This window comes from Furipterus horrens, unplaced genomic scaffold, assembly GCF_987537825.1.
Source record: "Furipterus horrens unplaced genomic scaffold, mFurHor1.1.pri manual_scaffold_15, whole genome shotgun sequence".
Classification (NCBI taxonomy): Eukaryota; Metazoa; Chordata; class Mammalia; order Chiroptera; family Furipteridae; genus Furipterus; species Furipterus horrens.
The window spans coordinates 8,554,459-8,698,637 of record NW_028327185.1 but is presented as its reverse complement, the minus strand read 5'-3'; the positions used below and the strand labels follow the sequence as shown (position 1 = coordinate 8,698,637).

The following is a 144,179-nucleotide window of genomic DNA, read 5'->3' as shown; positions in this document are numbered from 1 at the left end:
GCCTCTGGGACTTTACAAAGTATAGCCTCATAAAACAGGTAAGCAGCGATAGCAGGGTATGATTAAGTACTAAAATTAGTCATCTATCTGTGTATTATCTGTGTTTCTCAGCCCAAGCTGTATATTAGACTCGCCTGGGAAGCTCTGCAAAACCACAGATGGCCTGTAGCTCACCCGCAGAGCCTCTGATTAGGTCTGTCTGGTCAAGGTCTATGTTTTTTAAATAGTCCCCAGGTGATTCACATGTGCATGCAGGATATGAGTCACCCTAGCCAGTGCTGTGGGATGCTGGTGAGAACCAGAGCGGGGAGGAAAACCTCATGGCCCAACCGGACCTTGTTCGGAACCCTGAATCATAGAGAGGATGTGGATGGACCGGGATGCAGAGAGGAGAGCATTCTGCCCCGGGAGGGGGAGTGGAGACATGGTGACCAAAGGGAGCTGGAAATCAATCCAGTTGACACATATTGTACTTGATGAGTGGCAACCACGTGTTAGAGGAAGGGCGTAAAGTTCATATCCGGCCCTGTCATGGCTGCCTGATGGCAGAAGGAATAGCCTTAGGGACCAAAGGAAGGATGCAGAGGGGAAGTGTCTGGGTCCACAGGCCTGGCAAATAGTGTCCCTTAGCGGGTGCCCACAAAACAGACTTGGGTGGCATCAACATGGCCTTGAAGGAAGGCCGAGACAAAGAAATGCACGTGTTTTAACTGGAAGTTGCCTTTATTACGGGCTCTAATATAAACGAGTCCCTGGGTTTGGGGCCCCAGGTTCTTGGCCCTGTTGCTCTTGGACCTGCTATACCTTAAGGGTTGAGAGAATGTTTCCCTGACCTTCCTTACTTCCCGGGTTGTCAGGTTTCTTTTCCTCAATGCCTTTCTGTGTCCGTTCTAGGGAGGAATGAAACATCTGGGTGGGGTTGGCCATCAGGGTCATTGGAAATAGGCTGGAGGTTCCGGAAGACTAGCCAAAAAAGCTGTCAATGAAAAATGACCTCTGTGGAGGGCCAGGGGGTGAAGATACCTCATTCCTACCCATTAACATGCAAAATGAGATCATGGAGAAGAGGTTACCCTCAATAGGTCTCTGAGATTGCGAAGGGTGCGCTCCAAATTTAGTAAGATCGCTTGTGATGTCTGGTGAGGATGCTTTCCTTGCGTGAAGGACTTTTCACAGCATGTATGGGGACAGATCCAAACATCGTGGAAAAAGCAACTCAAGATGTAGTAATATTTTGCTGATTTCCTCCATCAAGAGCTTGTCTATTTCTCTGTCCCATCGAGGGCACCAAAGAGAACCCATAACTTAAAAAAAAGAAGTACAGAAAATTAGAAGGTGAGACCCCTTCCCACACAATCCCCTGGATCATGAGCTGTCCCTTTGTGTCCTGTCTGCCTAACAATGGGGCTATTATTAGAGGAGCCGAAAATAGCAGCGAGTCAGGCTTGAAGGTTTTGCCCAGAGGCATAGCAGACAAAGGGAACAGCAGTTTCCCAGGAAAAAGCAAGATAGTTCCTGGTTAACTCATCCAGCAAAACTCTTCCAAGAATGAAGCCAGACGCCCTGGGTGCATCTTGGAGGGAGCTGGAGGCCATCCTGTCGCAGTGATGCCAGCTGCTGCCCGGCTGCTGTGCCAGAGTGACTGCCTGCAGGCTCTGGCAAGGTGCACACTCATGTCTGCTTGGGGCGGGCAGTGATCTAAAGATGATCATCCGGGTCCCTGGGTCAGGTTTGCCACTCCCGGGCCCTTGTGGTGTGTGTTACAAAAGCATCGGCTTCTCTCCTGTCCTCCCAGTGTCCTCAGCCAGAGCCACTGCCCCCATAACTGCAGGTCTCAGTCCCCAGACCAGTTTGGGCCTGAGACAGGAACTACTCAAACAGTACTTGCCCTCCTGCCCCCCTGAGTATTCTCCCAATGAAGACTGCACCCGCTGACCACTGGGCTCTCCACCCGTCTAGAGTCCCCCTTCCTCTCCATTACTCCCAGTGCTCCCAGTGGGCTTTGTTCCTCTCCCTGGGGTGCAGCTGCCATCCAATAGTGAACCCACTGTAATTACAGAATGCCTATGCCCATCCTTCTCCTGGGGGGGTGGGGCACTGTACTGAACTTCCTGACCAATGAATCTTGTCTTGCTCTTGATGGTACCTTTCTCCTTATTGGAAGTAGGGTCAGGGGTTGCTCTGAATCTTAGCTCAATTCTGGGGTCTTCCAGAACCTGGCAGCCCACCCCAACTCCCAGGAATTGCCTTTCCCCAATTCCCAGGGGGCCCTGCTCACCTTTTGGCATAATGTACCCCTCCACGTGGAGCACTAGGAGCGTGGAAGGCTGAACTCTTGGCCTGTGTGCCTTCTGCAAACCTCTCTCGTGAACTGCGTCCAGCCCACCCTGGTGGCCATTTCCAGCGTCAAGTCTAAGTCCTGCTCCTGTCTCCTCTGCTCTGCCAACAGCCCTCTGCAGCTCCTGAGAAACCCTGACAGAGGAGGAGCCCGTCTGGGAAAGTGTCAGGCTCAGAGCTAGTTGGAAATGTGGGGCTATGGGGAGATTTCCCACAAGTTTTGGGCCAGAGACCAAACCATGGTCCAGTCTTGCTTCGTATTTAATCAATACATGGTAAATATTCAAGTCATTTTGGGAAGCCACCCTGCTCCTTGGAACCCACAAGTCCTCACAGTTAGATTTTACCATCGCCATGGACTCTGGATGCCATAAAACAATTCGGTATCCTTGGCCTGGTTCCCTTTGTCAAATGCTCTCCACTGCTATTTCCAGAACAAGATCCATTCAGAGAGGCATCCGATGCTTTGTTAAAGATCTGTTCTGTTTGTGCTAATGAAACCCCCATTGTCCACCAGGACTGGAATGGTTTCAAAGAGTGTCAGGGAGTTCTTCTGAAAGGTCTCTTTGTTTCCTTCACTCATGGCTCACCTATTTATACTGAGTGAGCTCAGCTCTGTCAGCTTCGGGCACACGGCCTCACAAGTGAAGTTATTTGCATGAGTGACTTGTTCCCGTTGGAGTCCAGTGGGTGACTTCCTATGTCACGGCCCTCCAGTGACTTTCATGTGACTCCAGGCAGGAGATGACGGTGAAAACCAGGCAGGGAGCGGAAAGCCATGCCCGGTCCCAGAATTTTGTCCGTAATCGTCATCATCCCTTCTGGTTCCTGACTTGGCCTGGCTTAAAGTTCCACCCCTTCTCCAAATGGGAACTAGCCCTTTGGGGTGAACTTCCGTTAGCAGCCCCCTTTCCAGTGCTGCCCATCACCGTCTTCACATCTCAGCCAAGGCGGAGCGCATTTCTGAGTCCTCCTGGTACTGCCCACCCTCATCTCACGATTCTATTTCAGCAAAATCCCGTTGCTCCAGCTCAGTAGCTCTCAAACATCAAACATGTGTCCTGATGCCCCAGGGGAGGGTGGGGGACTTGTTACAATATGGATGGTGGAGATGCACCTCTGGAGCTTCTGATGCAGTCGTTCTGGGGGTGGAATGCAGATTCTCAGGCGAGGCTGGTACGGCTGGTCCAGGGACCACACTTTAGAACCACGGGCCAGGGGCAACATCTGGATTCTTTCTGATTCTCACAGCCTTGATGCCCTGCTCTTCTCGGTGCAGTTTCATTTGTTCCTGTTTTACTCTTGCCTTTACAGCATCTTTCCTCCTGCAAGTTGCCAGGCAACTGCAATCTGTTATTTGAACCAAGTTAATATAAAGCGCACCATCTTTCCATAACTTTTATTTGGGACAGTGAACTGACGTGTCTCCAGGAAGACAACTCACTTCCTTGTCCGAAGAAAAGTGCCTGGAGGGTCTTAAAACCACACACTATCCTGTAGAAACTGAATGCATCCATCCCATGGTGTTTCCTGATAGAGACGCAGACGCAGGTAATAGGATTATACATCAGCCTCATTTAAAATAGAGTTTGCTGGGGGAGATTAGGATTGCTCCCAGTGGGACTTACATTAAGTACAAAGCAATTAACTTTAAGCAACCAAAAAATTGGCTCTATAAAAATTCCGTTTCAAATCAGCTCTGAACTACGAGCTCATTACCAGTTATCTTCACTAGGTAAGGGACAGACGAATCCCTGGAGATAGAAAACATGCACTCAGTCTTCGGGACACCCTCCCCAAATACAGAAGCTGATGGAGCCTTACATCTGGCGTCTCACAAGCTTCAGATATTTCTACAGACTTTCTGACTTTTCAACTTATTTCTACACCTAGAAGTATACATCTTCCCATTACCAAAAACAAATATATTTGGGTTTGTGCGTTATTAAATACATTTGATTTCCTTCCGTTTCTTTCTGAGTGTGCAAATTTTAAGTGACTTTTATTGAGAACGAGTACATCAGCTCAACAGACTTATATTTTCACAAAGGGTGCTTTTTTGCTTGGTGTATGGTAAGAATGATATCAATGTCTGTCAGTCAGAACATTAATAGGTTGTTGATTCATGAAGTGTTGAATTCATAAGCTAATGAACATTGTTAATCTTGATATATGATTATAAAATTAATGTTATTGTTTTAAAACTTGCAAATCATAAAAATATAAATAAATAAGTAATCATCCAAAATCTCCCAACCTGAAGCTAACTAATATTAACTTTGGAAAACTTGTTCTCATCATATGAGCCTATATATATGTGTGTGTGTATATTTACTGTAATTTATATTATATATAAAATGCTGAAGTCTGTTAATTTTACTTTTGTCATGGAAATTTCAAGTCATTAGCAATTCAATGCAAACAACATATTCGTGGCCACTGAATAATATTCTCCCTTTAATTGCAACTATTGTCAGCTATGACAATATTATTTCTTTGTACCTAGATATATGTGTTTCTGGAAAGATAGTTTATCTAGAATCTGTTTGGAATTTAGAATCTATTTCTTGGAGTGAAATCATTAGATCAAAAGGTAGGGACATTTTTAAAGCTCTTGACAACTATTGCCAAATTACTTTCCAGAAAGGCTGTACCTGTCTGTATGCTGATGTGCAGTGTGAGAAAGCATCCACCTCCCCAAACGTGAGTATCCCTTTATATAAATTCCACAGTGTGTTTTCATTTTAATGTATTTATTATTTGCCAGTGAACTTCAACATGGGAAGCTTCACTACTGTTAGCACTTCTTTATGTGACGTGTGTGTTCATGTCCTTTGTCCATTTTCACTCAGCATCTTGGACTATTTGTTATTTATTTGCATGTGCTCTTTATATATGAAGGATATAAACACATTATATATCCTGTCCCATTCTGTCAATTGCCCTTTAATTTTGTTAATTATTTTCTTCTTCAATATATGAACACTGTTTTTCTATATCATTTTTTTTTCTCATTGCTTTGAAGCCTAAAATGCGTGTTGGCCCTATATTAGGCAAATGAAGCCCCCCTTTTTTCCATAAAGACTTCCAAAGGTTAGCATATTAAAATTAGTATTTTAATTTTAAAAATATTTGGCATAGTAAAGAAAGAGTTAATTTTCCCAAGGAGGACCTCACACAGAACAGAGCATTAACTTTAGAAGGAAGCCTACAAGGTTGAGGTTCATATGGAAGAATATTTAGTAAAACTAAATAAGTCCTGCAGAGTAGCTACACAATGGTAAGCTATTATCTGTATCAGTATTGACTATAATCATAAGGCTGTCAATGTCTCCTTGGGAAATGTATAGCTGTAAATATTTTTAAAACTCTCTCCAACCTCTCAGTGGGTACAACTGGGAGAAAAGTTAGGATCAGGTTGCTTATCCTTTTAAATGAGGTAAGTCCTCCAAAGCTACGTGAGTCTGAGACCCGTGTATTTATTTTTATGTTTTTCTAACAATGACATAAAGAAAGACCTACAGCAGTAAGGGCTTGATAAGCATTCAGAAATAGAAATGATGGAAGTGGGAGATGTTCTAAAGGTACCTGGGCTCCGAAATGATTCACTTGGACAATGAGATACACCGGGGACCAGGCTGCTCCCCCACAGAGAGGAGAGACTATCAGCGAAGCGATGCGACATAGTGTTTCCAGAGCTGGGGATCGCCTGGCATGGAAGGTGTGAAGAAGGGAGGCTAGAGCTCAGGGCTAATTCCCCAAAATGTGCTTTGAGGCAGAGACACCACTGCTTCCCATGGGGGAAAGCATATGGGATAGGCTTTCCTAAACTTTTGAAAGGTAACTTCAGTCTGGCATGATTCATTCTTGTGACTCTACCGTTGAATAAGGAGTAATACGAACAGTGAATTGTAAGTGCTCTACCTAAAGGATACCATCAGCCTAGAAATATGGCCACACTCCATCACAGGATTACCTGTGAGGGATCAGTTCTGGAGAGACAAGACGCCCATTCAGTTCAGTCCCCATGCCCAGCCTCCCCACATCCCCTCAACCCCGCCATCTTGTCAGCACCTTTCCTGGAAAACAGAGAACTCCTTGGAATTGGACCATTTCCTAAAGCCTTTTTCTCTGGGTACTTTTCCCTCCATGTGTCCCCAAAACACTCTTTGAGTAGGTTTTCTCTTTCCTTTGTCTCTGCTTCTACCCTGAAGCTTTATTGGTGAGAGGGATCGCCTTTTAAGATGCACCTTGGCTGGACAGCTCCCACTCAGTGGGAGCCTCATCATGGCGGGCGGGTTTGATAGGTGATTTTATTACAACCATCACTCACCTGCAGGAGAGGTATGGCAGGGGGGCACATGGAACCCCAGGAGCCACTGTCAAATAAGCAGTTGTGTCATGAGTTAACTTGCAAAAGCCTGAAGGCACAAGTACGCTGCCCTCCCGGGAGCACAGGCCACCAGCATGGTAGCGGGTCTTGAACACTTCAGATTTGTTTTCCTAAGTTGATTTCTAAAGACTTGGGGTCATTAACACTGCCAGCAGTGGGCAGAGAGGACTGGTGTGTTTGTTCTTGCGACTTTCTCAGAGTGTGGTGTTTGGGGAAGGAATGACGGCTGGGTATCTGGGAACCGGTGTGTACAGGACAGGCAGGGGGAGACTATCCAGTCTCTTTTAGGGAGGTTGTCACCCCAAAATTAAAAATGAGGAGCTGAGGTCACACTAGATGCACACATATAAGGTGTGTAGACATGTCAACTTTCCTCTTATGGGACAATCAGGAAATTAATTTCAAGTAGGAAATGAATCAGAAAAGAGAGCAAAGATGAACCAATCTCTCAAAATATGCTGTCTGGGAGCTCAGCGGCGAGGACAGAGGGGAGCCTACCCCGTGTCTGGGTATATGACTGGGGCCAAGCCAACCTTTACCTGGTGAAGGTGGCGTACTGCTCCTCCACTCCTCTAGAGTTGGTTGTCTCCCTCACTTTCTTTACTCATTCTTTAACATTAATTGAGCACATGGAACTAAGAGCTGTAAAAGAACACGGGGTACAGAAGTGAGGGGTTCCCAGCCTAGAGTGTCTTTGAGTAGTCATGGGAACAGGAACAGATCCCAGAGATGTAAACAGTTTATTTGACCCTGTATCACGGAAGAGTGGGGCACTTCTCTGGGCATGAGTCTCAGAAGCTCTTCCCAGATGAGGACACTTGTCCACTGTGGAGGCCAAGTCACCTTCATCTGGACAGAGAAAAAGGGAAAGGACATTGCAGGAAAAGCACAGAGAAGCAAAGGAACCTCCCATGTTGGGGGTGGCGGCAGTGAAAACCATGGTGGAGCAGGGGACCTGGGGACAGAGAAGGGCAGGCCTACGATGACAAAGACGGGACTGAGGCTGTGAAATGAGTCAAAGTTCCTGCTGTGGGATCTTTGTGTTCCATTCAGAGGGCGTTCACCTACCCCGCAGGATACAACAGGGAAAGGATGTCTTTCTAGAATCCCAGACATTTCCTGGTAGTAGAAGACCACCCGCCCCCAAGTCACTGATGATATGACTGACAGTTCTTTTACTGTCTTATGGTACAATATGCATAACACAATTTACCATTTTCACTATTTTTAAGTGTACTGTTCTGTGGCATTAATGAAAGAGCCATCCTCTTCCATCTCCATAACTCTTTCATCTTCACCAACTGAATCTCTGTCCCCCTTGTAAGAAACAAGGACATAGTGACTCCCAAACCGGTAGAAAATCATTAGTAACAAAGGACAAATGTAATTAGAGGGTCTCAAGAGCAAATGTAATTAAAGGGTCTCTGAGAAGGAAGTTGACAGCATTAGCATATTTACAAATCACAAAAGGGGCATTTAGATAATGGCCTTAGATTGTAACTCCCTCCGAGTAACCAGTAATGGAGAAATGGGGAAGAAGTAGAGGGGAGGGGGAGCTGATCGCACTACTATAAAACCAGTTTTCTTTGTCTGCTTCGCGCCCACGTTCTCCTGGCTGAGGGTGCGCCCGGCTCTGCAGACTTGTGAGTAAACACCTTGCCTGGCTGTTCAAGTCCGGTGTCCTGGTTTTTATTGTGAGCGTTTCTCACACCCTTAAATACCAATTCCTATCCCCTCCTCCCAGTTTCTGGCAAACACCGTTTTACTTCCTATGAATTTGACTATTCAAGGTACCTCATGTAAGTAGCATTACACAGTGTTTGTCCTTCTATAACTGACTTAACTGCTTAACTGATAATTCTTTTTTTTTTTTTTTAAATCCTTACCCAAGGACATACTTATTGATTTTAGAGAGAGGGGAAAGGAAGGAGAAAGAGAGGGAGAGAAACATCGATGTGAGAGACTGTAAGAAACTCTGGATCCCTCGGAGGATGAAGAAACTACTCAGACACTCACCATCTGAGGAAGGAAGGGAGAGGGGTTTTTTCTAGTGGAAAATTGCCCTCCTTTCTTTATTAGCCAGGGTTTTTATCTGCTTTCCACATGCATAAATGCATAAAGAAAACATGGGGCCCTTCCCCAAATGGTAGGGAGTAAAAGGGAAATGAAGATCAACATAGGGTTGAAACGCCCAGGTATTTTACACAAGGTCAAAAACATTTCCTCTTACTTCATCTTCCGTTCTTCACATTTTACTGACAAGGATTTGAGGCTATTCAGAGAAAAACAGAGCAGGTTCTCTCTTCCTTAAGAGCCACTTTGTATTTCTATTCTATCTTTAAAATCCTCCAGAGGGTAGGATTCAGAATAGGTCTGAAAGATAGGAAACCTGCTGGTTAAGTCGCAAGTTCCCATTTTTTGGGTGGGCTCCATACAATGGTCATCAAAGTCTTTCAAACCACGCCTGCCTGTCTCCCACAAGAGAGAAACAGCAATTGGTTGCCTTTCATACGAGCCCTGACCAGGGACCGAACCCACAACCCAGGCATGTGCCCCAACGGGAAATTGGACCAGCAACTTGTTGCTTTGCGGGGCAACACCCAAACACCTGAGCCACGCCAGCCAGGGCTTAACTGACAATTCTTAACCAATATTGCCCTCAGTCCATTTATTTATGTCAGTCACAAAGGTCAGATGGATTCTCAGTGTTGTTTAAGATCCAAACAGCCCTTTCAACAACATAGTCCATTAGTAAATCAGCAAGTATTTATTGAATCCATACCAAATGTTTAGTAGAGGGCTGGGAGCCCAGAGGAACAGAAGCATTTTGAAAATACTTTAGTATTTCTGCCCCTGAGAAATTTCTAATTTTGTAGGTCTGAAGGCTTAGTGAACACACATAAAGTAGTAGAAAACATACGCGTGCACATATATGTAGACAGATACATACCTGCACACAGGTAATCATCTGTCCTCGGTAGCTCATCTATGTTGTAATGAAGACTTTGAAACAGGTGGTACAAACAGGATCCCTGGAAAAGTCAATCCACCCCAGGCAAGTCGGAGTGGGTTTAGGGACACCGTATTTAGTGAACTGACTTTTGGAAAGTGTCTCCTTGAGTCAGTCGTTTGGGGGACTTTTTCATTAAAAAAAAAAAAAAAAAAAAAATCTAATAAATGCTAACTATTCCAGGACGTTTAAAAAATGGGAAGTAGGAACTTTGCTCAGATGTCTGTTTCTTGATGTGTCTGTTCGCTTTAGCTATTTCATTGATCCTGTTAGAAAGCAGGCAGCTATTTGCCATCTGTATGGAGCAGCTGGAGCTTCCTTCCTGTCCAAGCACAGCCTTTTATTATAGAGAAATTGGCGTATTGTGTTGGTCGCTTGCTTTTTGCATCTCCCTAGCTGTGGCTAGACTAATCAGAGAAGGAAAAGAGTTCTCAGGTCCCAGCTCCCGGCTAGGTCAGGTAAGTCCAAGTGACATCCCGTGTCTCTTCTTCACCAAGTTAGTGGGACCTTGCCTTGCCTCACCTCGCCCCAGCAGCTTCTTTGTGAGACATCTGTGCACAATGTTATTTATGAGTAGGCACAAATGTATAAATATTCATGGGGCTTCCTGTTAAATGTATTGGATTGAATGCAAATATTTATCTCTGCTCTTCTGGAAATTTTTATTAAAAATGAGAGTAGAAAGAAAGAAAAAGCTGAATGTTAACAAGAAGAAAGAACGGGAAGGATGATCTCACCAAATGAGGAATGGCAACAAAATTTTGAAATCTGAAAACAGATGGATGAATAGTAACTAATGTACTGGAGCCCAGAAAGAATGTTAAGGAGGGAAGCCCAAGAAATAAGTCAATTTGATGTGCAGAACTCTGAAAAGGGTTAGGACCTGGAGGCAGTGGGTACTGTAAGGGCTTGAGGAAGGATGGGGCTTAAAACAGGGGGATTAGTTAAATCCGTGTAAAGAACATTAAGACTCTTCATCCTCTTCTGATCGCTCAGTACTAGCCAAGTAACCCTGCTTCCCCCAGGCAGGAGGCTGGAGCTTTTCTCTGGATGAATGGGGCCTGGAAGTCTTGCCGGGAGTGCTCAGGTGCAGCAGCGGGCAGGAGGGGAGTACCAGGCTGCAAATGGGACCAATCACATCTATCATATGGAAAACAGAACAAAACAAAACAAAACCCCCAGATTGAAAAGCTGTGCCAAGAACCCAGATGTAAGATCCACACATGCCTTTGCATTAACTACTCATAATCATTTTTGGCACCAGAGTCTGTAGGTCAGTGGTTAATTTGCAGTGGGAAAAAAACCACTTGATCTCTTTCTTACCCTTTCTCAATCTGCTATTCCACAGACTTAAAAAAAAAAAAAAATCACTTTATTGGCAAATGACTATAAAAGGTGGCTCATGGCAGTTCTAATCCCTTTAGCACACCAGGATTCCATTTACTTTGAAAATGGTACACAAACCTCCTCATCTTTATTTATCACTCCCTTGCATCTTCTATTACTCTTACCTGTCCCATGAAGGTAAAAAATATGAGCATTATTTGCCTGTAACATTACAGTATGGAATTTCCTCAAAAAACTAAAAACGGAACTGCCTTTTGAACCAGCGATTCCACTGCTAGGATTATACCCGAAGAATCCTGAAAGACCAATTCAAAAGAATCTATGTACCCCTGTGTTCATAGCAGCGCTGTTTACAATAGCCAAGAGCTGGAAACAGCCTAAGTGCCCGTCTGTAGATGAGTGGATCCAAAACCTGTGGTACGTTTATACAATGGAATACTATGCAGCAGAGAGAAAGAAGGAACTCCTACCATTTGCGACAACATGAATGGAACTAGAGAGAATTATGCTTAATGAAATAAGCCAGGCAATGAAAGAAAAGTACCTTATGATATCACCTGATACAGGAGACTAATGAACAACACAAACAAATGAACAAAATTGAACAAGGAACAGAACAACACTTACAGGGGGGAGGGGGGAGAGAGAGAAGAGGGTAAGTAGGGGGAGGGTTGAGTAAAGGAACTAGTGTAAATGACCCATGGACACAGACAACGGGGTGGGGACTGACTGTGGGAGAACGGGTGGGCTGGGGGGGTAGCAATGACGGAAAACGTGGGACAACTGTAATAGAAAAACAACAAAAATAAAATAAAACAAACAAACAAAACCTAGTCTCTTTCTACATCAGTAGGGATCTCTGAAACCAGGACGAAGAGAAGGAAAGGGAGAGTCATAATCCTGCCAAGCCCGCGCATTGTCTTTGCTTTAAATATGTGTGCGGGTCTGCTGCATGGGCAACAGCAGACCCTCCATATCACCCTGCCCAGGCTCTGTAGCTTCAGCTTCACTGGAGAGGACACTCCAGCGTCATCGCAAGATGTCGATTCAACACGGGAGGAGACAGATACCGTGTCACTCCCGAGTCGGACTGCACAGCCATTCTCGGCGGTGCAGATAGACTCTTAAGAAGCTACACCATCGTCTCTCGAGACGGACGGCTGCCGACGAAATATGTGTGCCATCCTGTTTCGTGGCAACAGGTAAGAAAGAAGCCAAATTCTTCCAATACAATTGGACTGGTGAGGGGGAGGATGGAGCTCCAAGTGTAAGCCGGTGAGAGAGAGAGAGGGTAGGAGATACTGATCCCGACGAGGTCAATGATGAAGAGCCTGCTCTTTAGTCCTCAGCTCCAGCACTTAGCCACGTGGATTCTCATGTTAGCTACATAACTCATTAGGTTAAGAAAACGTTATTGGACTACGAAAATAGCAAACAACAATCAGAACTGCCTCGCTCAATAACGCTGTTTTTTAAAGGTTTGTGGAATAGCAGATTTGACATTGGGTTTATTTATGGAGGTTATTTTCCTTAGAAAAACCCAAACCCATGATCATTGAAGCTTATACACTCATTTAATGATTGTGTATCACCCAGTGATAGAAAAACGCTTATTCGAAAAAAAAGTTGATTCAATTATGACAACTTTTCTAGAGCAGGTAGAAAATTGTGCTGTTAATGACACTTTACATATCTAATAATCAATAAAACTTAGCTAGTATTTCAGATGTTTCCTTGAATCTAAAGTACTAAATGGGATCATTATTTTATCTTCTGAGTATATCAATAGATCATTAAAAACCACTGGTGTGCACACCTGGCCTTTATCACTGAAGGCCGATAAAGTCAGCTAAAATGGCCTTTTTTAGCCAGACCGTAACTGGACTTGTCACCTCTAACTCTCCAGTTGGAAATAATCATAAATCAGCATCCTCGAATGATATTAAAGAATAGCTTACCACAACAGAAGTAGTTCCCAATACGATGAGAAACTGCCCATCCTGGCACTCAGTGTACCTTTAAGGGCTGGTTATTTGCGAGATAACATGTCAATTGCTCTTTGCTTTTTTTCTTCTTCATGGAATCAGACCCTATAATAGGACGGAGAAGACAAGAAAGAAAACTGTCAGCAGAACAGGGGTAGGGGGTGGAGGGGACAAAGAAATCTGAGCAGTTTGTGGTTTTTGATACAAATTACCTAAGGGAGTCACCTCTCCTGGATTGCTCCTTCCTCCTGGAAGGAGACTCGTGAGTGCCCAAGCCTCGCATTCACAGACTGTTCACAGCCATGCAGCTACTAAACCAGGCTATGTTGGGACCAGTGTCACCCAAAGTTTTATTTGGAGCTCACCAGTCAGGGAGACCTGAGGAGTCTCTGTTCCTTAAGCTGCTGAGTCAGTGTTGATACCCAGCAGCCTCTCTGCCTGAACACCCTGTGCTCTGAGTTCACATGAGCCCCATCCAGTTTCCCGCGTTCCAGCAGCATCTCTCCACGCTCCCCTCTGTCACCTCCTGGTGCCTTCTGGCTTCTGCTCCTGCTCCCCATCTGGCCTGGTAAAATGAGCACAGGTCCCTGAGGTGCCGTTAGCATTCTTTTACAGAAGCAAATTCCTACCACAACTAGGGGAAATATGTCTCTTGTTTTCCAGCTCTCGGGTTGGGAAAGAGGGTAAGCAGAGCTCTACATTATTGCATGCTTAAAATATGTGAGCTGTGTGCTCATCTTCGCTTTTATAACACTATTTAATCAAACAACTCTATGGCGCAGCACGCAGTGCTAACTCAGGAAACTGAGGCTAAGGTCGGCCGGGCGGTGGCCCAAGTCACAGTGTTCCTCAGTGACCAAGGTCTAACCCGGGTCTTCCTGACCGCCACACCGTCCCAGACTGTGAGCGTGAATACGTCTGTGACTGATGGGAGCCAGGGGGACACGCAGCATGGTGGTTATCAAGCACCGTGCACAGTAGGCGACACGCTACGCTGGAAAGGGCGGTGCCGCTCCGAAGTGCTACACCATGTGATGGCCACTGTTATGGTTACATTATTACCTCTTTGCTGGGGATGGGACTGCACATATCATTTAGATGCCGAACATTTAGAAATCCCCTGTCCCCGATGAAGCAGGCTTAAGATGGTGACAAGACTCAGAGATACACCGGAGCACAGGACGATTTGTTGAAGGTTAAGTCTGAGTTTCCCTGAAACCGGACTAGTACCTGTCTTTTTTTTCCCCTGCCAATTGTGAAATTAGAAGTGCGGCATGATTCCATTCATATATTTTAAATAACACCCTGAAAAATATGCAGACTGTGCACGTTTGCACATACAAGTGTATGTCTATGTACATGTTAAAAACAGTGTCTGAAAAGATGAGCAGTGTAATCTTACGTATGGTTACCCCAGGGAGGGAGTAGGGATCTAGGCAGGAAGGAGGAAGACTTTTATAGCCTCATGTTGTATTCCTGTAGTGTTCAAATTGTGTGTTAGGTGAACAAATGCATGCATTATGTGCATAATAAAAAAGTGGCAGTGAATTTTAAAATTGCAAACTTAGTTATCAAAAAACTAATTAAAATAGATGCTATGTTTTCTTGTTCAAATTGCCAAAGATTACCTTTAAAACAGAAGGGAATAAACTATCAAAGAAATAATATATATTTTTTAAAGTTCTGGAACTAAAGAAGTTGAATTTCTATAATAAAAAGGCCCACCAAATGCCTAGCTGAATGGATAGATGGGTGGATGGATGGATGTGATATAAATAGATAGATCACTCCAAGGCAGATTGACATGAAATTTTAAAATACTATCAATAAAGAGAAGATTCCAAAAGCTTCCAGAGAAGGGTCCCAATGGTGGCAGTAGAAGTGGAAGTAGAATGTCATTGGGCTGCCAGAGCAGGAGAACAGTGGGACAATGTCTTCAAAGTTGTGAAGGATGCTGTACCCAGACAAACCATCCATCAACTGCAAAGGAAAAATAAAGACATTTTCACATGTGTCAAGGCTCAAAATACCACCTCACATGCCCCTTTCCTCAGAAGGCTGCTGGAGGACACGTTTCATCAGAACGCAGGAGTAAACCAAGAAAGAGCAAAGCATGAAAACAGAACAAAACAAACTAGGAGACTCAAAATACCAGAGAGGCAAAAAGGATCGCCAAGATTACCGCGTTGATGATTATCTGGACAAAAGCTGTGCATCCGGCCTGTAAAGCAACCCATGGAATTAGAAGATGATACAGAGGACTCCCAGCAAGATATCTTCAGAAAAAAAACAAAAAGAACTCAGATTATTTTCTGTATTTATGCCATGGGGGACGCTACAGGAAGGTTTGAGAAGAAAGCATGGTATGTTCGTAGAAAACTGAGCCAACAACCAAAACAATATTCAATTATTAATCGTATAAAAATAAAATGTTGCACATGCAAAAAATTAAATTTGATCAGGGCATACCACTAGTCTCAGCAGAGAAGAATTTTTTAATGATCATCATAATTTCCATGATGACGCGTGATTTAAGCAAGTTACAATTTTATTCTAATTGGGAGACATGGTGAAATGTGTTGGCATAAGAGGACCAAATTCTCATCTGCCATCAATACAGTCACTGGCTTTGGTTTTTAAAAAAAAAAAAAACATACAAAAAAGGATAAATTGAGAGTGAGGAGAGAGCACCTAATTTTGAAACATTGAGGTAATAAAGGGGCTGCACAAGATTGAAAACGTCTGTCAATGCGAATAGGGCTCCAGTGTAAGGAAGGACGGGCAGGGGTCTGATGTACTCCCTGAGTGTTTCTGTATTTGCCTTTTAAATTTTTATATAGTCAAAAACCTTTTTATATAGTTTGTGTTAGGTTGACAATAACAGTTAGTTTTACGTACCTGGAATCACAAAGAACAACAACAAAAGGCCAATCATGGACTTTAAAAAAGAATATTTTCATGGAATAGAATATTATACCACCTTTAACGTGATTTATTAATTTAAATAATTTTAAATAACTTCAAAAGTCAGGGCACATTAGTATCCTTGGCATATGGTCCCATACTAAGAAAGAAAAGGTTGCAAAGACATACAGATAAGCAGTAATTACCTGGCTGCGTGGCTCAGTGGATAGAGCGTCGGTTCGATTCCCAGTCAGGGCACATGACTAGGTTGCACGTCAGGTCCCCAGTTGGGGGCGCGAGTGAGAGGCAACCACACAGTAAAAAAAAAAAAGCAGTAATTAGTTCTCAGAGTAGGATGGTAGCAGTTATTATTTTACTTTCTACATCGTCCTGTATTTCCAAGTGGTCACACTATAAGCATGTGTTGCTTTATTGAAAAAAGAGTTAACTTTTTTTTTTTAAAGCACACAGTGGTTCACCATCATGTAAATGCCTACTCTTGCAACTCTGCCGAGGACCGAACTAAAGAAATTAGTCTGCAGGGCAGGAGGGGAGATTCCAGTTACACATAAAGGAACAAGGGTCATTAAATTCTGAAGCTGGCTAGCTGGAAAGGTGACAAAAAATATTCTATAACAAAATAGACCGTGTCTTAGAATGTGAGTGCCAGAGAGAAACACCAAAGTGACTGAGTCCAAGCCAGCCCTCTGCAGATGAGGAAGGGGAGCGGTGTAGGGTTTTCACAGCTGGCCTAAGGCCGCAAAATTAGTAAGAGGCCGAGGCATGGGGGGAACACCGGCCTGTGGACATCTGTGGCTTGTCCTTCATGCTCCTACTGTGTGACTTTGCTCTACGAAGTGACTTCCATGTGACTTAAAAGTCTAGGGCTGGACTGCATAAAACTCAGCGCTTTGTGTCTCTTTCTTCTTTCGTTTCTACTTCAGCTCCTTCTGTCCTTTTCTTCCTGGCCTCTCCGTAGGAGGTTACACCATAAATATGGTCGAAGGGTGTGTCTTTGTGTGCCTTCCTGTGCAGCTGCATCTTGCAAAAGTTGTCTTCTCTTTGGGCGACACCTCCCCCAAACAATCACTGCCGCCCCTGAGAGCAGCGGGAACTCAGCGCGAGCTGTGGACCAGCGTCCTGTCTCCCCACGTACGCCCCACCTTTGTTCCAAAGATCAAAATCAAGTTTTGATTTCACTTTGCCTCATCTTGTTTGAATAATTGAATTTAAGCCCATGTGACTCCCTGGGGACTTTCCACGTGCCTGGGTATCTAGCGGCACCCAGTCAGGGCTCAGGTCTGGGGAAGAACGCTAAAACAGCTGACTGGTTAAAAGACATTTGGTCCAGCCCATGGTCAGGGGAATTCATGAGCAAAGTGCTGAATTAGTGAATTGTCTTGCTTTTACTCCATTAGTTTGGTCTCTGCGAGCCTTAACCACAGATTTGGACCAGCGTGGATGTCGCGGAAATAAGAGGCTCCTAAATGTTGTCTTCTGGGCAAGGTCAACATTGAAAGTCAACTGCATCCCGTAGAAGTAGGCAGCACATCTATTTGTTTAAAACAATGTGCGTGGTTTCTTGGCTGTATTAATTTGATCTAACTGGGTCAGATGGGCACTTTGAACAGAAGAAGACTGATTCTCAAATTGCACGTTGACTCTTTGCTTCCTTCCCACCAGTGGTGAGATTCACAAGCATATGTATCATCCCTATGGGCAGCGGCAAGTCCAAAGGCCTTCTCCTCTGGGGGATCAGCCCCTCTCCCCATGGGACACGCACAGCCTCCTCTGCACAGAGCTCTGCCCACTGACGAGCGGGTCTCCTATCAGGACGACCTTTTCCTGGCCTCCACCTCCACCCCTCCCCTCCTGACTTTCTCCTCTGCTCTGCTTTCTCCCAGGGCACAGTGAGTGCCCCATGATCCGAGACTTCTTCCACCGTCCCCCCCCCACCCCCGAGCCCTCTCATTGGTCTCTGCTCTGAATGATATTGTACCACACCCTGTACGGGGCTGGCCACTGTCTCCCAGCCGTCTCCCTTAAGCTGTCCTATGTGGAAATCTGTGTAACCCCTCAACTCCACACACAGGACTCCCTGGCAACCCTCTGCCCCCTCCACACGTCCATATGTCCTCTGATTGCATGACTCTCCCGTTGGCCATCCTGACTTCCCCGCAGCTCCCCCTGCCAGCTGCAGTGACAGTGTCCCTGGCCCACTCATGCTCCTGCCAGGGGCAGCTGAATGCTGTGGAAATGGCATGGGCTTGGGAGCCTGGGAGGCCAGGATCTGAGTCCCAGCTCTGTCCTTTTAAACTAAGTGACCTTAGGCAAGGGGTGTGTGTGTGTGTTTAATACTGCCAACCAAAGTCTCTGTTTGGCACAGAATAGGTTAGTTTCCTTCCTGTTTGGTGTAGTTAAAAATCTCACTTTGGTCTCATAGTCTTCACCAAAACCATCTCCTTATGCCTTTGATTCCATCCATAAACGTCTAACAACTTCCCGGTGCTAGTTTATTTTCTAAATGGACTGGTAGGTTTGGGTAGTATACATATGTGATTTATGTGTTTTCCCTGTCATCGTGTTTTATATCCTTGTCATCCAGTTTAAGTTATGAATTCCGGAGCCAATGTGTTTACTGTTCAGTATGTAAAATGGTTTATTAGCTCAGTTTTTACTCTATGCAAAATACTGTGGGTGATTAAATATGAATAAAATATAGACTAACCCTGTCTTCGGTGAGCTGTTAGTTCAGCATTGTAGGTCCACGGTTTCATATTCAGTGGCCTTGCAAGGATGAGTTTTGTCTGTGTGCTCTAGAGATTCAGAGGTGGGTGGCATCCTTTTCAAAGCATTAATTAGAAAGAAGCTTTAGTGGCAAGGTAATAGACCGAGTGGGTCTGGAAGATTAGGTAAACAGGAGTATCAGGCACTGCAGTTGGATTTTTTAAAAAGTCACAATCATAATTCAATAGGAGACACGTTCCGTGAAAAACTAATGATCATCTATGACCAGAATATAGGATCCGTGTAAGAGAACAGTGAGCAGTGTGTCTGGAAAGATGGGATAAGGGCAGACTGTCAAGAGTCAGGAATGCCAGCAGGAAGTGACAAAGGGATCACATGATGACCTGATGACGTTTTTATGACAATCGAGCTGCCCTTGGCCAGCAGTTAGAACTGGAAAGGAAAGCTCCAGGCCTGGAGTGGTGGGAACTATTTGCAAGACGATGGCCATGGTCTAAGATGGAGGCAACCAACCCAGTCACTGGTAATGACATGGGAAAGAAGCAAAGGGATGGGTAGTGTCAGCCAACACGGGGGATGAATCAACAGACTCTGGCAGTGATTCATTTTGTAGAGTGTGCGTTTGCATCATGCATGTGAGGGCAGCCATTAACTTCTCCAGCAAAAGTCCCTTCCCTAGTCTGTTATTACTGTTGCGGCCTCAAGTCAAGTCATCCCCCTCTCTCCCCACAAATACAATTATGTGCAGTGAAAACTCCATGTCACATGGTCAGCCCAGGGTGTATGGTTTATTCCTCTGCCACTAGAGTGATGTCAGACTGGTCTGAATTTGATTGTTAGTTTGGAACTCCCCAGAGGGGGATCACACTAAACACGCTGACACCCGGCATTGTGTCCTGTGTGCTGTCAAAAGGGAGGGTGTGAACTGATGGGCACGCTTCACGCCCCTTCTGCGGCCGCGGGTGTGTGTGCATTTGTGCAAATGGTCTTCCCCAAAGAAAGCTCGGTGACTTTCCCCGGGTGCTGAAACCCCAGTCTGGTGCTTCCAGGCTCTAGTTCCATGACGATACGCAGTAGAAATCAGACTCCCCTTATTGCTCCTGAGCTCCTCCGTCCCTGAGGCACAAGGCCCTTTGTGGGTTAGCACTGGAGAGGAGGCATAGAAATGGGGCAACAAGAACAGCCAGAAAGAGAAGAGAAGGAGGAGAGAGGCTAGGGGGGGGCGGTGGGCGGGGGGCTAGGATGAGGGATGGAGAAAGAGAGTGGAGGGGAGGAAAACAGAGGAGCAAAAAGGCAGAGAATGCCTGCTTCACCGGCGGAGGGCGGCAGGCGGCGGGGAAACTGACCAGGGTCTGGTGAAGTGTCTGGTGAGTGAGAAGCTGGCCAGGGAGGGGAGGCCTGAGACCTACAGATGGCCCCGGGCCGTTCCCTGCCTGCCCTGCTCCTGAACCTCATGCCTTTGCTTTGCTTTGCTTTGCTTTGTATTTCTCCTCCACGACTGCCTTTTCCTGTGTCCTTTTCTGCTCGCCTTCTTCGCCCAGGATGCAGTCTTATGAATTGCAGGCTTTTTCCATGTGATCTATGACTTGAGATTCTTGTACTGTGATTTTTTTGAAAGAACAAATGTATGTCCTACCCATTCCAACTCCCACACAGAAGCTTTCCCCAGCTGTGGGATCCCTAAAAAGCCCATGGTTAGCTGAGATATGGTAGCTGTAGCCTCAGTGAGTTTAAAGGTAGGGTGAAGGGGACCCTACGTGCCAGGGCAGCAGGAGAGTGACGTCTGGAGCCCAAGTGCCTCTGCCTCTCCATGTCCCCTGCTGGGGGACCATGTCGAACTACTCACCATCGTTTGTTCTCCCACCGCTCTGCTTATTGGGAGAAAGACTTTCTGCAATTGCCGCCAAGCTTTGTGCTCTGATTCCCTGGCCTGACGTGAAGTGGGTGAATGGCTGTCACTGAGGAAAAATGGGATTTGTAGCCACAAGTGTCTGATGCTCTGTTCTCATGAGGCACCCCCCCCCGCCGCCACCCCGTTGGGTTTCCTGATTAGGTCATCGGATAAAACTTGGATATTTGGATGAGCTCTGAACTTGTCTGCATGTTTATCCAGACCTCTGAACTATGAGATCTCCTCTCTTGTAACTTACCCCGAGGTAAGTTACTATATGACTGCATAAGGAAGGTATTTTAGCTTAAAAAATAAATGTGAATTAAATGGCCATGATTTCCCTGAGCTCAGCTTCTATTTTAAAATAAACTGTCTTTGGTTGAATAACAAGGAAATCATGCTTAGATTTGACTCACCCCTCCTTCCCCCACCCCTCCCTCTCGTCACATCAGTTCAACTACCACGCAGGTGGCCTGGTCAGAGCTTGGAGGCCCAAAGATGGATATTCCCCAAATGGATCCCGTAGCAGATGCCCCTGTCCAGCAAAGGAGGTATACAGGGTATTTCCAGAACTTTGGAAGGCTATGCCTTGAACCCCTAGTTTACAACCAGAGCTTCCCTTAGGGCCTAAGGTGCTCTCGGGTTGCCCCTGTCCACAAGTGAGTCTACGTAGGTGGGGCAGCCACAAAGCTGCATACGGGTGCTGAAGCTTTGAGCTCCTAGTAGGGCCACCTGGCAAGCAGCTGAAGAGTTGACAGTCACTTACAGAGCCTAAAGATACACCTCTGCACAAGCATAGACCAGTGGGGAAAGCATTCACAAAGTTGGCATTTTAACATGGATTCGCCAGGGTTGTTTTTTTTTTTTTTAAGTGGTGCTGAGGGCTGGGTTGGGTTGGGGGGCAGCAGCTGAACGTGGCGATGCATGGGGTTGAGGGCTCAGGTAGGCTGCACACCTAGGCCTGGGTCTCACGCCACCTGTCAGCGAGGCATAGAAAGCCCAGCTCACTACACCTTCTATTTTGTTGCTGTTTTTTGGTTTGTTGGCTTGTCAACATGTGGAAGTTCTTGGGCGGAACCTCATATACAGGGAAGTTAATGGCCCCCGCTCCTCTCTTCAAGTGTGCATGGCTCTTTATAAATAAGTCTCAATTAACCACCGTTTCGTGTGACCTACAGGAAGCCCCCGCTGACCCTGGCTCTGTTAATAAAGGGTGCGCCTGTGCTGGAAGTAATTAAATGGGCTGAGTACAGTTGTCAGAGCTCCAAGGCCCGAAGTGCTATCTTTTGCCGGGGCAAGAGTAATCGTGTAGCTCCTTTGTTGGGCACATAATGAAAGAGACAGACGGGAAGAAAGCCCATTCTCAGCAGCACAGATAACTTCAGTGTACCTGGGATTTGTTATAAATGTATTTTGATGGCTTATTGTGTCAGGAAGAATGTTTTCTTATCTTCGGTACCATTCAGCTGAATAAGGGAAATAATCCCAGTGTGACATTTACTTATCTAGATGTGGGTCCCTAATAGGAACGATGGGAGGAGAGGGTTGCTTTTACACAATCTTCTTTATTAGTGTTCTGGTCTTGCCTGAAAAACCTATGCAGGTGGACAGATGGGGCTGGCCACCGTTGGACGTCTTGCAGAAAGACAGACAGACCAGATGATGGGCATCTGAGACTGATCCCTTTCAAGACAGAGACTTTTAATGTGACATTTTACTTCAAAATAGGAGGGAAATTTTGCTCCTTTTCATGTGATATGTAATGGCAGGCAATGGAAAAATATTTGCCATAATGAAAGAAACCCTAACGATGGTTAGAAGGCTTCTTTGCTCTAGACCACTCCAGAGCTTGGATAGGCTGATGTGTGCACTATAACTCGGCTGAGGAGCAAAAGTGTCCATTGAAGAGCCTTTCCCAAACTTTCTGACTATAGTTCATTTTAAAGGATGGGACTGCTTACAGAACTAGTGTTCCATGGGAGATGTGTTGAGAAATGATGTTTTTATAGCAATCTATTCTTTTTTTCCTTGGTCTTTGCATCTTTCTCAAAAGCCTGAATTTTTACTTCGGCCATGTTTCTCTAAAGATAGATTTTAGAATTATTCGGACTTGGCCAGGTTGGTCACATCCCTAGGTCTCCAAAGGGAGAAGAAATAGGTCCCCAGCCCCCAATGAGAGGAGCCTCATGGCCGGAGGGATTGTTGATGGGCATCTTTAAAGCCTCTACCACAATGTCTGTCATGGAGAGCCAAGATACCACGTGACTCGTTATGAGTCACGATTGTATTCTTTTGTGAGGGCTCTTGTCCTTGGGTGTCTTTACACGACATTGACAATGATCTTAGTTCCATTTCTCCAAGAATTAAAAGAGAGCCCTCTGAGTTAGTGCTAGGTCCACACTATACTATCCCCACAGTTTGTTTTTTTTTGCCAAAGAAATACGTGACAAGCAGACTTGGTGCCCAATGTCACAATGCTTCGGAACAGCAATGTTGGACAGGTTTTCTCAATTACTTTCCAGATGTTTGGGGTGCAGTGAGGCCAGCCCACAGTTCCTCTCGCTCCTGGACAGACTCAGGGAACTCGCTAGCATTTCCCTGGGGCCGTAGGTTGAATCGAAGATTCCAGGTCATGGCTAAAAGGTATAAAAACAGACTTCTCTCTGCCAGACCATTCTAACTCAGGTGTCACTCTCGCGAAAAGAGCACTGTAGATTTAAAAGCAAAATTTGGGTGAAAGAATAAATTCTAATAGCAGCACTGCCTCTATTCCCTTTGACACATCAGATGTTCAGAAACCAAGACTAACTGGGATCTACTACACTGTTACATGAACTGAATAAGAAGCAAAACAACAATAACAATAACAACAAAGCCCCGATTATTGATAAGGAGATGGCCAGTAGGTACCAGGAAGACTATCCAGGCTGTTAAACTTTGGCACAGATGACGAAGAGCTATTCTTAAGGCCCTTAGCAGAGCCTTACGAACATTGCTACCTCTGTTGACGTGGTTGATGGTCTAGCAGAGGTTGAGGGAAGTATTTTCTGACCTTCCTAAATCCTGTTTTGCTCTCTGAGACCATTCCTGCTCCTAGTTGTCATGTTTTCGTACTTCCGTTCATCTGTGAGGTACAGAGATATTTATATTTATTTGCATTTAAATTGCTTTCTCCTTTGAATCTATACAACACCTGGGGCTTTATCAGTGAGCTCATTAGGTGCGAGGCTAGTGTGAGAGGCAGGTCACTTCTCTGCACACTCAAAGCCTGCCCACCTGAACTTGGAAGACAGAATGGGCTGGAGAGTCTGGGTAGCTTTCTTTTCAGGGGGGTTTCTCTGAGACAAAGCCATATTGCATCTCAAGAAATACTTCTGTGCAGGAGCATAAAGACAGAACCAATGCTGAGTGAGAATGCTCGGTTCCTTGCATTCTCAAAGCTTGCTTGCAAAAATGAAAGCTTGGTTTCTACTTTTTCTGGCCAACTTGATCAAAATAGCTCCGCTCATTTCTGCTCACTGATTTGGCTTGCAGGATGCCAGGTGTACGGCCTGAATGGGGTTTTTGGCTCACCCCTTTTTGTGTGGTTTGATGGGGACGGTCCCTGTGTGTCAGAGTGTTAAGACTTCTCTAGCATTCCTACTTAGAACACTGTAGATGGTCAGGGTCCAATGGCTCTGTGCTGAGTCTGAGCTCCTGCATGCTTGATGATGTCCCTGTGATCCTGAGCCTTGTCCCATCACATCGAAAAAGGTCTCTACTCAACTTAGGTCACTGCGGTCCAAGGGACAGCCGTCCTGGCCTTGCCCTTGCCTCTCTGTGTAATGAAGACCAAGTCTATTGCTTTCCAGGCCTTTCTAAGTGACTCAGATGGGACTGCACAGGTAGTTCTGAGTTTTTGATGTTGAATAAAACCTCTTCCTTACTGATTCCTCCCTCTGCCTCTCCCCCTCAAACTGTGTAACCAATGCCTGGGTTCTATTGTCCTGATTGGAGCCAGGTGGACCCAGGTGCCCGGGAAGCCAGTCTACTTAGACTACCCGCCTTGTGCTGTTCACTTTTCTCCCCTGAGAATAGCTTTGTGCAGAATGTGCAGGTGGAGTCCAGATGGTGGCTCTAGTCCCGCCCAGGAACAGCATGACCCTGTAAACCACGTGGAACTTAGAAAGACTCACGCCTCTCTATCTATCCCAAATCCACTTTTCATCCTAGATTGGATAAGTCAATCATTCATTCATTCATTCAGCCTATTTTAGAGAATCTTCTGTCTGCGGAAAACATTTCTAGAGACCCAATTAGTGAGAAGCAGGATGTGTGCTATGAAAAGCACAGATGCCTCTTTGGAGTCTGTCAAAATGCCTTCCCCAGCTGTGTGGAGAGAAGTGAGGTTGAGAGGAACTGAGGGTGGGGAGGTACAAGCTGGCCTCTTCCCCGGGGCTCCCAGGCGGTTGACTACAAGGGGTCAATTGCTCTGCTCAGAGCTGGATGCTGGTGGATTGTTAAAACGTGCACTCCAGCGCAGGGTTGCAGAATAACAGCATTCCACGTTCTGTCTGCTGTAAGATGATTGCACTCTGTTATCGACTGAGACGTGGCCTCTCGAGTCTGTCAGCCGCGACCTCTGCGGTCCTCTGCATAAAATAGGCAGGTGACAGGTCAGTTGTGGCTACAACCAAAAGATTTTAGAACTCTCTATTTCTGAAAATGAAATGGATGGAAGACGGGGGGAATGCACCCTTCCCACCGAACAAGAATCCTCTTCATTTATGAGCTAACAGTTGCTGCTACTTACCAAGCTCCCATGATGAAGCCAGTACCGTGAGCTTTACACACGTGGTTCCATTGTGTCCCCACAACTCTATAAGGTAAGCTTTTGTTAGTCCTCATGTTACAGACAAGGAGGCTAACCCCAGGTAATTTTCTATAATTTGACCCAGAACATACGGCTTCTAAGGGGTAGAGGTCGAGCCACACCAAGTCCATCAGAATGGCTAGTGGGGGCCTGTCTATGGCTCCTCACCAGGCTGTCTTTCAGTAAAACCTGTATTTTCATGTTATCCTCCTGGGTTTCTGGGTCACGTACCCACAGTCGGTTGGGAAAGCAGGCTAGTTCACTGTCACGGTGCCAGAGCCAAAATGAATGAGGAAAGGGAAAATCGGTATCAGAAAAAAATCAGCCAGTGACAGGACAATGCCATGGGGTCCTTGATGGCGCTGGGGCCACCTGACTCTGCTCCTTCATTTTTCAGGGACAATTATGAGTTCATGCTGTGCACAGGAGCAGCAGTGGGACGTGGGTAGCATCTCTGATTTTTCCTGGAGCGGGCCTCCATGTTACTGGTGCGCTTGGGCTGCTGGGAAACCAAGGAAATAGTGAAAGACATGGACTTGAGCTGAACACTCACCGTACAGCTTCCTAACCATGAGAAGTTAGGCAAGCTCCTTAACCTGGCCGAGCCTCAGTTTCCATGGCTGTCAGCGAGGAAATCAGTAGTTCTGTCACCATAGATTTCTTGTGAGGATCCGATGATATAATCACTGTAAATTGCTCTGAACAGGAACTGCACAGTTGGCCAGTTAACACTTTTTAAGTGTTAGCTGCTCTTCTTACCTTTCTCATGCCCGCTTTCCAGTGGCCAGAGAGCCCAGATGCCTTCTGTTGTGGACAGGATGCGGATCTGTCCAAAATGTCAATGGATCAACGGTGACCGGCGTAGCCAAGGCATGCTTGACCCTTGGACAATGCTGCTGGGTCTCAAGTAATGTTGGGTGCTCTGCAGAAGGTGTCCCCAAGCTCCTTGTTGGCAAGTGGTACAGTCTTCAGGCCCAGCTCCATGATGGAGGCCTAGCTGCACTCACGGCACCATCTAGCTTTGAACTCAAAAGTAATGCCCGTGTGTTCTTCTCGGGATTTTATGCGTGCACTTGACACTCTGAGTGTCTCGGTCAAACCCAAAGGAGAGAAGAAAGCTGATTCTAGAGAGGATGCTAGTGGCAGGGATGGGGACAGGTGGAGTGGCCACTTCCTGTGCTCCCTACCATTTTCCTGTCTCTTTCCCTCAGGGGCAGGCCCTGCTGCACACGCGGACCCCTCCTGGGCTCACTCCTGTCCACCATGACGGTCATCTTCATTCTTTTCCGTGACTTGCCATCTTTTTCAATGTCAGGCTGTATCCAGATCTTTCTCTGCTGCCATCTGCCCCTTGCCTGGCTAGTATTTAGCTAGAGATTAGCGTCAGCTCAAGAGGGCATTTGCTCAGGGGTGGGGTGTGGGGAGAAGGGACCTGCATGACAAAATGTCTTGATACGAAATGCATTTTTCTGTAATGCTTGGGGCTTTAGAGCGTTCACTTGAGGTTGACATGTTACACTGTGGCCGGTGAGGACACCAGCAAGGGAACGATGGTGACACTGTGTCTCTGAAGCCCTTTTGCAAGAGGGCCGAGGAGAGAATTTATCATATTTATGGATTCCAACGTGGCAGCTGATGGCGGGGCCTGTGTGAAGGCATGCACTGCGGTGCTTGGCTCTGGTGTGGAAGCCGCTGCCTTGCTTGCCTTTCCCCCTGGCCTCTCCTCCTGTCCCCGGGGGTCTCCAGCCGGCATCAGGTGACAGTCCCTCTGAGACTGTGGGCTGTGATGGATGGGGCAGTCTGCAGCTGGGCGGGGGCCAGATGATGTCATGCACTTTCACTTCTCTGTCTCCTCAGTGAACTGGGTCAAGTGTATTGGGGCATAAAGGCCACGTGTGGATCAACACCAGGCTGTGGCCCTTGAAGCAGAAAGTTTGAGTCGTGGGCAGAATGGAGGCCCACAAGCAGGCCAGTCTGCCCCCGGGCTGAGCCCTCCCATAAACCAAGCCCAGTAGGGCCTCCCACGTGAGTCTCCTCTGCTCCCTCATCTGTAAAACAGGCACATCTGGGAAAGGCCTTATTCTTTCTACCTACAGAATGATCTGCAAAGGGACTGAAAATTACGGTAAATCCAGGCTCTCGAGTTGAGATACATGTCTTGGAAGCTCCACTCACCCTCATGTGGATCCTCTTACTGCCAGTTTGGCCTTGGACTTTCCAGTGGGGGAACTGCCTAGTTGTCGTCTTATTTCAGGGCTCATAGGAAAAGGCTGGCATTTTGCTCACAGCAAGACAGAGTAACAGAGATGAGGTAGAAATAGCAACAAGGTGATCACCAATACCTGACTGGGGTGGAGAGCAAGGACGGGGTTGCGGATGGTCCATGAAATAACAGGGGTTACCCAGGTGGGTGGAGTACTGCCTCAGGGAAGCTAAGACACCTGCTGTATTAGTTATCTACTACTGCGTAACGAGTAGCCCCCAAGTTCATGGCTTAAAATAAAATCAGTACTAATTATCCTTCATGGTTCCTGTGAATCTGGAATTCAGGAGCAGCTTGGCTGGTAGCTCTAGTTTGAGGTTTCTTTTGACGTCAAGGCCACAGCCTGATGCCAGCCAGACCACAGTCTTATAAAGGCTTGACTGGGCCTGCGGGATCTGCTTCCAAGAAGGTTCGCTCTCATGCTGGTGAGCTGGTGCTGGTATCAGTGGGAAGCTCCAGGTCTCTCCACGTGGGCTCTGGGGAGAGCTCCGGTTAGAGTAGCGCAGACAGACAGGTTGGTAGGAGTACACACGTCTCTAGGACCCCTGGAGAGTGTCCCCTGCCTTCTTTGTGGGATATGAGGTTTGGTGGACTGGCTCCTCCACCCCTGCAGCATGGACCAGAGGGTGACAACTCTCTGACGTCTGTTCTCCACGCAAGGGTCTTGGGCTTCACGGTTTCCTTATGGCTCGGTTGCAGGGGAAATGATCTCATGGGCAGACCTAGCCTCCTTGGAATGCCTACTGTGTGCCAGACATGAAAGCAGGTGCCCCCTCCAGAAGACTTCTGTGGGGTGGACTCTCCTAGCACCATGTACAGATGAGGAGACTTGTCTCGGGGGGCAAAGTCATTTGCCCAGGACCCCACTGCTCACCAGCTGCTGAGCTGGGGTTCGAATGGAAGCCTCCAGGACTCCTCTGCACGGTGTCCTGCCTTGTTATCACTCTGGGACACAGGTCTGAAGCTCCCAATGAGAGGGTAGGTTACCCTTGGTAGAAATCAGTGTGACAAGGTAGCCCCTGAATGTTCTGGAAAGGAAGTTCTGTCCAGCCAAGTTGCCCTGACGACCAGGGTTGGAGAGGGGTGGGTTTCCTGGAGGTGGCTGCCATGCAGGGGAGAGGGGCAATGCTTGGTTCAGGCACCTCAGGGTGGTCTGGTATTTCTCGGAGACTGGTCTGAGCATGGGCCACTTGTGGTGTGGCTGAACTTTTTAAGTTATGAAAATGTGTGCTTGTCTGGTTTCAGCCTGACTGGGCACTTTGTTTCTATAGCCTCTGTGCCTCCTCTCGGTGTCCCTAAGGGCCCGGATTCAGATGAGCATCCTGCTGTGTTTAGTCTGTTCTACCCGATAGTGTCTATTCCCCTCACCCGGATGGTGCCATGAGCACACACTTATTCTGCGAGACAAAGAATCGTATTGACAAACATAAGCAGTAAAACCACAGCATTTTGCTGTAGCACAAGGGCCTGGTGCAGAAGCGGGTAAATCCCCTCCTGCTCACACACCTACTGTTCTGTTCTCCCGTCTATGATGTCTCAGTCTTAGACTCTGCCCCTGGGGGCCAAATGGGGCCCTGGGGGAACCCACAGGTGCCACATTTGTCTCCACACACCCCTGAGCCACATGTGGGACCCAGCACTTCCTCGGGGTGGAAGAAGCCATACTTTCTCTCCTCTCTCCCCATTTTTTCTCTGTTGTTTTTCCTTCTTTTTCTGAGAGTTATAGTCTTTCCTGGACAACTCTTTCCAAGTAGGCTCCTGACGGCCAGCTGTGGGGTACCTTCCCCACTAGAGCTAGGTAACGTTTCCAGTTGTCTGTAGAAGGCTGCAGTGAGTGCCCTGGTTTCCGTTGGGGGCAGCGTAATATTTCAAGTACTTCTACGCTCCTGCCCCCACCCTATCCACCTCCCCTTCCATAAAAGTGCTGGAAAACAATTTATTAATGCAACAGTTCTTTTGATTCTATTTTTTCTTCTACAGCAAGCTATTGTGGGGGAAATGTTTCTTCCTCTCGTCCACCCAGAGTCCTCTGTTGACTGAAAAACGTAAACAAGTACACCTTCAGAGAGTCACAATGAACTGGGATCTCTACTCTGTGGGGTATCTCTTTAGGCACCACAGAGGGCGGCCAACCATGTGGTTCTCCTGCCCAGGCTCTGGGAGCAGAGGCCATAAGCCCACTGGCTGCTGGCGATGTCACAGGTTGACCGAATGAGTGGTGGTAACGACGTAACAAGGACAACCAGACTGTTGAGATGGCTTTACGCTGGTAATAGTAGTTTGCATTTATCAATGGGTTCATGTTCATGATCTCCTTTGGCACTCGCTAAAAGCCCCATGAGGGGGACGTGAGAAGTGTTTAAGCCCATTCCGGAGATGTGGTTCTGAGATGCTGCAGGTTCACAGGTGGTAGAAGGTTAGAGAAGGGCCTGGAAACATAGTTTCTTCCTCAGTAGGTTGATGTTATTCCCAAGAGCCCTACCCACCTGCCTTTGCCTGGAAACTGCATCAGCCACTCTGTGGAAGGGTCAAAAGTGGCTCTAGGTTCATAAATACATGTAAATGACTGTTCGCAGCATCTTTATTCATAATAGCCCCAAATAGGAAAGGACCCAAATGCCCATCATCAGATGAATGGATAAACAATCGAGGGGAAAGAAGGAGAGACAGACAGAGAGAGAGATTGGTTTTGTTCCATTTATTGTGCATTCATTGGTGGATTCTTGTGCGTGCCCTGATTGGGATTGAATCCGCAGCCTTGGCGTATTGGAATGACACTGATCACCTGAGCAACCAGACCAGCCAGGGCTCAATAAGTTGTTAGTAAAAACAAAACGCTGGCTTTGGGCGATGGCTGTCATAACCTCCTCTGGCCATGGCTGCCCCAAAGCTGGGTGGGTGGTACCAAGTACCCACTGCTCTGACCTAGTCCCAGGGTGAGAAACCCTCTAAGTCTGCCTGTTCCACTTTGCGGGGGTAAATCAGTCACCTCCATATTCCCAAATACAAACAGCTACAAATTATTGATAAGTCCTGTGCTCCCCAAATATTAATACGCACCCGGATCACTTGGCAATCTTGCTACAAATTTGAACCTAACAGGTTTGGGTCACAGCCTGAGACTCTGCATTTCTATTAAGCTCCCAAATGAAGTCATGGTCCTGCTGCTGACTGCCCTTTGGGAAGCCAGGAAGGAGACCACAAAACCAGCCAGCGGTAATGCCCCCTTTCCAGCCGATGGCGTCGGCATGTGTAGATGCGGCCTTTGCTCCAGAACGCCAGCCTGCACAATTGAATCAAATATCTAATTTTTTAAAACCTTTTCCCTCCAATGTCTTTTCCCTACTCTCCGTCCAATTGTTAGGTGTTAATCGTGGGAGGTTTTTAACCGTTGCTGCCATCCAACTTGGTGAAATCTTGTGCTGCTCACTAATCCTTGTGGAAAGCACCTAACAACTGGTTTGGATATTTTTTTCTTTGAACTAACTGAATTGGCCATCTGTTTTCTCAACCCAAGGAAAAGCCAAAGTTACCTTCGCCTCGCTCCTCTTTCATTGTGACTATATATTTTTAAAGTACAAGATTAATTTTGATCCTCAAAACACCAAAGAATGTTCAGAAGGTCTCGGAAGGAGGTAAAAAGCGAAAAGGTTGAGATCTTTCCGGTGGGTTGTGACAGACTTATCTTGCAAATTAATTTTTATTTACTAAGCTTCTGTTAGCACGGCTGCCACATACAAGAAATACACTGTGCCTGCAGGAAGGGCAGTATATGAAGATTAAGACAGGGGTCCTCAGAGTGGCTGTATCTATCCTAGTGGGGTAGAGAGACAGGCGCCCTAAGAAAAACAAGAAATGAAAGGAAGCCGGATTTGGGGGAGAGAGAACAGTTTCCATCTGCTCTGGCTGTTTGATGGGTTTACATTCAGTCCTCTCTCCAGATTTTGCTGATGTTGCTGGAAGGCTTGAGAATCCCAGACACTCTCCTTAACCTAAATAAAACTGCCACTTCTCCTGGCCCTGCTGAAGGAATACACGGGAAATGACTGGATGGCATTAAGCTCACACAGCGCTTCTTGAAAGCAGCCCTTCGTTGCCCTTCCCAGCTCAGGTCTTTAGCTGAGGGTCGGCAGGCTTTTGATGAACAAAAGATGACTGGGTTCTGATTTTCAAAAGAGCATCATCGGATGTAGTGCCAAAAAAAAAAAAAAAAAGAAAAAAAAATCATCAGGTTCAAATTCCATTTCTGCCAAGGTTTAGATGTCTGGCAGCCTCGCTTTGTACATCTGCTGGGCCTTCGTTTCCTTCCTCTCTAATACGGGGTTGACCGCACTGACTTCTTCATGGGGAGAGGAAGCCAGGAGGGAAGCGACCACAATGTAGAAGAGGCTTTGGGAACTGTAAGGCACTGTAGGATGTCAGCGTAGGGACTGTTAGTCTTACCCTACACCCTCCGGACCTAGCCTGTCCCTGCTCTCCCCTCAGCTCTGTTAAACAACACCTGTCACCTAGCCGTGGCTTCCGCGCTGACTCAGGATACCTCTTGACCCGCTAAGTGAACGTGGGGTCTTCCTCATGACAGTGCGTTGGGGCAGCCCAAGTCCTGTGGGAATTCTCTGCAATTCTGTCTGCAGCTCGAAAATAAAATCGTTGACTACATTTTGACATTCTCTCCCTGTTCTAGAAATTTCCACCCCATCGTAGGCATGCTTTATATCTAGGGCACTGTATCTATCTTCCATAGGGTGGAAAGTCTGCAGTTTTTTCTCCCCTGAATGTTGGAGTCTCACCAGCTGGGAAAAGCCATTGTCACTCCTCTTGGTTCATTGTCACCCACACTGAGCCTGGGGTCTGCATTCCAGCAGGACGTCCTCAACCCCCTTTCTGTGTAGACCAGGGGGCAAGGTAGCCTCAGCTTTTGAGCTTTTCAAACTAACCCAAGCAGACTTCTTAATTTCTATTATCCCCCCTACATGATAAGCCAGACATGGAACAAACTCTTGATAAGAAAATATTACTTTTAAATATGTTTGATAAAACATTAGCTAAGCCAGCAGAAAACCTTGACTGATAAAGGCTAGTGAGCTTTTCCAGCAGGGATGCTGTCGAGAACATTTCTTTTTCAATTCAACAATGATTAATTCTATCCAGAGCTCACTATATAGATTCTCACCTCTAGAAGGTGAGGGAGTATCCATTATACAGTATGCATGCATATTTACGTGCTAGGTAAATTTTCTCCCCGTCGCGCTTGATGGATGCAAGTTATAAAACCACAATCAGGGTGATGCAATATTATAATTACCTCTGTAGTGTTTGCTATTTGCCAAGTAACTTGTGATTATTTATTCCATGGGCGTTTTACAGAGATGAGTATTCTTCCTGGATAAGGGAGAGGAGGGAGTGATGAATGGGCTGTTATGAAGTTTTGGAATGTATCTTTGCTGTCTCCTAGGGCATACGCACTGGGGAGGCCCCTCTGAAGGACACCACTGTGGAAAGCTACAATCTCTTGGGTGTCCCTGGCCAAGCACCCACAGATTAGTTAGGATAAGCTAGTGCTAAGTTTCCCCTGCATGGCTGTGACCAAGGTCTTCTTTCTTGACGTAAGGCTGCAGCCACTTCCCAGACTCCTCTTCTGTGAAGATGCCCTAAGTTTGTTGTGTTTGGGGAGGCGGGGAGGGAACAGATAATAAAGGTTTGGATTTGAGGAGACCTAGGCCCTGGCCCTACCACCTTACTTACCAGCTGTGTGATTTTAGAAGCCACTTTGCTATTCTTGGTCTCTGAGTCCTTCACTTGCCCTACTGGCATGACAACTTCTAATGCATCACGGTAGAACAAGGTGTATTGTGAGAATAAAATATGTAGCACACGTGCACTTTGAAGACAGTGGAAGTCCATAAGGCAGTGTTATCGTTACTGTTATCTAAACAACAGCTTCTTGCCATTCCCACCTATCCAAAAATTGGAATTCTGTGTTTAGCATCCCCAGTCTAATAACTTCAGTCATTCCCTTTGTCTTGTCCCACGATTTATGCCTAACTTTTAACTTCTTTCTCCTTATACTGAGATGCAAGATAGCATAGGAGTTGAGATGACTAGTTCTGGATTCAGATGGACACCTACCTCTGTCTGTGATGAAGTAACTGTTACTGGACTGGCCCTCCTTCCATAAACAAATGTAAAACAGGGAAACATATGTGAGGCATCTTTCAGCCATTGGGCAATACATTGCATCAGACTATGATCCTTGAGAAAACAGACACTCACAGGTGAATATCACATTTACCCCAGCCTTCTTCTTGTGGCCAGTTTCTTCAATCAGCACAGAGAACTGGAGCAAGAGCAAAGGAATCTCTTAGCTAAGAATCAGCCTTTGGACCTGCCCAAGGTTACACAAGAGTAGGAGTTTCCAGGCTTGACCTCAGGTTGGTTGAGGTCAAGGCAAAGCTCTTAACTCATGCCATTCTGTCCTGGAATCTGTGGACTAGGACACAGGAGAGAGGGCAACTCTGAAGACGGGTTTATAACCCATTAGTTTTTGAGTGAGAGACAGGCTGAGCTTGCACAGAAACTGAGCAGACTTGTTATTGTAGATACCAGCTGCTATCGGGCTGTAAGCAGGACAGAGGTACGTGAGTTCTAGCCGAGCTGCGTTGGGGTAGGACCAGAAGCTGGGTCTCTCAGCCTGACCTTTGTCTGCCCAGGGCGTCCCCTGAGGGGACACACACCATTTATGACACAGAAGAGTGACCAAATCTTGCAGAACTGGACAGGATCTGCCTGGGCCTTAACACCCAGCTGGACACACTATTGAGTGAATAAATGACCAGGCAAACATCCCAAATGAACTGAAGTTAAGGAGAGGAAACATTTAACTTGTATTCATTTTTTATTGTTGTTGTGTTCATAGCAAGGAAAGGAATTAATGACTTAAACCTCTTCGGTCATCATTTTGAATCAGTCATTGGAAGCTCAAATTTTGAGACAAGACTGTGAGAGACCCCGGGCTGCTTGACATGCAGTCAGATTACCCAGCCTGGGGGCATCGTGCCGGACATTGGGGTACACGAATAAGCAAAGCCGGAGAGTTGCTACTGTCACAGAGTTTATAGCCCTGTGGTAGAAGCTTATAACAGTATAAAAAAAGAGAAAGGCTGTATGTTTCATAGTCTGGGGGATAAGGAAAGCTGGTCAGGAAAATTGCTCAAGACATGCATATTCTTCCCCAAAGTTCTGTTTCTTAAGAAGCTTATAATATACCTTCCTCTTCTTACTCTTCCATGATCTCTTCTTTCTTTAGTTCTTCATTTTCCCTCCTTCCAAACCCCACCCTAATCTTTCCTCAGAGCCTGTTTGCGTCTCGTGTGGTGTGTCTGATCCCCTCAACGTCTCTAATTTCTATTGCCATTCTCTGACAATAATTAATCATTTATTTTTTTCCCTCTCACGCATGTAGAAACATTATTGAACATTTATACTATGTACCAGGTGTTGAGAAACTTTCACATTTAATTTGCATTCTACCCTGTGAGATAGAGTCTGGTATTTTCCCAATTTTACAAATAAGAAACCAGGTGTAGGGAAATTAAGTCACTTGCCCAAGGTTACATAAGAAGTAGGAGTTGCCAGGCTTGACCTCAGGTCAGTTGAGTCTCAAGGCAAAGCTCTTAACTTTTATGCCATCCTGCCCTCAAGTGATTGTACCCTCCCTGGAGGGGGCATGTCCAACCTAACATGGGTCATGGGAGACGGCCAGAGGGTTGGCTGTCATGGAAGTGGTGCCCGGATTTTTTAGTGTTGGACAGGGATGTTCCACGCAAGTGGAGGAATGGAGAAAACGCCCTTGTTCTCTAGGGCAAGTGGCTTGCAGCAAGAAGAGGAAAACACCCTAAGAAGGCCTAGAAAATTGTCCCGGGAGCCGCTGTAGAATTTTAGAGGCAGAGATCTGCCCCACTGGGCTAAGAGGCTGATTGTTCAGCACCCAGGAGAAGGAGAGGGCAAAGCCAGGCTGTCTTAGGTGCCAGAGCAACAGGAAAGGGCAGTTTATTATATGTATTATATATTGCATTCTTCCCATGAAGCAAGCTAGGGCAAAGAAAATGTTATTAAGAAAATCCCAAGAAGAGAAAATACATTTACAGTATTTATTTAAAAAAATCTGCACATAAGTGGTCCCGTGCAGTTCAGATCCACTTGTCCAAGGGTCAAGTGGAAGTGGATTCAGTCACCAGGTGGTGGCTGTGCATCTCCTGTGCTCCAGGCCCCAGTGTAAGTTCTGGGCATCCGGGACCAAAGGAAATGGGTGAATGGGCCTGCCCTGTGGAGGTCTAATCTGCACGCCTCTTGCAGCGGAGTGGGTTCACCAGGGACCAAAAGGCAGCAGATGACGATGGTGGGTGTGCCAGCCTTGAAGACAAGCCCAGCAAGAGCTGTCAAAACAGGGAACCAACCGTCAAATGTTCACAGTAACAAGCTTCTTTGCTTCACAGAGAAAACTTTTTCTGAAGTCCTTTCAAAGATGCACCCAAGGGAGATCACCTAGCAACATGGAATCTAAATCATCAGAAAGTCACCTCATATAGATAACAGGACGTTCCAGGGAGCAGGTACTAATAAGGTGGCCTCATTTCCGTGACTGGCACTGTGGAATGCCTGGTGGAGTTACTACGTGCACATGGCATTGGATAGTAAGTCTACTCCAGACATTGAAATGAACACACGCCTAGTAACAACAACCAGAAATTAGAGTCTCTAATGTTATTTTGTAACTACTCTTTCATGGGACCTTGAACGAGCCATTTCCCTTCTGTAGATTTCATGTTCCGTTCCTGGGAAAATGAAGGGTACATTGAACAATTTCTAAATTCCCTTCCCATCCTGACCCAGTATTTCTGTAAGGTTCCATGAAGGAAGTCATCCCAGGGGATTAGTGCGATGGAATGTGGCTCATTGCATGTCAGATGCAGAAGAAAAGGCACCAGATCAGCCATAAGTTCCGGGTTCCGAGATCCTGGATCTGTATTGGGCACATTGAATACAGGATTCCATAGATTAGAGACATCACTCACCTGGGAGATATTTTGTCTCCCCCTCACCGCTCCCCCGGTCACATGTTGTCCATGACCAGGTATGTAAAAGCTTCAGTGCTTTCAGAGTAGCCACAGGTGCGTGTGGCCCCTTGGAGAAGGGGGTCCTCTGCCTGAGCGAATTCCCAGCACATCCCATTTTATTTCTGCAGACAGCAACGCTCCTTTGACCAGCATCTGACCTATGTTCTCAGGGCCAGTAAGAGGAGCCCCAGCTAACTGGGCACGTTCTTTTTACCATTAAACTTTTGCTTTCTCTTTCTTCCTTTATTTCTTTTCCTTCCTTCTCTCCTGTCTTTCCCCTCCCCTCCCCCCTCCCTCCCTCCTTTCCTTCCTTCCTTCCATTGCAACCCACTGTCTCATGGCCCTTGCTTTCTGCCTTGCTTCACATCTGTTTGTCTAACACAGCACTGCCTAGTTGAGAGCCTGAAGGCCACTCCATGCTTCCCCCAAATGTGTCACGTGAGCTTTGTAACAGCTTGTTTCTCAGAATGAGGCTTTTGAAACCTATCACAGTGACAGGGCTACACGGATAACCTTCATGTGGCTACTTGGGTGTGAATGTCTGTATTTAGAAGTCAAGAATTAATTCATGAAGTAAACAGTTGTTCGCTTGGCTGGATGTTCTGTTTCAAATGGGGGGGGGGGCGCGGGTGGGCACCAGGAATGACCAGCGAAGGGAAAGCCAGATATTGTCCATCAGGACACGTTCTTGCTCTACGAGAGCAAGTTGTGAAGTTCAAATGCAATGAAGCTGTGAAAGCATTTTGTAAAGGACAATGTGAAATGCCATTGTAACCATTAGTAGGACCCGGCACTGCACTGTAGTTCCGTGTGGCTTATCTCCACCTCTAAACTGGGAGCTATTTTAGGACAGCAGGTTTGCCTTTTATCCAAGGGTGACACTCAAAATGTTTAACACCTGGTAGGGCATCAGCCAATCCGATTGGTTACTAATCAGAGCAGTTGCTGGCTTATAAATGGCCAGGATACCTCAGCCAGTGCTCAGATCAGCCCTGCTCACACCAGAGGACCTTCCAAAGGAGCTCATACGGTGCCTTGAGCTTAAGGGATGCTCAGTAAAGGAATTTAAAACATTACCTGCTTTGGGAAACTTAAGCTTACTCACAAAATTTTTAGAGGAATTTTTGATGTAAAAATGAGCTACATCTCTCTTCTATTTCCCTAAGATTTCTCAGAGGCATGTGATCTATCTCTGCCCTATTTGACTCCCCAGTAGAATATATTTTTTTTCCAAGCTCAGTTCCAGGTATTAATCCCTGAACATCAGAAGCCTCTTTTCTTTTACCTGAGTTACAGATTCATTAACCCAGACTTTGCAGAAATGTTATTATTAGAGCTTTAATCACCCATGTCCTCCTTTTAAGTTCTTTCTAAAATTAATTTCTGGCAATAATAATTATGTCAATTGGGGGGCCAGCCAAATATAGCTGTGGCCCTCGAGCCAAATCAAGACGGGAGTTTCCAGCCATAATCTATTATTTGTCTCCAAACGATTGTGCTAGTTTCTCCCTGCCCCCTCTCTTCTCTGTCCTACCTGTCATTCTTTTGGCATAAAGTGACAACATAGTAAGTGAAGTCCTAACAACCAGGGTAGATGGTCTATCGCTATGCTGGAGTCTGGGGTCAGATTTTGCAAGTTGTATCTTAAAAGAATGCAAAGGTGAAAGAAAACGAGATGGTAAGTAAATAGGGTCTAAGGGCAGAAGCCACAATGGTAGTGTTATTGGAGGGAGTTGGAAGGATACTTGGGTCGGAAGAGGAAGCAACAGCAACATGTGGCTAATGGCTACTAGTTGCATGGTGTGGGTCTAGATGTGCAAAGTGTGGTCTGTGTACCAGGTGCATCAAAGCCACCGGAAAGCATGTTAGGGACTGTAGACTCCCCAGTCCCAGCCCCGACCGGCTGGGTCAGAACCAGCACTCTTAACAAGAGGCCCTGGTGTTCTGCGTGTCCTCAGAGTCGGAGAAGCTCTGCTCTAGCTACCAGGCAGGAAGCTTGCAGTCTACCAGGAACCAGGGAGGAAAAGGCCGAGTGCTATCTCCACCATCAAGCTCTGCACACATTTCTCATAAAGAGCCAGAAAAACTGAAAATGTTAGGCAGCTACCAGAGTACATTTTAGTCTCTGGTGTGGTTTTGTGGACTGCGGCCACTTCATTTCGAGAACTCTGTTCCTCGAGCCCCTGGGTTGAGATCGTATAATAATTCAACCATATGTCGATTAACTTGGAAAAGCAAAAGTAGCAGGAAATAAATAACGGCAACAAGATGTTCACATTAATTCTGGGACTTAAAGTGGCTTTCTAAATACATAATAGAAGACTGGGAAAGCAATCTGTACTTGCTATGAAAACTCCTGACAGCCTCAAAATTCAGGATGTTTAGATAAAGATTAAATATGTGTTTAGGGGAAAGCAAAAATATTCATCTCTTTCCTCCTTCAGGCTGAATGGACACAAATCAGAGGCTCAGAAATGTATTGAAGGCTTATTTTTATCTTTCTAATCTCTAGATTACTTTAGAATTCCAAAGGCAGGAGCCCCGTTGGCAATTTTCTATTTTTTCCTGATAAATTGTGGGGGGCGGGGGTTATTTTTCTTCTGTATCAATAATCCTATCTTAGATTTTTAAAGCCAAATGTTTTTCTATCTTAGATTTATTAAGTGTATGCTCCTTACCTTTACAGAGTAGTGTCTTTGGTAACCTAGGAGGGGAATGGAGACATGTTGACCTTCGATACAATGCTCATCCCCCAGGCTTTGTTCTGCTCTGTCCACGAAGGAAACAGGACCAATATGATGTATGCATATATAGAAAGAAATTTATTTGTGGGAATTGGCTTCTGTGATTATGGAGGCTGGCAAGTCCAAAAACTGCAGAACAGGCCAGCAGGCTGGAGAACTAGGAAGAGCCAATGTTGCAATTGAAGGCTGAAGGTCATGTGCCAGTAGAACTCTTTCATGCTTGGGGGAGATCAGTCTTCAGTGAGGCCTTCAACTGATTGGATGAGGCCCACCCACATTATGAAGGGTAATCTGCTTTATTCAAAGTCCATGAATTTAAACAGCATGCTCATTCAAGAAAACAACCCTCACAGAAATGTCCAGAATAGCATTCAATCAACTATCTAGACACCAAGATGACACATGAAATTAATCATCACAGATGGAGATCACAGTAGCTTAAACATACAAAAGGAAAATCTCTGTATCTTCCCAGGAAGGAGGCACGATCTGTTCCTCTTACCATGGGATCCGAGAAACTTGTCTCTGAGGCTCTCTTACGTTTGAATACAGTGACTCTGGATGCGCATGTGAACATCCATAAACGTCCTTTCAGCTTTCCCAGAGGGACAGGGAAGGGCTTCTTTCATCTTCGAGGCCCCCGGGCCTCGCACAGGAGCGGTCGGGTGCTGTCAGTCTCGGTGCATCTCTGTAAGGGGCAACCGTGATTCAGACATCTCAGGAGTGGCCCAGAGACTGCTGGGAACAACCACACCGAGCTTCAGAGCTATCGCATTTTTTTGGCTGCAAAGCATTCAACAACGTTTTTCTGTGGCCAGGTTCTGTCCCAGTCTACTTAGCTTGTGAATACAAAAAATGACTAGAATTGTCAGCCTTTCCTTTCTTTGTCCATTCCTTGCTCTCTCTCTGCCCAAATATACCCTTCCCAACCAGGTAGTTGAAAATACAAGCAAGAGGGAAAAGCGGGTGGGGGAGGCAAAAGAGGGTAAAGCGGGGGGTAAGTGGTGATGGAACGAGACTGGACCTGGGGTGGTGAACACACAGTATAATATACAGATGGTGTAGTATAGAATTGTACACTTAAAGCCTATACAATTTTATTAACCAATCTCACCCCGATAAACTCAATAAACATTAAAAATATATAAAAAACATTTGCAACGAATTCAATAAAGAGTTAATACCTTTAAAACATAAAAAATATATAAACAAAAAATTACAAAGAAAACAAAAAATTCCTAGCCATCTCTGTTTCCCTTTTGCCTTCCTTCCTTCCTTCTTCCAATTCTTCCTTCTTCTGATCCTTCCTTCTTCCATCCCCTAATAGTTTTGGTGACTGGAGGACAGGAAGTAGGAAAGAAGTCTGACTTATAGAAAAAGTAGTCACAAATATCAGGGAGGCTAGAAGCCACCACTGGGAGAACGTGCTGGATGATCTTAATGAGTAAAACATGAGGTCTCTAACTTTTCTAGTCTGTATTCTGGAAAACTCACACATGACATGAGGCTTGAAAAGGAAAGCAGCATCTGTTGGCATTTCTGTTCTCTAAGGAGTACAGCGAAAATACTTCATCGGGCTGGTTGCTGTCCTTAATCCAATGTGAAGTTCAGAACAGCAGTTTACCAGGTAGCATCGGTTTTCCTAGCACGAAGGTGGCTAGGAGTTTCCTGTGAATTATACATCTTCATGTATTCCTGTGGAAAGGTCACACATTTTCTCAGTCACCCACACGTGCCAACATCCCAGGCTATGGGCATCAGCAGATGAATAAAACACAGTCCGGCACTTCTTTATATTCTAAATTTTTGTGAGCTGGACTTTTATGGCATGAGTAAAATTTCCTCATTCTCCAAGATCCCTAATTGAACAAAAAATGTAGACATTGGCAGTAGGGGTTTTTCTCTTACCCTTTGAATGACTTGACTTGACCTGGCCTAACTGGAATCCATTTGAGCACCTACGATGTGCCAGGGTGGTCTTGTGGGCTCAGTACTCAGCACACACTGGACACTTAAATTCCCCTGGAAATGGACTCAGCCACCCCGTTCGCACATTCTCAGCCCTTGCAGGCTAAGAGTATATTTCTGAAGTGATGGCTGTCGTCGGCAGCCGTCCGTCTCGAGAGATGATGGTGTAGCTTCTTAAGAGTCTATCTGCACCGCCGAGAATGGCTGTGCAGTCCGACTCGGGAGTGACACGGTATCTGTCTCCTCCCGTGTTAAATCGACATCTTGCGATGACGCTGGAGTGTCCTCTCCAGTAAAGCTGAAGCTACAGAGCCTGGGCAGGGTGATATGGAGGGTCTGCTGTTGCCTATGCAGCAGACGCCCCCCCCTCTCTTCGCAGCTGAAGGGTCCAAGGGAAAGACGGAGTCGATACAGCTTGGGTTCAGGTGCGCCGCAGGAGTTGCCGGTGTTGACTACAACGTCAAACCGCCTTAGGGACTCCGGCTCCGGATTTTCTGTCGGGGTTTACTCCCTTAGCCTTTCCCCTGAAGAGGTATGCCGCAAGGCAGCGGAGGTTTTTTGGAGTCAGAGTTTTCCTTCTCTGATGTGCCCTGACTGGAAGATCGAACCAGCGACACTTAGCTCGCAGGCCGACGCTCAACCCACTGAGCCAAACCAGCCAGGGTAGTGATGGCTGTATACACCACATAAATCAGGGCCAACACTGAACAGTGCCCCTGGGCGGGCTGTCAAGGGGGACGTGGGTCACCTTCACAGAGCTCTAGAAACAGGACTTCTCAGGTCGCTGCTTCCCATCCAGCGCAGAATCAGAGGCAGCATTCCCTCCCAGTGTACATCACCAACTCCCAGGAACATGAACTTGGTGGCTTCCAGGCCCAGCCCGTTTATGAAATGCCTCTTTTGGGGAAAAAAGCAATTTATGGGCATCTGTCACGTGCTAGACGATAAATAGTGGCCCAGCCATCTGTAAGAGGAAATGGTTGCCCTGGGTGCTGTCAATGGGAAGATGCTGGGAGAGAGGAGCAGGATACCTTCATCCTACTGAAACTCAGTGAAAAAAAAGGAGGCACATTTCCTCGGCACAGAAGGTGATCCTAATGCAAAGGGGGCTGACACATGCCAGGTGGTGTGGCCCATATGAGGCGGGTGAGAGAGAAAGACACTAATGTTCCCCCGGAAGCCAGGGGAAAAGGAACTGGACTTAAACTATAAACAAGAGAACACAGTAAAAACAACCAACCAAAGTTACGCGTGAACAATGGGGTTCCCCAGAGGTGGACACGATTAATATCTGCACTTAGAATTCAGAAAAGGATTGAATTTAGGGGCTTCAGAGGTCCCTAAACCATTTGCTATTGCAGATGGACCAAATCAATAGCTAGGAAGGTATCAGATGAGCCAGGGTATGCGCCTAGAAGGAAACAATTCAAGGGTATGTACAGTATATAAAAATGCTATCAGTTGACTGATTGATTGCTTCATTGGTCATATTCATTCATTCATTCACTCATCCATCCAAGAGAATCTTACTGAGCTCCCACCACATGCTAGCTCCTGTGCCCGGTGCTGGGGATGGGATGGCAAACAAGACAAGATCTGGGCAATAGATGTGTGATAGGCTCTTCCTTGAATCTGTCAGTCCAGCCCGCAGCAGCCATCGGAACACTGACCAAGTGGAGAGCACTAACTGGGAGGATTCTGGAAACAAAGTGGAGGTCTTAGCAAATCCCAAACAGGGAGGATGCAGCAGTGAGAGTGGGACCACATGAGGATATAACGGGCTCCGAGACATTCAGGAGAAAGCAGAGAAAAAAATTTGAATTCTTCTGAAGAGATAATTAAAAATATCTGGGCAGTTTGGAGGCTGGGGGCATGGGGAGAGGTGCGATAGAAGTTTATAAAATCCACAAAGAGAACAAATTAACATACTGGGTAAACACGTTGGACTGTCTGGGTTCAGATGTCACCTATGCTGCTGTCTAGCTGTGTGACCTGCCTCTGTGTGTGTCCTCATCTTCAAAGGCTGATGAGAGTTCCTCCTTAGAGCTTCGCTGTGGATGTGGAGATTTATATGAGTTAATGCACGTAGATCACTTACAATAGCGCCTGGCACACAGCAAAACACCAGTAGTGATGCCTGTTCATATCTGTCCAAATGCTAGATCTTTAGAATCCATTCAAAATTTAATTGTAACGATAAACAAGGAACATCACGGCACACTTGGTGAGCTGAAGGATCTTATTATTACATCCAAATATGGCACAGTGTTAATCTTGTCAGAAAGGCTGAGACGGTTCCACGAATTCTTATAGGACCTGAAGGGGGTTGACATCCCACAACATCCCTCCGTAATAGACACGGGGACTGTGGGTCTGATAGCATTTCGTAAGGAGAAAGGGATTGCTCAGCGTGGCAAAGGGGAAAATGTTGTCTTTGATGTTGCAACACATAGTCCTAACAAACCACCCATCTCAGAGCAAGGCAGGCCGGAGACCTGTGGCCAGCGGTCCGCTTTCGTTTGTTATTTTCATAGAGGAAATGCGTTTGTGTCAACGATGCACGCACTTGGGCCCAGCCGGGATTCTTCTTTGACAAGGAGCGGCGGGGCCTTTGTGAGGTTCCCAATGCGGTGAGCAGACGGGGAGGAAAAGCCAACTGCTTGGAAAGGGCTTGTGCTAGCTTCAGTTGAGACAAGGACCTTAGCAATCGCCCCCCTCCCAAGCTGGTCAGTCACCTCCTCTCCCTTGTCCAGTAGTGGTCAGCCTGGACACGGACATGAGGTCTGAGGTCAAGCCTGGTTTGCCCCTGCTGCCTCCATGATCTGGGCCTCCCATTGCCTTGCAGGAAAAAGAAGAAAAAAAAAAAAAAAAAAAAAGATGGGCCAGGATTAAAAAGCAAAATAAACTAGAACAAGAAAGCAACCAGAACCCTGTCTTCAAGTGATATCTTAGTTTGGAGTCTCAGATATATATATTCATATCAAGTGTGCAAGGGTGAGGTGGGAGCGAGGTCTCTGCTCCCCCACCAATCACGTGCCCGAGCATCCCTGCTCCCTCTGGCTCAGCCTAACACAATTTGAAAGCCACTGGCCTAGATAAGCTCTAAAGTCCCTTCCAGGCCTAACATTCTGTGGTTCTGTTGCCTTTGGCACCAGAGTGACCTCAAATCAAAGGAGCAATTACAGGTTCTAAAACAGCTCTGCCAATAAAAATATGTAATCTGCACAAGTCATTTCAAAGGTCCTAACAGCCATATTCTAAAAAGGAAAAATAAACTGGTAAAATTAATTTTATCAACATTTTATTTACCCCAGCATATCCGAACAATGTAACATGTGCCTGACATAAAAATGACAAACATAGTTTACAATTTTGAGGTGTTTTCAAAATCCAGCATGCATTTTAAACTTAGAGCATGTCTCAGCTCATATTTGCCACATTTCAAGGGTTCAATAGTTACATGTGGCAAGGGACTGCTACCCTGGAAAACACAGATCTGAGTTATAGGGGGATCCCACCCATGAATTTATAGGGCAAGACTGCAGCTTCCTGTGCACACACTCACAGATAGTGAGAAAGCAGATGTGCCGCTTCTATTTCTGTCACCCCACCAGAAACTGCAGTGGTCACCTCTTGTGGGGGGCAGGGCAGGGTGGGGGAGTGCTTCTAGACCTGGCAAGTGTCATAGAATGTTTCACCAGGTTGGCCTCACTGACCTCAAATGCTTGCCACCTGGCTTTTCCAATCTCCACTTGTTGATGATTTAATATCACCTTTATTCTGGGATTTATTATTTCTAAGTTTTCTCTAAGCTTCACTCTGCCTTTATTCTAGTACCTCCAGGAATCCATCTTGACCTTGAGGATTATTTTGAAAACCTGATTCTCAACCAGTCCCCACCTTCTGCCATCATCCCACACACGGAACCAGTTGAGTGCACATAAAAAAGTCATTTAATTAAAGCCTTTGTTCAACATTACCCATGTTATATCTTATAATTTCATTCCATGAAGTTACCTTCATGTTTTGGATTTAACACATAGTACTTTGCACTGAAAGAAACAACATTTTTCTTATGATGTTTATTTGTAGGAACAAAGAACATTAAAATACAACAAAGATGCTTTGCTGTTTCTTTGGGACTAGAATGGAACATTAAGGCTCTGCTGGTTATTTGTATACAGTCCAGGTTCATAACCATTGGCTGGCTGGTATTATAAATTTAAATCTAAGGGCATATTTTAGACAGCATTTTCACATTAATGACTCAAAAAATAGGAACAGCATCTCTTTTTGTAGAAAAGAATCTTAGAAGAGGAGCAACTGAAAAAATATCCATCTATAATCTGATTTTTTACCACTCTATAATTTGAATATAAACTATACACTTAGAGATGCCTAATTAAAAAAATAATTACATCTTTGTATAGGTTAATGACATGTTTATTCCATGTTTCAGGTTTGACAAATCATGAGAAATTTTGCCATCATTTCCCAATTTTTCAGCCTAGGTGGCTTTCATTTTTAGTCAACTAATTATAATCACTTGTTTGAAACTATAATAAAATAATCATATTAAATGCATTACATTTCTCTTTGAAGTTACTTTCCCCTCCTGGGCCTCATAGGAAAAGCTGGTAAGAACTCTCCTGCAATTGTGTAAGTCCCTACTTCGTCGGGGCTTAGATATTGGGGTATTGGCAATGAATTTATAATTTATAGTTCATAAGTACCCTTAAATTGAGGCACCCCATTTCCTGAAGCAAGGATAATGCCTTTTTACTGAAAGCCTTTGCTCAGCAATCTTTTTTTCCCCCTGAGCACTGGCACCAGAATTTTCCCCCCTTTTCCCCCCTCTTAATTGGGGTATTCCCGTTTCACAGATAAATGAATGAACACAGTGACTGGATAAAGAGACGCAACGGATGTGCATCAGAATCAGGACTTAACCAAGTTAGCGAACATTTTCTTCCCAATAATCATCTGTGGTGAGGGATGCCTTAGCTATTTCAGCTTCTAAGAGATCCAGGGCAGACCCTCGGGGAAGTTCTTGTCTGACTTCTGTGGAAAGTACCCAGAACCCAACGTCCCTGGCCAGGACCTGTTGATCCCCAAGGGTGTGAGAACCAATGGGTGTACCCCAACCACTGTGTATGTGTGTTCGTGTGTGAGTGGACACAGGCTACAAAAATCCTTTCCCGTTTAAGATGATTGTATGCATTTACCTCCATTTGAAACACTGGTGTGAAAGCTAGACTGTGTGTATATGCATATATCTTACCCCACCCCGGGGCCCCCCCACCCCGCCCCCCGCAGATACCCAAGGGGATTTCTCTGAATAGTGCATTGAGCAGAGGCTGGCCAGCAGGCCATGGTTTGGCATCTTCTGATTTCAGATCTGCACTTAAAGCAATTACATGCATATGTCGCTACCACTTAGCAGACTTATCAGGCCTGGAGCCTGAAGTCTTGTCTCCAAACACCTTCAGTCTGGTGAGAGAAATCCTAGCCAAACACTCTGTCATGCTCATGGCGTCTCACTGCACCGCGATCCTTTCATTCCTGGGCCCTGCCTCTCTGAGCCAGGAGCGGGATAAAGGAAACAGCTCTACTTCTCCCGGGTTCTTGGATGCAGACTCTCTGCAGTCCATCTCCGCATCTCCACTCCTGTTCCTACCGCAAGACAACTTTCCCTCCGTTTCCCTGAGATTTCCCAGACACGGTGCAGGCAGGCCAGCTTCGGCCCCACTCCTCCAGAGGACGCGCACCTCGGCCAGCGACCCCTCGGCGGCGCGACTCGGCTGATGTACACCGAGTTCAGGCTCCCTTTCCGCCAGTCGCGACTGCTCCAGAAGCTCCGGGCTGGAGGCCCTCGGCTTGCCTGGGGCCCTGCGGGGTGGCTGGCGACTGCCCAGGCGCGCGGGGAAGGCGGATGCAGCGCGGGCACCCTGCGCGCCAGGAGGGAGAAGGGGGGTGCAGGCGGGCGGTGGCCGCACCGTGGGGCGTGGTGGGCGCACCCCGAGCCCCAGGACGCCGGGCCCAGGCGGGGGGCGCCCGTGCCACCGCTCGGGGTGCGCCCCCTGTAGCTTCCGGCCAGAGCCCAGGCAGCCGCCTCCGAGCAGCCCTCCGCGCCGCCGCCTTGGTGCTGAGGCTCGAGTCCTGGCAAGTAAGCAGGGGAGGCGGGGGCACGGCCGGTGCGCAGATAACGGCGAGCCAGAGGGCGCCGCGCCATCGCCGCGCGGGGTAGCAGTAGGGAAGCCGGAGGGGCAGCGACATCTGCGGGCGGGCGGCCGACGCCCCTCGGCGGCGCGAGGCCGAGCGGGGCGGCCCCCCTGGCTGCTGGCGGGGCCTCACTGTCCGGGGCCCCGCGGCCCGCTCGCCAGCTGCGTCCGAGCCCAAACCCCCAACGGCTGGCCCGGGGACGCGGGCCGGAACAGAAGCGATGCGCCTGGCTGCGCGCTCGCCACCGTCCCGGCGCTAGCTGGTCTGCAATGTCCGTGAATCCTAGGTTAGGGTTTGTCAAGTCGCCTCGAGCCACTCGAAGAACCCGGTTTTCCCTTTAGGGACAGCGATTGTTCTTGCTGTTTCTTGCCTTCAGAAAGTTACTCCGATACTTTTGATCATCCGTCCTAAGTAAGAAGGAATAAAAAAGAGACCGCGTGATCTCTCCCGCGTGAGGGGTTTCCGTGGGATCCCGTCAAGTGGGCAGAGCCAGTTAGAGCCGGAGCGGCTTAGTCCGGCCAATTGACAATTCAGTCTTGGAAAGGGTTAACTGCATCCTGCTGGTTCGGTTTACATGTAAATAAAGAGCAGCTGCTCCTCGCGGGCCCCGGCTGGCCCTTTTTAAGTTTTTGATTGGTTGCCAATGACATCACCGCCCGTGTTATAACACCCGGGATCCAGAGCGGCGTAGGAGCTACCCTCCTTAAAGAGCCGAGGCCACGCCCTCAATCTCCTCCCCCTCCAGCCGCCCATTGGCCGCGGGCTGCTGTGAGGTAACGGTCAGCACTTCCCGGATCCCTATTGGTCCAACGCGGCGTCGGTCGGCAGCCGCCCCGCCCCCCCCGAACCTTACATTTACAGTCCTGCAAAAGAGAAAGTAACTATGTTGTTGCTGGAGATCAATGAAGCTAAGTGAATGGGGGCTGAATGTGCGAATCCACACTGAAGCGGAGCGCCAGATGGTGGAGGGCTGCACTTATTTATGAAGTAAGTGGAAGTCACCGCGGCGACTCCTCGAGCCCGGGAGTGTGAGGCGGCGTGAGTGTGAGTGCGTGCGTGTGTTTGCGTGTTGCGATGCTCGCGGGGCGCCACAGCAGGTGAGGTTAATAAGGTTCCGGCTGTTGGCTCACGCCGCCCCGTGCGTTTACTCTCTCTGCAGTCTCTTTGGGTTTGGGGCGAAGAAAAAATGGGGTGTGTTGGGATGCTTTGCGGCAGTTTTAAATGCCCGGGGCTTGTTCGTGCGCTGTGTTGCGAAGGGGGATGTTAGGATTGGGGAAGGAGTGTTCTCTCGCCACTTAATTTTCTCTCCAGCCTCTGCCTAGAGGTGCAGGGACGACCCGCAAGGGAGAGGGGATAGCTCGGGATTTCTCGGGGCGGTTTCCCGGGCCGCTCTGGCTGGTTTCACCGGCTCTAGAGCCGCCCGACCCTCTGCTGCAGGGATGCAGATCTCTTTATACACTCCGTGCATGTGCGAGCCGCACACGCCGTGCGGAGGTGGGGGTCCCAGCTCGTGTCCCCGTGGGCACGCTTGTGTGTCCCTCTCCGAGGAGAAATGGGCTGTTGATTCTGGGACGTGCCCTACTCGGTAACACAATAGCAAAGACTTTCACCGCTTGCTCCAGCTGGGAAACAGTTATAGCTTCTGGAATAGTACTTGCTCTTCAAAAAAATACTACGCAAGGGGGGGAAGAGAGCAGGAAGGGCCGGCGGGAGGGAAGGGGTTGGATCTTTCGCTCCCATCCGAAGGTGGGTGACAGAAACCCGAGTCGTGGGGATCTGCAGATGTGCAGGGTGCGTGCCCGTGTGTGCGTGCGCGCGTGTGTGTGGATTCTGCCTGTGACACTTGGGCTCTGTGTCAGCAAATGGGGACGGCCGTGTGTAGACGAATGATAGATGACATTTTTCCAGACACCTCTTAAACTTCGTTTAGGTGAGTAATTCTCTCATAGGGTTTGGTCTCTCCTCTGTGTGCATGGCTAAGAGGAGAGGAGCCCACGGGCCGGGCTGTAGGGTGCCCCTGTGCCTACAGGGAGCAAGGAACTACCCCTTTCTTTCCAGGCGCCCTCTCTAGACAGGAGGGAGACCCCCGGTGGGCAATACTTCACTGCCTCCTTTAACAGGGATGGGCTACCTGGGAAGTCATCTTTATGGAATTCCTCCTCTTGAAGAGGGGTGTATCTGTGTGGGATTGAAATCTTATTCACAGTGCCTGCCTCCCTTTGAGAGAGCTCCAGGATGCACAGTCTGAGCCCACGGGGAAATGCAGGAGAGAGGAGAGTCATAAAGTGGTGCTTTTCTTAAAGGCAGGAGTCGGGGTGGGGGGTGGCGGTGGCGAGGGTGCAGAGGGTGATAGATCTGCCAGGGTTGGGGTTTCCAGACCTGGCTCCTTGGCTTGGGGCTTCATTTTAGAATACCGGTTTGTAATGAAAGGGGAAATGCAGATTAATTAATAAGAGGCTAAGAGGAAACACGGGAGGTTTTGATATGACTGTGTGTGCTTTTCAAAGGGCTCAGTCAAATGGAAAGCAAGAATAGCTCCCAGCTAGGGACTCACTTAGGGGGGCACCTTCATTCTGATCCACAGAAAGTTGGCATCGCCCCGATGTATATTTAGCTGCTGTATATTTCTGTGAGCCATGCCAGTGCTCTTGGTCACTCCTGTGCCTTTGCAGTGGGTAAGAAATGACATGGAAAGTATACAAGGGTGGACAGATGGGTCTTTCTCAGAGTTGCCCTATACTTCCACCCAGGAAATGAGGCCCAGAATAGTTACTTCTTAAGAGCCTTCCTTTCTGTCTTCAGAGTTTCTAATTCTTTGTGCTTTTACCTTCTCTAAGGCTGAACTTTGATGTAGGTCCAAGAAAGGTTGTTCATCAGCATATGCATACACTATACACACTTAACCTTAGACTTAGTGATCAAATAGATGAGGGTCCTGGAGTTGACATTCTCTTTAAATCCGTAAAATGAGTTTCAAGCCTCAAGAGCAGCATGAGAAAGGGCACCAGGACGACTGCTCAGAGGGCTGCAGTGGCCTCTCCTAGGGACTGGATTAGACTGCCTTTTGTGTCACGTGACTTTATTCTTTCTTTCCCCCTCCCCTTCCTTACAGACTGTCTTGAGTTCTTCTTGAATTGCCAGTTCTCAGCCTCCTCATGCCTCCGTCTCCTTTAGACGACAGGGTAGTAGTGGCACTGTCTAGGCCCGTCCGGCCTCAGGATCTCAACCTTTGTTTAGACTCTAGCTACCTTGGCTCTGCCGCCCCAGGCAGTAACGGCCGCCCTCGCGTCATCGCCAGCACTGTTGTGTCCCTAAAGGCTGCGAATCTGACGTATATGCCCTCATCCAGCGGCTCTGCCCGCTCCCTGAATTGTGGATGCAGCAGTGCCAGCTGCTGCACTGTGGCAACCTACGACAAGGACAATCAGGCCCAAACCCAAGCCCTTGCTGCTGGCTCCGCCACCACTGCCATCGGAACCTCTAGCACCTGCCCTGCCACCCAGATGGTCAACAACAATGAGAACACAGGCTCTCTAAGTCCATCAGGTGGGGTGGGCAGCCCTGTGGCAGGGACCCCAAAGCAGCTAGCCAGCATCAAAATAATCTACCCCAATGACTTGGCGAAGAAGATGACCAAATGCAGCAAGAGTCACCTGCCGAGCCAGGGCCCTGTCATCATTGACTGCCGGCCCTTCATGGAGTACAACAAGAGCCACATCCAAGGAGCTGTCCACATTAACTGCGCCGACAAGATCAGCCGGCGGAGGCTACAGCAGGGCAAAATCACTGTCTTAGACTTGATTTCCTGTAGGGAAGGCAAGGACTCCTTCAAGAGGATCTTTTCCAAAGAAATTATAGTTTATGATGAGAATACCAATGAGCCGAGCCGAGTGATGCCTTCGCAGCCACTTCATATAGTCCTGGAGTCCCTGAAGAGAGAAGGCAAGGAACCCCTGGTGTTGAAAGGTAATGTCCCCTTCCCCAGCACACTCCTGCTTCCCCCGGGGTCACTCGGGGTTTCCTCTGAGCAGTCCCCGCATTCTCCTGACCTTACCTACCAAAGACCAGAATAGACCTTCTTCTTCTTGTCTGCCCTCCCATGCCCTCTCTTAATTATTTTGGTTCAGGGAGAGAAACCCAGCAGAAGATTTGGGTTCTGGTCTTGCCTCACCTAATTTGCATTGTGCAAGTCATTTCACTTCTCTGAGATGTTCCTCATCTTTCTAAAAAGGGGCTTTTATGACACCAAATGGTGTCTCAAGTCACGCCCGGGCTGGTAGCACTCAGTCAGTCACGACTTGGAAAGTTATTGTCTCTCAGGCCTCACCCAAGTTGGTGGACCTGAGGAAGCATCACTGTAGTCAGCTACAGGCAAACTTACAGGTACCGGTTCTTGTCGTGGGAAATTCTTCCTCTGTCTCGCCTCTCTGACCAGCTTGGATTTTATGTGATTTATAAAGTGAAGTACAGAGGGGCAGAGATCCTTATTATAAGGCCCCACAATATAAGTTCACCAAAAATATCTGTTCCTCGGCCATAGCTCTAAGGAAGACAGAGTCATTCTTAGGAAATAGTCCTAAGAACTCCTTGTCCCCTCTGGCTGCACCTGACAACTGTTGGCATCATGGCTCCTCCCAGGATGGGGTGGTGGGTCACTTGCCTTAATACACTCAGTGCAGAATAACTCTGAGGTCATGGTTGTGGAGCCCTGGCAGGAGGAATGAATTACCCATTGTTCTCCTAACCTAGTACGGCAGCCCTTGTCCTGTGTGCATCCCTGGCTGTGCCTCTTTGCCCTCCAGTGCCATCCCCTGGGGCACTGCAGCCCATTCTTCCTCTTTGGCGTCTTCTGTCTGTCTGAGAGATAGTCATCTTTTTTCTCTTAGTTTGAGCAAAGGTACATAGTCTGGGCCACATCGCCACCCGGCTCCTCAACTGTGTTGACCAAAAGCTTCCTTTGAACATCTTACGTATCTCAACTGGAATAGACCATTGAGCTGAGCAAGTGAATTGTTTCGCCTTTGTGAAGACAGCTCTGCCTTTCCCCTTCTTCTCTGCTCAGACACATTCTTCCTTTTGTTAAGTAGCGTTGGTGGAAATAGGGCTCTGGATTCCTTTGCTCTACCCCCGCTGCCCAACCCCCACTACCCTTGAACTCGCTCTCATTGGACTCAACTACAACAAAGGCTCAACTTCCCTTAGGGCTAGGGGGCTCTCGTGGGAAGATGGCATCATGGAGGCTGGTTGTATCCAGAGAGTTCCAGCAGTGGCCAGTTATTTTTTGTTGTTGTTGTTATTCCTGGGTTTTCTTGGGTTTACGGGTATGTTCAGGTTTCCTCTGTGTAGCTCTGTATTTTATTGCTCTTTGGTTGACTTTGAATGATTCCCAGTAAGTTCACCCAGCTTGTGTTTTCTAACCATGATCTTGGCTTGGCTTGGCTTTTTCGGGTGAGAAAATACAACCTACACATACCCCATTTGTAATAGTTTGTCTTGGGGAGCAGACAGAGGGGTCGTCAATGGTCCTCATGGTTACCTCTCTGCTCATGCAGAGTAGATGTTGTTGAGGAAAAGCAGTCATTTTGCGTCTATATGGTCTGAGGGCGGGCTTCAAACAATACATACTAAGGTGACCCTGGACTTGAACACATGAGTGATTAGGAGGAGTTGTAGACCTTACCTTCAATTTAGGCCGTAAGCATTATTGTAGACGGGGGTGGCTTGTCAATCACTGAGAAATGAGTCTCCTGGGTGCTCCTGACAACAGTGGGGTTCCTGCCCACTTCCCTGCGGATGGAGCTGAGGCTCCAGGCAGCCTGGGTTGTTCCCCCGTGTCAGGGAGTGAGATTGCCTCAGTGGGGCGGGGCCGGCCACGCTGCTGACCTCACCACTGGGCGCCCTGGGAGGCCCCTGGGAGCGCTCGTCATTTTCGGGTTGGTGAGACGCAGCGGCGGGCGGCCTGGAAGACGCGCTGGCGGTAGAGGTTGGATTATTTGTAGCTTTGGGGGGGTTTCTTCAAATATTTGAGAATTTGGTTGAAAATATGTACTTCGGGATCAAAAGGGTCTGTAACCTACTTTATTTATTATTATCGTCATTACGGTTTTGGACTCTTTGGGGGGGATGGCCTAAAATTGAGACCATGATGGGAAGGAGGAGGGCACAATGCCAAGATGCCCCAGGGCCCTTTCCTCGGGGCAAACCGAAGGTTATGCCATAGCCCCATTGAGCGAGGAACGGGTGGCGTCTCTCAGAAGGCATGGCCAGCAACTCCTTCTAGGCTCTTGAGTGGGGCAAGCAGACCATTCTGGTCTGGCTTCTCTGCCGAGGTGCATTTGACGGGCCCCCACCCTTGGGGATGTAAGATTTTATTTTAGCCAGAGCGGTGGTGGTACCATTTTGGAATGAGTGGTTTTTGTAAGGAAGATTTGGGGGGTGGGACGGAGAGAGTCTTCTGAAGTGGGAACGTCGAAGGCCTCATTAATTTATTTTCAGAGATTTCAGTACAATCGCGGGTAATTTATGGCTGGCCCACCTGCTGCCCTTGTGTGTGTTTGTAAACACTGGTTGCTACCCACCCTGTCCAAGTTTAATGACCCCTTGTTTCAATTCCATGTTCTCCATGTTTGGTGCTGCCTGTCAAGCTGAACGGCTGCTCAGCTGCCGTTTTAGTAATGCTGTGTCAGGTTGGGAAGGGAGTGATCAGAGGTGCCCAAGCCCCTGAGATTAAGTGACCGTTCTAACTTACAGTCTCCTCTCTGCGGTGACCTACGTCCGAATCCACGTTTGTGTCTCAGCTTCTGAAGCAAAAACTGGCCTCAGACCCGAGCTCCCACCTAGCCTGGAGAAATGAATAAATATTTAGGGACTTGCAAAACCTTTGAAAGCATTATAATTCATTTTATCCAAACTTGATTCTTAATATGATTTTTCACCACACTGGATAAGAAGGCTGGACAGTTCTAGGCCTTCCAGAATGAGAGATCCCGGCTTTGCTGTGATGTTTATAAGGCTCCCACAGTTGGGTTCAGGGAAATAATTTGTCATTTCCTAAGTAAGAAAGGATAGGCCACTGCCACCTCCTCCTTAAAGGTTGTCTATGCCTTTAAAATTTTTATTGTAAAAATTTTCAAATGTATAGAAAAAGAGGAAAGAGTCTAGTGAGCACCCATATACCTGTCACCAGATTGAACAATTATTACTATTTGCCCTTTCTTTTGTGGTTGAAAAGTTTTATAGAATAGACAGTATTTTAATGTATTTAAATATGTTTTATGCTTAAATTTAATGTGTTAAAATTAATAGGGCTGGGGATATTTTATAGTATAGTATGGACAATGTCATGTGACCATTTTTGTGAATTTTGCAAACTTAGAATTCTGCTGTGACCCGCAGGCGGAAGCAGTCCTTCCTCCAAGTGGGGGCTCCAGGTGGTAATTGGGGCCCCTCGCTCCCGTTCTGCACAGGTACATCAGGGTCCATGCTCGTACCTGCTCTGTGTGTCGCAAAACAAAGACTGACGGTCCTGCCTCTGTACCAGAGGCATTTATTGGGAGCGGTGGGAGGAGAGAGAATCATTTCAGGAGGCTGATACATAGAGAAGGTGGAATAATGTAGGGAGTCAGACTTTACTACTATGAAACTTTCCATCAAAACTCCTGAGAAATGAGCAACATAGATTGCACATTCTCCCACAGTGAACAAGAACAGTGAAGTCAACACTTACAGGCAGTATTGAGTTTGATCACAGAATGAATGATTGTGCTCAGGAACCAGAGACCCTGTGAAAATACTCTTTCTCTTTCTGCTTTGTCTTGTGGGAGGTACAAGTTTTCCTCTCGTCTCTCAGGGGTGTTATGAGTACGTACCTATATTCACAAACTTACTGTTGTTATTCTGAACCTCTGTTTAGCATCCAAACACGCCAAACACTAGCTTTGTACCAAATGGTGGAGAAATTCAGGCTGGACTTGGAAGTCAGTCCGTCTGAATTCTAGTCTTGCTTCTCCCCCTTACTGGGCACATTGCTTAATCCCTTATTTCCTTAGTTTCCTCATTTATGAAAAGAGGACCTAATAGTAGCTGTCTCATAGTGGCAGTTCAGGAAAACAATGAACTATGTGTGCCAAGTATCTAAACAGTTCTTCATATAGGGTAAGCACTCAAACACGCAGCCTGATATTATGATTACTATTGGCTGAACAGGAATGATGGTGCTTTTCAGAAAGAGTACAAATAACAAGCTAGGTACAGCAGTGTGTGTGTGTGTGTGTGTGTTGCTATGGCCTAAAAATAACTTGGTGACTGTTCCCTAATTTAAGTAGCATACAGTTGGAGCGCCAAGTAATTACAAAAACATGTTAGGTCAAGAGGCCAGAGTAATTTGGGCCTATCCTAGAATTATTCATTTGTAGGGGAATTTGTGAAAATGTGATGATAAATTTGTCCAACTAATGTCCCATAACTCAATAGTGAAAGCATACAACTATTAAGCTTTGCTTTTCCTGGCCTCTCCTCGGGCTGACTTATTTTTGGAATAGGGATTGTAGTCTGACTATAAAAGGGGAGGTGCAAGGAGGGGGCAGTGTGCTTTATGTTGAGCCAGTCTCCAAGCTCGGAGTTGGGATGACATCGCATGTGAAGGGAAAACGAGGGAAGTCCTTGAAAAGCCTGCTCGTTTCTTCAAGGGGATCCTGAACCCCTTTCCTGAACTGGTTGACAGCTGCCTGTCCTCTCTCTGAGCTCTTGCTCGTACCCCCCTCCTTCCTAATTAACCTGTAAGTGAAGAGATAAGCGAGCTCTCCACCTCTGCCTTGACTCCAGCTGTTCCCCATTCCCTGTGCTCAGCAGAGTGCGGCTTGGCTCCCTTCTACCTGGCTCCAAATCTAGGCCTTTCCGCTGTGCGGCCACAGGTGTTCCTAGGCAACTCGGGTTACCTCTCAGATCCCCATTTTTTTTCCATTGTAAAATAGGAATAATTTCAACACCACAGAGCAAACTGAGATGACGTAAATAAAGTGCCTGGCACTTCGACAGCTCTCAGTAACTCACGCCCCGGGGCCTGCTCCCCAGCCCCTGGGCCCTTTCAAAACCTCTTCCATTAGACATGGAGTGTGTGAGCTTTTTTGGGGGGGGGTGAGGTGACAACTTTTCTAAGTACAGTACTATGGGAGCATGTTAAGTGTGAACCACGTGGCCTTACCAATTCAGATCAGTTAAGTTAGCCTTGCCAAGGACAAGTTCAAGAAACTCCTCTGCTGGCAGTGGTAGCTAATGACTTTCGATTGGATTAAAAAAAAGGTCAGGCAGGGTCAGGGCAGGGAGATTTGATAAAATCACAGGAAAAGAAAAACGCTTGGCCACCACCGTGGAGCTCAGGCACCCAAAGGAGCTAGGCGGAAGCTTTCCAGCAGGAGCTGCCCTGCTTGCGAAGGCTCAGTGTCACGAGCAGCTGGAGTCCCCCTGTCCCAGCGGTGCTGGGGAGCAGTCTGGGCATAAAAATGTGTAGGCTTGCAGGGCACAGGCAGCTTAATTCAAGGGAGCCGATAAGGGCACACTACTTTACGTACTAAGGATAGAGAGTCTAATCCCAAGACGTGGGGGGAGGGGGCTGAGGGGGAGGGGTAGGGGGGGTCACCTCACCATTTTCATACTCAAGGAGCCCAGGTTTGAGAACAAGAAGCACACTTAGTGGTCCCCATAGTTCGGTCGTTTTCTCATTGGGATCAACTGGGATGATTTAAAACCTTTGGCACTCAGCCCGCACCTCCAGAGAGTCTGATCACATTGGTCGGGGCACAGCCTGGGCATCGGGCGTTTATTACCTCCTCCAGGTGACTCTAACGTGCAGCACAGTTGGAGAGCCGTTGATCTAGTCCAGTCTTCTCAGTACGCCTTTGCGGAAATGGAGCCTAGAGAACTTTATCACTTGTTCAAGGTCACATGCATTATTAATTTCAGAGCCTTGGTCCTTAGGGCTAAAATAGGTCTGCCAGGTCGATAGACTGCTGTGTGCATACTGTTATCTAATGTACACCATACAAATATAGCATAAGGTAATATATTTAGTCAATCATTTTGAGTATTGATCTTCTTTGTTGAATTTTCAGATTGCAGTCCAGAACTAAAAGGACATTGAAGCCAGCAACTCATGAGCCCGCTCTTGACCTGAGTCCTAGAAATATGGGTCAAATATTAATGCTGATTTCATCCCATCTTCTCGGGAGTTTAAGAATTTAAAGAGGAACTAGAAAACATGCATCAAAATGCACCCCTGAACCTAAGTGTCTCAGGTTTCTAGAAACTTGGGTGGGTTAGTCTCCACGTAGGCAAGGGCCTTGTGAGTAAAAGGGACCCATGTAACAAATATTATTAAGTATGTGTGCCAGGGACTAGCCTTCTTTGTTGTCTAAATGCTGGAACGAGAGTGTCTGCAAACCAGACCAAGTTTCCCAATCCTTGCCCCTGTGATGGCCACACACCCACTTGTCATGTTCATTACCTTCTGCCACACAGTCTTGTCAAGGGAGCAGCTTCCTTTAGCAAATGTCATTCTCCCGGGAAGGGCTTGTTTGTGTGGCATTTGGCCTTTTTGTCTTTTCTTTTCCCCTTACAAGACAGTCTGGCCTTTTCCAAGCACATCTTCACGGGCCAGCAGACTTTCTTCCCACATTCTTGATCTGAAAAGAAATAACTTTTTTTTTTTTTTTTTTTTTTGAAATTGGTCGGTTTTTAACAGGAAAGGAAATCCATGTTCTCTCTCCCCCTCAGAAGCTCGGGGATGGCAGGGCTTGTGCACTAGAGTGGAACTTTGTAATTTGGACCTCACTAATTTTGGATGTGTTGCTGATCTGAACGAGGCCTGTGTTTATTTTTTTTCCTGCATGCCATCTATGAGAAGAGGACATGCTAAGGAAACAAGCATTATAAAAGATATTTCAAAAACAACATTTTGGCCTACTTAGAAAAAAAAAGGTTGCAAGTCCAATTAGAAAGCACTCTCAGGGACAGGGCTACCACAGAGCTGTGTTGTGTCCCCTAAATCTGTCCCTCTTGGACATATTTTTATTGGCTGTGTTTCCATACACCGTATATACTACATTCATATTGCATATGCTTAGTAGTTAAGAAAAATTAAGAGGGAAGAGAAAAGGAGGCGTATAAGCCACGGCCTGAATTTTACTGTAGAACGTTAGAAAACATGCATGTTGAATTCAAGGTGCTGTAGTGGTGTTTCTCATTGTGAAGCCTTTGACTCTTGAGATGTTTTATGCATAAGCCAAGAGGAAGATCTTAGCATCCTTCCCCCCCACCCCCAATCCCCAGCTTATGTCTGTATCATCTATTATTACTTAAAAGGTGGGATGGAGGGACCTATATTTTATGTAACTTGAAGGCAAAGGGACCGCGAGCCTATGCTTTTGGGTGAGGAAATGAGCATGCGTCTCACGCGAGGCTGTTCCCCGATGACGTGCCGGGCAGAGTGGATGGACGATAACCAACAGGGAGCACAGGGTTTGCAGCTTCATCCAGCTCTGTATCGCGCTTCAGGTTTCATTTGTGGTAAAGGGCTACTCGTCATTTTTTTCACCCCCTAAGACTCAAATTTCATGAAAAACAAAACAAAGCCAAACTTCCTGAGCGCTTCAACAAAGTGTTTCGTTTGCTTTGTCTTCCCATGGAGCTGGGACCGTTTCTCCATGAAGCGAGCAGTAGAGGAAGTGGTCTGAGCCAGGGAGGACCGTCGGCCCCCTCCTCCCTTTGAGAAGCATAAACCTCTCACGTTATAATGTCAGCTCAAACGATCTTCCTAGTGTCCCCAGGTGAGGAGGCAGTGACCACTTGGCATCAGAACATCACTATCTAGTTCATTAATACTTCTATGTGTATTCAATGGAAGAAACCATCCCACATTCTTTGAATCATGGCCCCAAGGTCTGCTACCACTGGGCTAACTATTACCAGCTGTTACTACTGGTAAGTGAGAAGAAAAAATAAACTGGGAGTGGAGGGGGGAGGGGCAGGGGAGTAGCGAGAACAGGACAGTGTGAGGCCAGAGGGCACTCTTGGGGTGACAGGGAGAGTATCTCCCCACTCCTAGACGTAGGTCCCAGGTTTCATTATCACAGAGTGTCTGCTTCTCTCTTAAAACAAGAAGACTAGACACAGACTTGTAAGAGGATCTTCCTTGAGCAACAGGGGACATTTCTTGGGTCTTGTATTTCTAGTTTTATTAAAATAGCACATTTTGATAAGACTTTGTAAGGATGGTCTTATGATTCTCATGCAATGATATTTTAATCTGACAGCAGAATATCACTTAATCCATATAACTACTCTGGGTCTGACCAGCCTATCATCCTTGAAATTAGAAAATTATTATCCAGATAGTCTGAAAAAAAAAGTAATAGCTCTTGAATGCTTTCTACGTGCTACGCACGGGTCTGTCGTATGTGTCTTATTCAGTTCCCAGCTCAGCTTCTTGAGACAGGTTTCAAATCTCCAGTTATTCAGATGTGAATCTGAGGAACAGACTAATATTCCTGCCCCTTTCCCCTTGTTATTAACCAGTGAGTTGCAGAACAGGAATCGAAACCCAGTTCTTTTGATCTCAAAGCTCAAGTTCTTTCCAGGCTGGCCAGATACTATTTATTGATACACGTGACTTACAGATCTCATTTCTAACACTCCGTCTCCCTGTGCTTGACCCCCCCCCCTCCCCCAGGAACCCTAAGTTATAATACTTTCTCCTTTCTCCTCCTTTTTGGTATCGCCTCAACTGAAAAATCAGTGCCAAGGAGATTGGCCTACTCTGTACCCTCAGAGCAGAGGTGGCTTTTCAGTGACCTCGCCCTGATTTACATCCCAGCTTTGGGAACCTTCAAATTTTGGTTCTGGCGGAGGTTGTTAAGGAGTCACAGATTGATTAGAGAAACATTTGGAAGCTTCAGTAATTATCTCTAACACTCATGAGATGCTTACTATACACCAGACCCTGTGCTCGGAGCCCTTTATCCCCTGATAACACTCCCATTTTCGTATGAGTGCCTGAGGCTCAGAGAGGCCCACACACTAGTCCAAGGTCACTCAGCTGGTCCCGGGTAGAGCCTGGGCGTAGCGCTGGTATGCTTTTGCTCCCTGCGTGGTCAATGGGGAGAACCTTAGAATGTGTTCTCTGGCAGCCCGTGGATATCAGGGTGCTGCTTCCTTCTTCTGCACATAGTAATATTCTCACTCACTTTCTAGAATGGGGAGTGGGCGGGTGAGAAGAAAGATACAAAGTTAGATGTGGTCGGTAAGAAGGAATATTTGATGATTGTACATCCCAAAGACTCTAAGACCCAAAGGTATTTGGTTGCTTACGTTTTATATCCATTATCCATGCTATTAGCGTGCAGAGTTGTATTGACTATAGGTTTTCTTCCCACCTCAAGGGTGTCAAGGAGGAATCTCTAGTTAGGTTATCATTACCTTTGGGAAAGTTAATTCTCTGAGATAAGTGAATGGGGACCTTATCAAACTCTTTGCTACTTATTGTTGTTCTCTTCTGCTTCTCTCTCCTTCCTTATCTTTCATCTTCTCTTCTCCAGTCTAAGCCAAAAACAGCTCAGGCGATCTGGGAGTGTGGCAGGGCAGGCCCTGGAAAGAGCATACTGGGCACTCTTGAAGGACAGCAGGAAGGACCCCGGGAAGCCTGTTTTGGGGGTCGCATCCATTGAGGCAGATCACTGAACATCTGTCTCAACTGTGCCATTTTACAGACATGGAACTGGTGACTCACCCAAAACATACAAAGAGCTGGTAGCAGAACTGGCATGGGGTCCGTGTTTCCTAACTCCGAGCTCAGTCACTTGTAAAAATCCCAGCGGGAATATAATCCTTTAGTTTGTATCTGAGTTGTTATTCAATAAGCAATTCTTGTGGGTGCACGTGTTTGGCCAGGTCACGCCATGTTTTCTTTTTCTTTCCCTTTGTAATGAGTTATTACGTGACTTCTCCGTGAATCAGCCTGCTCTCTTGTATCTGTGCTCAGCTGTCCTGCTAGGAATTTAACGTCTTTCCTAACAGAGGGAGTAGAGTGTGGAGGTTAACAGCGCAGACTCTAGAGCCAGATGCTGAGTTTCAATTCTGACTTTGCCACTCATTAGACGCATGAACTTGAGCAAAGTAAACGTGGTGTGCCTCTGTTTTCTAATCCATAACATGTGGAGGGTAATTAATAACACTTTTGTCATGGGATTGATTGATGATTACATTAGATAATCTATGTACAAGTGTTTGAACAATGCCAGATGCATCAAAGCTAACCTTTATTAAAAATTTACCACAGTTATAATATCAAATATCTACAATAATCATTTGTCAGCATCTACTTCTATCCAGGGGATATATGGGTGACATGATTCAGTAAAATGATTTGACATCACTGGTACAGTCTAAAGAAGACCTCTTCAATGCTTCGTAGATAGTTTTATTTAAAGGTTTGGAAAACCCCAGTATTTCTAGTGGGGGTAGATGGATAACTACATCAGAACTTTTTCTGAATCAGTACCATACTGGAAAATTCTGTACTATTTCTCTGTAAGGAAATCTTATAAAATGAAGTCTTAGCAAAGACTCAATCAGATACCTACCCACTGTTGGAATATTAAGAAAGTTTTAGAAAGAAAGAAACCAGATGATATATGAATCCCCCTGACTGGCCTAGTTTTGTTTTCACATGTTCTCTTCATTCTTTACCCATATATGTGCATATTCTGCAGGGTTTCTCATATAGAAACTGAAACTCGTTTCCACTTGGTAGTGCCTCTATTTTTGCTTCCTGTGTAGTCATTACAGAAGTTCTTTCTGTGTTACAAAGCTTTTCATGGCTCTATCACATCACTAACTTCCTTTCCTTTTTTCGTCTTGCTCTTCTCTTCAGAAGACAAGAGCAGCGAAGTCCTGATCCTTGATCACAGGTCTTTGCGCAAATTCCAACTGTGCCTACCGTGCACAGAGCCTCATGAGGAGAGTGTTGTCAGCCTCGGGCTTCTCCCTCGGTGGGCAGAGTTGGGGGGAAGTGTAGGGGCCCCACTCAGCACTACGAAAAACCAGAAACCCTTGTGAAAGTGGATGGTGCAGCGGGTCCCACCCCACCGCGTGGCGTACACATGAGTCACTCCCAGTCCACGCTGTTAGGAAGACACTTTGAAAGGAACGTCATTGCACTCACAGCAGAAAGAATGTGACTGGTTGTGAGGCGCTGTGTGATTTGTTTGTGTCTTTCACCCTTCCCCACCCCCCGCCCCCCTGTTTTAAACCCTGGGGTTTTAGGACATTGCTGAAATCTTCAGAGTCCTTAAGCAAACGCAGTCCAAAAAGTCTATCAGAATGGAAAGACAATGCCCATTAGTTCTTCTTGCTAAATTGAGGTAAAATGCCCTTTAAATAGGTGCTAATTCTCCCACAGATAATTAGCTTGTCTTCCTTGATAAAGTGTGTGAATTGGGCTGAATTCATTATAATTAATCGAACGTATTATGTAAAAATGGAGTTGTCCACTCTTATTTAGGGAACCTCTTTCTTTCTGCCTTGAGGCTGGCTCAGCAGCCCACCCCCACGCCACTGAGAATGAATGAATTGAATGAATGAGTGATAGGGTGACAGGCAGCTCTCTCACAGAAATTGGGAGAAGCTGAATGTGGGACAGAAAGTCAGAGCTTTCACATCAATATCTGCATCATTTTAGAAACTTTTCAGAATGCTTTGGGGACTAAGAATCAGGTGCTCCAAAGCTGCCTAAATAATTACCTTGAAATCAGTCCCCTACTAGTGACTTGACATTTTTCTGGATTTACAATGCAAAGCTTTTTCCAGGGGGCACAGACTAGGGTCACTGGCTTGGCACACTTCGCTGGTGGCTGAGCGGTGACCCTGGGTGGTGGTCTGAGAGGGCCAGGACAGGCTCCTCCCTGCATGCCTCCTTCCTCCCTGCTCCTCAGCCATTCAGAATTCTCTGAGGCGTCCCCATCCGGCGGCACAGTGCCCTAAGGACAGCTCTGCCCACTGAAAGCTACTGTGCATGGCCGCCGGACTTTGCCAGTATTCAAATGTGCGTTAGGGAGGTGTGGGGGTCTGGGAGTCAAACAGCAGGATCTGGATGCTCCAAGCTGCAGTGTTTCTTTTCCCGAGAGGAGCGCGGCTATTTGATGTCCAGGGGGAGCTGACCGGCACCGGGTGGCTTACTGCCCCTTAGATTGTAGGCGTTGGTCACTGCTCGTACACATGTGTGCACATGCGCACACAGCATGTTACTGTCTCCATCTGTGCTGTTCAGTCCGGCAGCCATGAGCCGCGCATGGCTACTGAGCACTTGAAATGGGCTCGTCCAAGCTGAGATGTGCTACATGGGTAAAATACCTACTGGAGCTCAAAGACTTTGAATAGAAAAATGTAAAATATTTCATTAATAATTAGTTTGCTATTGATTCCATGTTGAAACGGTACTATTTTGGACATGTTAAGGGAACTATATTATTAATATTAACTTTACCAGTTTTCATTTCACTTTTTAAAATGCAGCCACTAGAAAACAATTTTGTTCCCTGGTAGCTGGCGTTAACATTTCTATTGAGTGGTGCTGATCTCTCTGTGGTAATAACAGTATTATTAATCCTAGGTTTTTGATGAGGCCACTGAGGCTGAGAGAGGTTAGGTACATTGCCCAGTGTCACACAGCAGAAAGCCAGTCTCTGCGCTGATTCTGAAGAACATGCTCTTCGCCACTACAGAACTGTTGTATACTAGACTTTGTCTGGCTTCTGTCCTTGGTTCCTGGAAGGCAGCCTTTACTCACATCCGAGCTTATGTTCTTGAGATGATTCAGAATAGGGGTCGGCCTTCAGAAAGACCAGCTATGTGATTAGGAGGTGGGGGCCTTGTATTAGCCTCACCTCCTAGGAAGAAGGAGGTAGAGATTGAGTTCAGCCACATGACCAATGGTCCAATCAATTACGCTTGTGTAGTGAAACCCCAGTAAAATCTCTGGACACCCAAGCCCAGTTCAGCTTCCTGATTAATGAGCACATGGACGTGCTGGGAGGCTGATGGGTGCTCAGGGCACCAGAGGTCTGTGTTCTCGACCCTCCCAGACCTCCCACTCCTCCCACTCTGTGTCTCTTCCTTTGGCTGGTCCTGAGTTGTATCCTTGATGATAAAACGGTAACAGTAAGGATAGTGCTTTCCTGAGTTCTCTAGTAAATTATCCAAATGGGGAGGAGAGAGGAGAGCGGGGGGAGGGGCGGGTAGACTACCAGAACTTTTAGCCGATTGGTTGGAATTGTTGGTAGCCTGGGAACCCCTTGAGTGGGGACAGTCTTAGTGGGGACTGTGCTCTTTACTCGTGGAGTCTGTGATGACTTTGTCACTGGGCTCAGACTTGCTCTGCAGTAGACTTCTGTCATCTGGAAGTACACTGGGCACAGTGACTGGGAACACTAAGCAGTGGGGCTCAATTTGCTTGTCTCCCTAACCCCATGTCCTGGGCGATTACGGCCAGTTAGATTCTAGACTTGTAAAATGCCTCGGTCTTCCAGCAACCGCTTTTGACTACTAGGCTCAGTCTGGAGACAGGGAAGCCTCTGACGCCACCACCCCTAGTCCCCTCCAGCCTGCAACACTTGGGGTCCCCTCCCCCAGACAGCACCACGTGACTGCTGGTGACATCCATGGGTACTGACACCTCTTTGCTACCAGATTCTTAATTATTGATGTTGGGATTGAGTTCCTTATAGGAAACTGATGGAGAGGGATCATATGATTAAGGAGTGTTTGTGGTGTGTTTGTTTTTTTAAATAGTTCGCGAGGCCTAGAATCATACTTATAAAGTGTGTGTCCTGTTACATTTCATCAACACTGTGTTCAACTCAATTGTTGTCTTTTCTTGGGAGGGCTTTTGTTTGGATTTTTAAACCATGATGCCATGTGTTTTAGTTTTCTTTTTTTGGTTTGGTTGCTCCTTCCCTTCTTACAATAGACACTGTCTCTTGCCTGTGGTCATGCTAACCATGATCATTCTCTTCATGCTCAGTCCTGGTCCTTGTCTGGCAAAGGTCTCTTATGTCACCAGCTCTTACAAAGTGCACTTCCCAAGAGCATCTTGGGGCCACCCTGGAAGGTATGCTTCTAAGAAAGACAAACGTAAACTTTGTCACATTTTCAAGGGAAGATCCATTTACCAGGTGAGATGACTTGGTTTCTGCCCAATCGGGCCAGCCCTGGGCACTTTCACACTATGCCAGGCTTGCTCTGCGGAGCTGTTTGGCTTTAAGGTTGGGGACAGTTGGTTACCTCTTCAGCGGCGCTTCCTGCCGCTCTCAGTAACTGCAGGAGTGTCAGTCCCAGTTCCTAGGAGGGACAGAACAGGTTCATCGGAGTCAGCTGAAAAGGCACAGAAAATTCACCGCTGTCTTCTCACTCTGTGCCTGAACGTGTCAGGCCAGGGCCCTGAGGCCCCAGGCCCACCTTTCACTAGTTCCCATAATATTCCCCCTGTGACAGAGCTGGGGCTGTGACTGCCCTTTTTTAGAGACGAGGGCACTCCTGTGTTTGAAGAAAAAGCTCTTATGATATGCTCACGTTTCAAAATGGCCTTGAGGTTAGTGTGCCCAAAGGTGCACGGTTAATGAGGTGGACAAGGGGGACCCGGCATTCCTGATTTTAGGTCCAGTGCTGCATCCCTTCATCAGGAGGCAGGAGAAACGGTCCCCAGGGGTGGTGAAGACACTCTGTCTGAGTCTCCCAGCGTTACCATCTTTGTGTCTGAGTGGGCGGCCATCTAGCTCGGAGAGGGCCCCACCTAAGCTTATTGGGTTTTGTATACTTGGTACCGTGCCCCCGGCCCATGTTTATCGCTTAATAAATGTGCCGGACTGAACTGAGGGCTCCCCCACACGGTTCCCTGATATCACTCAGGCCCAGGGCTCCCACTTAAGCCTCTTTTCCTTTCTCATGGCTGCTTCCCACCCAGAGCCACCATTCATCACTTATACAGTGTCCAGAGGAGAGACGTGGAGAAAGGAGAACGGGCTAAAGGCCACCATGTGGGAATCAGCATGGATCCTAGCCCTCCCCGGGCAGGGCTGTTTGTCACATTGGCACTCCTGCAGGGTGCCCCTTCTTCATGAGGTCTGTCAGCCCTCCTTCCCATCCAGGTGGGGTGACGGGAGTTCCAAGTCCTGGTGCTGAATTCACCTGGCTGGTCCTACACCTGCCACATGTGAGTCACAGCTGATGGTATCATTTCAGGGGCATCTTCAGTGTTTCTTTTTGCTAAGTTTTCCCTCATCCTCCTTTTTCTTATTAGACTTATCATCAGGCAATACATACTTTTTAATTTTTTAATCTCCCGAATCCCTGGCATTATGCTGAACAGCACATAATAGGTGCTTTACATCTAACTGGACTTTCTCGTCTCATTTAATCTAGAAATATTTAATGAGCAGCTACTATACAAATCATGCATAGCAGGTCCTTGAATAACATTGTTTTGTTCAGCATCATGTTGTTATAATGTCGATGAGCTGTCATAAGAACAGGATTCTTGTTTATATCAATTAGCTTATGGTAAGGTTGGTTTTGTGACATGCCATTTCACCTAAAGTCACAGAACCTATCAACAATGTTAAGTGCGGACTCACTATATTGCTCCCAGTGCTAACCAGTGCTTTCCATTTCTATTAATAACTGCCAGTATTAGCTCATTAAGTTTGCACAATAATTCTGTTGTTGCCTCTTGGTACCCTTATTAGCCCCATTTAAAAAAAGAGGAAACTAGGGTACAAAACGGCTAAGCAACTTGCCGAGGTCATCCTACTGTCGTATTGGGGCAGCCTGAACCGCACTGCTGCAGACTCTTATGCCCCGCTTCTTCTTAGACAAACAGCAGTTTGGTATTCTTGGGGGCCACGTTTTAATAATGAAAACAATAAACAAGTGAAGAAATAAACAAGTAATTTCAGAGAGTGCTAAGTGCTTTGAAGGTTATAAAACTTCAAAACTTCATGATATAATGAAAGAGAACTATTGGAGGGCAGCCATGAATCGAATGTTAGGGGAGACCTTTATGAAGAAATCACACTTGATCCGCGATCTGAATCACCCATGCCAGGAATAAGGGGAAGAGAGTTCTGGGAAGAGGGAACAGCAAGTGCAAAGGCCCTGAGGTGAGAAGCAGGTCACCCAGGCTGCACACACCCGGCAACAGCTGGGCTCATCCTCGCCATTGTTTATCGACATCAGGCTTGTCGGAGCCATGTTGACATCATAAAATGTTAGAATTGGGAGAAATTTACAGATTATCCAAAGTCCTAATTTTAGAGAAGTGGCAACAGAGGTCACAGAGCTAGAACCCAGTATCACTCAGTGTGGGAAGAGGGCTGTGTTCTGAGTCCTTGCGGTCAGGACTTCTGTCACCTTGAGCAGTGTTAGGCAGGGCTTCAAGGGGATGTGGCTGAGAAGGCCGACGGTGTCAGATGTGGGGGGCACCCCAGGTCATCTCTCATTTGCACATGTCCCAGGTTGAACTGACCGTTACTTGGCTGGCCCTCTACTTAGCCTCAAGTTCATGGCGACAGTGTGGAATCGTAGCCCACCTCCTTAGAGGCCTACTGGCCTTTTGGTTATTTTCCCCTTAATCTCAGAAGGTGGTCCACTAGGTGGGGACACCCTAGCTGCTGATATCATGCAACCTCATGTATTTCTCTGCGTGGAAGCCTCACCTGGCTTCACGCTGACCTTTTCAAGATCAGCCCTCACGGGGTGGCGTGACAGTTGGCCATGGCCGGCGGGGTGAGTCCTTGTCCAAGGAGAGCCCGTGCCTGCTCTTCCTGGCAGTTGATTGGTAATGCTCGGGCTTGCTTAGTGTCCTCGCCAAAAATAGAATTCCACTCAGAGACTTGAGGAAGTTGCCCCTGTGTGTTTTGTGAACTGAAAACCTTGGTTCAGTAAAAACGGCTCAGATTTTGAGGTTGACGCTTGAGCCCTTCCCCAACCACTTTCTGAATTCCCTAAGCCACAGCTCTTTGACCTCCGGGTCAGATGAAAACACATCACTGTGAAAGCTGTGACTTTGGATTTGGGGGTTTCATTCAAAGCAAGCTGAGATGCACAGCGCATTGTTGGCCATACGCTTTCATACACGGCTGAGCGATGGAACCGCGCGGCTTTGCCGGCATAACCTCCTTTTGCTTCCTGCCTTTCCTCCTTGCCTCTTGTCATGGATGGTTCTAGATGACCTTCTGTGAATGTAATTTCCACTGGGAATGTTTCACAGTAGAAATATGCTCTCCCTCGAGGCTTGCTCTTGATATTTCCAGAGATTTATTTAATTGGGCTCTACTTAAATCCCATCAGGAAACATAGTTTTGCTCTGAAGCTGTGATGTGTTTAATTTGGGGTCTAGGATAAATGTCGATCCTCTGGGGAGGGGGGTGGTTGAGCAACAGTCTTCCTTTTGTCCAGTGGACCCATTTAATGAATAGCTTTCCTGGGCTTCCCTCTGTTTGTTTGTTTAGCAATGCTTCATTATTTAAACTTCTGCACCGAAAAGCCAAGAATGTTTTCCCTCTCTTCAGAGACTTAAACAATGATGGAGTGTGGCTGAGCTCTTGGGAAAAATATAGCTTTGTGTTTTAGAGTACTCTCCCCTGCAGCCTTCCAGTATGAGCTCATGGATTTTTCCCCCTCTTCCCTTAATCCATCTTGATGGATTAACCAGTATTGAGCTTTTTAGTGAACAGGAAAGGTATAGAGTAGCCTCCCAAATACACGGAAAGCCTCCAGCTAAAATATTCGTTGACCCAGAGAGATGCTGCAGGCAAGGCAGGGCCAGCACTGATTCACAAGGAAGGCATAACTAAGGAGGCGGTAAGAGTCTCTGGGAAAGGACTGGGCTTCTCTGCCTGCAGCTGGCTAACAGAACTAAGGTTCTGGAAGGCTCCATGGCCTTCCTTATCTCATATGGGCATGCGGGCCCTTTAGACTGCATCCCCATCCTGTCCTTGGACCATTCCTGGCTTGACTTTAAGATGTGATACCAAATTGGGTTAGCTCCCAGGGGTCAGGTTCTCTGTCAGTCTACAGGTTTTGGTGTGGTTCTTTGAAAGGAAGAAGTATAATTGATATTAAAAAAAAAATTAAGCTCTACTGGGAATCAAAATTAACAGTGATGCTATATTAGGTCTGAGGTTGGAAGTCCAGGACCAGGGTGCCAGCATGGTTAGACTTGATGAGGTCTCTCTTCCTGGCTTGCAGGTGGCCACCTTCTCTCTGTGTCCTTAGCTAATGGAAGGGGAGAGAGAGAAAGACAGCAAACTTTCGGGTGTCCCTTCTTATAAGGCCACTGATCTCATCATAAGCGCCCCACCCTCATGACTTCATCTAAATCTAGTTATCTCTCAAAGGCCCCATCTCCAAATGCCACCACATTGGGGGTCAGGGCTTCAGCGTACAAATGGGAGGGTGCATAAATGAGTCCATTGCAGGTATGAAAAATGCGTTCAGAGGCAGAAAGTGTATGACTTTGCCCAGGTGTTGGAGCTCAGGTATGCTGCACCTGCTGGTAAATTAACACCTTTGTCTCTCCCCCCCTTTCTTTCTGTTTTTCTTTCAAACATGTACTGGTCACATTTTATGGATTTCTGAACATTCAGGAGCTCCCACTGAATTTAGAGTAGAACCCCAATTGCATAATGTGCCTAAGAGGCCTTCTGCAGACTTCCGGGGGCCTCCTCTGGTTCCTGTCTCCCTGCCGCATGAGGCCCCTTTGAATCATCCCAGGCCTCATGGGTGTCTGCCTTTGCCGCAGTGTGGTTCTCTCGGCCTTAGCTGTTCTCCTGGACTCCCTCGCCTCTGCTCCTTGGGATCTAATTAGTTCCCACCCACACACCCAGGAACTGGAGAGTAGCGTGGCCTTTATAATTAATTATTACCTTTTTATTTGTAGGTTTTTACGTTATCACCCATCTCCTCCCATTGGACCCTGACCAGTGGGGAGAGGGTGAGGAGGGGAGGGGCAAGGGACATCTTCTGCATGTCACTCAAGCCCCAGGATGTTTGGGGGGTGGGGGGGCCCTGCTCTTAGATAAAAGAGGTTCTAAAAGTGAAAAAAATGTTACTATAACTGGTGTGCCTGTTAAGAAGACCCAGAGGCTTGAGCTGAGTGTTTATGGTGACCCGTTCTCCCTGGGAACTGGTTGATCTGTGCTAACACAGGTAAAGTTTCCACACCGAGAAGGCAAAGGGAAATGTGAACTTGCAGGTTTTCATGGGCACGGGCTTGAACGTGGCTGTCCCGTCGGCCCTCTTCCCTTCACATGCCCAGCCCGTGTTTTGATAGGTGTCTCCTTAATGGAAAGCCATTCACTTGATGAGTCCCCAAGCCCTGTCCTGTTTATAAAACCATTTCACTTCTTTCACTGGCCTTTATGTTAGTGAGATGAACTCCCGATGACAATGACATGCCCAGACTGACCTTCTGACAGGGACTAGGGGTGAAGGGAACAACTGAGCCCACCGGAGCGTCTGCTCTGGCCAGTGCAGGCCCAGGGAGTGGCTGGGAGAAGTCAGTGATGCCAGCTGGCCCCTGCCTTCCCGCAGGTTCTTAGTGAGCTTTCTGAGGCTGGCCCTGGTGGGTGGATGTGAAGGCCGGTTCCCTGCACTGACAGGCCTAACCCTGTGATTGGGCGAGGCCAAGGGGACTTGGCCACTCTTGACCCTTTGAAAATAGGTTTAAAAGATATTCTGTGGATTCATTGGAAGTTCAAGCGTCTAGGTAGACTCCCGCCCCCGCCCCCACCCCCACCCCCACTCCCACCGGTATCTTGTTCTCTTGTTTTCTCTCTTACACTTCTGAGGGGTTTAGGATACCAGAGAGGGAGGGAGGAAGACAGAAGGAGGGATGCAGCTGGCCCTGGTGAGGAAGGGACAAAAGGGGCTCTTCCTTAAAGTTGCAGTGACTCCTTCTGCACCACCTGGGGGAGAGCCTGGCTGTGGGAACCCTGAGACCTTCCCCCTTTGAGTGCCGCTCACAGAGAAGTCATCTGTTCATTAAAATAACACAACGCTTTTTGATTGTTGTCTTTGTGGAAAATTACATGACTGTCATCAGCTGTTGCTTCTGGCAATGCTTTCTGTTCTCAATGTAAATAAATGAGGTAACAGATTTAAAGAAACAGGCTGTATTTACATACTTGGGGAGTAGCCTCTCCAACAATCTGCCTGTGTTAGTCAAATACACGCAAATTAAACTTGCTGTATCCTAAACACTGGTTACTCATTAAAGCTTTAAAGAAGGCAGCACCGGAAGGGGGCCTGGAAGGGCGCCTCCCTTCCTGGGGTCAGAACTAGAAGTTGCCTTTTCTGTGCAGCTGAGCTACTGCAGGAGGCTGACCTTGGATCCCCAGCTCTCTTCTTGCAGCAGGGGGTCTCGTGAACTGGGAGGGCGGGGTCAGGTGAGCAGAGGGGAGTCTTTTAAATTGGATAAAAACAAGCAGGGTCAGCTTTTCCTGGACAGCACACAGTTAAAATTTCATTTTGGTTTCATCCCTGTTCCTAAATCATTGATTGGATCTTTCTGACTCAGTTCACTTTTTTTGAGCTCAGTATTGAGAGAGGAGGTTTCTTAAAATTACTTTTATGTAGTGCATTACAAAGATTCTATCCACCAAAGGAAGCAATATATTTTAAAACATAAGAACTAAGAGCCCCTCCCCCAAACCAGTTAATCATTGAAAATAGTTGTAAAAGTATACAGAACCAAAAATGTAGCTGAAACCATATGGCCAATTAGACAAAGATTAGGAAGGAGCAAAAGTTACCGTTTTTAGTGTTTGGTGTGTATTATAGTCAAGTATTAGCTTATTTCCAGAATGCTAGGTTTTTATAATCTGCCAGATTGTTGGGGTGGCAGGGATGGCAGATAATCTAAGGGAAACAAAAATAAGTGAGGTAACCTGAGTCACAGTGACGATACAAGCACTTTCTATATATTTCAAAAATTTCTAGAAATACATATCCAGAAAATTTGCCAGGGATGCATTTATGGCTGTTTGATAAGCCTCGATGTCCTTTTTCCCTCTTCAATTCTATTGAAACTTTAGGACATAAATAATAAATATAATGAGGTTTCCGGTGAAGAGCACCAAGCCCAGGCCCAACCCCATTCTGCGTGCCAATTCCTCCTGCGTTGTGGAGTCTCAGCTGGGACCCACCAACACTGAATGAGTCGTTGACAAGAGCAGCTGCAGGTAGGCTGCCCTGGGGCCTCCTCTTTGGCATCCTTTCCCCTGCCTGGGACTGGCTCTGGCAGATAGTCAGTCTCCTTTTCCCCAGTTCTCTGAACCAACTGTACCACCCTTCAAGGTATGGGATGTAAGGAAGCCTCCTTTGACCGGAGGCCCCGGCTGACCCTCCTGCATCTGTCCTCCCGGAGCGCTCGTTCTCTGTGCTACTCCATCGGCCATTATTATCCAAATGGCCACAGGGTCTGCTTGCCTTCCTACCGATGACAGGATGGGTCTTTTACTCCCAGTCTCATCGCATCCTTACAGCAGACCTGATAGTCCTATGGCAGGTCCTCAAATAAATGTTGTCATTTCATTCAAGCCATTCCATTGTCCCTGTGATGAGACGCGTTAGCAACGTAACTCTTGCTTCTATAGGTTAGCCTGTAGACAATTGGTTTCATTGTGTTTTTGCTTAAAGTCTCAGAACACATTCATGATGTTCATGACCACGTACCGTGCCCGCATTTTGTAGCTGAGGACAGCTGGTTCAGAAAGACCCAATCACCTTCACAAAGTCACCCAGTTGGCATGTGGCAGAGCCATTATTCTAAATTCACAGCGAAACCCTTGCCCCGCTTCCTCATGTTTCATGGATGGCCTTCTAAAGATGCTTTTCAAAATATACCTATAAATAACCTATATCTTCTACCTGAGAGAGCCAACAGTAAAAAGCCCACGAAGCGAGGGCTTAATGGATAGAGAAATCTTCCTGGAACACCTATCAGTATTTGCCCAAATAATGAGTATGTGCTCAGTCAGAGTCAAGAGAATGAGTGTTCGTTTCTTTAAAGTCTTCAGCACTATCTTACCTCCTTGTTTATGTCTTTTCAAATACTGGTCATTTTACTTGTAAGCAGTCAAATGATACGATCATACGGCTACTTCTCTCTGACTCAGGGACCCCACCATCAAAACTGCACAGCCTTCCAAGCTTCTTTCTTCCCCGGGTAACAAAACATGTTCCCGTATTCTTCACTCTCCTTAGGAAAGCAATACACTGTCCCCTGGGGACGGAACCATAAAAAGTTAGATGATTCCACCTGGTAATGAACTTGAAATCATTCCTATTGTAAAATGCCCCATCCTTCCACTGACTCTGGAGATGGTTCAGTGGAAAACAAAAAGCAGAAGGAATCTTTGTGGATCTAGCTGGCCTCCCAAATATTTCTCCTGGTCAAGTGTGTTGTCTTCTGCCCTGAAAAGTATGAAGTGACTCTGACTCTGTGTTTGAGCGTTTCAGCTCTGGAAGCTGACATCAGCTTCAGTTGATCCAAAGCTTTGTTTCCTCCACAAGGGTCCTTGTGCAAATAGAGTCCTGGCTGTCTGCTCCGATGTACTCCAGTTTCCATGGAGGACCCACAGGGCCTATCCGTGAGGGCTCCATTTTTGTACCAGTATCGTCTGCCTTTACAGTAGTAATAGCTGCCTTGTGTAGCATTCTATCCATCTTAGGAGCCCTGTGGAATTAGGTACTACTGCCATTTCCGTATTACAGATGTGGAAAGCGAGGTGCAGAGATAGATGTTTAGTAACTTGTCCAAGGAAACACAGCTGGCTAGTGATGGGGGCCCGGATTTCTAACCCCCGCAGCCCGGCCCAGTGTGTGTGCCTTTGACCGCTGTCCAAGTACCATTTGACTTTCAAAGACTAGTCACCCAGGAGGAAAAACTAGACAACAAAAGGGGTGATCAATATCCTTGCAGCAAGCTTCTAGAAGAGTTTAATTTTAGCCCCCCCTTCACTTGTCACAGGGGTTAATTCCATTTGCTGACCTTCAGTGAGAGTTTTAGTTAAAATTCTGGGAAGTGCTCACTTCCCAGCTTAGCGTGAAACTAGAACGCTGTCCGCCTTTAGAATATGGAAATCTCTTACTTAGAATTCTGCATTTGGATGTGGTTTCTGTAACTCGCCGCCCAGAACCCCGCTCCTGAATCGCACCACACAGGCTCTTCTGTCTTCAGGACTGCAGGAGCCAACAAGCAAGACAGGCTTCCCGCCCCAAGGTGAACCCAGGGCTTCAGTGGCACTGCCACCTCCCTGGTCCCCTGGCCAGCTGTAGGGCTCCGTGCCTTGCCTTAGGGGGCCATCAGTGTCCCCAGGCTGACCAGATGCCTGCTGACAGAGAACCTAGCCTGGGGATAAGGGTTGGAACTGCGCTGCCTGGGTATTGTCACTCAGGCCTGGGATGTGTTTGCACTGATGACTACAAGCAGTTGTGCCTAAGGAGCACTCAGCCTGGGGGAGGGGGGGGGGGACTCATGGCAGCAGGGCAGGGGGGAGGGGAGGGTAAGGGGGGGGAAGAGAGCAGCTTCATGCAGTCCATTTTATATGATTGTCTAACAACTGTGCCATAACCTGAAACTAAGACTAAATAACATTGAGTGTAAACGGTCATTGGAAAATAAAAAGATTTAAAAAATTAAATTAAACCCTCAGTACTCCACTGGAAAAAAAAAAAGACATGCAGCCTTGATTGGGGAAGCTTTGACCAAAAAAAAAAAAAAAAAAAAAAAGAAGTTCGATATATTCATTTAGGAAGGATAGGAAGCTGTTGCTTTCTTTTTGAGCATATAATTTACACGTTAAAACTGCTCGTTCCTACTTCTTTTTAAATAAAATTGTAAGAGGAAGAACTCGAGAACATTTGCTTGCTTATCATTTAGCGTCATTATATGAAGCAGAATTTTTTAAAGATTTTTAAAAGGGCAGTTTTCCAAAGGATTAAAATCTGTGCTTTCATATGGGCTAGATGATGTTTCACAGGACTGTATTTCTATTAACCAGTTTAACCCTCAAAACAGTAGTGCTATTATTATCCCAGTTTTATGTGTGGGGAGCCTGAGGGGCCACGAGGTAAGAAACTTGTGCGGGGTCACGGCATAGCTAGTGTTTGGGGTTCAGACCCAAGCAGCCTGGCCTCAGAGTCACCAGTCCCGCACTTGGGGCCCCGAGGCATAAGACCTTATTAATCAGGCGTCTGGTTACATATCAACATATTTACACGGGCTTCCTGTACTGTAGGGGCAGAGGCTATTATACCCACTGTACCGATCAGTAAACGGAGGCTTAATGGTAGGAAGCGTTTGGTACAGTCTCTCAGCTCGGACAAGGCGGAATCACAGTCGCAGCCCGGGTCTGTGTGGCTACCTGTAACCCCCACCCTTAACCATGAGGCCGCACCGCCTCTACTTCAGTTCTTGGTTATCACTCTGTAATCTTCTTCGGTGCTAATAACAGATACAGAGTAATCCTAGCTTTCCACTGAGCAGGAATCGTCAGAGCTGCCCAGTCAGGGAGCAGTGAGTTCCGCCGCTAGTGGAATAAGATGGGGTCAGATCAGGGAGAAGGATTGAAAGAGAAAACCTTATTAGCCCTACTGCTTTTCCTCCCCGCTTCCTAGCTTCCCACCCACACCCACACCCCCCAGGCCCTGGGAGAAGAAAGCCCTTCTCCCTACGGACTGTGGCTCTAAAAACGACCACTGCGCGAGTGTCCTGGTTCATTCTGCTTTAAGCACACTCCCCAGGGAAAGTGCCCTCTGCGTCTAATGCCCGTAACACTCCTGGAGGACTTGCTGGAGTTCATCATCAGACCAGCGCTCCCACGGGAGACTGCTTCTTCATAGCCTTCAATGAGAATTTTCTGGCGCAACTAATATGTTGGAATTACTCTCTTTCCTTCTCTGTCCACCACATCTCTCAGTGTTCTCCGAGCCGAGTTCCCACATGGCTTGAACGTACAATATACCCCGAATTTTGCACATGAGCACCCCCTGGGATTCCGATCTTTCAGTGTGTGTCTGTCTCCAGTTCTCGCCCCCTCCCCCCGTGGTTTCTTCCCCATTAGGCAAATGGAAGGCCCATGCCACCTGTTAGCATATTACATCACTGCCTCCCCAGAACACAGTTGCACCAAAGGCCTTAAACAAAGTACTTCTTCTTGTATTGTTTGCACTCAAAGAGCTGATATCATGCCAACTGATGTCATTGTATGTCTTTGTGTAACTGCTATGGCAACTGGGCAGGTGGGGAGCCTCCAGCTGATGTCATTGGGAAGGGAGGTGTAGAGGCAGAATTTTAAAAAGCTGGATGCTGCCTGTTTCTGTGTGGGGGGTTTTACTGGCGCGCAGTTTTTTTTAACTAGCTGCTTTTAAGACAAATTACGGCTTCTGTCCCCTAAATAAGAACAGAGAGAAGTTCTTTTTTTCCTCTCTCCCTCCCCCTTAGAAAGTTCTTTGGGTTCATTTTGTTGTTCTTTCCTCTCATCTTATATGAAAAAGTGTAACAACTGCCTTTTTCTTTCGAAAAAGAAAAAGTGAATTAGTGTTCCCATCACAGAATCAGTGTGGAACTGTTTACTGGGACTTTATAGAGGCCATGCTGAGATTTTAAAATAACCCCTTCGCCTCTTTTGTGGAGCTCCTGACGGTGACAGTGGGTAATTTCAATTTATTTACATGTTTTCACTAGTGAAGTTTTTCAGGTTTTCCATTTCCTCTGTCGACTTTTAAAAATGATCTTTCGTCCAAACTTTTTTTTTTTTTTTACCATGATTTCATAGTAAAATAAACTAATTATTTAAGGGCAGAGTTTAATTCTAAAAATCATTTAAAATGAATTTTTCAAAAAGAAGAGGTAGGTGCTGACGGGGTGGGTCAGTTGAAGTGTCTTCCTGTGCATCAAAAGGTTGCAGGTTCAATTCCCTGTCAGGGCACATGCCTAGGTTGTGGGTTCAATCCCCAGTCGGGGTGTACAGGGGGCAACCAATAAATGTTTCTCTCTCTCTCTTCCTCTCTCTAGCTCTCCCTTCCTCTCTCTCTAAAATCAATAAACATATCCTCAGGTGAGGATTAAAAAAAAAAAAGGAAAAAAGGGTACGTTTTGACACTTACAGATGAGTGAAATTATCCTAATGTTAACCCTTGGAATGTACTTGGCATTGCCGGACCTAAAAATACGACTCCCCTGGTTTACGTGGCCTGCCCTGCATGCGTTGGCCGTAAACAACCCTGACACTCCATGTAGGTTACAGTCCGGAGCTTCCTGCTGTGGTTGCTAAAGATGAGACTTGAAGGACATGTGTTAAGTTCAGAAGCTCTGTGGACAGACAGACTTCCTGGCCTTCTTTTAACACAGCCACATCCTGTTCGCGCTTTTGTTTCCTGCCTTAGCTCCTGCAACTGTCGGAGAGGGTTGGAAGGCACCTATCTTGGGGCGCCAACGTGTTCTGGGAGCTTTCAGCTCCTCAACTTCCTCCTCTTTTCAAAGGAGAGGCCAGAGTGTATCTATTTCTGTTGGATTTGAATTAGAGCTAATTTGGTGGTAATGGTGTCTGATTGCATAGCCCTTACTTGTATATTGAATAATTTGACCCTCATAGTCCTGCAGGCTGATCCATATGTGTGATGCACCCAGGAAACAGTAAAGGAAAAAACTGAGCAAACTATGATCCAGAAATGTCCTAACTTAAACAAATTGTTCTGTGTTGCATAGTCCTTCCATTTTGCTCACATGTATGATGGATATTTTTGAATTGGCTTTTTTCATTTAATATTAAACGGAAACATTCTCTTTGTTTTCATATTTTTTTCACAACCTTGAATGGCTACATAATATCCCATTGAATGACTATATTAATTTCCCCCTTAATTTTTTTTTAAAAACAGCCTTTTCTATAAAACAGATAATGGTGTAGCGAACATCATACACAACCAGCTGATTTCCTTAAGATATATTCTTGTACTTCTCCCCTGGTTGAGGGGGAGGTCTGCGCTTTTAAAATGGTAGTTTTCAGCCTTTTCCACTAGACCCATAACATTTAGGAGGCAGAGCAGAGCCTTAAGCTAGCTCAACGGGGGGTATTCATGGCTCTGTTAGCAGTTCCCTGCTGGGTTTACGGTCACACCAGCCTTGGAAAGACAGGGGCAAGGGTCTGGGCCGCTCTCATATTGTGCCCTCCTGGAAGTCGGGGTGGAAAATTGTCATTGATCCGCAAGGAGTGTATCAAAAAGGAGATCATAAGGAGCCCTGGCTGGTGTGGCTCGGATTGAGTGCCGACCTGTGAACCAAAAGGTCACCGGTTCGATTTCCAGTCAGGGCACAGGCCTGGGTTGTGGGCCAGGTCCCCAGCTGGTGGCCTATGAAAGACAAACACACATCCAAAAAGAGGTCATAAGGAAAACCCACCTCACACCTCCCTATAGTTTTTGTCTTTTCCAAGCATTTCTCTGCTGCTTCAGCCTGTGGGCAATCATATAAATAATACCGATAAAAACAGCACACCCTTGTTGAGCGACACCGTGTGCCAGGAGACCTGCTGAGTCCTTAACATCTATTTATTCATTCCAGACCCTCCATCACACTAAGGGGTAGATGCCAGGGCCCTCGTTTTACAGGTAGGGAAACTGAGGCACAGGGAAATTAACATCTGCCCATGACAGAGTCAGGAAGTGGTGGAACTGGGATCACAGCCAAGCTCGATGGCTCTTCCAAGATCCCTGCTCATGGCTACTAGGCTGTGTGGGAAGCGAAGCTGTCCTTCTGGGTGAGGCGAGCTTAGGAAGGGTGCAGGGCCCAGATGCTGGCAAAAGCTCCTGCCTCGGCTCCGGGGGGCACGGGTCTACACAGGCCCCGCGGCGCCCGGCTCCAAGGCAGGCGCGATCAGTCCGCGGAGCTCCGCCCAGGGACCAGCCCCGGCGTGTGCACAGCGCGCGTGGCCCGAGCACGGCAGGCGGCGAAACCCTCAAGCCCATCCCGAGTCTCCAAAGGGACTCGCGTTTGACTTCACTCTGCTCGCCAGCCACAGCGCGCACGCCTCCCCGCCGCCGGGCGGGCGGGCGTCCTCACCCGTGCCGCGTCTGTGTTGCAGGTGGCCTGAGCAGCTTCAAGCAGAACCATGAAAACCTGTGCGACAACTCCCTGCAGCTGCAGGAGTGCCGGGAGGCGGGGGGCGGCGCGGCCGCGGCCTCCACGCTCCCCCAGCCCGTGCCCTCCACGCCCGACATCGAGAACGCCGAGCTGACGCCCATCCTGCCCTTCCTGTTCCTGGGCAACGAGCAGGACGCGCAGGACCTGGCCGCCATGCAGCGGCTGAACATCGGCTACGTCATCAATGTCACCACGCACCTGCCCCTCTACCACTACGAGCAAGGCCTGCTCAGCTACAAGCGGCTGCCGGCCACCGACAGCAACAAGCAGAACCTGCGGCAGTACTTCGAGGAGGCCTTCGAGTTCATCGGTAACTATCTCCCGGGGGAGGGGGTCCGCCTCGTCCGCCTTCCTTTCCCCCTCTGGCTTTTGCTTTGAGAGCAAGTTCAAGATTCATGTCTAGGTTTCTCCCCCCAAAAGCTCATCTGGGTGGTTTTCAGGCTCTGCTGCCTGGAGTAGCCCAGCTTCTCCTGAGTCGTAACCCATCAGGTGTGCTGGATCCATCTGGGGGAATCTAAAAGATCAGTAATTCGATTCGGGCAGGATCCGTTCAGCTGGAAGTCCTCAGTCCCTCAAGGTCTCAACGAGAAAGCGCTGGGGGTTGGCGCTGCTGTGTTCCAGAACGTAACTGCTCGAGAACTTGGGTAGAATGTAAGCAACTGGGGACCAGAGCTGGTACTGGGGCTTTCTGGTCTACCGCAGCCCTTTGCAGGAAATCAACTATAGTGAGTATACCACCACCTCCAGACTCGCCCACACCTACCTCCCTTACCTGGAGCTCAGCGAACTTGCCCTTGGTATAGCCTCTTTACATGAGGTTGAGGCAAACGCACCGCCAACCAAAGGCTGCTTCTGAAGGATCTGTGTCGGTCAGGTGTAACACTGTAGGGAACGCCATTCCCATCGCATTGATGCGGGGGAGAGAGAGGAGTGAAGGTGGGTAGAAGGGGAAGTTGTTTTTCCTCCACCTGTTCTGTCTCAGTTCTTAAACATGGGGGTAGCAAAGGGCATGCATGTGAGAGCTAGCGAGATGGTACTAGATTTCCTTAGACAGTTTACCCCAGATTCACTGAACTAGGAAAGAGCATGTTGTGTAGCCTGGGTTGTACCCAAGAGGGGACGTTCTAGCAACAGCAGGCTTTAATCTCCAGAAGGAAGCCATGGCCAGCTGAACCCTAATCCTAACTTTAATTTTTGTTGCCTCTGTAGCTTCAAATTGTTGTAAAGCTCAAAGGATCATTTGGGGAACACCTGGCATCTAGCAGATACTCAACCATTTTATTTTCAAGTGACACTAACCTTTATTATCACAAAAGAGTGACCCAGGGTTTTTCCTAACTGTGGCAGCAGCTTGTTGCTGGCCTGGGCCCTGGGGAGGGTGCACTCATGTTTGGTGCCCCCCTGTCAGAAAAAGTCCTGGGTTTAACAGCCATCGGGTCTGGTGAGTTTGTTGTCAAAAAGGCAGCTCGAGCCCCGTTGTCCAGCTGCTGTCCTTGCTAACTGTGCCTTCAGTGCAGCACCAGGGAGCCTTCAGTCCAGAAGGAAGCTGTCAGTGGTCAACGAACTCAGGAAAGGAAAGTGAGTTCTCTAGGGTCATAGTGTCAGGGAAGGGACCAGAACTCAGGGCCCCTGGCTCCAAGGCCAGGAGTCTTTCTGCAGTAAGCTGGGGCCATTCATTCCTGACTGGTACCACGCGTGGATGCAAAGGTCCCTTACATTCGTTATTAATAATATCTGAACCAGACCATGAGCCCTGAGAACAAAATGTTTGTTGTCATCGCGTAGATGAGGAACTCCCTGGTTGGAACACAATGTTATGGATGCTGTTTTTCTGACTTAATTCCAGTTGAGGGAAGTTAGGAAACTGTTTCCCTTCAGTGAGTAGCATAAAATGTGCTTCCTCTAAGAGGACTGCAAGCAAAGCACCCCTATTCCTTACAGGGTATTCAGGCTTACCCCCTTTTTCAGATGGAGAATAAACCAATACCAAAGGGCCTTTCACCTGGAAAACAATTCCAGATCACAGCCTGGAGAGGCTGGTTGTATTTTTATTGTTATATCATTGAGTAAACTGAAATCTTGTAGTCTTGCTTTCGGACAAACATAGCAAGTTTTGGGAACATAAGCACATTCACTGAGAGTCTAAACTAAAGAGAGTCTAGGTTCAGGGTTTATCTATGCCGTTTCTTTATTCCTGAGTTGGGTGGTATTATTCCCATTCTGCAGACAGCGGGATGAGGCTCAGGTGACTCACATCAGGTCACTCTCCTAGTGTTTAGTGGGACCAGTGCTCACACCTGGCACTTTGCAGCTCATCTCCGTACCGCCACGCCTTCCGGTCTCAGTGTGGTGATTGGTAACTAGTGGGTGCTAAAGAGACGATATTGAAAAAGGGACCTACTTTCCTGAAATACCTTTCTATGAGAAGTAAGCCCAATCTACAGATTTTTAAGATGAAAATTTGCATGATGGTTCTTTTTTTGACAGTTCAAGTGAAATCACGGGCCTCCTTCCCCTTTCCAGTTTTTCATGTAACTGCTATCCCTTCATGGACACTTTCTTGGGGTTGCCTTTCAGTCTAGGGGTGTCATTAAGAACCCATTCAAGAGGCTCCCACAAGCTATTCTGCTGAGCTTTCAGCACTGAATATACAGTATCTGAAACATATAAAATCTGGCCCTGTCCCATTGCTCTGGGCTCTGAGCATTGCTGAAATTCCTCCAGCTTTTGAGTCATCATCATATGCCAAAGGCACCCATGGGTCAGGGGTTAACAGTTCAGACAGAGACAGCCCCTGTGCCTGGGGAGCACGATCTTTAGCTAACCTTGCAGCAGGACTTCCTGGTGAGAAGCTGAGTATAGTAACTTTCTAGTTGACTTTTGTTCCTTTAACCTCAGTCTGAGTATAGTAAGACTAAAATTGCCATTTATTCAACACTGGTTCTTGTTCTATAGCATAAAGAAAGAACTGTTCTTTTTTTTCTCTATCACTGTTTGGAAAAAATGTTGTTAGTAACTCTCATTTCAATAAGTCACACAGTCTGGCAATTGGAATGAAGCTCCTTAATCAGAGGGGTCTACGTGGTAGCTCATTTAGCGTGGAAATTAATTGTAGTGTGGCTCACGCTTCAGTCGGCGACCATCACCTGTAAAGTCAGCTGTTACTGTGAATCATTCTTTCACTGCTCTTCTCTTTAAATGTAGAAATGTAGCAGCTTATGTATGCCAAGATTGCTTTTAGCCAGTTCGGAGGTGGTGACTTAAACATACACAATGACCCGTTAAATTATACTTGGGTTTAAAACCGTTTTAATTTATTCTTTCCCTACGAAATACGGCGTGGCCAAGGCCAGCTGAAAGTTAACTCGCTGTCCATCTCTGTGTCCTTCCCTTCACTTCCGGCCTCTCTCCCTTTGTCCAGAGGAAGCTCGCCGGTGCCACAAGGGACTCCTCATCCACTGCCAGGCTGGGGTGTCCCGCTCTGCCACCATCGTCATTGCCTACTTGATGAAGCACACTCGGATGACCATGACTGATGCTTATAAATTTGTCAAAGGCAAACGACCAATTATTTCCCCAAACCTCAACTTCATGGGGCAGTTGCTGGAGTTTGAGGAAGACCTAAACAGCGGGTTGACACCACGAATCCTTACACCAAAGCTGATGGGCGTGGAGACAGTCGTGTGACAACGGTAGTCTGGCCTGGAAGGATGACTATTCTCCGTCAGGAGATGAAGGGAAAGCAGGATGGAGTCTTTCTTTGATTTTTCTTTCCTTTTATTTTTTATTTTTTAGATGGGCGTAAAGTTTGTGAATGGAAACAAACTCATTTAAAAACTTTTTTATTTTTAACAAGTATGAGGAGAATTTAATTTTTGATGCCCATTGAGATTTCTCTCCCAAGAACTGATAAAGCAGGGAGGCTAACCAAGTCTTTTTTTTTTTTTTTAAGCCAACAATAAACATAATAAAACTTGTTTCTCCCCCTTTTCCTTTGAAGCTATTTGTAGAGTTTATGATTATATAGTCTGTGCAGGTTCATAGACCGAATATACTACACTTTAAACCAATTTAAAAGAACCAAAAGTAAGTAGAAAAAACATTGCATCATGAAGACTTGGGATCTCCCTGGGCCATTCATGCAGATAACAGAAACCCAACCAAACCAAGCTGTGTCCGGCTCACCGGTGCCGCGTGAAATCGGGCCAGCCTTCTGTGGTCTAAGAACCCTTCACATTCTTGAAAGAGACGATACTGTTGATTTTGTGTGTTTCATACTCTGAATTATTATATTTTTCCCCTTTCTGGGTTTAAGAGGTTTTTATTTTGAAATAGCAAGGGACTGACCATTGTACCATATGCCTTCACTGTGCAATAATAGGGTGTTTGAGTATGCAAGGTAGAGCTGGCAGCCAAATGATAGGCAGATAGTGCAGAAGTACCAGCTCGGAGGTAAGAAGGAATTAAAACCAATTACTTTCCTTCCCACCTTTTTCCTCTTTTTTTTTTGATTTGATTCTGGTTACAGTGCCATAAACCTTGTTACGTATGTATATTCAAATGTAAAAAAAAAAAAAAAAAGACAAAAATTTATTTAAAAATATTTTTCGCAAAAAAAACAAAAAAACAACTGGGTGTGTTTCTGTTGATTGTGTACAGATTTATTTTCATTATATAAATGAAACTCATCTTGGGACGTGTCTTGTTGCCACCTCTTTTCCTCAACTCAGGGTCAAGCATCTTTTACCTCTGGTACCTTGTCCATGTCACATAACTTGGGAGGAACACACGTTTTTCTAGGGGGGAAGAGAGGTGAGGAGGCGAACGTGATGCCGAGAATGAATAAGGAAGCAGAATAGCTCCAGGATGGATCTTCCCCGAGGCCGCCTCTGTTCTCATAGCCCCCGCGTCGTCTTCTGTACACGTAACTCCTCTCAGCTAGGGAAGCTTCGAGTAAGCCACTTTAAGGAACGGGGTTTCTATACCAGCCTTTGAGCTTTGCGCATCAATCACGTCACTGACTGGTGGGTTGGCTAGAATCCTGCGCTCTCCCCAGAGGCTATTTGATAAATATTTGTGACAATCTGCCATTGAGGATTCCTTACAGTCGCCCCCATTGCTCCCTTGTCACTAGTGCACTTGACATTTTTAGTGACATTAACCATGGAGTGTGCACTACAGCAAATGTCTATTTCCTACTCTTTTGCCAGCAAACTGAAGTCAGCTTCACCGGGTACAGCTTCTCGATCCCACTGGGTTAATGCGCTTGGATTTCATGAGCTTCCCATCTGCACGAGTGGGGGTGGGGCACAGAGGAGGAATCCAATCCAAATATCTGCTACATTTTATGACGGTAGCTGTCTAGGGGATCTTGGCCTTAGGGAAGATTCACAGCAGACAAATTTGCCAAAGGTAACAGAGTTGAAGAATTCTGGCATGTCCAATTCCATATGACTACCTTTGGCATAGTTTTGTGAACATTTGCTTACAAATGTTATAACAAAATATTTTGGACATTTATTTTTTTTAAATAGCTGTTCTAGAAGTGACTTGACTTTTTCTCTTATTAGAAAAGTAGAGCTGGAAGTTAATAGGAATGAACTGAGAGCTGTTTTGAATTATTTGAACTTACCACAGTGTTGGTGAAAAGTAAATCTCTCATGTGGTGTTTTATATTCTTCAGACTAATAATTGGTAGAGCATATTTAAGGAGTCGGGTTGATCTGTGATTAGTGATTTGAAATATCTAGACATTTCTATTAAGCTTTACTACACGTTTCTTTTTGTTGATTCTAAGTCCAAATATTAAATTTCTGATGGAATGTAAGACGTATTCCCTTTTTTTTCTTTTTCTTTTAAAACATACAAGGAGGAAAATGAATACAATTTCTCTTCTTAAGATACATGAACATCATTTATGTTTTTCAAACTGCATGATTTTGAGAGAAAGACAGTCCTGGGGTAGACAGGAAAGCTTGCCAGGCAGCACCCCAAGAATTCTGAGAGAGTCTCAGGTCTCTTTTGCTAAACTGTTGTGAGTCACTTAGCCTCTATTTTTTCATGAGGAATGTTAACCATTTCATGAAAATAATATGGATTAACCAAGACAGCACCCTAGAAACTAGTCTCCCCAGGTTTCTGGGCCTCCCGAGGTGCCTGGGAGCTTTAGTGCTGAGCTGGGAAATAATTGGAGCGTCATCTTCCCGAGAAGATAGAGCCCCTGACCAATGCATACCTCGTTCTCAGAGTCCACCCAGCAAGGCTTGTTTCATGCTGAATGAATTTAATGACTTAAGAGAATTCATTTTTAATATATCTAATTAAAAAAAAAAAAAACAGGTACAGAAGGCATTGTTACTTTAAGTTGGACAGAACAGCACCTCTGGCTTCCCTGTGTAAATTTATTTCAACAGTGAATGCCCTCACAATAATAGCTGCAGGTTAACCAGGATGTAGAGTTCACATTGCACGACAGCGTGCTGCTTTGGGACAAGGACAGGAAGGGCGAGAAGTAGGGCAGGGAAGGGGACACGCATAAGGGACACCAAGTACATAGCCCAGCAATCACATTTTTCTGCTGACGGAAATGAGGAAAGGTGAACTTCTGAAAGGGTCCTACAACGTGGGGAACAGGAGGAAATGGGATTTTATAATAAAAACAAACAAAAAAAAGCAATATCCAAGTCAAGACCCAGGACCAGAACCACACCTCATGAGTTGACTGAAATAGAATCCTAGCATATAGTTCTAGCTGCACCTTCTGGAAGGCAAGACGTCTGGAAAGCCAAACTGAATAGGTATCAAGCAATATGACTATCACCCTGTTTGTTCAGACTCTCGTAAAGAAGCCACAATACATTACACGTATGTGTTATTCCCCAAACATGGCACGTCTAATCTCAGGAAAGATGGGTTGATGTTTGCTTTCAAGCTCTAATTGGAAACCGTTACTACACATGGATGTACATGGAAGAAAAGGTCAAAAATGACTATTAAGGATGGGCAATAATACAGTATTTAGGAAAATTGTCCAAAATTAAATGTCCATAGCGGACCGCCCGCCTTTACGCAGGTGATAGACTGAGTGGCAGTGCTCTCCCTGGTCTGACTTCCTCCTCCGTGACAACCTTCGTCAAAGGTGCAGCGATATGTGTACCAGCAGAAGCAGACACACACACACACATGCAGAATGAGGGGTTTGTTCTAGGCGTTAGGCAGCTGTGGGACCCAGAGAGGAAGTCCATGGAAGTGTGTCTGCCTCCGTGTCTGAGGATGGGCTGCAGTCTCTGGAGCTCAGCAGGGCGCCCAGGGAGAAAAGCTGGGTGGGCAGTGGAGGGGCACAAGGAAGAATGGGATTAGGAGGAGAAGCTAGAATCCATGCTTGCCTTTACCGACCCACCCGCCTCGGTGGGGGTGGCTTTGGAGAAGGATCTCGTGCCCTTGCTACAGAGCTGAACATGGACCTGGAGCAGGCCTTGCGAAATCAAGGGAGGAGTTCTGCAGGGAGCTCCCGGAGCTGCAGTCAGAACTGCAGTCCCCGCTGAGCCCCGAGTCCAGGTGAGCGGCCGGGCCAGCGCACGGGTGCCCTCACTGCAAGGGTGCCTGGTGCCCAGTTCGGGGCATAACGGCTACCGCTTCCTGGACGCCTTGCACATCTGATGCACGTTTCTCCTAAGGCTCCCCTCAGTCTAGCGTGAGACAGGAAGGAGAACTCTGCAAACCGCAGTTTCTGACGCTGTTCCAAACAGCACGTCCACCCTTGCCAGCTTGGCATCTAGCTCCACTCCTCTGAGCCATACGTAACTTTCCAAGAGGCATTAGAAAATGATGTTTTCACCTAATAAGATACAACTATCACTTCGCTGGTTGAAAACACACAAACGCTCCCTCTAAAGAGAAGATACATAGCGCCCCCCCCCCCCCCAATGCTACATTATCCATTCTTGGTGGTTTCATTCCCCCTTTGGCTGAGATCCACTCTCCCTTGGCTAGCCTGTAATTGAAGTACATGAAATACGAGGCTAATACAGACTGAATTGTGTTTGCCAAAAAAAAAAAAAAAAAAGATGTTTTTAAAATGTTATACCCCAGACCTTGTAAATATGATCTTATTTGAAAACAGGATTTTTGCAGATACAATAAAGTTTTAAAGAGCTCATATTGGAGTAGGATGGGCCCTTATCCAATTCCGGTTTCTGGAAGAAAGAGGAAAAATTGGACTCACAAAGAGATGATGGCCACATGATGAGGGAGGCAGAAATTGGAGTGATGCGGCCACAAGCCAAGGACACCGAAGGTTGCTGGATGTCCCCAGAAGCTGGGAGGGAGTCACAGAACAGGTTCTCCCTCAGAGCCCCCAAAAGGGAGGCTAACACCTTGATTTTGGATTTCTAGCTTCCACACTGTAAGAGAGCAAAATTCTGCTGTTTTAACCCGCCTAGTTTGTGGGACATGAAAGTATAAGAAGTGCCCTTTGTTCAGACATACTTCTTCTTTCACCTCGAGTATAGTGGTAATCGAATTTCACCTTGACAGCCACCATCATCCCAGCCAGTACCTCACCCACTTCTTTGCCTGTTGGTTCTTTTTTCTTTCTTAATCCTCACCTGAGGATATGTTTTTATTGATTTGAGAGAGAAAGGGAGGGAGAGAGGGAGAGATTTGTTGTTCCACTCAATCATGTATCCATTGGTCAACTCTTGCATGTGCCCCGACTGGGGTATCGAACCTGCAACCTTGACCCATCTGGACAGTGCTCCAATCAGCTGAGCCACCTGGCCAGGGCAAACTTGCTCTTACTCACTCCCCTCCCAGACACAAGGCAGGGAGCTTCCTGGAGGGCATTTCTCAAGCTTGAATGTTCACGCCGATGTCCTGGGTACCTTGTTCGAAGGCAAGTTCTGATTCAGAACATCAGAGGCCCCAGACTCCACATCCCTACCACACTTTCGGGGGGCGAAGCTGCTGATCCGGGCACCACACTTGGAGGAGCGAGTCCCCGAGGACGCAGTCCACAAAGAGGCAATTACCATGGAAGACAACTGGCTTCCTCTGGAACCTACTGTGGGCTCTGCCATGGGGTCTGATTTTATCCTCCAACCAATTCCTAGAAAGTAGAGTTGGCAGTAACATGTGTGGGATGGAGAAAAGACCCTTTATTTATTTATTTTTCTCAGCTCCTGAGCAATATCATGGGGAAAGAAACATTATTTTTTTTAAGTTGTTCTTGCCAAGTGTAAGGTGTAGACTCACAGACGGCGCTGCCTCCGTCGTAAGCTGAGCTGTCCTTTTTAATGGGCTGGTGGCAAACCTGTGGCTTTGAACCCAGGCCCATAAATGCCAGGAAGCTTTCCTGGGGCGGATGTGATTTTCCACCCCGTGTTGGATCTGACGGCCTGGGTGGGGCTAAGAGGCTGGGGGCACTTATTCAGCTTTAGGTAAGCGACACCCAGATCCTCCAGGTGGGAGCTAATGCCCCCCACCCCCACCCCGACCCCCACTTTTACTGCTGTTGAACTGCGTATGCTCAGAGCCCGCACAGATGGGGCTGCTCTGGGCCGCTTCTCCTATATTTAACACGGCCCTCATTGCCGCCGGGTCTCTCAGCGAGGAAAGCTGTGAGCACTTCAAGTTCCCTGCATAGAAATAGCCCCAGAATAGTTCCAGTGTTGTTGCTAATTGCCATGGGTGAGCTGACTGTCTCATTAATCCTCCCCTATCAGCATGCACACTGGCTGCCCCAGAATAGCCCTGAACTCAGCCAGCCCACAGCCAGCTTTGGGGCTGCTGGTTTTGGACATATTTGGCGCGGGAAGGATCTCTTCCCCGGGGATGGATATGTGTGTTTGGGGGTGAAGAGCCGTCTGTGGATTCTGGAATCTTAGGTTAACATGGAAACAGGGTGTGGAAGAGTGAAGAAGACCACACTGGGCCTGGGCAAGATTAGCTCCCAAAAGCTACGAAGTAGCTGAAATATGTCCTTCAGATGTCCCCAGAATGTTCTTGTGCCCTCTTACCTCTCTGTGTAAATATTTTACTGTGTCCAGTTCTCCTTGCTCTGCCCTTTCTGTCTCTGCTCAGTGTAGGATCTGATATCAGTCACGTACACCTTAGTATAAGGTACCACTGATAGGTTTTCACGTATTTAAAGCTTTCCAATTTACAAAGCTTCTTTTCCTTTACAATCCATTCTATTAGACCTTCCCAGGAATCTTGTGAGGTTCACAGGCATTATCTCAAGAGGAAGTTGAGGTTCAGCAAGTAACAGTTTGTGAGCACCCCAGGGTCACCTGGTTAGGACCTGACAGATCTGAGACAAATAACCAACCAAACAAACGAAAAGGAATCTGTTCTCTGATGGTTCTGGAAGATTCTTGTTTCCTTGTTAGAGAAGTATAACCTCTTAATTATGGGCGGGGTGGTACCATGGAAAGAGAAGACTCTGGAATCAGACAAATTGGGGTTTCAGTCTCTGTGACTTGAGGCCTGTTGTGTGCATTAAGTAAGATCATACACTTAAAGAGCTCTAGTCAGCAAAGTGCGCAGAGGAAGAAGAAAAAACAATGCTGATTTCACAAGGTGAAGCTAATGTATACTTTCCCTGGCAGAGAAGGAGATAAACCTTCCAGAACATGGGGTTCATAAAGTCACACCTGGACCAGACTGCCTCCCTCCTTCCTGCTCCTTTCCCTCCCCAGCCATTCAGGAAGCCCCTCGTATGTGCTAGTCATTCAGAAGTCAGGCGCCCTCAAATTCCAGACCATTAAACCCGATCCACTGTCTTTTATAACCGACTACCTCTGCAGTGCAGAAGCAAAAGAGGAAGAGCTACGTAGAAGAAAGGAAGATTATAAGTAAGATTTGTTGAGCAACTATTAGGTTCCAGGCACTGTTAGATGTTTATATAAAAACAATATTGTAAATAACTCAAGTATATTTAAATCTATGGACTAATGACACTGAAATTAAAACAAAACAAAACAAAAAACCCACACCTGATCACTTTTGAGGTAACATGATGTCTAATAATAGCTTGAAAATAATTATGGAGTCAATAACAAGAGTAAGATAGATGAACAAGGCTGTTCACAGGTTGATTGATAATTGTTAGATAATGGTTGATGATTACATGGTATGCCATTCTTCCTACCTTCATATATATTTTATGTTTTTCATTATTTAAAAATAAAGTAAAACATTTTTTAAAAAATATTATATATTAATGTTATATCACATATTAATATATATGATCAGAGAAGGAAAACTCTGACTCCAAAAAACCGCCGCTGCCTTGCGGCATACCTCTTCAGGGGAAAGGCTAAGGGAGTAAACCCCGACAGAAAATCCGGAGCCGGAGTCCCTAAGGCGGTTTGACGTTGTAGTCAACACCGGCAACTCCTGCGGCGCACCTAAAGCCAAGCTGTATTGACTCCGTCTTTCCCTTGGACCCTTCAGCTGCGAAGAGAGGGGGGGTCTGCTGCATGGGCAACAGCAGACCCTCCATATCACCCTGCCCAGGCTCTGTAGCTTCAGCTTCACTGGAGAGGACACTCCAGCGTCATCGCAAGATGTCGATTCAACACGGGAGGAGACAGATACCGTGTCACTCCCGAGTCGGACTGCACAGCCATTCTCGGCGGTGCAGATAGACTCTTAAGAAGCTACACCATCGTCTCTCGAGACGGACGGCTGCCGACGAATATATATGATATATAACTATATGTGTAAACTTTTATTTAACTTTCACAGAACACCCACAAGGCAGTCTTCACATTGCAGAGAAAAAGACAAGTTCCAAAGATGGAGCTTCCTGGTGAATTCTGTACAGGGGATGACTGAGAGAAGAGGGCCTCGGCCATGCTCCCTGGAGCAAATAGAGCCCACGCTGCTCCCAAATGTACTCTTGTATTTATAGGCAAAAGGTGGAGTTGATAAAACCCTCACAAAGGAATGTACAAAGTTGCCTATGTCCCCAGAGAGACATCTGGTTGAATCATTCACGACATCAAATTAGATCCTAGGTTTGTTTTACATTTCTTAACTGCTGTTTTTCTGAAACAGAAGGTGAAGGAAGGCAAATGTCACTGTCACTTCGGTCCTCAGTCTCCTAACAGGCCTCCTTCCCCACACCAAGCATGTATCAGCCCTAAGAGATAGTAGTAAACACATGTTACCAAGACAGTTCAGGGGTTATTGTTGATTATTTTATCATTGGCAGGGGTGTGACGGTGGGGAGCACACTCACCTTGTTAACAACTCTTAATAACGTAGGATAACAGAAACAAGTGTCTATTCCTTGCAGGTAAACCCAGCTATTTCAACAGACATGACAGCAGACAGGCTCCATTGTTCCAACCTTAAAATCCCAGGGACCTCCCAGTGGCCGGCTGGGAGCAGCTGCAGAGTGGGGCCGTTACTAAATAAACGGCCGCTCCCAGCTGTTCCCAACAGGAAGTGAGGAAGACTACTACACACAATTATTGGGACCCCAGAGGAGGCTACTACCATGCCGATGATTTTTGAATACAAAACACCCTTTGCCAAAAGGCCTTGAGCCATTTGGGAGAGATGTCAAAAGCTGTTTGGCCCCCCAAAAGGGACACTGCCCCATTTTATCTTCCATTTAGGTTGAACTCTTTGGTGTTTGTGTAGCAAGGATGGAATCTGTTGGCTGGATGGAGACAGATTGAAACATGGGGGATTCAGGAAGGGAAAAGACAAATGATCCACTACCCTACCTTCTGGCCGGTAACTGTCCATAGTGCTAGTATTGATTAGCAGTCACCTATGACTTGATTGCCAATGGGTTCTTCCAGCTTAATTAGAAAAAAGAATGTGCCGTGGAAAATGTGGGTAGGGGCCACACATGAGTGGGTGTGAAATAATTACAGGATGAACTACCAGGCTGCTCTAATTCAAAGGGCGCGTGTCATAGAAAGACACAGGACATTTCCAAGCATTCATGTTTCTGCCCAATGCTTACTGTTTTTTGGGGATGGCTTGAGTAGGGCCTGAAGGCTGTTATTGGGTGGTCTCTATAGATTCCCTAGGTGAGCTTTTTGTCCTTCCCACTATTCTCATTTTATAGCGTGCTTGGAGTTATTTCTAGCATTCGCTTCTATTGCCTAAATAAAGCTCTAAACAGCAAGAGCATATAAGGGGTATCAAACACAGATAAATAATTGGTTCACAAGGACCCCCTGGCAACTGCACTTCAGATTATGGCAGCCAGTGAGGGCCAATCAGAGAAGGACTTTCCAACCCAATGCTGCGCGAACAAGGTTTAGCTTGTAAGTAACACTGGGGAGAGCGATGTGGAATATACAAACAGTAAACTCTTATTTGAAAGCTCTGTGGTCACTTACTGGGTTGGTTTGGCCATCTCTGTGCCTCGCGACACATGCACGATTTTCTGGGGGCTGCCTTTTTTCCCAACTCACACAGTGAGAGCGCTATGAGCCCAGGAGCTATCTGGAACTTGTAATTATACTTCGGGTCACTGGTCACTGGATGGGGAATGGGGAATTGAGCAAGGGGGGCTATGTTGAGTCACAGCTCCAGGCATTTAGAATTAGGTAAGAGATGAGACCAGTTTCTCTCTGGGTAAGTAGACACGTGCTCTGTCAGTTTAGGAGATGGTGGTGTCTGTGACATGGGGGACAAAAACAATGACAGCAGATATTCTGAAAGAACAGAGTCCAGAGGGGTGGAGATTATTGCCTGGGTATCTTACAACTTTCTGATCCTCATTTCTGTCCTCAGGGCTGGTTTATTATTTCCTGGCTTCCCTGAGCTACCATGGAATCCTTACAATACTATTTGTTCTCTTGTATTGCTTAAACTTGGCCCAAGGGGTTCGTGGTATTTACACCTTCCAAAGGTCTCACTTGGAAAGTGGCTCAAAAATGTTTGTAATCCCAAGAAACTTGAACATCAGACATCTGACAGGCAGATTCACTGCCCTGTGTCCTAACATTTACTCGCTTCCCTATTGGGCTGTACCACTGGCTGACCCTATTTAATTAAGTCTCTATGGACTTTGTTGGTGGTCATTCTTAATAGTTAAGTCATCATTTTAGAACATAGAGGTTGAAGGAGAACTAAGTACACTCCACTCATTATTCCTAATGGTTCAACTTTACACCATCAGAATGTATATATCCAAAGTTAGTGTGCATCATGGGAGAATAGGAGGGTCAAGTGTAATCAAACATGTATTATGAATGTCCCGAAGTGAGTTCTCAAGTCTTATGAGGGAACAAGAGACTGTCCTCTGTGTCACCTCACTCATTCCAGTTTTCTCTGATGGCCGTTGAGAGACGTTGTCCCCAGGCCTGGAGAGGTATGTGCTTTAAGAGAAGAAAATAAGAGGAACCCATGCTCTTGAGAAGCCTGTGCTCACCCACAGTTTTCATTATAAATATTATATATGCTCATTGGCATGCTTTTGAAAATATAGAAATTTAAAAAATTACCTTTTACTTCCAGTAGAAGTATTTTAGTTTCTTTCCTAACACATGTTTTCTAGACATTTTTTTATATAGTTGTCTTCATGCTACATTTATGGAATTACTCTGGGTTCTTAACATGATATCAAAGGTATATCTCACGTTATTAGTTTTACTGATCATTTTTAATGATTAAACCATACACCAGCTTGTGAATGTATGTTATGTTTACTAAAATAGGGAGCATTTTAGATATTAGGGATGTTTCTGGGTTTGTTTTTCACAATTATGGGCATCACCAGCGGTATCTGTCAATATGTCTAATGACCTCCGAGGCTGCCCTTCCCTCTGCCTGCATAACCCTCCCCTCCTCTGCACTGACCCCCCGCATGCCGTACCCTGCGCCTCCCCTTGCCTTTGCTGTAGGCAGACCACTGCTGAGCGGGCCAGCCTCATTTCTCTCACCTGGGCCTGTTCTCCACGTGCCTCAGCTCTTGCCTTTAAAGCTGCCGTCCTGCCATCTGGCATCTGCCCATGACTGGCTGCACCTGCTTGTAATTTTACCAGGTCCTGCCCACCCAAACACTTACTGTGGAGGAGAAGGGGGGGTAGCCAAAGGGGAAGCCAGGAGGGAGTGACGTGCCACTGCTTTAATTCCCTGATAAACCAAGTCGTCGTTTTCTTAGTTACCAAATGGCTAACACCAGTTTCACTTCATATGATGTTACCAGTTAATACTATGCATGGTGTCCCTTTTCATTGTCACAGGAAACTTCTCAGTCTGCAGCCTCCACTTTTAGGTACCTAAACCCAGTATGGAAGTTTACATGTATAATATCTATCAAGAGGGGGCACACAGTGGGCAATTCAACAGGCTCTTTATCCAAGAGCAAGTAATTCAGCGTACATTTCTTGTTTCCAAGACTCTGCAATGCTACATGAATTCTTGAAACACGATTTTCCTCTAGGGGTTTTCTCCTTTTATTTGAGGCTTTCTGCTTGTGAAAAAGTCATTTTGAAAAAGGCCAGTGGATGGTGGAAAATATACCTCTGAAACTTTGCAAAATTGGTTGGATTGTTAAGGATAAACCAATGGGTCTAATAAACAGAAACATAGAGAAAGAACAATTCTTTCAACATAAAAGATACTTCTATTGACAATCTTGCTGTAGATCCTATGTTTTATGTTTTATTTTGCTTTTCTAATATGAAATCTTAGAATGAGAAAGGTGGAGGAGACATGAATGAGTCTTCACCTAATGAACATGGTTCCTGCTTCTGAGCCTTCTCATCCAAGGGCCAAGGGCAACGCACCCAAAGGCTGAGCAGTAGAGGGTCAAGTTACTGAGAGACACATCAATCCACACAAGTTCACCCAATCCATAGTTAAACACTGCCTCAAAATTATGCTAAGCAGTTTATGTAAATAACTATAGTTAGTATTATTTGTATACAGCCTAATCAAATTGTACGTTGTTTTCTTTCCTGAGGTCGTTACCCGATATCCCTAACCAGTGTGAATATTGCCAAATATGCCTGCATCTTTGTTCTCATTTTATTCACATTCTCTCTCTGAACACCTCTCCCTTCAGACGAGGAAGGATACTTATGTAACCATTTTAATGGTGCCTGGTGTTAACATCCCAATAAACACAGGAGAGTAAGGTGGGGTTGAAGGAAGTTGGAAGAGCAACAATGCTGGTGCTAAGATACGAATACCACGTGTTCAGACACCAGACAAGGAGAACTAGGGACTGCGATCCCTAAGAGAAGTAAAGCCGATGAGCTGGAGGGCGGGGCCCCAGCCCAGCCCAGCACTCAGCCTTGGCCAAGGCAGAAACGAACGCAGAAGCTCAGAAGTGGAGAGAGCGGGAAAGGCCAGGCGAGCCTGAGTAGACTCTGGTCAAGGAGTGAGTCCGTGTCAGGACTGGCACGGGCTCCAGTGTGGAAGAACCTGGAAGACATCGCACTGAGTGAAGGAAGCCAGATGCAAAAGCCACAGTGTCTGATTCCATTTTGCAAGACGCAAAGTGTTCTGGAAGGGGCTGTGGTGATGGTTGTGTAACAATGTGAGTGTGCTTAGTACTACTGAGCTTTACACTTTAAAGTGGTTACATGGTAAATTTCTTTCTTTTTTTAAATTATATTTTATTGAATATGCTAAAAGAAAGGAAGGAAGGAAGAGAGAGAGAAGGGAAAGAAAGGAAGGAAGGAAGGAAGGAAGGAAGGAAGGAAGGAAGGAAGGAAGGAAGGAAGGAAGGAAGGAAGGAAAAGAAGGGAGGAAGGGAGGAAGGGAGGAAGGAAGGAAGGAAGGAAGGAAGGAAGGAAGGAAGGAAGGAAGGAAGGAAGAAAGGAAGAAAAAGAAAGAAAGAAAGAAAGAAAGAAAGAAAGAAAGAAAGAAAGAAAGAAGAACCCAGTGTATCCTGGGTCACCGAGGGGTCTTTTCACAATGCCAAATCTGATAGATTTGGTCCGGGACAGGGCCTGAGAGTCTGCATTTCTCACAGGCTCCTGGGTGGATTGATGTCACTGTTCCACAGAGCACACTGAGTAGTGAGGCTCCAGGCAACATGTAAGCATGCATGTTGTTTATCAGGGAGGGCTCCCTGGAGGAGGCACTTAGACCAGGTTTTGAAGGAAGCAGAGACATAGGTTCTTTACCAGGGCAGGTAGTATTAGTCCAGAAGGAATTAGATGGCTGAAAGGTGGAAACATGTAAGGAATCCACAAACAACGAGAGGCAGACTCTCAGCTCTTTCAGGGGGGCAAAGACATATGACATATGTTGGGAAGAAAATAGGAAATCAAGAAACGTGTCCCACTCAGCCAGCATTTTTGAAGCTGTGTTGGCTGGTGTGTGAGCTCCTCGTGGTTATTGGCCTGGCTGTGCCGTCAAATCAGGAGAGGAAATTCTGGAGTTAGACATTTATTTCTTTAACTCAATTTTTACAATGCTTCTTCCCCTTCTCAAGACAGAGCTCATGTTTCCTGCTCTTTTAAAAATGGTTTCATGTCACCAGGTATATTATGTTTCAAAAGGTGTCAAATGACAGATCTTTTTTTCACTCCCTTTTAAAATACTGATTTCCATTCCTGACTGCACATTCAAGTGATCTAAGGGAGCTTCTTAGAAACATCAGCACCCAAGCCTCGTCTTTAGACATTTTGATTTAATAGCCCCAGGAAGCACTATTTTTGAAAAGCTCCCCGAGTGATTGGAATGGGCAGCCAGTGCTCTCTGACCATGATCTTAGTTGACTTTACCTCCCCGGGGCCACGTGGCAGGGTCTATGCTGAGCCTGCACTGGTTACCCGATAACAAGAAGCTGTCCAGACACACAAGCTGGGACAGTCTATTCAATCCTTTACAAGGTGTACATGTACCTGACAGGTTTCATTATGGCAGGTAGGGATTATATAGCTCTGCTTAATACTTGTCTCTGTGAACCAAAATTAGGCCCGCTGTTCAGAAAGAATTTGTTTTCATTTTAGACGACTTCTGGCCAAGATGAAGGTGTAGACAGACACGCTGCGTCTCCCTCCACAACCAAGGAGGAATACAATTACCTCAAAACTAGGGACAACCAGAAGTTCCAGAAAATCAAACTGCACGGAAGTCCAGCAAACAAAGATATAAAGAAGAAATACTTACCTAGACAGGTAGGAGGGACGGAGCTGGGGTGGAGAGGACGCTGTGTGGTGGTGGCAGCAGCGGTGGCAGTGGCAGGCCAGTGGAAAGTGCAGTCACACATTTTAAAAAGTCGGGAGGGACACCTGGGGAGCGCTCCCAGCTCCTCACCGGACCTCGAAGCTCACAGTCCCAGCACCTGGGAAAATCAAGCCTCATTGCTTTTGACTGTGCAAACCAGTGGGGGTTGGGGCAGAGGCAGAAACTGCCGGTCTCTCAGCAGAGTCTACTTGTTTAAAGGGCCCCCACCGTCCTAGAACATCCACAGACCCACCCACTTTGGGAACAACTGCCAGGGCAGCAGCTAGCGGGGCACCAGTCCTGTGCAGAAGTGGGAGAAGTGCCTGGAAAAAGGGCGAGTGCTGGACAGCATTGTTCCCTCTCAGATCCCTCCCCCACGTACAGCGCCACAATGTGGTGAAATAGGTTGCCCTGTACTGGTGAATCCCTAAGGCTCCGCCCCTTACAACATAACAGGAACAACAGCTCCACCTGGGATGCAGAGGCAAACACACACAGGAGCCTGTCAGAATGAGGAGACAGAGAAGTATGGCCCAAAAGGGGGAGGGGACCAAGGTTCCAGTGGGAGAACTAAGCGACGAGGAGATAGCCAACCTCACAGATGAGGAGAGAGACAACCTAACAGACACAGAATTCAAAACACTGGTGATAAAGATGCTCACAGGCTTGACAGATATGCCTGAGTATGGCAAATGCATAAGAGAAGAAGTGAAGACTATGTTAAGTGAAACAAAGGAAAATCCACACAAAACCAATGGTGAAGGGAAGGAAACCAGGGTTCAAATCAATGATTTGGAACATAAGGAAGAAAAAAACAGTGAACCAGTGCAAAATGAGGAAACAAGAATTGAAAAAAATGAGGAAAACTTACCAAATTTTGTGAAGGAGATGGACACTCAGGTCCGGGAAGCACAGAGGGTCCCGGGCGAGCTGGATCCAGAGGGGACCACACCAGGACGCATCATGACTGAGATGCCAAAAGTGAAAGATAAAGAGAGAGCCCTGGGGGCAGCAAGAGAGAGGCGGAGAGTTGCCTACAGTGGGGTGCCTATAGGACTATCAGCTGTTTTTTCAGAGGACACTTTGCAGGCAGGAAGGGACTGGCAAGCAGTATTCAATGTGATGAAAGGCAACCTGCAACCAGGACTACTCTATCCAGCAAAGCTATCATTTGGAATGGAAGGGCAGATGAAATGCTTACCAGACAAGGTGAAGTTAAAGAAGTTTGAACATTCCTCCATGGAAACTATTCAGATGATCCAGAGGCTGCAGCTCTGGACACCTGGTGATTGGCAGCTTCATCAGGACAACATGCCTGCTCATAAATCATGTCTCATGCAGAGTTTTTTGGTGAAATATCAAACCACCCTGGTGATTAAGCACCCCTACACCCCAGACTTGGTGCCCTGCGACTTCTGGCTCTTCCCAATACTAAAATCACCTTTGAAGGGGAAGAGATTTCAGATCATCAGTGAGATTCAGGGAAATATAATGGGGCAGCTGATGGTGAATGGGAGAACTGCGTGAGGTCCCGAGGTGCCTACTTTGAAAGGGACAGAGGCGTCATAGTCCTGTGTACAATGTTTCTTGTAGTATCTTGTATCTTCTTCAATCAATGTCTCTATTTTTCATAGTACATGGCTGGATACCTTCTGGACAGACCTTGCTGGATAACACACCTGAAAAGCACCTGCCCAGGTTGACAGCATCCTGTGGCCTACAGCAAATGACGTAGCGAGCATGGCTGGAGCAAAGCCAGAACATGGGAGCCCCAGGTTCATGGGGACTCGCCCAGATGGAGATGCAGGCCTTTGGCCCACTGGGGAGGACCCAGATGGAGGTTGTTCTGAGTCCTCCTCCCTCCCAATAAGACAGCGAGTTTGGAATCCATTTCTAACCCACTCCCATCACAGACACAGGCAGGAAAGGACCGAGGGAAATGAGATAATCAAATCCACCCCGCAGCCAACAAAGAGGCCATCCAAAATGCAAGAACAAATAAAATAAAAACCTCTGGCAGAGCTAAGAGAAAAAGGACTGCAATTCAAAGGGGACTGAAATTACTTTTAATAGATCTTGGGAAAGCTGCTGAGAGACCTCAGTCTCTCAGCTCTCCATATTATTTATTGATTGGGCCTGTGTCTTCGCTGAATCATGAACACTTTACAGAATTACACAAGCTTTGGGCTGCAGAACGTGGCCCAGGAAAGGGACGCCTTGGCTCTAGAGCTATTTCTTCTCCAGCAACGTGATTGTGAGGCTTTTGCTCATGCCTCAGTTTCCTTTTCTGGGGAATGAGTTGATGCCTGCAGGCACGGGTCACCTCTCGGAATTATTGATTAGATGGCCATCATGCAGTGATAAAAGTTTCCATTGCTCAGATTTAATTATGAATCTCTCCAAACGACACTTACTCCACTATTTTTTATTTGTAGTTCCTAAGTCAATGAGCCTGCAGAAAGAGAGACCCTAAGCATTCTTGAACTTGATGGCAACCCAGGCTGTGGCTGCAGGGGCAACTCAGAGGCCTCTAATGGATATCACCTGGTTCATAAGACGTGTTGCGCAGAGCAGTCACAGAATGCGAGAACCTGGGTTCCCTTCTGGCGTTGCTGCCAGCTTGCTGTAAAGTCTGGACTAACTCAGTTATTTATTTTTTCTCCTCTATAAAATGAGGGTATTGGACTAGATACCTTTTATTGTCCCTGACAGCTCTGACAGTCTATATTATAGTAATGAAATTTGTGACATTGCTTCTCTTTTAAGAAGAAAAAAAAAATTGGCTCTAAAGACAGAAGAAAAATTGTGTCTTCCTTTCACTCCATTAAGAACAACCCCTGTTGCCAAATTAGTGACATGGTAAATTGGGGTCACAATATTCAGTGTCTCTCCTTGCTTGGCACAAGCTGGTAATCAACCCTAGCTCTGTGAAATAGAGCATTCTCTTAAAACAGGCACCGCAGGTTGTCTTGATAGTAATATACATCGAGAAAAAAATGGAAGTTTTTTTTTTTTTTTTTTTTGGGGGGGGGCCTGTGTTTACTGTTAAACAAGTAAGATTTCTGTTTGAAGCAAATAAGGAGTATGTTTTCTGAAGTGGATGTTGTCTGTTGGCATGCCCACCTGTCTGTCTGTCTGCCTGTATCTCTCCATTCCAGTGCTCTCCCATTCAGTCATAAATCTTTAATCTTGTGTTGGATAGACTGCAAATGCCCAGCTCAAAAGAGAAATGATCCAATCGTGGATATTTGTAATGTACATCTCAAATGTTTTCCTCCTATTGATGTAAAAGCGTCAACTTAATCCCTGAGCCAAAGACTGAACTGTGTTTTGTTTATGTCTTTTCATGTATGTGGTGATGATGGGGAGAAGGGGTAACCTCCTTGGCTTTTGCCAATAGGAAGAAGGCCTAAAATAAGATCCCACAAAATGATGATACTGTTTCATTTTATATAGATGAAATATAGGATCATTTCTTCCCCCAAACCGAGGTGAGCTTATCCCCAAAGAGCCACTGCTTTGAGGAAATGTCATATCACATTTGGCGCTACTACTGTAACTCCTCATGGCTGCATATATTTGGATGAAATGACACGGAGAGGGGACAAGCAAAGGTCAAGGTGATATGGAATGTGGAAAAGGCCATGGCACCATGGAGGGACCCCAGGGAGCATATCTCTATGGTGGGAAAAGCAAATAATATGGAGAAGAAAGACATATAGTACAGATGATGGCTGGCACGGAGTCATGCCAACTAAGCTCATGAACATTTTTGGCCAATAAGCCCACCCCTCAGTAGGTGTATCGAGGCCTCATCAGTGTTCAGCATTCCGCAGGACAATGTTAAAGCTGCAAGAATCATATAATCATATTTTCAACTCAAAAACTTTGGTTCGATGACCAATAAGCTGTGTGACAGGCACAGGGGAGAACAAGAGAAACAAAGTGGAAGTAGGCAGAACCTCAGACAGCGTGATCTAAGCAGGCCTCCGCCACCAAGATCTCTACGCGATGACGCGATGTGCAATGACTCAGCCAAACGGACCTGTCCCCGGCCATGCCGAAGCTCCTTTCCAAGCTGAATCTTTCTCCAGGTGAGTTTAGCGCTTCTGCACCTTTGCTTTGCGCTTCCTCTGGTTCGTAAGGACTTCGCCTGTTTCATCCTCCTGGGAAACTCCTACTTACCCTTGAAGATTCACCGCACTTCTTTCCCAGCAGCACTTAACCAGTCCTCCACCAGCTCAACCACAGATTCACCCACTTTTCTGTGCAAATCGCCTGATGATGTCTTTGAGAACCACCTCACTCTCCGGTAATGTTCTACGGTTCGTAACTATAAATATCGTAGCAGCGTTCGGCTAGTCGGAGTCCTGCAGGACGTCCTAAAGCAACGGGGGCTGCTTGGGTAGCCTGTGTTCCTGATAAAGACTAATCTCTTCATCACCGTTAGCATCCTCGGTCCGCTGGAGAGCCGTGACAGAGCAGACTCCTGTTTCATCAGTATGTCTGATGTGATCACGGCTTTACTGCTTTTCTCAATGGCGTCTACGTAATGAATTTAAGCAGTTTCAGTTCAAAATCAGCAGGAAGTCTCGGTCGAATTGGTAGCTGATGCGCTGGCCGTGCTCCCGTGTTACGCACGTACGAGACGTAGCAGTTCTTGCTGCTATGAAATTTCTTCTATCTGTTCCAAGGGATTTGGCAGCTTCTTCTTGCTTCAGCTGGTTTGCTTAGTGTGTGATGGGCAATCCTTTTTCATGCATCTTGGGAACAATATGTACAATAGCACAGCTTCATCTACTTGGGGATGTATTTTTTCCTGGGAGCTAGTAAAATATTTGGTAGCTGCTTCGTAAAAATATACAGAGCTGTAGTTTGTCTAATAGAAAAATGTATGTTACTAACATACACGTGTTTTCTGCTGATCTGCTTCCATGCATTTCTGCATCCAGAATAACTTTATGTCATTGCCAAATTATAGGAAAATTTCTGAAGACATATCACGTGGCATTTTCCAACGACACTCACCTCTCGAGTGTAGTAGTAAAAATGCAAACCCATGTGATCAAATCTGTGCAGTGGCAAGCACATCACAGCTGTTTGCTGGCCGCTGGGATGGTAAAATGCCACGGATATGATAAGATAAATTTCTCAGAGAGGTTAAAATTTGGGGGTGGGGGGCGTGTGTTAGAATTGATGAGATGTGGTAAACACAGATTACATCTAGAGCTTTTCTCACAGGAAATTCAGAGCTCAAACACTGACATTGTAAAGTAATAAAGGAGAAAGCAACGTGATTCATGTAACAAGTCTGAAAAAAGGCAAAAAAAAAAAAAAAGAAAGAAAGAAAAAGAAATTAAACCTAAGGTAGGCCAAAGGAAGAGATCGATAAAGCTATAAAAGAAATGAACAAACCAGAACACCCAAAGCAATAGTATCTGCTTCTTAAATAATTTTGTATTTTTTCTTTTTATTTTGTTGTATTTCCTGAGCATAGAATAAGATCATCTGCAGAAAAGTATCCTCTTTCTCTTTTCAATATCTGTGAGTCACTTAGTTCTCTCTTGTCGCATTGCATCGGCATTGACTGTTAGTCTGAGATGTGTACCTTTAATCACAGCAGTTTACGAGATATTTTTTTAAATCCGGAATGGATGTGGCACTAAATCAAATGCCCTTTCCTTTCATCATTTACTGAAACGATCCCATGGCTCTTCCCTTTGATCTGGACACTTAGTGCATATTATTAATGTCATGTGAGTGCAACATCCTTGAATTTGTGGGCTTAATTGCATTTGTGATTGCTTACCAATTTAGCAAAAACACACCTGGCTATATTATATTATATTCATATTCATAAGATAAATATCCAGTTTTAACAGAAGATATCTGAACATACTCAACGTGCTGTGCCTAGGGTGGCTGTGGCCCTGAGTTTTTTCATTTTCTTAACAGGAACACCAACACTCCCACAGCCCAGGCAGTAATTCTACTTAGCAGTAAAATATATGATAAAGCCACCATAATGAAGACAATAGGCACTGGCAGAAGACCAGACAGCCATAGAACAGTCTAGAAACAGACCCAAATAAATACGAGAAAGTGTATGATGTTCAAACCTTGACTCTGCAAACCAGTGAGGTAAGGACAGACTGAATTTTGACTTAGCATCCAAGCTGGTTACATATTCTACCCCTCAGGACTTCCCACTGACATCTTGTGCGTACAGCTTTTATCCTACAGTGTTGGCAGCATGGCAGGCAGTGGCCAAGGGTGGCCACCCAAGGACGGGGCCACATGCAGAGTGAGAGGAACAAGGCAGTTTGTTCTGTCTTACACGCCAGTCTCCATGGGTACAGAAAACATCTCTTTTGACAATATCATATGATAATATTTCTTTTTTGTTGATGTGAAATTGAAAGAATTTATAGAGTATGGCCATTTGTCTATTGCCTTAAGCAATTACTTGTGTTCCTTCTCAGAATATAAATTATGTACTATTTTTAACAAGGAATAAAAACATGTACTATCTACAAAATCACTTAAAAAGTTTCTTTGGTCTAGAATATTTGCTGTTTTGTAAGATTCCTATGAAAGAATCTTTATTTATTTATTTTTAAGTGTATTTTATTAATTACACTTTAATTAATTTTTTCCCCTTTGCTCCCCTCTGCCCAGTACCCTGCTTCTTTCCAGCAATCCCACCCCCTTAGTTTATGTCCATGGGTTGTGCATAAAAGTTCTTTGGCTTCACCCTTTCCTATATTATTCTTAACTTCCCCCTGTCTATTTTGTACCAACCAATTATGCTTCTTAATCTCTGCACCATTTCCCCATTTCTCCCCCTTCCCCTTCCCAGCTGATACCCCTCCAAATGATCCCCATACCTGTGGTTCTGTTCCTATTCTGGTTTGCTTAGTTGAATTTTGTTTTCATTTTTTAGATTGAGTTGTTGATAGTTGTGAGTTTGTTGTCATTTTAATGTTCATAGTTTTGATCTTCTTTTTCTTAAGTAAGCCACTTTGATGTTTCATATAATAATGGCTTGGTGATAATAAACTCTTTTAGCTTTACCTTGTCTTGGAAGCACTTCATCTGCCCTTCCTTTCTCAATGATAGCTTTGCTGGATAGAGTAATCTTGGTTGTAGGTCCTTGCTTTTCATCACACTGAATACTTCTTGCCAGTCCCTTGTTGCCTGCAAAGTTTCTTTTGAGAAATCAGCTGATGGTCTTATAGGCACCCCTTTGTAATTAACTCACTGCTTTTCTCTTGTTGTTTTTAAGATTCTCTCTTTATCTTTAACCTTTGGCATTTTAATTATGATGTATCTTGGTGTGGCCCTCCTTGGGGTTAACTTGTTTGGGACTCTCTGTGCTTCCTGGATTTGTATGTGTATTTCCTTTGCCAAATTTGGGAAGTTTTCCTTCATTGTTTTTTCACATAGGCTTTCAATTTGTTGCTTTTTCTCTTCTCCTTCTGGCACCCTGTGATTCGGATGTTGGCATGTTTAAAGTTGTCCCAGAGGTTCCTAAGTCTCTCCTCATTTTTTTAAATTCTTGTTTCTTCATTCTGTACTAGTTGACTTTTTTTCTTCCTTATGTTCCAAATCATTGATTTGAACCCAGGTTTCCTTCCCTTCACCATTGGTTTCATGTGGATTTTCCTTCATTTCATTTAACATAGCCTTCACTTCTTCCCTTATGCATTTGCCATACTTAAGCATATCTGTCAAGTCTGTGAGCATCTTTATCACCAGTGTTTTGAACTCTGCATCTGTTAGGTTGGCTATCTCCTCATCTGTGAGGTTGGCCATCTCCTTGTCATTTAGTTTTCCCACTGGAAACTTGATCCGTTCCCCCTTTTGGGCCACACTTCTCTGTCTCCTCATCTTGACAGGCTCCTGTGTTTGTTTGCCTCTGTGTCTTAGGTAGAGCTATTGCTCCTGTTACATTGTAAGGGGCAGAGCCTTAGGGATTCGTCAGTACAGGGCGACCCGATTCATCATGTTGTGGCGCTGTATGTGGGGGAGGGGTGTTGGAGGGAACAATGCCACTTGCTCAGCACTCATCCCTTTTCCAGGCACTTCTCCCACTTCTGTATGGGACTGGTGCCTCTCTAACTGTTGCCCTGACTGTTGTTCCCAGAGTGGGTGGGTCTGCAGACATTCTAGGACCGTGGGGGCGCTTTAAACAAGCAGACTCTGCTGAGAGATCAGCACTTTCTGCCTCCACCCCAACCCCCACTGGTCTGTATAGTCAGAAGCAATGAGGTTTGATTTTCCCTGGCGCTGGGACCATGAGCCGTGCAGTCTGGTGAGGAGCTGGGAACGCTCTCCAGGTGTCCCTCCTGACTTTTTAAAATGTATGACCACACTTTCCACTGGCCTGCCACTGCTGCCACCACCACACCGTGTCCTCTCCGCTCTGGCTCCACCACTCCTACCTGTCTGGATGAATATTTCTTCTTTATATCTTTGTTTGTTGGACTTCCATGCAGCTCAATTTTCTGGAACTTCTGCTTGTCTCTAGTTTTGATGTAGTTGTATTCCTTCTTAGTTGTGGAGGGAGACTCAAAATGTCTGTCTAGGCCTCCATCTTGGCCAGAAGCCTATGAAAGAATTTTTTTAAATCTTTACCTTTTAGATGTCCAAATGAGAAAGGAAGGTTGCTGGATATCCCCATTACTATATTCTAAGTAAATCGATGAAAAAGTTCAGAAAAGTCCTGTCCTGGTGGCAGGGGCTTTGCTGCAGGTGGCAGTCACCTCTCTATTATTTATCCCCAAAGGTAATGTGAATTGTTCTAGTTGTGGGGTCTTAAACTATTCAGATACTTGGGTCCTGAGCTGAAGGCAAAGAACAAGAACAGGGTACAAAATACCCAGGTATTTTCTGTCTCTGGAACTAAAGGGACAGTAAGACCCCATGAGCAGACAGTTACTTGTTGGTACTTGAAATTTGCATATCGTTGAAATGAAGATAATCAACCAGTGCACGGTCTGTCCCAGAGAGAGGAGGCGTTCCTCATTCTGACTGTTGTTATCTGCTCCAGAGTGGTGTGGGTGAATTGTTGGGGGACATGTGGGACACCTGTGGCCTAGTCTGCTGTCCCCTCTGGGGCCAGTGGGGTGGCCAAGCCTTTACCTGCCCTGTGCCTTCCCTGCAAAAACACACCTGCCTTTCCAGAGAAGGTCCTCTGAGGCAGTTCATAGGTTCTGGTTTCTGGGAGAGAGAACATTTATTGTTATATTAGAGTGGAGTTTTGATATGACTAAATTCCCTAGAGAAGTAGTAGGAAATGGATAAAAAATCATTTTAATTGTAGGTAACAGAAAAAGGAAAACTTCAAACATATTTTGTCCAGTTTCCCAGAAGACAGGAAATCTCAAAAAGAAATCCAGGTCATCTGGTCCGTCTCCGAGGCCCCGGACTATGTTTCATCGGCCTCCTCCATCCTTGCGTTGGCGCTGACTGAGGACTTGCTGTGTTTCCCCTCCAGCAGCCCCAGAAATGCAGGCCACGGGGAAGAGACGGGGTGTCTGGGTTCGGCTGGGGGATCCGGACAAGTAGAATCCTGTAGACTCGCTCTCCAGTGCCTTCTGGGCCAGGCCGCTGGTTCTTGTCTAAACAGACATGAAACCTGAATGTCTGACTGAGGTCTCCAGGTTGCTATCAGTTCCCTGGGTAAACATCTCTTCTGGACAATTATAAACACATTACTTCATGTGCAACACACACAGAACCAGTGTGGAACGAAGTTACATAATTTCTCTTTCTCTTCTTCCCTCTCTTCCTCCCTTTTACTCTGTCTCTCTCTCTCTCTCTCTCTCACACACACACACACTGTCTAAACGCCCAAATAACACATTTTTTTTTCTATTTAAACTAAAATAACTTAGAAAAGGTTTTCACCTGAGTAGAAAGCTTAAGCACCTAACTGGACTGTGGCTGAATTTCAAGTATGTGATTCTTAGTTTCCTGAAAGACACGTGGGATTATAAAACCCAAAAGCCACCAGAACGCCTGTAAAATAATTTCTCTTCTCTGAGAGCCAGGATTGCTGAGATTGAATAGATTAGATGCTAGGAAACAAGTTGTCAGGGCGGAAGAGTGCCTAACCTGTCCCCTCCCACCCCTCCCCACCCCATCTTCACCTGCTGAGTCTCGACTGGGCCCTTCTGCCCACCCCCATCTTTGCCGCGCGTGCTCCCTGCTTCATTCAGGTCTCTGCTCAGGTGCCAGCTCCTGACCCAGCTGTAACAAGAATGCTGCCGAGTCAGTGTAGCCTAAGTCCCCCTCCTCAGTATCTGATCAGGCCCCTCGCCCCCCACGATGGCTCCCTTGTCACCCTGCTAAGCTTTCAGCAAGAATCCTGTCCGGTCTGTGTAGCAGGAATGACCTCTATGTTCCCTCAGTCATTTTCTATCCCCTGACCTTCGTTTGCCCTGCTCCTTGGCGTTAAATCCCCAGGTGCCCTTGTCTGTCTGAGGCAGAGCCCAATCTCTCTGCCCTGCTGCACGACCCAGCACGGGGGGGCCTCTTAAATAGTTTTCCTCGCCGTCTGTAACGAGTGTTTGGAAAGAATTTTCTCTAACAGTTGCTCCCGTTGACCCTCTTCTCCACTTCTACTTATGCCTGCCTTCCCCGTAGTCACACCTTTAGCTGCCAAACCCAGGCCCGAGAGCCTTCAGAATGTGGTACCTGAACCCGCTGCAGGTCTGTTCCTCTCTCAGACTGAGAATCCTGCCCTCAGCCTGCGGGATGGTTTCCGGTAGAAACAGACAACTCTAAAAGATGCCTGGCTGTAAGGCAGAGATCAGATTACAGTTAAGATTATACGTTCTCTAGAGAGAGGTCACACTTTTGAAGGAGGGACCTTTTAAAGGGGGCATTTCAAAGGTGTGTTAACCTAGAGGCACAGAAACTACAGGCAGGACTTGTTGAAGGCAAAGATAACCTTTTACTCAAGAAGTTACAGGCCTGGGGCGTGACTGCCCACCATGACCTGCCCAGTTAGGAATTTATGATCAGATCACCCTGGAAGGTTACTTTCTGTGGAACCCCTCATATGTACGGAAAGTGAGAAAATCCTAAATTACAGTTTGACAAAGTTTAAGCAGTCAACATACCCATGTTGCTGGCACACAGAAGCAGATACGGAAACTTACAAGTTCCTCAGAGGTCCCCTGGTGCCCCTCGGGGTCACTGACCCCAGCAAGGACAGCCACACCCCGCTCTCCAGACCCCTAATAGCACAGATTAGTTCCGCCTGTTTCTAAAACCGTACACAAAAGGAACAGAACAGTGTGAACTCTTGCTCAGCACTGGATGGGTGAGAGTTCCCCACGCCTTGAATATTGTCATTTAGAACTTTCTCACTCAGTCTGCTTGGCAAGACCCACACTCCTGCTTCCTTATTCTTCGGTCCTCTCGTGGTGGACTTTGAACCAGGGAGAAGCTTCTTCTCGAATTGACTTATGCGTTGTTACGAACCCTGCCTGGAAACCAACAAACCCTTCTTAAATCTGCTCTCTGGGCCTTCTGTGCTGCTCACGTGGAAAACCGAGACGCCTCAAGAATGGTGGTCTCGTTAATTGGCCAATAATCCGACGTGCCCTCGGTGAAGTCAGGCTCACAGCACTAGTTACCAGATTTTCCAGGAGCGGAGCCAGTCCTTTGAGGCTCCTCGGCAGCAGCTCCGATGAATAAGTTACAGGTATTCTCTCACTCGCTGCCTCTCTCCAGCCCCCGTGAGAGTTCCTGGCCCACCCGTGCTCCTGGAAGAAAGTGCCTGGGGCTTCGTCTAGATGGACTGGCTGGCAATGGCCATGCCGTCCTTCAGAAGGGGTTGATATTATGGTATTTGATGGAGAAAAGCTGTGCGCAATTTTACACCTCAGAGCACCAACCTCCCTCCAGCTGAAAGCTTAGTAAGCATTTGGGGAGATAGTACAACTGCTGCGGACCCCTGAGCTCTTGTCCTGTTTTGTCACTAACTCTGTGAAAATTTGGGCAAAGTCCTTTATGTTTTGGACCTTGGTTTCCTCCCAGAAGAAAAAATCAGAATGTAAGACTCTCCGGTCTCTGAAGCTTCTGTCCTTGTTTGTTTGTTTGTTTGGTGGCTGCTGATCCCCACCTCTGTGCCTTTCCTTGGGCCACCTCGGCTTCCTGGCTATTCACCCTCATCCACCGAGCTCGTCTGCAAAGTCTCTCTGTCCCCAAACCTTTCAGAGTGAGCCTCCCTCCGTGCTGTGCACCCTCCCGGTGAGAGCCCGGGGCCTCCAGGTGTGAGGCTGCTCCACCCCTCAGCTGGAGGTCATTTTGTAACATCGCCTCCTTTCTCACACAAGCCGGTTATCAATGTGGACACCCAAGGCCTCGCAGCCCATCTAGAGCAGTGGTTCTCAACCTTCCTAATGCCGCGACCCTTTAATACAGTTCCTCATGTTGCGGTGACCCCCAGCCATAACTAAGGCATCGTGATTAACCACAAAAACAATATGTGATTATATGTGTTTTCCGATGGTCTTAGGTGACCGCTGTGAAAGGGTCGTTCGACCCCCAAAGGGGTCGTGACCCACAGGTTGAGAACTGCTGATCTAGAGTCTCTTCCGTGATCATCCTCAATATCTTCTCTCGTAAGCGGAACGAATGGACCACATGGGGTTTGTCCTGCCGACCTCCAAGCCCTCCTTCATACCTTTAAAGTACAGGCTGTGATTCACTTCTGTCCTGTCCTCAGAGCCCCTCCCATCCCTGCACTCCCCAAGCACAGAGGTGGCAACTGTCCAACAATGTCAGATCCTTCTGCCGGGATTCACTGGAGCAGCTGACAGCATTGGGAGCAGAGAAGACAGAGACTTCAGGGGCCACTGACATGACAAAATGTCAGGAGCTATTGCCATGGGAGTTTGGGACCAAGGAAGACCTGTGAGCAAGGTGGCCAGGAGCTGGGAAAGACACTGACTGCAGAATGGGGAGTCCTCCAAAGTGGCTTCTACATTACTTTGGAATGCAATCCACTGCTTATAAAAGAATATGATGTTTCTAAATACACAAATAAGGAAAAGGAGCTGACTTGAATCTCCCATGTTTCTTAAAAGATCAGCTCAAACTTATGTTTATATCTGTGAACGTTTCATCTGTAAAAAGGCTGGATCTCAAGCTTTCCCAGACTTCTTCCTTCCAGTTTTGGAATCTTAATCTCTGCCCATGGCATATGCCCAACTATGACCCTTCCCTAACCCCAAAGGGCTGACAGGTGCAGTCACCTGAGATTACACCCACCCCCATGGGGAATCTACAGATCTTAGGGTAGCAGAAGCTGGTCTGTGAGATTAGTGACAACTGTCACTGCATGAATGGTTAGAGGGCAGGACAGAGGATGGAACAGGGGCAGATGCAGGAGCTGGTTCATTCATGTCAGTGAGGAAATGTGGCCCGTGGCCATACGGCCTCCCATGGTGACTCACAGTGCCCTAAAATGAGATTTGTTTATTCTGGGGCTCATATCATCCTTCTAGCCCTGGAGGTATTTAAGCTCTTAAAAGCTGGTAGGTAGTAAGTGGTTTGGGGTGCCAGGAAAAGTAATTGGATCAATGCACTGCTTTCTCAGATTACTGCCAAATTTAGTGTGCATGGTATGTGGGCTTTTTGTGTTATTCTCATGTGGCATAACACACCCAGCTGCCTGTGTGACTTTATTATCCTCCTTCCATCACCCAGCTCCCCCTGCATCTCGCCACACCCCAGCAGCACCCTTTAAAGACCCTGCTCAGTGTAGCCCGTCCCTACTCTCTCCCTAGTTAACCGCTTCTGCTTTCCGCTTCTCCCTTCCTCCCAGGCAATTTGCTGCAATTAAACAGAACAAAACCAGCATCTTTCCAATCACACCCAAGCCTTATTGACTGCAATTCCACTCAACAAGAATACAGAACCACAACCTGAGACCAGGACCGCCCTGCAGCCTCCATGTAGAAAGATGTTAAAAAGAGAGAAATGTGGACTAAGACGTCAGGTGCCACATTTAACCAACTCAAGAAAAGAAAAAATTTATGGGAGTCCGTCCATACACTCTTTATTGTCAGTGTCTACAATTACCTACAACAGGAATGGAGTTTTGCGGTGTGAAGAGTGTCGGCCTTGGAGGTGGATGGTCAAGTTCAAAGTCTTGCTCTAACGCTTCCATTCTGCGTGACTTAACGTTGGAGACTGGCAACTGCTTCCCCGTAATGACACCAGTTAACATGAAAATGCTTTAAATGTTGGTAACTATCATAAAGCTGTAAGTTTTTAAAAAATATTCACGGATTCAAGCCCCACTGGTAACAATTCACAATGAACTGCAATTATTCTGTGAAATAGTATTACAATTAAAATTCTTCTGGAATCTCCTAAAATTCATAATTTTCCCAAATTGAAATGGCTTTCCCCTGGTTAATTCCCATCTGTGAAGATGTACCCACAGCACATGAAACATCGCCTGCAAACTGTCTTTGCTGCGGACAGTGCCGTCCCTTCCCAATGTTTGGGTCACGTGTCGGCTTTTAGCAGTGGATCTGGCTGCCAGTGTGCCTAAAGCAATTATTTCCCTGAAACATACATATCGTTTGGTCAGATAATCTGCCATTTCAACATTATTTTGTGCATGTGAAAGCCAGGTGGAGGTAGACTTCTGTGGATATCATTGAGCCTTGCGCATCCAGCTTTGATGACTGGGTTGTAAATTTTCATTGACTCGGGTTCTGACAAATATATTGATAGAGATTTACTGTCCTCTTTCCTTTGGTTACAGCTTTCATGACACAAAGTACTGCCCTGATCTTAAAGTCCATTCAGTCGACTGCGCAGACCTTTCCAAGCGACTCTCCTAGGCCTCCGTTATCCCAGGAGATTGTTCTGTAACCCGAAGGGCAAACGTTCTTTCTAATTAACATTTTCTTTACTTTCATCAGCGCAGATTCTATATTCGTTCTAAAAGTCTGGAAAGTCTTTAAAAAGCAAAAAAGAAACACAATTCCTTTAATGTTAACACCAAATAGAACTAACTGCTGGTACTTTTTGTTATATATCTTTCCATATTCTGCTAGGCCGGCATATGCATTTTATGAAACTTTAATGGAATGTTATGGCTTTTATTATTACAAAAGTAATATGAGATTGTTGCAGAAAAATTAGAATACATTCAAGTGAAAAGGAAAAAAAAAAAAAGAACCACAATCTGATACCCAGAGACAAGGGCCATTTAATTTTTGCTGTATATCTTTTCAATCTTTCCCTATGGTTATATATACTTTTTATTAGAATTTAATTAACTTTTACCATTTTTTCTTAGCCACAAGAGAAATGTAAATTCATTGTAAAAAATTAGAAGATAGACAGGAAAAAGACTAAAATTTTCCACAATGTTACCACACAAAGATATAACCACACTAATAACGACACGTATTCTTCTAGGGCTTACATTAGGGCCTTTTTCTGCCCATGTGTGAATTTTTTTTTTCCTAAAGAAACATGATACCAACCACACTGATTTGCAATTTCAATTTGTTTGTTGTTGTTGAATAATATATGACTGTGTTCCTATGCCAGGAAATATTTTCTTATAAATAGTAATGATTCAGTACTATGAGAATTAATATACCTTGATTTTTTTATTGTAGCACCATTTTTAAGTTTTAAAAAATTAATATAAAATTTTTATGCATGCAAGTAATTAAAATACCGGTATGAGCAGGCTTATTATGAAACCTAATAATCTTTATCTTCCACCCCACCCATTAGTCCACTTCCCAGACTGTTGACTACGTTACCTGTACTTTTTTTCTGTAATGTACCCTGAATGACTGAACCAATTTCCTGTTTGGGGGATACTTTGAATGTCTCCAGTTTCTTGCTATTATAAACAATGCTATCTATAGTCAACATTGTTCAAATATTTTTTGTGTGCATCTTTTAGTATTTCCTAAGGATAGATGCATTGCACTAATGACATGCTTATTCTAAGCCCTTCACACATGTGCCTCTATGTAGGTCTATCTTTTACGGATGGTGGACCTGAGGCACAGAGAGGTTAAGGAATCTGCAGAAGGTAGGCGGAGCTATGATGGAACCCAAGCAGATGTTCTTAATATGTTCCTGCCTGAAATCAATTAAATAGCAACCTTCTTAAGACAGCACTTAACACATCAGGATTTCAGGGTGTTAGATATGTGTTTGGGGTCAGAAAGTCCCCCTAAGTCCATGGGTCACTCTGCCTAGATCCCTGTGTTCTCTGGCCAGAGAAAGCTCATTTCTGATTAATCTGGAAAAGGCTCCACTTTGTACATCAGGAGGTTTTTTGCAGAGTTGAGCTTGCACGCATGCATGTGTGTGGGAGTGCGTGGATGTGGGTGTGCGTGGATGTGTGTGTGTGCAGGGTTCAGTGACCATGGACCAGGAATGTGGCCTTAGCAATGGAAGGGCTGATGAGGAAACAGAAGGGATCAGATAAAAGAGAATAACAAGCAGGTGCATTATAGAACCCAGCTCTGGGAGAGCCTAAAATCTCACCACTCCCAGGGCTTTGTTAACAGATTTAAAACAGTAACTAAATGTAGTAAACATTTCCTGTCTTCTTGGGATAAGTGCTGTATAGTATTAATTTATTCACACCTCGTAATGCAGTATTCACCCTGTTACTGGTAGGGAAACGGAGGCACAGTTAAGTTAGTGGTGGAGTCTGGTTCCAACTCAGAATGGCTGACGTCCTGTGCTCTTAACCATGATCATTATTGCCGTTGGTTATGCAAGGAAACGTTCTCTGAGGCAGCCAGGAAGGGCCTTTCTGTTTCTAAGGAGGGGGTCCTAGAGGCTGTGGGTGAAGACTCCTAAAGTGTGTGTTGAAAACATCTCGAGCGTGTGTGTCACCACCACCTACAACTGGAGCCTCAGAAGACTTTCTTATCTTTTGTTTTGCTTCCTGTAGCTGCCCCGGACAGAGGCGCTTCATGGGAGAAGAAAAAGACGCTGAGAGCTGGGTGCTCAGCGCAGGAAGCAGCTGGCTAATCCAGAAATCCATCAGACTAAGCTCCCTCCAGGCGGAGGCATCCTGGGGCCCCCAGGGAAACCTGGCCCCCCAGGGAACACTCCAGGCCCCGTCACAAAGGAAATGACTCGGGAAGCCCTGAGGTCCTTGGTTCTCTGGGCCTGAGCAGTTCTGAAGAGTCATGCTAAGTCCACACCAACGAAAAGAGCGGAAACCACACCAACGTCGTCGTCGTCGGCAGCCGTCCGTCTCGAGAGACGATGGTGTAGCTTCTTAAGAGTCTATCTGCACCGCCGAGAATGGCTGTGCAGTCCGACTTGGGAGTGACACGGTATCTGTCTCCTCCCGTGTTGAATCGACATCTTGCGATGACGCTGGAGTGTCCTCTCCAGTGAAGCTGAAGCTACAGAGCCTGGGCAGGGTGATATGGAGGGTCTGCTGTTGCCCATGCAGCAGACCCCCCCTCTCTTCGCAGCTGAAGGGTCCAAGGGAAAGACGGAGTCAATACAGCTTGGCTTCAGGTGCGCCGCAGGAGTTGCTGGTGTTGACTACAACGTCAAACCGCCTTAGGGACTCCGGCTCCGGATTTTCTGTCGGGGTTTACTCCCTTAGCCTTTCCCCTCTTCCTGAAGAGGTATGCCGCAAGGCAGCGGAGGTTTTTTGGAGTCAGAGTTTTCCTTCTCTGATGTGCCCTGACTGGAAGATCGAACCAGCGACACTTAGCTCGCAGGCCGACGCTCAATCCACTGAGCCAAACCAGCCAGGGCACCACACCAACGAAAATGGCGGAAACCACACCAACTTGATCACTGGGTGGCAGGAAGATGCATTTCCTCATTAGATCTGTTCTTTCCAGATGGGCTTGTTGTTTTGTTTTTGTATTTGACTTGTCACAGTTTTTGTTACGTTCATTTCAACCTTTAATTTGGAGATTCAAGACTGTTATAAAACTTTTTATTTGGAAGTAATTTCAGACTTCCAGAACCATTCAAGAATCAGAAGATCAAAAACAAAAACATACAAAAACAATCCTCATACCCTTTACCCAGACTGTCCCGTTAACCTTTTATCGCATCCCGGCTCTCCGGGCAGTTCCTTCTAACCTCTTAGCACAGTTCCTTCCCAGCCAGGAGCGGCTTCTTTGCTTTCTTGTGCTGATCAGGATTGAGCTCCAGGAACACCCTCTGCTGGTCTCCGGGGTTCTTGCTCCCTAGATCCCTCTCCTGTCCTTTGCTCTGCACTCCTGACTGTAGTTCCGTTGGCAGCTCTGAAATTCTGGCTCCATGTCTTCAATCCCAGAGCCTGCGGGACTCTGCCCAGGATCGCCCTGCCTGTGCCGCTTCTGGAAGCTTTCACTGGACAAGGGAGGGGAGTCACAGAGCTCACTGCATTTGTGGCCCATCTCGTGCTTGCTGTCCTTCATTGTCCGACCTTCAGTCTTCTGAATGCCGTTGTTCAATAGATTATTTTCTACTTTTTACTTGTTGCAACCAGGAGCATAAGTCCACTCCCTGTTACTCCACTTTTTCTGAAAGTCCGGGGTAAATTTTGTTCGAAAGGTTTCCTAGGTGTTTCTTATTTGCAGTCAAGTAGGGGGACCGCAGGTGTACAAAATCAAATGGCATGAATTGATCAATACATGTCCGTATGGGTTACGCTACGAGAGAAAGAACTCGGTCCAAGATGCTCATTCTCAGTGTAAACAGGCGCAGCTTCAGCACGGCCTGGGAGAGGGGCCTCAAAGGGAGCCTGATCCATTCAGCGTCATTGCACGGATGGTTATTTACATCCTCTTCTTGCTTCGAACAGTAACGTGAGTCACACGGGGGAAGGTGATGCCTGAATGTGGCAGGTCTCCACTCCCTGCAGATAAAACGCCAGAGGTTGCATCTGCTTTTCTAGTTTATAAAGAAGAAAGAGGAGGTTTCAGGACAGTCCTCAGACGTGCGATTCCATGTGCCGCTTTCCCTTCCCAGGGTATTTATGGGCAGTGGGAACCCGACATAACTTGTATTTGTTGAGCGATGATAAAATGGCTCCTGGTGGCCCTTCCTCAATGGAGGAAAACCGAATATTTAGCATCTCTAATCTGAATCAGAGGCAAATACTTCATTTAAAGGAAAAAAAAGAGAAAAAGGAGGGGCATGGAATGATAAAATTCAGGACAGGGGAGGCGGTGGTGGAACAACACTCGCAGAATGACTTGTGGGACCGGCACTGCGTGTTTGGAACGAACGAAAGGGAGGAGCCAGAGCGCCTGAGGCCTGGACCCTGCGGATGGGGATCACTCAGGGGCCGTGGGCTGAAGTAAGACAGATGGAGAGCACGGGGACTTTATCCACTGTTTATGTCAGCTACGCCACAGTGGCATCAGTGACATCCAATTCATTTCATTTTTTTAAAAAAAGATTAAGTCTGGCCAATTGAAGAAATGCAAAATACAGAAATGCATGAGCTTGCCTGATTTTCCTCCCACATAAGGCCACCTCGGGATGCCCAGGGTGGCCTCATATTGCCCTGAGATTGGCCCTGCCCCAGGCCTAGGGAAGCAGGCCCTCCCTCCTTATTGGAAGCACTGGGAATAGCACCTGTAATTCTTGGACCCGAGCCCAAGCCAGTGCCTCCCCTTGGGTCACGTTTCCCAGTTCAGAACTGATAGGGCAGCTCCAAGGCACCCACATGTTATCATACTTGCAAATCTGTATTCTTGACGGAATAATTTGCTTCATATTCCCCAAAAATGTTCCCTGTAGAAGTGCAACCAATGTCACTATTGTTATCCTTGCTAAAAATGTCCCTTTATAGATAATGAACGAATTTCCAATTCAGTTTTCAGCTGCCCTGTCCCAGAGGGTAGAGAAAACCAGAGCAGGCCAGGACTCTAGCTATAAACACCGTTCTAGCATCATGCAGAAGGAGACACACGGTAAGTGCTTAATGGTGACAATGATTTACATTTTGGACCCAAAGGGAATGGTGCTGTAGGAAGAGCTGAGCAGCACCTGCCTCTCACACACGTACAATCGTTTGGCAACCAGGTCGGGAAGTGGTGGACCTGGAGCCACGAGGTCCAACAGAAGATGTTCTTTGCATTTGGCCTCTGACGTCCATAGGAATTATGGATGCAATAACTAGATTTCTTTGTCTTGGAGATAACAGAAGTTCTTTTAGGTAAATGGATTTTTATGCCAGTACCGAAAAAGAGCCTGTGATATAGACTTATACCTGGAGTAACTGGAATTCTAGGGTACACAGCCTGGTGGATACCATTAGCTGCTGTGGCTCAGTTGGAGGGAGCATCGTCCCATACACCGAAAGGTTGGGGATTAGATTCCCAGTCAGGGCACATTCCCAGGTTGTGGGTTTGGTCCCCAGTCATGGCACGTGTGGAAGGCGGCTGATTGATGTTTCTCTCTCATGTCAGTGTTTCTCTCTTTCTCTCTCCCTTCCTCTCTCTCTAAGATCAATAAACGTATTTTTAAAAAACTTTCTGTACAGTATCAAATTTCCTATAAAATTCATTAAATGATGTCATAGCCATTTATTCAGAGAATGTCTTTATTATTAAATTGCTTTATAGTTCACATATAACATGTAGAAACTAAGGGTCCTGGACTTGAATTTATAAACCACACAGAATAAGGCAAATACGTATGCTGGGATTCAAAGATGTAAGCTGCCAATAGCAGTTGAAGAGTGATGTTATAGTGATTGTAAACTAAGATTAAATAGTTTAGTTTAGCTTAAATTCAGGCTTTCTGACTTCCACAAAGGTGCATAAACCCAGCTCACGTCTAAGCCACCAGTCCATTGCAGGCTGCTTGATTTCAGGCCTCCCTCGGCAGCACAAGTCCACACAGAGTGGCTGCTGTATTTCTGGGTTAGTAATTAATGGCTCCTGATGAAATGGTACCCTCCCTTCCACAAGTCTTCCTCCTTCCCTCTCTCCATCCCTTCCGTCGTCCTTCTGTTTTCATGAAGACCTTACCTGCTATAAGGACAAATAAGAAATGGTCCTGACCCTAGATGGGTTCATGATCAGTGATAAGAAACTGACAAGTAAAGAGATAAAAGTGAGTATCCCGGACATTGGAATTGAATGCTCTAAGCATTCAAGAGAAAAAGCTATTTATTTACAGAAAAGACAGGGAGGTTTTATGATTTTCAGGGACAGGGTTCTACACTGAGTATAGTCACTGGGCCAGTCCTCGGCTACAAGCCAAGATCGTCAGACACAAAAGAGAGAATACTATACATAGTTACATAGCCACTTCTTTTAAAAGTAGTCTTATTGAGCTGTAATTCACATCCTATGCAATTCATTCATTGAACATGTACAATTAAGTGACTTTTTGTTTATTCCAAGATAGGTACCATTGTCACCACCAAACATGTTAGAACATTCTTAGCACCTTAAAAACAAACCCCATACTTTTTGCCAATGATGCCACTGTTCCCCATCTCTTCTTTTTCTTCACGGCACTAAACACTGGAAATCTACTTTCTGTCTCAGGAGATATCTCTGCTCTGTACGTACGCTCGTGCAGGATGTGGTATTTTAGGACCGTCTTTTTCCATGCAGCAAAACCATGTTTTCAAGGTTTGTTTGTGTTGACTTCCCTCCTTTTTGTGGCCAGATATAACAGCCTCTGTGTGACAAACCACATTTTGTTTATCCATTCATTGGTTGATGGACATTTGCATTCTTTCCCTATAAACCTATTCTGACCACAATCCCTGGGTGGAGGAATCAACCAAGAAATAAAGCCAGCCACATCATGGCCTTGTGTTATCAAACATCCAGCCTATGGGGCTGCAAAGCCTCCCCGCCCAGGGCAGACCCCTGGCCCAGGACCTGCCACGTGGTTGCCTTGTTCATTTCTCCAGCAATGACGAGATTTTAGTCTTACTTGTCCATCTCCTGTGTTTATCAATAAAGTCAAAGAGAGAGCTTGGGCTCAATAAATATTTGTTAAATAAAGAGGTTTGAATAAACAAGTGAATAAGTAAATACTGCCAGTTGATATAATGAACATGAGTGACTAGCCTTGAACTTTTAATTGCTGGAACATGAACAGAAATACACACACATACCCAATTTATGGTAGTTTGTTCTCAAAACATCATAAAATCTAAAACTCATAGGAAGTAGCTTAACAGAAAAGACCAGGAAAAATACTGTAATAGAGCATTCCACTTTCAGCAAACTTTAGAAATACAAACTCTCCATCATTTGAGGAACCAGAGGGAGATAATGGGTCAATCTCAGCCACACAGTGCTATTAAAAACACAAACAACTGAGCTCTCTGTTCATTCCAGTTTCCCTGTGATTCCAATTAAGATCACATCAATACAGTGAATTTATCATTTTGCATCACAGCGCTCTTAAAAACTGCCTACCATTCAAGCTGGCATTTTCTCCCTTGGCTGATAAGGAAGGAACATGATTGCATCACACTGATTGCATATTTATTTAGCTCTCCAAGCAGCTGCATAAACAGTATAAGCAAGACAGCAAAACGGGGGGAAAAAATGTGTAGATGCTAAAATCACAGGACGCCTTTTGGAAACAGAGCGTGCTATGGGAGTTTGATTCTAATTGAGAGATGACTCAGAAATATGAATCCAGCAGAGGAGGGGGCACTGCAGGAGAGAGTGAGATGTTTATAAATCTCCCCACCTTCCCCCAAACCCTAAAGTCACAGTCTTTGTTCATAGAACCTTAAATGACCTGCCTCAGTGACAGCATTTACTGCTACCAACAGAATGGACAGATTTCCCCAATGCCCGGCCACCGCACACAGCATCTCTGGGATGGGGGATGGGAGGGGGATGGGAGGGGGATGGGCAATTGCCTGTTGAACATCATACCTCGGGGATGGGGGAAAGTCTGATTTCTGCCACCATCTTCCTGCCCTTTAGAAAACCTCACAAAAATGGCCGAATGATCTCCAAAATAATTTAGCATCACGCCCTAGCGATGGCAGGTCACAAACGGCACCAAGGTCCCCGCTTCTGCCTATGTATTAGCAGTCTGACATTTTCCCAGGCTTTAAATGCTGACTCACCTCAGGCTAATTTGCATGACTTTGAGTAAGCTACTGACCTCTCTGCGCCTTGTTTGCTCTTTATAAAACGGAGGAAATAATTGTAACTGCGGGCCAGCTTTGGTGTGAGATTTAAACACAATAATGCGTATAAGGCACATTAGGAGCAGAATTACCCCCCGGGGAAACGGGAGCTGCTCTCATTATTGCTGTCACGTTCTGTTGTAGCTAATGTCGTTATGAGGTTGACCTGTGCGGTGTGTGGACTGGGGGTGCTCCCAGACAACGAAACGTGTCCCCGGACCCCGCTCTCCCAGCCCTGCTAATGCTGCCCAGAGATGCCCTGGAATGACAGGCTCCTCTCCAAGCAGAGAAAATGCGTTTTCTCAGATACGCAAGTGGTGGTTGGGTCCCCGTACGGCGACTGAAACAATGCACTTGTGGTAGAAACAATGGTAGAAAATCGTCCTACTAGGAGCATCCGGTGTGGCACTGCAGCCGCGGTTTGCGCGCAGTAGGCGTTTGTAAGCCAGTCCACAAACATGCATCGCGTTATCATCCTTCTGTATTCCAGGTAAGAACTGATTTGTAATTGGGGTGTGCTCCGTTCCTGTCTGGGGGACTTAGTGCGGCGCGGTGGGAAGGATAACGAGAACATCTTCATTTTACAGAGAAGGTTCCTGGGGTCCAGGGAGGCTGGTACTTGGACATGACTTTGGACATAAATAACAGCAGTAACTCCAGGCCCAAACGAGCTCACTGAGACCTCGGGCCTGGGGTAAAGGAGCAGGGCAGGCAACCACATCGCCATTGCTCTTCTAGAACGGCCTCCCATCCCGCTCCCTTCCTCTTTGTGATGTCACGTTTCAGTCACCCTTCAAAGGGTAGCCTAACAGTGACAGAGGACAGTGGAGGGGAAGCCACGGCCGCGTCCGCGGTGGCTTCCTCGCGGAGGCTGGGTTGGTAGTGGTAGGAGCTTTCTTCTTTGTGCTCTTCTATGTTTTCCAGATTTCCTGCAGTGCGCACCTTACAGGCTACAGGAAGCATATCATTCTTACTATTTTAAATTCTGCTACAAGTCAACCATCCCCTAAAGCCTTTCTAAGCTAACCCCATTGAGCGCCACTCATTCAGAGCCCATGGGTTTGGCTCTTGATAATTTGTACGTACTTTTCCCCATTTCTGCTCCCCCCCCCCATTTTCCCCTCCCCGTTTCTCTCTCTTTCTTTCTTTTTTCCCTTTAAGATCATTATAGGCTTCTGTGCCACGAGATTAAAAATTTACACAAGAGGTAATGAAAACCTTCTAATGTTAAAAATTCAAACAAGACCAAGGTTCGTGGGGTAAAACTTAAAATATTCTTTCATAGCTTCTTTGTCTCTCCCCAAATCCCATTTTTCTCCACCTACAGGCGCACTACTCTGATCTGTAATTTTAAACCTTTCACGTGTAAGTGCATATGATACATGTACATGGCCATGTACTGGTATATGCGCATAGTTTTTTCTATAAATGGACCCAAAGTCCTTTTCCTTCCTGCAAATCAACTGTGATGACTGCTTTGGGATGGTAGTGTTTGACTCTGAGTCAAGGGCCTGCAGGTAAGAGGGATGGGTCCTTGTCTGAAGGCCATAGCCACGGTGACCTTCACACCACCTCAGCTCCAGTCTGGGTCTCCCCACATGGCCATGTGCACAGTAACAGCATAAATGGCCGGCTGGCTGTGGGGCCTGCTGACGACAGGTGCTAGTGCGTGTACAGCATGTACTCTCTAAAAATAGGCCTGAGAAAGAAAGGGTCTCGTGGGTCACCCTCTGGGTGGCCTACGATAAAATGTTCACCCCATTAATACTTCGCTCAAGCAACGCCATTTCGACATAACATTGTGGGTATTCGTGTGACAATTGTATTGAGCACTCTGAAAAATCAGTGAAGACGGTTGGATCAAAATGCTCAACTGCCATCATCTGAGCCACAGGAGAACCGACAGAAAAGATGAGAAGACAGAATGTGTTTTGCAGCATGAGGCCCGATTCTCTCCATTTTCTGAGGCAAGCTTTGCCTAGTTCTCTCCTCTCCGCCCCTGTTAGCTCTGACTTTTCCATCATCTGCAAAGCTAAGGAGTTCTTGCCCGTTATTTTGAGAGTTCTGAAGAAAACACTAGCCGGCCCCCCACCTGGTAACCCATTTGCCTGATGAAAGAAAAGAAAAGGATGCTTCTATAGGAGTTGATTTGGGAGGATGATGTCTGAAACCAGAACCACTAAACCGGAAGTCATATTTCCCATGTAGGTTTGAATATACTATGAAACATATGGCACCCAGGAGGACACACGGTAGTCTTGAAAGTGTGCCCTAACCCTCGTGAAGTGAAATGATGCTATTATGTTCTGAGTGCCCTAACTCCGTTAAACCGGAATTTAATCAAAACAGAAGACCCCAACTTAAATCCATCAATTGCAGATCCTGATTCTTTCGTGACCATAGCAGCTCCACCCTCAGCGTGGTGCCGTCCGCCAATGGTCACTACATGCTCTTTAGGAAAATCATCGCAGTCACTGATACATAGCACCGAACTGGACATGGGCCACAGGGAGTCCCACGCAGCAGCAGCGAAGACCTCAGTCTGGCTGTAGCAATTCTGGGCGTTCAGCTGCTCTGTGTAGCCTCCTCTGCTTTGTTCGTACACATGGGAAGGAACCCATGAATTATCTGTTCAAGTGCAGAACACAGATATTGTGCCATCAATATGTTCAACGTGCATTCCATCCTCCATGTTTTCTAGAAGAAAACAGCCGGTGAGTTAGCAGTGTTATTCACACATGCCCCTTAAGCACCCTGAGGTGAAATTTATAATCGATAAGCAAACACGCCAACAGCAGCTTGTCCTTTCTGATAATGTTTTTCACTTATTTTAGCAAGTACTTGTTTTAGTCATTCCTGTCTGGAAAATCATTCTCCGAGCAGAGGAAATGGATAGGAATCAGGAGTTTATATTCGAGGAAAGTCAAGCACCTACCGTTTCCCCCATTTTGGGGTCCATGAACTTGCGTGCAAAATTCTTTTTGAATATTTACTCCATGTTGCTTCTCTTTCTCCCCACTTGACTGTCTCCTAGACCCTTTGCCACTTGTGGTTTATAGCTTCATAAGATTCTCTAAAGGGTCTGTCACCCTCTGTATGTTAATGGAAAAAGAGAAAACATGTCTTACCTTTATCCTGTGCTTAGCCGAATTCTGTGTGTAGTGGGGTATTCAACAGATTTTGGTTCAGCTGAGTAATAATGAATTCTTTAGCATTGTTCTACCTTTCCCAGGAAAAGGAGCTACAGTTTTCTCATTTTTATTTATGCTCCAAATTTGTCTTAAAAAGAGTTTTTCCCCCTTGTGAGCTTTTTTTAAGCTTTAGTTTTTCTAACACCATGCCTGTATGAATGTTGTGCTCTTTTTAATAAGTTCTGTGGCTTTTATGATCTCTTTATCTTTTATGGGTTCACATTGATTTCTCTGATTAAAATAATTCTTCCCTGTCCTTGTGGGGTGAATATTATGCAAAGTGAAGAGCCCACGGGTGCCCCTTGACAGTGCTCTACATAGATACACCAAGGAGCGCAGTTGTGGCAACCTCCTGCCCACGGTGACTGCAGGCGCCCCCTGGGGTTCACGCAGAGACCTAGGTTTCCTAATGCTGCTCCCAGCCGGTGCCAGAAATCGTGGGGCAACCCAGGAAGTGGCGGGGCCACTAGAGCCAGGACATTCCAGCCCAATGCCGGACTTCTCCACCAGCGCGCTTCTGCTCACGAGCTGCCCATTGGCCCGGCTGAGGTTTCCTCAAAGCCGCCCTATGCAGTCTCTCAGCAGAGTCTGGCTCGATCACTCCACTCCTTAGGGGGGATTGGCTCCTCTGACATAATGAGTGGTGGTGGAAGAGAAGAAGGGAGGCCAGAGGCTCTGGACCTGGCTGGTCGACTGATTCCTTACCCCTCTGGCCTTTGGCTTTCTGAGTTCTCGGTAGGGAGGAGAGACAGGCCCAGGCCAAGCCCTAGCGCTCCATATCTGAGCCATCTTGTCTTTGGGGGAGCCAGAGGGGATTGCCTTTTCTTTTGTTGTGATACTTGTACATCAGTCGGAGACTGACTTTCAAAGAAATGAGCACACACACAAAAAAATAAATAAATAAAAAGGCAAAAGAAAACAAAACTGAAGCCACTCTCATTTGAGAAGGCAGGCGCTTCGATTTCTCCTTGTGACATCTAAGGCAGAAATGATCAGAGGGCAAGATACAAAATGGTGATAAACTGTAAAGGCCACTACAAAACATCAAAGCCGGTACTCAGGGAAATGTGATTTCCAAAAAGACAAACTGTTATAATACTTGTTGCTGTGTCTGGCTGTGCTCATGCCGTCAAAGGTGAAAAGGCTCCAAAATGCAGGTGATCTTTATTACTCTCTAATTATGGAGCCAAAGTCCCTGTTCCATAGTTAATACATTTCTGTAATAAATAAGTATGATGGGAATGGAGTTGTAGTCTAAAGAATTCTTTTCTGGCTCCTGAAATCACACTCTTTGGAGAGCCCTCTATTCTGCCAATGACCAAGATCTGTGGGTGAGTCAGGAACCCTTCACAAATTCTATTTGCTCTGGTCCCAGGGACAAGGTTCCCTTTCTGTCTCCATGTGGGGGTGCACAGAGTAGACCCACATAAGATATAAACAGCTGCTTTCTCTCCCTGTAGCTTCTCCCTCGGTTTGCTTCCAGGAGATAAGTGAGTCTAACTCTCTCTGCGGGACTTTGTAAAAATACCAGGGAACAAGGGACAATTCAAAGCACGTGTTCTAGGATCCGCTCAGCTGGAAAAGATACCAAAGCTGGTTTTAGTTCCTCACCAAGAAAGCTCATCCTATGTCCCTCGCGTCATCATAAGTCAGAGTGAACACACATTGCTGTCTAGAATCACATGCCACATGCAGACATGCCCACTATTTGAGCAATGCTTCTAACATTAAAAACATTTTCATGGCCTGCAACCTGGAGAACTGACTCTTTTCTAGGCTTTTTTATTTTTTTTTCTTCCTGGAAAAGCAAACTTGGCTTATATTTCATCTAATAATAAACTAAAGACTCAAGAAAAATGAAATTTTGATTTCTGTAAGAGGAGAGAGTAACCTACTGTGTGTATTTGGTGGGGGGGGGGGGGGGCAACCAAAAATACTTGAATGAGTAACCGAAAAGTAAACAGAGCAACATCTGAGTAACTGTGTTGACCAGAAAGAGCTCTAAGAAGTGAAAGGATGCAGAGTTGGGCCACCCTGTGCCTGAGTTCTGTCCCTTTCCACCTCCCTCCTTCTGTTATTTCTTTTAGCTTTTGGCTCAAATGCCAGTTACCTAGCAAATGCTCCCTGACTAGTCCGGCCACATGGTGATGGTTCTCTTATCACATTTCTGTTTAACCTGCCAAGATTTGGCCTGGATCCTCACATACCTGCTCAGTGAGTATTGTTTTCTCCTGGTTGTTTTAGGAAGATAACGTCGTTGAGGGGGATGGTGATGTTTTTCTGCTGGTGACAATTGAGGAGAGACCTTGTGGCCTATTTCTCTGGTTTCTCTTTCCTTTTCCCTTTTATCTTCCTCTGTGTTTAACACTTCATAGGTGCAGCTCTGGGTAGGCACAGTAGCGGCCTGGAACAAGTCCTCTCTATGTCCTTGCGACTCAGTGTGTGGTCTGAGGACCAATAGCATGGACATCATCTAGGAAATTCCTAAACATACAGATTCAAGGCCCCACCCGACAACTGAATTGTCATCTATTATTAGATTTCTAGGTGATTGTATACATATTACAGCTCTTCACCTCGAGCACATACTTAAGTACACCATTTAGCTGATAATTAACCATAATGCCGTGGCTTTTCTTGCCTGAAGGCTTTGTAATGTCATGTAGAACTCTCTCCAATCATTTTCTGCTGCCTCGGGCTGTTCACTGGTACTTCCTGTGTGTTCATCTTATATCCTCCAGCCAACTGTAAGTTCCTTGAGGAAAGTGTCTATTCTTTGTATCTCTTTCAGTCCCGTTAGTGCCCTACTCATTAAATAATGACACCTAATACCTGACAGGAGACCTATGAGCTAGACGTCGCGCTAAGCACTCCAAATATTATCCGCTGAACACGCACAATAATGCACAAGGCAGCTCCTATCCTTGTTTCATTTCGTAATGGGAAAACCAAAGCCTTGGAGAACGGAGTGAATCATTGAGGAGACCCAGGCCAGGTCTGTTAGACTCAGGAGTCTGAGCTTTTAGTGACTAAGTGATGTTGTTCACCGATGGCTTGGTGAAGAAAGGAAACTGCGCTTCTGCAAGTAAACACAGACCCGCGGTCTGACCTGAGCTGGTGGAACCAAAGCCTGCTTTTCTGGCCGAGATGCCGTCCCAACAGAAATAGTTCTCGAGGGAGAAAAGGCCATCCTTTTCCTCCGCCTGCTTCCCCATCTCCTCCACATCCCTGCTATCTCAAATTGCCTCCTCCTATTGTATTTATGAACAGCTTTCTCCCATCTCTCTCCCTTTGGTTGAGGACCCCTGTCCGAGTCCTAACCTTGCGTGAGTCCTCCTGGCTCCCCGGAGACCACGTGGGCCGGCCTGGCCGAGGGCACCACGTGAGCAGCTGAGCAGGTCACCGCCCGGCTGTGCTTCCTGTGCCCCAGCGCGGGCGTCTGCAGTGCGCACGGATGGCCTTGCGTTCCCGAGCACCCGGGGGGCCCATCCGTCTGCTCTTGCTCCATCGAGAACGCTGCCAGAAGAGTCAAAGATACGTAACTACAAAAATAAACAGATCCCAGCCCCGCAAAGCCCAGACGAGGCTGAAGCACTTAGCCATTCAGGGCACGCGCAGTCTGGCAGAAGGAGGTGCCTTCTCTCCTGCTTTGTCCAGAGATGTGAAAAGTCACTTCGCTAGAAGATATTCCTGCCGGGCCAGCGAGCATGCGGACATGTGCACCCGGGCCCACGCTGCCTCTGGCGTGTTCCCTTCTCTCGGACGTGCTGGGGCCATTTTTCCACTCGGGTGGCTGGCAGGACCGCTTATGTAACCATCAGCTGTCAGGGGCCGACCCACACTCCGGTCCTGGACACCATGTGGCTGTGGCTGTGAGTCCATGGGGCGCCCAGGGCAGCTTTGTCAGGAGAGCTCCTGCAAGAATCGTGGACTCCAGAAGTAGAATCGCTGGGTCATAAGGCAGTTCTGTTTTTAATTTTGGGGGGTAACTCCACACTGCCTTCCACAGTGGCTGCCCCGTCTGCATGCCCACCAACAGTGCACAAGGGTTCCCTTTGTTCCACTTCCTGCCAGCACTATTTTGTTGATTTGTTGATGGTAGCCACTCTGACAGGGATGAAGGTTGTTAGACCCATGTCAGCGGACTTATCTAAAACCGAACATAGATCCATTTAATGGTTCATCCCACTGGGTCCTATCATCTCCTCTGGTGCATCAGGAGGAAAATTAATTTAAAAACCCTTCTAGGAGAAATTGCTTTTGCACTTCAACCACTCACACTAGTGTTGAAATTCAATTAAATTAGGAGAGATCACAATTAAGATGTAATTTAATTGCCCCTCATTTTATGTACATGAGATCTCTGATTGCAAAGAATCAATAAATTTTGTTTAAGCGGCTCATCAGTTGCCTATCAAAGTGCCATTTTGTCCTTTCTTTGCTACATCCCGTATCTCACAAGCCGAATGGAAGAAATGTTCTGAGAAATTTGAGGATTGAAATAATGAAGCGTGTCCCCAGAATGCCATAGATAATACTGGGGCACCGGTTCTTTCCTGACTCAGAGCTAATTTTATTTCAAAGCCCGACAGGAAGCCGAGTGAAGTTGCTAATAAAGGCCACTCTTACTCAAATGCCCAAAATAATTCTAAAGTAACTCGAAAGAACTTTCTACAGCCTGTAGAAATTAATCCTTGCAGAAGTCTGCCCTTGTTGGAGCCATTTCCCTGCTCTGGCAACCAAATATTTTGGTCAACAGCTCAAAACACAGGAGTAACAGGCATCATCCCTATAGGGAAAAGAGATGAATTTGCAAATATCTATTCAGAATGGCCATGTGGCGTGAATTCATTGAAAAGCAAAATCATAAAGACCTGTTGATCTATTACTGTTCTTGTCACCATAATGTGGTGTCACCTAGCACTCCACAACTTAGTGGCTTTGAATAGTGGCCATTTATCATCAAGCACACGGGTGTGCAGGCCTCCGCTGACGTGGGTCGAGTTCGTTCAGGTGGTCCTGCTGCAGGCTTGGCTCCGGGCTGGAGGTTAAGTTCCGTAGGCTCCACCTGTTTTATTGAAGTCCAAGGTGAAGAGGAAGCATGCGCCAGGGCATATTCTTCTCACGGTGCATCACTAGAGGACACAAGCAAAACAAATTCTACAAGCTCCTTTCAGGCCTCTGCTTGGGTCTTGATTACGCATGTTCCAATGGTCAAAGCAAGCCACAGAGACAGCCTAATAGCACAGGGGTGGGAAGGAAGGGAATTTTCACTAAACAATAACATAAACTATCCCGAATGTCTTTAGTTCACACATTTAAAAACCCACATGCATCGGCCTGGATATCTTTGATTCTAGTGATGGAGTTTTTCTCAGTTTTCAAGCCTTGTGTTTATTAAAATGAGTAGTATATAAAAATATTTAAGTAGCTACTTTTCCAATAGCTTGTATTTAGTTAAAGCCTTTTTTCTTAAAGCTTCATTTTTTAGTGCATTTCGTTAACACTTTAATAAGGAAAAGGTAAGTGGAAGGTTTATTGCAACTCAATCTTTGGCTTAGAGTTAGGTCTTTCCCAAGATGCCTTTGAGACATCTAATGAACTTGGTGTCTAAAAATTAAAAAAAGATTTTTCTCATGTCAGTGCCTTTTTTTTTTCAATACAGAAGTTAACATTTTACTCTTAGTGTTAAAGGGATAGACTTATCGTTTTCTCGGATTCTTCTGTTCTCTTTTCTTTGGCTCATTGAATGCTCTCCCCACAAAACAACAGCACAGAAGGCAAGCTCAGAATTATATGCCAGCAGCAATCATATATCAGTACGGTGAGGCTGACACTTGTGTTCGTCTTCACTGGACTTCCTGTGGACAAGAAATTTACTTGTTGACTAATACTTTCTGTTTACTGGGTCCTTTTAGGGAAATTTCTCAATATTAGCACTAACGGCATTAGGGGCAAGATAATTCTCTGTTGTAAGGGTGCACAACAGGGTGTTTAGCAGCATCCTTGGCCTCTGTCCTCTGTCCTGGATCTGTATAGCCACCTCCATCGTCATGGTAACCAAAAATGTCTTGAGCCATTGACAAATCAAATCCTCAAAGTCACCCCTGGTGGAGAACCCTCTTTTTACCATAACCAAGAGTTAATTCAGACACAAAGCAGGCACCTTTCTGAACTTATACCAGAAACTGTTCTTGAAGAACAGTTTAAAACAGAAACCTAAGAAAGTATATTCTAATTTAAAGGTTTTGATATTTTATTGAATCGAAATGCGTGTGCACTCATTACACAGTTAGAGAAAGCAGGGGAAGGTGGCAGAGTTGTTAACATTTCTCTCAACCCGAGCTTCCACATCCATAACATGAGGACAGAAATCATACCAACCTGTCTGGGCTCTTGTGAGGATTACATGAAAGGCCGTGAACCAGGTCCCTGGTCCTCATTAAGAACTGAGTGGAAATATTGGTTGCTATTATAATCAGTACTATTTGTAGCCCAAAAGCTGTGTAACTCTGATCTCATCCCACCCACCACCCTCTCTCATTCAGGAACACCTCCCCCCACCCCACCCCAAGCCTTAGCAGACTCTCAGAAAGGCTCAACTCTCAATGCAGACCCAGCCCACCAGTCATAATTTTCAGACTCTGTACTTTGGAATAATTTAAAATTTCTGGGAGGGTTGTGAAGACAGGATATAGAACGTTCATATCCCCTTCACCCAGCCCCCCCGAATGTTAGCATCTTATATTAGCACAGCACTAAAGTTAGGTGGCCATTTCTTATCTCCTTTGAATTTTAAAAATTTTTCAATTAGAGTAGACATTCAGTGTTCTGTTAGTTTCAGGTGTACAGCATAGTGGTTATCTTAGACGTTTGTACGCCCTGCAAAGTGAGTTCCCCGGTGAGTCTAGTACCCACCTGGCACCAACCAGAGGTATTACAATGTTATTGACTCCATTCCTTCTGCTTTATTGTTCATCCCTGGGGCTATTTTGTAACTGCCAGTTTGTGCTTCTTAATCCCTTCACCTCTTCCACACAGTCTCCCAACACCCCTCCCACCTGGCAGCCACCAATTTGTTCTCTCGATCTATGAATTTGTTTCTGTTTTGTGTGCTTATTTATTTATTTATTTATTTATTTTTAGATCCCACATGTAAGACCATATAGTATCTGTCTCTCTCTCTGACTTATTTCACTAAGCTTTATTTATTTATGTATTTATGTATTTATTTATTTAATGTGACTACATGGCACCCTGAAGTCTTCTTGGCCCTCTGATGCAGTTTTAGAAAACTGAGGGAAAAATAGAGCCATGAGGGGTTGAGAGATCATAATTAGGAATTTAAATATGTCTTAGTTGCTTTTGAAACATCCTCCTTTCATGGAACTACAGACACTTACAATGACTTTAAAAGTATGATGCAGGGCTGCTGTTTTCCTGGCTTTCGCCACACTAAACACACAAGTGGATGTTTAGTAAAATGGCTGAAGGCGTGTGTGATCCTGAGCAGTAGCGTTACTGTCAAAGCCGGACAGAAACGGGTAGCTTTCCCGCTGAGTGGCTGATCTGTGCTAATACAAACCATCCCAAAACACCAACGTAAACTGAAAAGCAACCCCTGATCAAGGTACGAGTATCGGTTGCTTGGAGTCATGAGGAATGAGCGATTTTCTGCTGGTATATGTACAATAAACGTGAATTTTAATCAACTCTGCTTTTACACTTTTCAACCTCTTAAAAGGAATGACAACCCATAAAGCCGAGTTCCATAGAGTCTCCAAATTACCCAGTGTATATTCAGCCAATGAAAATTAATATCCAGCATAAGCACATTGAAAGATCACATTATTCAGCAAGGCTCCAAAAGGTCCCAGATTCTTTGACGCGATCCATTTCTCTCCGAGATTCATGAGCTGCCTGTCAACAAATTTAATTGGATAGTTATTGAAATGAATGGCGACTCCAGCTGATTCAACAGGCTTTACTTTATTTTTTACGATTGTTTCCCCTCGTCTTGGCTTCCCACGTTGCATGCGGATGAAGCCATGAGCAAAACAGATGGGGAACTGTGTAGAATTGAGAAACCACTCTCCTCACCAAGCACCCCAAAATGGGAAAATATTGCCGATGATGGATTACCTCCTATCGTCAACTCATTGCTGTTCAGATTTTTTGAAGCCCATTTTCATGGAGAGCTACTGCACAGCACACAGCCTGGGTTCAAATCCCTGTCATCCATGTATTGCTCTGTTATCCCAGGCACGTTCCTAGCCAATGCTCCTTGCCTCAGTTTCCCCACTTGCAGAGTAAAACTGATAAGAGTACCCGTAGGCTTAGAAACTGCCTAGCATAGGACCTGGTACTTGATAATAGCTCAGTAAGACTTATTTGTTTTATTATTTGGTTGTCTACTGGGAAAATGCAAGTATATGGTTAAAATAGAGTCATATATATTTTTTTTATATTTTAAACATTTATTTCTATTTTAACTAGCCCACAGACCCAATTCTTTGGGAGCTGAGCTGATTTCTTTCTAACACATGCTCTACTCATGGTACATTTCATTCCTCTTGAGATTGGTAACAACTATATTTTTAAAACCACAATGACAGTACTTGAATGAGACAAGTAAAAGCCCCTGCAATAAAAAGCAGGGAAGATACTTCCTTTCTTGTTTCTTCTTTCTTCCATTCTTTCCCCCATACTTATTGTGACAGAGCTTATAGACTCCTTTCTGGAGTTCTGAAGACCCTGTAAATACCTGAGTAGAAGGGGCACGTAGGGAAGGTGGGAGAAAGGAGAGGCCGGCTTTCTAGAGTGGATTTCACTGGACTTGTGCTTCACCCCATAGTTACCTTTCCTATCTCTCTGCACGCTTTCATTTTTTTTCTTTCTTTATGAGCAGCAATGACTCAGGAGCTGCTTCTGTGAACTAACCCCCACCCCACACACACTCCATGCCTCTGGATTAAAAACAATGTTTAAGCCCTGGCTGGTGTGGTTCAGTGGATTGAGCACCAGCCTGCGAACCAAAGGGTCACTGGTTTGATTCCCAGTCAGGGCACATGCCTGGGTTGTGAGCCAGGTCCCTAGGTGAGGGTGCACAAGAGGCAGCCACACATTGATGTTTCTCTCCCTTTTTCTCCCTCCCTTCTCCTCTCTCTAAAAATAAATAAATTATTTTAAAAAATGTTTAACAGCTTGGACAGTTTGACTTCAAATATTAAACTGGGTCTCCCAGACCACATGTCAAATATCGTACATATCATATGCCCCAAAACTTGACTCAGAGGTGTGGCCATTGTATCCGGGAAAGGTCCAGTTCTCTTGTCATTCAGCATTGAACTTGGATAACTTCCGTTTGCCATATACTGGGGACTCAGTGCTGAATAAATGTCTAGAGGAGAAGATGGATTATTAAGTAATCGTAAATATTAAATTATTGTAGGGGAAGGTCAAGATACTTTAGGAAGAGAAAGAGGAGAGAGGGGGTCCTTAGCTACTCTAAACTCTCCAGAAGAGACTACTGGATCAAGTAATTGTTACATTAAGAGATTAAGAAGTAATTACATCTTCTTTAGGTAAAGGGGGCGAGCCAAGGGAAGAGTGTTCCTGGTGGAAGGACAGGGTGTGCAAAGGCCTAGAGGTCAGGGACAGTGGGACAGAACCTTGAGGAGCTGGAGTGTATTGTAGCATAAAAGCAGGCTCCAGAAAGGAAGCTGAAGACGTTAGCAAGGACTGGATCATCCAAGGCTAGGGGCTCAAGTTCATGGTGATTAATTAGAGGGAGGAGGTCAAGATGACTTCAAGGGTTGGCATCAAACAGTGTCACGGTTAATGAGGCTATTGACAGAGATAAAGGATGGGAAAGGTGAGGTTTCGGGGCGGGGGCAAGGGGGAGATGATCATTTCAGCTCTGGCCACGCTAACTTGGGAGTTGGGCCTGGACCTATGAACTCAGGCATCATCTGCCTATGGATGGATATTTTTTTGTTATTGAATTTTGGGGAGTGACTTTGCTTAATCAAATCACACCGATTTCAGCTGTGCAGTTCTGCCTGGGGATGAATTGAAGCCACGGGAGCAAATGAGATCTCAAAGGGGTTTGTGTAGAGTGAGAAGCCGAAGAGCCTGAACAAAATCCAAAAATATACCAACATTTAAGGGAAGAGTCAAGAGGAAAAGCTGGAGAAGGGCAGAGAAGAGGCAGGTAGGAGAGAGGGCAGGTGGAGAAGAGCCATCTGGGTGAAGAGAGAAAGTCACCTGCTGAGGATGTGGGTGAAGGGTCATCACCCCAGCACACCTGGGACTCTGAGCAAGAAGAGGCAGTGTGACATGAATTAGAATCTGCCCTGGGAAACTGAGACTGTCAGGGTCTTCACATCCCGGCAGGAAGGTAATAGGCTCTATCTTACACAGTCTACACTAATCCAGACAGTTTTGCCCCCGAGGAAGTAAAGGGTTCATCCGGACCCACCTTGGGGAAAAGAATAGGTTCTTTCAAGTCTGAGCACTGTGGCAGTAATAGCCTGCAAGATGCTCTTAAGATCACCAAATCTCTAACATTTCAGCAAAAGGGAGTATTTCTGGATGATGTAAGACTCTCAAGTTTATTTTTTTACTCATTGACTTGTGAAGATGTTTCCGTCGGCAACTCATGTGAAACAGTGTGTAATATTTTTGCAAAGTGTGCAGCTGATGAAGGTACTGTGTGAGTGGACATGTGAAACTTGACCTATGACAACTTGATGTTAAAATGAGGACTTGCTAAAGCAAATTTGAGCTGTCCTTGGTCTTGTCTCAAAAACCCAGGAAGGGGCTTTTATTTAATTTTTTTCTAATCCATGCAGAGCATATTCTGACATTTTGGGAAGAAGATATTTTTAAGAATTTTCTATTGGCCCTGGAAACTTTGGGGTTAAACACTCAACAATAATAGAATAATATAAAAATGCTAAATGTAGTAAACTTATGATCTATAATAGAAAAGTGTCTATTTTATAAAATGGTTAAGTAATGTATATTCTCTTAAAAGTTTAAGTAATGCATGACTTGTTGATTTATTCAGAAAATATTTATTGGGTGCAAACTATGTTCCAGCTTGGACTAAATATTAGCTAAAACTCTCCAATGGATTTCATTGCACTTAAAATAACAAAATTCCTCACCCTGGCTTGTAAAACCTCACATAATCTGTCCCTATTTTACTTTTTGGACCTTCTCCTGAGCCTCCCTCCCTAACACTCAAATGTTCTAGCCACACTGGTTTTCTGTGTTGATTTCAGCCACACCAAACTTCCTCTGGCTTCAGAGTCTGTCCCTTTCTCTCCTACCAGTCCATAAATTTCTTCCCCTGAACCCTACCTCATTCACAGCTCAGCTCAGATTTCACAGCCTCAAGGAAGCCTTCCGGGTTCTAAAAATTCCAATCCAAATAAATGCTCCTTGCCCAGTCACTTTGTTATAGTAATCTGCTTTATTTTGCTAGAGACACTTAATCAGTATCTGTGTAATTGATTACTTATTCTTTGTCTTCAAAGAGAAGGTCAGCAACCTAAGAGCAGGAATTTAGCTCTCTTGTTCAAGGTTATAGCCTAATCTGAACTTCTGTATAAGATTCAGGAGTCTGCATTTTCAGTAAATTTAAATAATTCTGATACAGGTCATCGATGGAAAGACACCCTGGGAGTTATTCCTCTGTGCCCTCCTGTTTCTCCAACTAAGCCCTGAGCTCCCTAAAGGAAGAAACTATTTTCTTTCTTTAATATTTGCCCAAGGCACCAGCATCCTGCTGGACGTCCAGGGAACTTTCACAGGAATCATCATTCAAAGGGATATTGACTGCAGGCTTATTTACATTCTGCCAAGTGTATCATGACCATAACAGGAGAGGATGGTGCAGTTCCTGCTTTTAAGGAATTCACAGCATGGGAAGGAGGCAACAGAAAGCACAGCAGACAACAGTGACTAGGTCTGGACATATAACTTAGGTGACCTGCCGTGCCATAGGGCATAGGAGACTCCTATTTTTAGAGGCATTAAAAGGACTAATGCAGCCAGAAAAGCTTCATGCAGACATAACATTACGGAGAACACCAGACTAGGAACTGGAGAAGCCCGAATGCTAGTCCCATTGATTTTCACGGCCAAGTGCCTTCAAGCCAGGACTCCATTTGTCTGAGCTTCACTTCCGTACAAGGTCACAGTGGTCTGTTAGAATCACAGGTTTCAGACTGTCCTGCCATGTCCCAAGGGGGCAGTAGAAAAAGAGACATGACATAGGGTGTGACTATGACTCTTGCATTCCTGCTTTTATCTGTCCAGTAAATTGGGGTTTCATGAAAGCCTTAGTGTTATAAAAAATTAAGCTAAAACAATAATAGCGATGACACTGGAACACATTGGGTGTTGATTTCTAAGGACCCTTCATCAGACATCAGAGGAAGGTAGGTAAGAGAAGGAAGGCCCTGAAGACGCGGAAATGCATCTTCTCCAACAGTTCTGTCTCTGACTTCTCTTACTGTCACCAGCCATGGGGTCTCTCGACTTTGTTAAGGGTGCCGCTGCCTCATTAAGTCCATTCTAAGGCAAGGAGAGTTGACACCTCCTAGAGGTGGCCTTAACAAGCTAGAATCAATCCCTGGTTATCTAGTCATTTTCTATAACATGCTTTCCAATTGCACGGAAATCGTCAGTGGCTGGACCTCGAGTCACAGTGAAGAGCCCTGGTGTCTATTTGGATGGCCACTTGCCACATTTAAATTAGTTAGAACTAAATAAAATTAGAAATGCACTTCCTTAGCTGCCCCAACCACATCTGAAGTGCTCAGTAGCTCCAGGAGGCTAGTGGCTCCCTGATGGGACAGTACATTTTCATCATGGCAGAGTTGGGTTGGCCGGCACTGCAACTAGAAATAAGCGAAGAAAAGAGGCACAGGTACCCTCTGGCTGAGTCCCGAGTCAGTTCTGTTTCTCAGACAACACTGAACCTCTCCCTCAAGAAAATCAATAAAGGGTGGGACAGCATCCAGGGTTGCTAGTGCTATTCATTTATTTAAGTGTCAGCTAGAAAGACCAAGACATTTAAGCCATTCAAGGCGAGAGGCTGAAATGCCAAGCAGGAAAACAATAGAAAAGCAGGGCTTAATAGAAAAAATAAATGGAGTTCAAGATATGTCATGGAGGGCTGGCCCTGCAAACAAACTTTCCTAGCTCTCAGCTGGGAGCTTAGAGGGCTCCATCCCAAGTACAGGGTAGACCAGCAGCTGAAAGGAGCCTTCCAAGGTTAATAACCCAGACTCGAACCAGCCCAATACCCGATTGCAATGAGATCATCTTCTCTAGCCTAGCTGCCTGCAAGAAGATAGTACCACTTCCCTCTGAAAGATATCATTGCTTAGAGTCTCTAAAAATTGAAGTTTAGGGGCACAGTTGCTCTATAACCACTGTATGTCCTGCTTTTCGATTGAACATTATATTGTGGCTCTTGATGCATGTAATTCAATTTTCTAAAAATCTTAGTGGTTACTACACATCCATTAGTGTCTCCAGCACTTTACAGTCATTACCTTAAACCATCTTTTCAATAACTTTATGAGGAACAGATAAATTAATCCACTCTCCAAGCTCTGTGCTCTGAAACCAGGACGCAAAGCTAGCCGGGTAACCTGGTTCTGGAACCCGCGTTGTAAACACCACGAAGCGTTGCCTTTCTCCCCAGGATCTGTGAGGGGAGCAAGGGGTAAACCACATTTCCAAATAAAGAGATTGCTACTTACACTTTCTTTTATAGTCACGATGTATTGTAAGTTTAAGAATATAAATAATGCATTCAAATGGAAGAACTCAACTTTGTTCTGATTCATGAATCGTCACTGCGGCAGGACTACTACAGCTTTGCCCCTTGAAGTTTAAGTAGAACTTTGCCCGGTTGCTTGTTTATAGACTGCATTCAGGAATGAGGGTTCCGAGGTTTAGGGTCCTTTATGTACTGATTCAATCATGAAGAAGATGATTCAGAAAATGAAGAGCGAGCATCAGTTGAAACAGAAATGTGGCCCTGGGAAATACATATTTGACTATCAGAGCTTCGACTGCCATTAATTTTCAGGGATAAACTTGCATAGAGCTGTCTTGCACTGGGAAACATCTTTCAAATGTACTTTAGCAACACAGTCAAAAGGAAAAGAAAACGTCTGAAGCTGAGAGTTACTACCGGGGAATTCGCTAGCGAAGCCTTCTGGAGCACACTGACTCACTAACTGCGTTTGCTCTGCCCGTTGCCCATACTTCACTCTGTGCTTGACCCAAGTGTTATTTGTCAGCTCCTAGCCGCTCCCACTTCTCCCCGTGAATCATGGGCCATGTTCAAGGCTTTCCTACTGATTTCTTGTTTGACCCTTATCCAATTATGTATCATTGAGGGTGCTATGGAAGGAAAAAATGGGATGCCTGTTGAGGAAGTGATCATTTAATTTCTCTCATTTAGAGTAATTTCATCTAGCCTGAAAATCCTCCGCATGAGTCATTCTTCCATTTCCTTTTAGATTCCCTTCCATTGCTCCTGGAGCCCAAATCCCTATAGCACAGTTTTTAGTTATTATAGAACTCGATTATCTTAAGATTGGACCTCAGCTGTCAAATAAGTAAATAAGGACATAGGAAAAGATCACCGCTTCTACACCCAAAATGGCTTATTTGATGTCTCCTGTCTCCAAAATTGATGGACTGTCACATTAGCATGAATCGATATCATGCTATTAAAAGACAACTTTTCATGGATCTCTTGTGTTTCTACGTCTCGTACTAATAAGGTATAACCTACCCCGTTTTATTTTTTTTCTGGACTGTGTTTTCAAGCATGTTTATAAACTGTGAAATAGTGTCTCCCTCCAGAACAAAAAGCAGATTTGCTTACAGCCTGGCACGATAGAGATAAACAACAAGCCTGTTTATTGCCCACTATAAAAGAATTTAGTTCCACGAACTCAAGGTTCCTCTCCTGCAGTGCAGCCCACAATGGATGCAGATGTCACCTGGTCCTGTCTGTGTCACCTGTGGAAAGTGGTGCTTGAGGAACCAGTGCAGAAGTGCTCATACTCCCGCTACTGCTATTGCAGTGATTGGTAAACTGTCCTTTGTCTCCGACCCAAGAGTCACATGAATTCTACCATCATCTATGAAAACAGTGGCAGCTAACAATTAGCTTGCAGGTAGTGTAAAAGCAACGTCTCCAAAAGGACCCTACTATCCTATATAAACTGAAAACTAAATGGGCTCTAAAGGGCATATAGCATCTATTGGACAGTTATTTAATGCTAAAGAGAGTAAAGAGACAGTTTATCAGGTTGGATTGCCTGGCTTTGATCCAGCTTTAGTCTATATTAAGAGATGGCAAAACACATCCCAGATAGCGGCCAGTTTCTGTGCTGCTGGGCTAACGGGATTATGTTTTTAAAGGATGTGAAACACAAGCAGATAATACGCACTGGTGACCATACATGGTTTGTGACACATACAATCTTTACTCTCTGGATGTCTTCAAAAGAGAAAAATGTTTGCCAACTCCTGTTCTAGATCCTGCAGCCTTTCCTTGGAGATCTCAGAATCAGAAAAATACATATACCTCTTCTGTAATTTCCAGAAAGTATGTTGAATTGTAGCCGGGCTCGGAGCAAAGGTGAGCTCATGTTCACCCCCGTCAAGATGCATGCATAGGAGTCAATGTATCATAATCCACAAGACCTACAGAGGTACAGAGACCCGGCTGGGACCCCGAGCTCAGGGTCTCATTCTTGCAAAGCTGGAGGACAAAGATCATCCCTCAACTTCGCAGGTGTGCCTGGTATCTGGCCCAGAACCCTGGTCAGTGGATGGCAGAGAGGAAAAGTGTCATTACCGTATTAATGACTCCGCCCTCCCTGGCGGCCCCTGCAGGCAGAATGTCAGAGGTCGGCAAGGACCTGAGACTTATTCGCACTGTCATCATGATCCAGGCTTCGATCACCCCTTTGCCTCCCAAATAAACCTCAGAAGCATTTCGCAGTGTTAGCCGAAAGAAAGCAAGTGCATTTAAACAAATCAGGCCCCTTACAGGGTTTCGTTTATGGCTCTGCAGAGGTCCCACTGGTCCTTGGCGAATGTCCAGAGACACTTTATAAAGCTCTGGAGGATGCATTTTTTTCTTTTAATTTCCCCACATCGCCACCTTGTAAATAACACATGCCATTCTCTTCTCGCGTTTTCGTTCACACGCGCTCTTCCCCGGGCCTGAAATCGTAGCGACGTCCCAAAGTCCAGCATCACCCGCTGGTCCTCGCGTTTCAGCTCCGACAGCCAACCTTCCAGAGGAAGTTAGCACTTCCTGGGGCCTGGTCCTGCCACTTGGGGCGCTGTCGCATCTTAAACCTCATCTCCCTTGCAATGCTTGCGGCCCTTCTCTCCTCACTCCACTCCTCAACTGCACCTGTGCAGAAGCAAAGGGTGCTCGGCCCCTGGGGTGTCCCCGGGGTGTGTAGCACAGAAGAAAAACCCGGACTGTGTGACGTGAATAACAGGGACAGGCATCGAGGCTCCCACTTTATAGGTGAGAAGAACGAGGAGAGTTTCGCTCAGAGAGATGAAAATCCAGCCCAAGGCCACAAAGTTGCCCTGTGACCAACCTGGGTTCAGACTCTGATCTTCTGGAAATAATAAGTTAGCAGTACTCTGGCAGGTAAAAGCTGCTTTGGGAAGTCCACACTGGGATCTTGCGGCCCCTGGAATCTTAAGGCTTATAGGAGTTGCCTAGGCAATGAGTAAGTGAAAGTTGCATTAAAAAAAAAAAAAAAAAGCAATTGTCCATTCACATAGAAGAGATGCATCCCTTCGATTAGGAAGCTAGAAGAGTTATGTTGGTGCAGCTTGGAATGGACTCTGGCTCTGTCCCACATCCCTGTTTGGGAGGGACCACGGCTGTGATAAATGGCAGTGAAGTTTGGGGTTGGTGGTTGGGTGATGCCTCTCTGACTCATAGGTTCAGAGCACACGGCAGTTTAATGGTCCCATAAATATCAGGTGCTGCTTCTCCTCTGCTCTGAAAGCTTCTGAATCCATTCGTCTCAATGCTTTGCTGCCTCCTTAGGCACCCTGCAGATTCTTCCAGAGATGTTTTCTGGTCCATTTAAGTTGCCACTCACGTCCAGAGGCAGGGTAGGGGGGAGGGAAGAGAGAATAAAAGAGTGACCTCTGAATAATGTCCAGGAGGCCTGCACACTTCTGCCCACATCAGTGAGGCCTACCTACTCTCTTCCCTTCCTGAGCTGCTCCCAAACTGGAACAGGTGCTCAAAAATATGTTAACTCTTTCAGGTCACTTGAAGTCTAGAAAGTGCACGGGCTGTGTTGCTCAAGGAGGAACACAGAAATTAGAGCATCTTGAGTAGCGTCCTTCTCTTCGGAGAGAAAATGACTTCAGATTTCCTACTGACAAGACACACAGAACCATCTCAGTGACTCGGAGCCTGAACAGAAACTGCCACAAATCAGAGCTTAACATTTTGCTGGACAAGTAAATAAGACAAATCCATGCCCCCATAGGATAAGTTCAGCAAACGCTTCCCCACCGCCAGGCCCTAAAATCTCTCAGCTCCCAAGAGCTGCCTCAACAGTAGCCCTTCCGGGTTCCCTTGTTACCAGAATCCAAGAACCTTCTGGACGATCACATATTAAAATTACCGACTTCAGCCCTGGCTGGTGTGGCTTAGCTGGCTGGGCATAGTTTCACAAAGCAAAGGGTCACCAGTTCAATTCCCAGCCTGGGCGCATGCCTGCGTTGTGGGTTCAGTCCCCAGGCAGGATGCGCGCGAGAGGCAACCTATCAACATTTCGCTCTCACATCAATATTTCTCTCCCTCTTTTTCTCCCTCCCTTCCCCTCTCTCTAAAAATAAATAAATCGTTGGCAGCCGTCCGTCTTGAGAGACGATGGTGTAGCTTCTTAAGAGTCTATCTGCACCGCCGAGAATGGCTGTGCAGTCCGACTCGGGAGTGACACGGTATCTGTCTCCTCCCGTGTTGAATCGACATCTTGCGATGACGCTGGAGTGTCCTCTCCAGTGAAGCTGAAGCTACAGAGCCTGGGCGGGGTGATATGGAGGGTCTGCTGTTGCCCATGCAGCAGACCCCCCCTCTCTTCGCAGCTGAAGGGTCCAAGGGAAAGACGGAGTCAATACAGCTTGGCTTCAGGTGCGCCGCAGGAGTTGCCGGTGTTGACTACAACGTCAAACCGCCTTAGGGACTCCGGCTCCGGATTTTCTGTCGGGGTTTACTCCCTTAGCCTTTCCCCTGAAGAGGTATGCCGCAAGGCAGCGGAGGTTTTTTGGAGTCAGAGTTTTCCTTCTCTGATGTGCCCTGACTGGAAGATCGAACCAGCGACACTTAGCTCGCAGGCCGACGCTCAATCCACTGAGCCAAACCAGCCAGGGGGAAATAAATAAATAAAACTTTAAAAAGTATATAGACTTCAATCTAATGCTTTCTCAACTGAGCTATTTCAGCACCTTAGAGAACCATGAATGAATATCTAGTAATTTCAGTACCTTGGAATAATTTTCAATCCAAAGTAAGTAAAAATATTTCAAAATTAAGCAGTGATGAAAATAAGCAAGGGCCAAGCACAATAAAATTACTGGCAGTGTAATACGATCGGTCAATTCATTGGTCAAAGGCAAGTAGCCTCATCTTCATTAAAGGACTCAACCTTGTTAGTAATAATGCTGAAAAGTACTGGTTAGCTACCAGGGAGGAAAGCAAAGATATAAGGGGAACATATAGAAAAGGGCAATGAAAAGGGGAATAAATCTATAAATAGATGTGACAGCAGAAAAGATGGCAGAGATGAGAAATACGAGCAAAGTGAATGAGAAATAAAAGATGACAGAAAGAAATGCTGTGTCAGAGGTTACTTAGCGCAAAGGGGAAAACCCCTCATGCTGGCTTCGATTAGGGAAATCGAGTTCAGGGAAGACCCTGGAACTTCACAGCCAGGGACGCATCAGACCAGTCCTTGCTCTGTAGCGCGCTCTCTCTCTGAGTCAGTTAATGCAACAAACCCAATTCAGGTTTGAATTATCTCTGTATAGTCTATTAGGATTTATTTTGGGTTTTTTGATTTTGAGTCTTCTTTGTTGGAGAGAAGGAGCAACTACAGGAAATTTGTGTAACATTAAAATACTTTAAAAAGACAGATCTGGCCCTGGCTGCTGTGGCTCAGTAGATTGAGCGCCGGCCTGTGTGCCAAGTGTTGCTGGTTTGATTCTCAGTCAGGGCACATGACTAGGTTGCACGTCAGGTCCCCAGCTGGGGGCGCGAGTGAGAGGCAACCACACAGTGATGTTTCTCTCCCTCTCTTTCTCCTTTCCCCTCTCTCTAAAAATAAAATAAATAAACAAAGAAAGAAAGAAAGAAATTATTTTTTAAAAAAAGAAAAAAAAAAAGACAGATCCGTATGTACCAGGAAAATGGTGAGCATAAGAAAACGTTACTTAACTACAATACAGGACCATTTGTGTTATGTGATTCCAACTTATAAAGACAGCCTCTCAAATTTGAAGTCAAATAAAAACGTGCCAATATTATGTTGCATAGAGCTGGTAAGTATGTC

General features: G+C 46.1%; 1 protein-coding gene across 1 annotated transcript; it reads left to right on the top strand.

The window, feature by feature from the left end:
• The first annotated feature begins 48,640 nt into the window (after window positions 1-48,640).
• DUSP10 (dual specificity phosphatase 10) lies at window positions 48,641-84,030 on the top strand. The gene is made up of 4 exons (XM_090263429.1): window positions 48,641-48,767; window positions 50,893-51,746; window positions 79,973-80,341; window positions 83,453-84,030. The coding sequence occupies exons 2-4, from the start codon at window positions 50,936-50,938 to the stop codon at window positions 83,716-83,718; spliced, it is 1,446 nt and encodes a 481-aa protein (XP_090119555.1). The 5' UTR covers window positions 48,641-48,767; window positions 50,893-50,935; the 3' UTR covers window positions 83,719-84,030.
• The last annotated feature ends 60,149 nt before the right edge of the window (window positions 84,031-144,179 follow it).

Bases quoted from the DNA above. Each gene is read 5' to 3' on its own strand.
- DUSP10 (XM_090263429.1), top strand. From the start codon at position 50,936: ATGCCTCCGTCTCCTTTAGACGACAGGGTAGTAGTGGCACTGTCTAGG. The intron at 51,747-79,972 runs GTAATGTCCCCT...TCTGTGTTGCAG, and splicing joins GGAACCCCTGGTGTTGAAAG to GTGGCCTGAGCAGCTTCAAG. The intron at 80,342-83,452 runs GTAACTATCTCC...CCCTTTGTCCAG, and splicing joins GGAGGCCTTCGAGTTCATCG to AGGAAGCTCGCCGGTGCCAC.